This window comes from Natrix helvetica (genome assembly GCF_964273705.1).
Source record: "Natrix helvetica genome assembly, chromosome: 4".
Lineage (NCBI taxonomy): Eukaryota > Metazoa > Chordata > Lepidosauria > Squamata > Natricidae > Natrix > Natrix helvetica.
In genome coordinates, this window is record NC_138550.1 from 116,393,968 (window position 1) to 116,538,146 (window position 144,179).

At 37.8% G+C, this 144,179-nt stretch overlaps 1 protein-coding gene and 1 long non-coding RNA gene across 2 annotated transcripts; both read left to right on the forward strand.

The window, feature by feature from the left end:
- The first annotated feature begins 29,859 nt into the window (after positions 1-29,859).
- LOC309390620 lies at positions 29,860-86,808 on the forward strand. The gene is made up of 3 exons (XR_014175160.1): positions 29,860-30,094; positions 86,058-86,148; positions 86,380-86,808. It is a non-coding gene; the product is annotated as an uncharacterized lncRNA (long non-coding RNA).
- Positions 86,809-109,687: 22,879 nt separating this feature from the next.
- Positions 109,688-138,788, forward strand: APCDD1 (APC down-regulated 1). Its single transcript, XM_081950136.1, has 5 exons — positions 109,688-110,392; positions 118,735-118,912; positions 120,427-120,958; positions 133,902-134,223; positions 137,785-138,788. The coding sequence occupies exons 1-5, from the start codon at positions 110,335-110,337 to the stop codon at positions 138,234-138,236; spliced, it is 1,542 nt and encodes a 513-aa protein (XP_081806262.1). The 5' UTR covers positions 109,688-110,334; the 3' UTR covers positions 138,237-138,788.
- The last annotated feature ends 5,391 nt before the right edge of the window (positions 138,789-144,179 follow it).

A 144,179-nucleotide genomic window follows, 5' to 3' on the forward strand; every position in this document is an offset into this window, starting at 1 on the left:
ATGATGTAACAAAATAGTTTTCATCAGTAGGAGAAAGAGGCTGAACCTTTAAAAGATGGAAACTGTAGAGAAGCTGAGGAAAAGAGGCTGAACGGAGAACAGCAGGCTCCATATCCCCAGCAATCTCTGGAGGAAGCTTAAAACTTCAGAAGTTGGATGCATTCATGAACATTAAAGCAGAGATTTGTTTTGCTTCTTTAACTTTGACTTCTAGAGAAATAAGTACATTGTTTAATCAGGAGTATCGTGCAAAATTTGATTTCTTTTTATGTTGTGCTATATAATCTCCAAGTGATGTAGTGACTCAGTGGCTAAGATGCTGAATTTGTGGATTAGAAGGTTGGTAGTTCAACTATTCGAATCCCTAGCGCCATGTAATAGCGTGAGCTCCCGTTACTTTTCCCAGCTTCTGCCAACCTAGCAGTTTGAAAGCAAGTAAAAAATGCAAGTAGAAAAATAGGAAACATTTTGGTGGGAAGGTAACATCACTCCGTGCGCCTTCAGAGTTTATTCTGTGACCATGGAGACATATTCGGACAGCACTGGCTCTTTGGCTTAGAAACAGAGATGAACGCTGCCCCTAGAGTCGGAAACAACTAGCACACATGTGCGGGGGAATTTTTACCTTTATTTAATCTCTGCTACACCTTGCACAAACTCAAAATAAGAGTAACATTTCTGCTTAAATACCTTATGGAATTTCCAATAGTAATTTGGAACCATTAATTGCTGGTATATTTCTAGTGATTTCTAGTGATTTCTAGTGACTTGTAGCAGACTATCACCATAGTGTGGTTTGCCTGGGGCATTACATTTTCTTTTGAAATTTTCTTTTTAAAGTTGCTTGCAACATCATTTGATATAAATAGTGCAGAAAAGCAGCACAAGTTGTAAAATTGACTATCATTCTCACACACTAGTATTAGAGGAAGATACCAGATATGGTGCCTCCAGAACACAAATAGTGGCTGCAGAAATTACTAAGCTATAACCTTAAAGTAAGAGATGGGGTCCAATAGAAGATAATATTTGTACCTCAGGTTTGAATCGTGGCATCCGGTGCTCTCTGAGCCTGGTGTTTTTCTTGCAGACATTTCATTACCAAACTAGGTAACATCAGTGCTTGAAGGGAGTAGGATTTGTTCATATTTTTATATACTTGTGACTTGCCCTCTCAGTGTTGGTGGAAGTGTTCTTGGTGGTATCTTGAGTAGGCTATTGTTTACTATTAGCTTGTTTGTTTGCATTGGTAATTCCTCAATTGGGATATTGTTTAGATTGTTGGTCTAGTGTTAATCTCGGGGCTTTTCTATGTTCACATGGGTGTTGATTGCTGGTAAGGTTTGTTGTTTCCTTTTGGACTTTTCAGTTGTCCGTAGATGGTATTTATGTCTACGTAACTATTGATGGCCAATTTGTCCAAGTTTCAAACCTCCAGGATTTCTCTAATGTTTTTGGACTTGGCTTGACCAAGGATGCTCAGAGTCACCTAGTTGGTTGGTTGACTCTGTCCATGCTATGTAAAATTAAGACTTTTCATCATGTCTTCTGACTGCTAGCTGGGTATTCATGGAAGCAATCTGTTAGTATTTTATCTGTTTGTCCTATACAGTGGCTGTTACAGTCCTTGCACTGTACTATATATTGGAGATGGCATTTTTTTTTTCTTTTGGGGCTGCTGGTTCTTTTGCTTTACTTAGGCTGTTTTAGAGGGTTTTAGTTGATTTGCATGCTATAATAATGCCATGTGGTTGTAACTGAATTTTGGTGGTTTCTGAGATGGTTTTGATGTATGGAAGTGCTATCCTTTTCACAGCTTGTGTTGGTTGTGCTAAGGTAGCTTGAATGGTTCAGACACTTTTGATGAAGTTGTGTGGGTATTCATTTTGTTGGAGGACATTGTATAGATGTTCCCTTTTCCTTTTGCTATGTTCAGAGTGTTGTGCTCATCTAAATAGTGTTCTTACACAGCTTCTCTTGTGGGAGGTTAGATTGTTAATTTTGATAGTTATTTTGATATTTCTTCAGTGTAGAAACTAATAAGCAGGATAGTATTTACCAGTGCTGGGTTTCAAAAAATTTTGCAACCTCTTCTGCAGGCGTGGCCTGCTTTGTGGGAGTGGCTTGCTAGCCATGTGACTGAGAGGGAATGGCTTGCCAGCCATGTGACTGGGTGGGCGTGGCCAACTTGTAAAATCTGGTGAAACTCACTTAACAACACTCTTGCTTAGCAACCAAAATGTTGGCTCAGAAACTCTGGCATTTGAAGCACGCAAATCTTAAAGCTGTCAAATTACAAGACCCTTGCACCCCTAACCCTTTAGAAAAAAAACCCCAGGGGTGTTCAAACTTGACAGCTTTAAGACTTGTGGACTTCAACTCCCAGAATTCCTCTTCTCGCTCTTCATCTTGATGATGTGCGGACGGGCGGGGGGAGGGAGCTGGAACTGGTTCTAAATGGAACTGTAGATTTGTGGAACCTCTTCTATAAAAGAGGTTAGAACTGCAGGAACCCACCCCTGGTATTTACCCACTTCTTATCCTTAATCTCAAAAGACTTGTTTGCATGTTAATTAGCTAATTTATTTCAATTATTAAAGACAAACCTTGTACATTACTTAATGTCAACTTTAATAAGACCAGTGAACTCTACTGATAAGAGTGTTGCAAATATAGCAAGAATTGAGATTCTATTCAGGTCTAAACTATATACAAGTAGTCCTTGTTCTATAACCACTGTGAAGCTCAACATTTCCACTTCCAAACAAAGCAGTTTGATTCCCCCCCCTTTTTATGACCTTTTTTGCTATCGTTCTTAAGCACATCTGTGCAGTTGTTAAACTGGCTTCTCACATTGACTTTGCTTGTTGGAAGTAAACCGGGAAGATTACAGTGGTGATCCCATGATCACAGGAGACTGCAATTGTCACCAATACACGCCAGTTGCCAAGCACCCCAAATGTTGGTCATGTGACTATGGGATTTCTGCAACAGTTGTGTGAACAAACACTTTTTTTCATACTATTATAACTTTGAATGGTCGCTAAAAATGGTTGTAAGTCAAGGATTACCTATATTAGGTTTTTCAGTCTTTTGCCTTCAAGTGCAGATATGTGAAAGTTTACTTGTAACCAAACAAACAAATCTGTGGTCAGGACTAGAAATATGCAGCAAAAGTCATGGTAATTTATCTCCGACAATAGATGACCTTGCATAAATCATAACAAGAACACTGCAAAATCAAATTAACTCCACTCCTGCATCTTGTTTTCCACAGCAGTCAGCTAGATACTACCGGGAAATTCCACCTCTAGGGCAGGAGGATATTCTTTCTCTCTGCAACTATTAGGTGGAGGCTTTCTAACTAGTAACCATTATCCATTGACATGTCTGGTCTTCAAAAAAAATGGATCTTTTATTCACAGGTTTGTTGTAGCAATGAGAGGAAGGGGTATTTTAGAAAGTCTGTGCTACTTGGAGGAAAGAGGATATATTTATAAACTACTAAAACTCTCACATTTGTAACCATGCAAAGCAGTGCAACATAGGACAACATTTTTTGAACTTTTAAACAAAAGTTTATCTGAAATGGACTAACTCATAAAATCCAGAACTCAGGACTCATGGGGATTTGAAATTTGGCAAATTTGTAGTCACTGCAATGTTGCCATACTGTTGTGCCATCACACCACTGCCCAGAATTTCAGTAGACCAGTTCCCACTAGGCCTCTGAAGGCTACCTAGACCAATCCCACCCTCAGGTGATGGAGGGCAGTCAGCCACAATCAAGTCAGCAAGAAATTGGAAATTGTTACAACTCCTATTGCGTTTTTGCTCTTTGTCATTCTATTTTGCTGTTTAGGTAAAGAAATGTCTCTGAAACAATGACATATTAAGTCAGGAGGTTTTTTTAGTAATTACTATTTTTTTTAAAAAAAGAAAATATTTCCATATTCAGCTAAAATCTATCAAGGTTCAAGTATTAAAAATGCAACTAAGTGTGAACTAGAATACTATATTTAATCCCACATCTTCTACCCATACTGTTTCCAAGAGTAAAGAACAGTTTCTGAGTAGCTAATCCAAGGACACTCATCATTGAATTGTCCCTTTCCCCCCCCCCCCTTGGCCAAGATGCCACTCCTTTAACAATTCCTTTAAGAGCTGGTAGAAGTAGGAATGTTTTGTTCTTCTATAGTCTTTCAACTTAGTTCAAAAAGGCACTGAACTTTCCAGAAAATGGATTTTTGTGTTCTTCCATACTATTCCTTTCTCTGTGGAATTCTACAAGATCCGTGGCTTCCTTATACATCGTGAGCAACAGATATGAGAGAACACATGATCCTCAAAATATTGTTTAACTAGAACTCCCATCAGCCATATGAGGGTCATATGTTACCCACTTCTGCAATGAAAATATGTCCTGTACAACCTAATTGTATGTAGTTTTGATGGGACTAGAATCATTTTATTTTTAACCAGTTAACCAAAGAGAAAGTAAGACCCCATAATTTATATATGAAACTGTTGGGAGAGTTATTAACATACCATTCTATCTATAAGGTGGATACCTGTAGACCAGAGGTGGTATTCAGCAGGTTCTGACCAGTTCTAGAAGAACCTGTAGTGGAAATCTTCAGAGAACCGGTAAATACCAACTTTAACTGGCCCTGCCACCATCTATTCTCTGCCTCCTGAGTCCCAGCTGATCTGGAGGAAATGGTGATTTTGCAGTAACCTTCCCGTGGGGTGGGAATAGAGATTTTACAGTATCCTTCTCCTGCCATACCCACCAAGCCCTGCCCACCAAGCCACGTGACACCCACCAAGCCACACCCACAGAACCGGTAGTAAAAAAAATTGAATCCCACTACTGCTGTAGACCTATTTGTTCAAAAAATTCTGTTTCAGAATAACCAAGCTGTTAGATACTAGAAACATTGGTAATGGTTTACACCAAGGTTCCCTGTTCTGACGGGAACAGAGATTCAATCTGATTGGTCGAAGGGTCTGACAGCTCCCTATAAAAGGGCTGCTGTCAGACTGAACCTTCGCTGGATTGTACATAGTTGACTTGTGCTACTAAAGAGCTGTTTGTTACTCTGAAGCCTGAGTGTGCCTTCATTCACCCGATCTAACACTGGCGACAAAGGTGGGATCGGAAGGCAACTAGGCAGACAAAAAGAGCTCAACAATCCAGCAAGTCAATCCAGCCTGGAGCACGGCGCAGCATCAAGCAGCCATCTTTGAGCGGCAAATTCAAATGTGCTCAGGAACACAAGATGACAATGCATGTCCCATCGACTCCATACAACCCAGCCACCGAACATTGGTAATCCTACATGATGATCTTCGATTGCTTCCTCCAAGCCAACGACCTCATGGGCCTTTCTGAAAGCCAGAAAAAGAATATGTTCCTGAGCTAGTGCAGACCAGAGATGTTCGAGACGGCAAAGGATTTGTCCAAGCCAACCCAACTCCAATCGGTCACTTGGTCAGTTCTACAACAGACACTGAGGGCACACTACGCTCCCAGACCATCTAAATACACCCGGAGGCACGAATTCAATATCCGTAACCAAAAAGAAGGGGAATCCATCAACGAATACTTTGCGGTGCTCAGAAAGGCCGCAGCGTACTGCGAGTTTAGAGATCTTGATGAACTACTACTTGACCGCATCATGTGTTAGGGACATTGGCCTGCAGAGGACTTGTGCTAATAAAGAGCTGTTTGTTACTCTGAAGTCTGAGTGTGCCTTCATTCACCCAATCTAACACAAGCCCTACATGCATACCTTGAAATGTTAATAATGTCACTGTCAAAATTTCATAAAGGAAATGTTGGGACATCAACGTCTTTAATTGCATCAGTATCTGCTGTATCAATTGTACAAGTTCTTCCTTGATGTGAGAATATTGGTGTAGTGTCTCAATATGTATCCCTGTGACTCCTCCAAAGTGGAGATACTTTCTGGGCATGTCTCTGTTGTGCTAAAGAAGTGGGGGGAAAGGCATTCTAAACACAACAGATATGCTTGGAAGATTTTGTTTTCTATTATATTACCATACTTATACATTTGTTCCAAAAAGTCAAGAACAAACAAACTGTCTTAATCCCATAGTATAAAAATAGATTATTATGATTTAGTAATTTTTGCTACCTTTGCCAGAATTTTTTTTTATTTATAGCATTTTTTATTGGATTAGGACATTACATTCAGATGTGTCCACAAGTTGTGTTCCAAAATGTTAAGATCGCAGCCCTGATGGCAAAGCTGAACTCTTCTTTAAAAAATAACAACACCAGGTGGAGCTTCTATCACATGTCACAGCTGCCTTTTTAGGAAAAACCCTGCAGACAAATCCTGGGTGCAGCTTTAAAGAGCAGAACAATTGGGATAAATATAAATTCAATGGGATTAAATTCTTGTTACCCAGATGAAGAATGTGGTGAGATTGTACCCCAATCTCACTTCTGCTCTTTAAAGCTACATCCACCCAAAGCTACCATTGAAAATACAGTAGTCAACAGTCATCACTTAAAACATACAGTATCTTTCATCAACAAAGCAGATTGCTTAATTTTTTTAAAAAAAAAACTCATTTTAATTAGAAAAAGAAAAAGTGCAGGGAGGGCCACGCAGGACAGAAGACAATAATAATACTGAAATGTCTTCATTTGAAAGATCTATGCATTTTTTTTGGAAATGAAAAGCAGTTCACTAGCATTCTTACCTTTGCAAGCAATTATTTTTAGAAATGTCAGGCTTCATATACTACAAAGGCTCAGCCTTTCCATACTACATCTTCTGCAGGTTCTATAGATCGAAGCAACCTGTTGGCTCAAGTTCTAAAATCCCCAGATAAATGCTTGGCTTTTTAAATTAAATTTGTACTCCTATCTTTATTTGATATCTCAGCCAAATTGTATCCACTGCAACAGCAACAATAACCAGCTTCAAAGGAGAGCTGTACGTCATGACCTATAATTACAGAATTTATTGCTCAATGACACAATATGAGATGCACCTGTTTTCTTAGTCTCCACTGTATTACCTAAGGCTAAAACAAGGTACTCTTCCAAAGTGGGATGAACCAGCCCTTTTAAAGCAGACTTTTCTAAAGAATCACTTTAAGGAAGGGGGCTATTTGCTTATCTGCCATAAAGCACTGCTGGAAATCACAGTCTAGTGACATGAATGCAGACTGAGCAATTCTCAAGGTTCACACCCTACTTACATTGTAAAGCTCTTACAAATTTGCAGCAAAAATCCATCTTCAATAGATCGTAGGGCTGCAGACTATGATGACACCACTGGGCTGCCTACCCACCCTCAGAAAGCCTTGTCTGTGATTAGAAAACCCCATAGCAGTTCTAAATATGGGTTAAATAAAACAGCTTCATAGATTCTAAGAAACAAACAATATTAAAACATTTTTAAAAACCAGTCTGTTTAACTAGTATCAGTAGAAGCTGGTCTGAAAGAGCATTTATTTTAAAACCTGATCAGAAACTTATAATCTGGAATGTGGCATCTCAATAAAGATTTCCAGAGCCCAGGAAACTATCACAAAGAAGACTCCTGTCTGTTGTCCCTCTATGATAGAGCACTTGTGATGGATATGCTACTCCTGCGTTCAGTCCTTAACATCTACTGGTTTGTCTGAAATAATACTAGCCAGAAGGATACTTTGATATTAAATGAATCTACAAGCAGGATATCAAAAACCTACCTAGCCAGACATGCCCCTGTTGTGGTGTATGTGCTGTTTTTGTTAATTTGCAAAGATGGGCCAGCACAACATACAGTAGTAGCACTCACCAAACCTTGGAGTTCACTGCTGCAGGATATGCTGTTCAGCTTTATCTATCAGTACTTTCATTCAACTAAAAAGAAAGTTGAGGGTGCTGCTGTGCAGTTTATCTCAGGTTACTCCAGCAGCATTCACTAAAACTGTAGGAGGCTTTTGTGTAAATGCACAAGCGCAGGGGTAAGCTGCTGGGGGTTTGGGAGAACCTCTAGCTAAGATTCTGTGCAGTTCAGAGAACCCCCAAATCCCACTCCTGGCTGGCCTCACCCATTCCTCCCAGGAGTCCCCACGCAGCCCATTTTGGATGCAGGTAAGTGCAGGGCGTGTGCGGGGACTTGGGGAGGGCAAAAAACAGGCCTACCATAAATTTGGGAAGGCTGGAAACAGGCCCATTTCTGGCCTCCCGAGCCTGGGGAGGCTATTTTCGCCCTCTCGGAGGCTCAAGGAAAGCCTCTGAAGGAAGGCACAAAAATGCCCCCCCCCCCTGCTGTGGTGCAGGAAGCTGACTAGGCCACCCACACCATGGTCACGCACACCCAGCAACCAGACAGAGAACCCCTTACTAACAAATTTGAAGCCCACCCCTGTGCACAACCCTATGTTTATATCATTCACAGAAGCAAAAGGGCCATGTTGCATTGTGAACCAGCTTTAAGGAACCTTTATCAAAGCAAAGCATTCCTTTGAAGAATGGCTCAGAGATGTATATGCACACATGGGTCTACGAGCAGTCTAATCTAATCATCTACACATTGTGGCAAAAGGTTGCATCATGCTAGGAATATTCTATTGAACCATAAGTAGAGGTAGTCCTTGAGTTACACTCATTTGTTTACTGACTTTTCAAACTTACAATGATGCTGTAAAAAGGAACTTACAAGTGGTCCTCACCCTAAATCTTTGGCAGCATTCCCATGGCCATCTGATCCAAATACAAGCATGTATTTATGATGGTTACAGCATCCCAAGATCATGGGATCATCATTTGTGACCTTCACAGGTGGCTTTGAAAAAGGAAAAATCAATGCAGGAAGCCTGATTTGTTTAATGAGTTTGTTTCATTTAATAACTGCAGTAATTTGCTTAACCATGGCAATGTAGTTTATAATAAGGTGTGACTCACTTAACAATGGCCTTGCTTAGCAGTGGAAATCCTGGTCCCAACTGTAGTGATAAGTCGAGGACTACCTGTATATCTTAGACAAAGCTAAGAGTTTGGGTAAGTTTTACCTTAGTATAAAATGCATTTAATATCAGTTTATTCTCTCAACAAAACTCACCCTATTCTTGGAAGATGATAGGCAAAACTTTTAAGCAGAATCATCAATTGCCTTACTAATGTAGCTCCGCCTCTTTCCTCCCTGTTATTTGATGGACAAATTTAATTTTTTTTAATTAAATATAGCAGTGGGATGTTTCTAGATGCCCACAACACTAGCAGGATTTTAAATTTAAATGAAAGGGAGAAATGACAATGAAAACCTTTCAACCCACAACAGCTTTTGTTTCTTCTTAATTTGGTGATTAATTTAACAACTGCATGCACTTATTGCACTGAATTCTGTGGTGCTGTAGTATTATCTGTGGATAATAACTGTCCCCCTGGTGCAGATCATCCTATTTGCATCAACACAGGAGCACTAGATACACAAAGAGTGAGTTTACCTGTACAGTTGATGAACAGCATTTGTGTGTAGGTGTACTGTATGCAATAAACATTGCAGAACTCCCACACCAACAGGACATGGATGGATGAAGGCAATCCTTTTAATGTAAAGTGACTGATGAACATTTAGAATCATAAAATGAAATACGCAGTCCAGTTCTGTACACAAGATGATAAATCTGACAAATGATTTAAGACAGAGAGAGAGAGAGAGAGATTGGACAGATGCTACAGCTATGTAATAGTTTAGATTCAAAAGCAAAAATATACTTTAGAGTCCCAAGGGTGCTTTTCAAAAGGCAACTGGCCTTTGTTTTTGTTTCTCCTTGAAGACATTTTGTTTCTCATCCAAGAAGCTTCTTCAGTTCTGAAAATGCTTTTTGGATGAGAAGCAAAATGTCTTCAAGGGAAAAAATGAAAAAAGGCCAGTTGCCTTTTGAAAAAGCATCTTTGGAAGAACCATGACCTGGATGACTGAGAAACTCCATAGGTACTTGAGAGTGCACAGAGATACTCACAAAACATCTTTCTTATATTCAGGAGAATAGCTCTCTTTTCCTAAGATTTCATAGCTCCCTGAAGGTCATCCTGGAGAAAGCTGCATTTGATGTAAAGAGTTACATACAGATGTTATATTGTACCCTCCTATTCTCTAACCATAATAACCCAATTCTGGATAAGAAGATTTGCAGGACCTTGGACAGATCACAGATAAGTTATAAGATTCAATGTAAAAGCATAAGTTGTAATCATAAACTTTTCATCATTTTTCTACCAGTTAGCTTTGGCTGATGTGCCACTTGCAGCTTTCCTGGTTTATGGGTGGAATTCAAAATTGTAGTTTTGACCTATATGGCTGAGCACTAGCGTAGCCTCAAAACCACCTATCCCTATCTAAGGTTAGCCTCTCAGAAGCTGCTGCTAGTGGTGCTATAATTCCTGAGATGAGGAAGCTGAGGCCAGAAAATACTGGGGAACAGCTACTTCTCAAAGTTAGACTAGGCCTTCAGTAATGCTTTTCTGGCAGTTGGTGAAAATCAAAGTTTTCCAGATGACTTTTTGGGATTGATTATTAGCAAGTGGCTGATTGTTAATTTAGCTTTTATATTGCTATTGTTATTTTTATATTGTCATTAATATTTTGTTTAATTTTGCATATTCTGGGATTGTTGTACTGAAAATCTTTGATTGTGTTGCATAAAATGTTGGTGGTAACATGAGTCCAGTAAGAATTAACAACATATAGAGAAGGAGGAAGAGCAGGAGGAGGACAGGGAGGGGAGAAAAAGGGGGCAGAGGAGGAAGCGGAGGAGGAGGAGGCCACTAGCTCCAAATATGGTTAAATCAAGAACCTGCTTGGTACAGATGTACAACACTATGTACTTTCCTCTTCTCTGCTGGACTTTCTCTGCAGATTACCTGTAATTAGAATTTCATTCAACTAAATCAAGAATCACTAGTTGTCCATCTAAGAAAGAGCACATCATAAAATTGTAATTTTTTTCATGTTTATTAAATCACACAACATAAATAGAATATGTAGGGAGAACTACAAATAAAACATAACATTGAGTATACAAACAAATATTACAGGAAAAACACCTACAAGAAAAACCTGGAGTAGCAAAATAAGAAAATGCAAATAAATACTAAATATAAATATAATGTAATAGAATAAATGCAAACAGTTTATAATTATTCCCATCCTTGCATCTCACCAGCTGGCAAAAAAGCTGATACGTTAAAGGGCATATTTAGCTTCCTATTGTCCTATTTCAAACGATTAAGCCTGTGTTCTATCTCATTAGTCAGTGAGAATATTAGAATCTTGACATTTATGGAAACAGCTTTTCAAAGTTGCCAGGGAAGAGGAAAGGTCAAACTGATATCAACAGTTTATTTTTTTAAAATGAAGTGGGCTTTTCTTTTGGGTAGCTGGAGTTCTGGACATCAATACATCATAAGTCGTTGTTTCAATGGCTTTCTTAAGAACCTCTCAAATTGGAATGGATACATACATCCTTTATCATTGCTTTATTCTCTGGAGGAGAGGTTCAAATAAATACTAGACAGGTAAAGTCATCAAGAGGCTGTGTAAATAGCCTTTGGGATCTTTTAAGAACAAATGAGGCCAATGAGGCTCATTTTACCTTCTCAATTGTGTCAACACTTTGCCGGCATTTGCCTTTTCACATAGATGGAAGACCAGGTTACACGGGATAAAGATTAACTAGTTATTAAGCAAGGCTTCTCTGAGTAAACTCTCTTCATCCAAGATTAGGCATATATTTGAAAATGAATGGCCATATTGACTTTTGATTTGTTTTTTCTTCCCAGATCAGAATGGAATATTTTCTCAAATGAAACCATGCTGTATTAGTGTTTCAGTATTTTTGCTTTGTGCTTATATGTGAGTGAATTATAAGATCTATTTTAGTGTATTTATTAAAAAATAAAATTTCCAATTTAGTATATCCACTGCAGTTATTTTCCTTTTTTCTACTAGTACTTTCTTTCTTTTTATTAATTTGTATATCTTTATTCAGATTCAGAAATATTAGGTCTATAATATTCTTAGTCTTGGGGATTTACAAGTCAGCTATTTCTATGTTAGCATTTTCCAGATCATTATTCTCAACATTCCCAAAAAGAGTACCCTTTTGAGGATGGCTACTCTAAGATATATAAAAAGATTTTTTCAAAGGTGACCTTTGAAGTGAAATTCATATCTGTTGTTGAGATATAACTGCCAAAGTTTAATACAATGATAAAAGAATTATATGATTCCAAAAGACAGTTCCATACAGAGATAGCTAATCAACAGCGAAATATTCCAATTAGAAAATTACCTTTAGAAGCAATATATTGGGTGGTACAGTACTAAAACAGGGAGACCTCACCTGAGACACCTAAGAAGTCCCATTGCAATCTTTCAAACGTCAAGGCTTCTAAAGTTTGCTTTCAACCTTTTTCGTGGCCTCCAGGATGAATTGCTAATTGCAAATACATCAGATCTGTCATGCTTTATGGATAGGATGCTATTCTGTTTACTGAGGATTCTTTCTCATTGAATCATAGGAAAGAGCTACTCATGAAAGCCAAGAGCTGCATCGAACAAAATCTTGAGCTTTTGATTTTGCTTTCTGACACTAGTTTTTCACTTCTGACTCTTGCATTCCTTGACTACTTTTGTTTTCAAAAGTTTATTTCTTTTATTACGCAGTTACGTTGGATTTTACTGACTCCAGTTTTTCTTCTTCTTATTGGAATTATTTGCAATTATGCTTTTCATCTCTCAGTTTTCACAAAATCCTTTCTACCCTCCAGTGCTTTAGATATTAGATGCTCTGGTGAAGAATCCTACTTATCATCAATATTAAAATCTATCTTGTTGTGTCCACAATGCACATTTAAATATACTAGTTTTAATTTTCTTTAAAACCAGTCAGCCCAATACTACATCATCACTTTCCCCAATCTTCTCACTACTAAGTCTTCCTTATGATTTAGTATTAACTCAAGGATAAGTGACTTCTTGTGCTTTCCTCTAATTTTTTGAAAATAAATTTACTCACAAGTTCAAAATTGGCTTTGACTTTTTGAATTATGTTGGCTCACTTCAAGAACTGAGTCAGCTTTTTCCCTGGTTCTGTGATTCAGAAACTTGAAATTGAACCAGCTTGCTCTCTGTTAGTCCTCTTCCTGCCTCCCAGATCTTAGGTTCAGGTGAATTATTCCATTTTAAAGCAATCATCCAGACTCCCTCAACAGCCTGGGGTTTTCATGCTAGAAGGGAAACAGGCACAACTTTTGCCAATTTTATTCTGTTTCATTTGTTTGGGGGACTACTGTTGGTGCAGGCAGGATTTTAAGGATTAGCAAATAGTCAAAATACCATGCTGCCTGCATTTGAAGCTAGATTTCCTGGAACCTGTCTAGATTGTTGAGGATTTATCTTCTTTATCCGATTACTATAGCTGCATGCAGTCATGCTTAGACATTCTGGGGAAAGCATCTGGTTGCAAAACTGTTGATACGGTATCATTACATTATTACAATGTAATTAATTAACTAAACAAAATTTATTGGTGTCCAACTCTAGTGTATTTCAATATACAATATAGTGAGAAACTCGAAATATCTCAAAAATTATAAAGGCAGCTCATTTTACTCTGAACATCTGTTTTGTACAGCTCAAGGTATTTGGAATTTGAAGCTGACATTTATCCTTAATGGAATAATCTTTTCACAACTTCTTGTTGGTCACTGATCTAAAAAAACAATCAATAGAATGGAAGAGATGTCCAGACCCATTTCAGACTGATTTCAGATCAGTTTCAGACTGCTTTGATGAGATTGGAACAATAAAGACAGTGATGTTGTAGAAGGCCCCAAGTAAAGATAAATCAAAATAGTTAAAGGAAATGGTAAACTGCTAGTTTTATCTCTAACCAAAATTAAGGTAGAAATAATTCTTTGTAAACCTGGAGGATGGGGATGGAAATGGGAATGAAAAAGATAAAGTCAACAAAACAAAGAAAAATATATTATAGAACATAGTAGATGCCATAGCCTCCAAGATTTCTAGTCTGCTGGTCCACTGCCAGTAAGGTAGAACTGAGAGCATGTGCTTATATTTCCCTTCCTCTCTTAGTGTATACCTTTATGCATACACGTTTCGAGAAATTCAGTTCCAGTGAAATAATAAATCTATTCTAATTCTAAGGATAGTGTATACATACTGGTTTGGGAACATGTCAGAAGAACAGGAGGACCATGTATCTAGCAAATCCCGCAGCTTTAAATTTTCAGAATCTGGCAAGGGTGAATTGAAGGTCAGTTCCCTCTGCAACACTGGATGTTCTCTGACTGCTGAGAAGAAAATCAGGAGAATGCTTCAGGGAATACAGAGATACTACCTGTTATATAAAGAGTATGTTTTAATGGAATTAAAAGAAATGAAAGATGAAAATCAAAGATGTGAATTAGAAGCAACTGTTAGGCATAATGTGGCTGTCATCCAGTTGGGTTCAGGGGAGAAGTTACAGACTTTTCCACTGAAGTGTAGCCATCAATAATAAATAAATAGTTAATACAAAATAAAGAAATTTACTAAATTCTAAGTTAATAAATCTATTCATGCTAAATAAATTAAAACTAGTGGGATTACCACATCTAGCTCAGGATATAGAATAGGAATTCCATTTTTGACCAGACAATTTACAAACTTTTTCCCTTCCCCGTATGAGAAGAAGACAGTAACGATGAAGCAAATCACTAACAATCTGTGTGGGTCTTTCATCATTTCTCAATAAGCTGCTTCAGATAGATGCCTAATCTAATCATATGACTTGCTTTGTCAATTAGTCTTAGTAGCTGCCTAAGTCAAACAGCAAATAGCCCCTGTTCTGGACAAGATTCAAAAATACACATAATCAGGGTTCATTGGCTCCTGCAAGCTGCCGAACCCTCTTGGCAATAAAAAAAGAGAATTAGAATAAATCACAAGGGTCAGTAACTTGGCACCTACTGCTGCCAGAGCATTTGCTACACTCTTAAATGGTCTGCATGGCTCTCTTTAAATGAGTTTAAATTATTGTTAGTTAATTATTTTTTAAAACTAACTGACACCTTGCTAAGCATTTTAGTAATTTCATTCCACTATCTCAGAATTTCACCGGAACCTGGAAATTAGGGGTGTCCATCAGTGGTGGGATTCAATTTTTTTTACTACCGGTTCTGCGGGTGTGGCTTGGTGGGCGTGGCAGGGGAAGGATATTGTAAAATCTCCATTCCCTCCCCACTCCAGGGGAAGGTTACTGCAAAATCTCCATTTCCTCCTGATCAGCTAGGTCCCAGGAGGCAGAGAATAGATGGGGGGGGGACCAGTCAGAAGTGGTATTTACCAGTTCTCCGACCTACTCAAAAGTTCTGCTACCGGTTCTCCAGAACTGGTCAGAACCTCTGGTGTCCATGGAGGTGGATCAAAAAAGGCAAGATGGTGAGCACAACCAGAAAAAATTGTGTCCCCTCCTTCATTCATGTGCATCATCTGATACATTAGTCACAGTTTTCTTGTTTGCAGCATTAAAAAAATGCAAGTGTACAGATAATCATGTGCTGCAGTGTTAATGTGATAATTTAAAAAAATTAAGCAGAAAGTATTATGTAAAGAAATTAATTAGCCTTGCACAGAGCAGTTTAGAAACACAGTTTAATGGCTAATGGACAATGTCCAATAATGTCCTGAGCAGAAGCATCCTATGTCATAAAAAGGATAATAATTCAAAATGTATGAAGAATATTCAGGATGTGCTGGGATTATGACTTTCAAGAGTCAAAGAATGAGTTGAAATAACTGAGTATGTTTCAACAGGACAAAAAAGGAAGAGAAAAAAAGATGGCATATCAAGTGAATGTAGGAAAAGAACCAACTGCTTTAGGTTACAAACTGTTAAACATTATGTAAAACCAAATTGTTGAATAATGGGACAAGCTGCCCAGGGATTCAGGTTTTGTTGAAAGAATTTGTAATTCATTTTCTCTTGGAAATTTTCCAGGAGAGACTGGTTAGACATATTTTTATGTCTGGTGTACTTTCACACATGACACTAAAAGCATCCATGCTCCTCCCTTGCATTATTACCGCACACATAAATGTTGTCAATGAAGAAATGAAAACAGTAAGAGTCTTGAAATCAGATTTTCAGTCTAGACAGTATACATTTTAAATTCAAATTACTAATGCGGAGTGTTGCTATAGGTCACCAGTGAAATTGTCTAGAATGTATAAAGACACTCCAAAATTTATGGCTAGATTGACTTCTTTGATCAGGAAAAAGACAGTGTCTACATTTATTCCTGAATGGGAACCCTCTTAAAAACTTTTTGCATGAAACAAAAAAAGAAAAAAAAGAACTTACGATTTATGATTCTGATTATTAGAAAGACTAGATTATAGAAAGGAGAGAGTTACACTGTAATCATAGGGTCTAACTGTACTTATAACTGCTGTAAAGAAGATTGGAAGCTACTTTTTGTGTCTTTTTTATTTCTTTTCTAATTTTTTTCATTTTCTTGAACTTTTAACTTTTTTTTTTCTCTTCCTTCTTCTTTTCCTTTCCTCACTTTATATTAGTTTGTATTAGTTTTGAATCTTCCTTTTAAAAATCGTTAATACAATTATATACTGCAAAAAATTAGGTGGATAAATACAAAAAACGCTATTAGTACCCTAAACAAAAACAACAATGCATCCTGGATTAAGGCACTTGTCAGACAAGATGACCCATGGGAATTCAGTTCCTTGTAAATCTTTGCATCAAAGCTATCTCTGTTACACAGAATGGAACGAAGTTAAAATGTATTGCCAACTTACTATTTGCTGACTTCTTTTAATCTCCCTGTGTGTTGACTGCACTCCGTGTGCAGCCATTTGTGCATAGCCACTCACCACATGAAGCCTCTGGCTTGTGTTTTGCAGGTTTCATGTGGCAAAATGCAACCTCCAAATGACTTGCTATGTGAAGGACTTAAATTGACTAAAATGCAACTAACTGGTCGCATGAATTAGCTACGATGACAACTACAGAGAGTCCTCGACTTACAACAGTTTATTTAGTGAACGTTCAAGCTTACAATGGCACTGAAAAATGTAACTTATGACCGTTTTTCATAGTTATGATCTTTGCAGGATCTCCATGATCCCGTGATCAAAATTCAGGTGCTTGGCAACTGGTTCGTATTTATGACCTTTGCTGCGGCCCAGGGTCATGTGATCACCTTTTGCGACCGTTTGACAAGCAAAGTCTATGGGGAAGCCACATTCAGTTAACCGTGTTGCTAACTTAACAATTGCAGTGGTTCACTTAACAACTGTAGAAAGAGAAGTTATCAAATGGAGCAAAACTCACTTAACAAATGTCTCACTTAACAACATAAATTTAGGGTTCAATTGTGGTTCTAAGTCCAGGACTACCTGTACTAGAAATGCAGGGGGGGGGGAAACGGGACACAATAGAAGCAGGCTAAAGAAGTGCCAGTACGTATCAATCTTTTGAGGAAAGCCAAGTCTAGAAATAGACACAGCAGGAATTCCACTACTTTATTGTTGTTGGGTAAATTAACAGAATCTTGAAAGTGTCCCAAACCTTCACTGCCTCTTTTAAGGACAAGAAGGGGCTGTCCTGTGTCTCTTTCTCAGGCTTTTTATTTTCCTAGGGCCAAGCAACCTTTTCATTTCTCCTAACATCTTTTCAAGATCAAGGCTGCTTGCTCTTAACAATAGGCCAGCGGTAGGTAATGATTTGGGTCAAAATAGGCACAGGGGATCCAGTGTGGTGTATTGGTGAAGGTTAACGGAGATTTGATTTCAAGTTCACAGTCTGTCATAGAAACTGAATGATTTTTTCAATCCACCTTCCTCCAGGGCTGTTGTTTCAGGGTGTAATGGGACAGGAGCGCATTATGTACTCCACTTTGCGCGCCAGAGCAAAAAGTGGAATATAAATATGCACATTTGGAATTTAAAAATATAAGCGTACTTACAAAAGAGTTTTCCTTTTTCCCAAATAGTCATGGTCATGCACAAAATTCCTATTTACTCAAAAGCAAAATTCCTATTTACTTGAGAGAGCTGACTTCTAGACATGTTGTCAAAATTTGTGTAATGTTTTCTCCCACCCCAGCTGACTTTTCACTTGCTTCTAGGCAGGTGGCATCCAGTAAGATCCTGGGCTGCCATCATCCACCACTTTTACTGTCTCCAAAGGCTTATGGGGCCAAAAGACCTTGTTTGGAATAAAGCTAAGGATAGTAAAGCCTCGTGCTTTTTTTTTTTAACATGCCAATTTCCCAGTTATGTATTTATTTTTAATTAAAGCAATATAAAACAAAAACATAAGTGTGACAGATAGTTTGGCAGGCTTAAAGGGAAACATTTGCAGGAGTCATATTCCCTACCCTCCCATAGGTTACTACCCCGCTGCTTCAGAAATGTCAAAGGTAGGAAGGATCTGTTTATCTAAAAATATCCCCTGATACAGTTTAAGTTGTTAGTTGTTAGCAGATCAGGTTGGCTTTGTGCAAAAAAAATATCAGACAACAACACCCGGAAACTGCAAAGAATGAGACAATAACATTCCCTTTGATCTCATGCTATTTTATGCTGAAGTTTTGCTTTGTACTCTAAGAAAACAAACGATTGAAGCATAAACTAAGCCTATCTGAAGCGCTTGACAGGAAATCTTTAAGACAAGGACCTTCACTAGTCTCCCCATAAGGAAATGTGTAAACTTCACTGAACGATGAATCTATAATTTTTCCCAAAGGAGGATATACAAGATTTCCATTTGCTCGTTAGCCTGGTGAGTTGAAATTACATTTGTAGCTTTTTTTTTGCCTCATAGTTGCTGCTTTTTGTAATTTGTAAATACATATGGAGTCCATTCAGAATCACTCAGAGTCTGTATCAGCCAGCTTTTCTCCTTTCCCCAGCGACAATCCTGTCAGTATGTCATGGAAGTACAGTATAAAACTAACTCCAGATTTAAGCCCTCAAGTTCAGAAATCAAAACTCATTACTTTTTTTTTTTGAACCCATCATTATCTTTCATCTTTCTTCATCCTTGCAGGGATAATAAGAAGCAATAGAAATTTTGGAACATAGATCGTAGAAGAATGGGATTGGAAGGGACCTAGGGGGTTTTCTAGTCTAACCCTCTACTCACCTGCATTTTAAGAGAGAAAACCTAAATAAATACAGGTACACCTTGATTTACAATACTTCATTTCGTGACCATTGGAAATTACAATGACTGAAAAAAGTGACTAATGACAGTTTTTCACATATATACAATAATAATACAATAATACAATAATACAGTAGTAGAGTTGGAAGGGACCTTGGAGGTCTTCTAGTCTAACCCCCTGCCTAGGCAGGAAACCCTACACTGTTTCAGACAAATGGCTATCCAACATCTTCTTAAAGACGTCCAGTGTTGGGGCATTCACAACTTCTGGAGGCAAGCTGTTCCACTGATTAATTGTTCTAACTGTCAGGAAATGTCTCCTCAGTTCTAAGTTGCTTCTCTCCTTGATTAATTTCCACCCATTGCTTCTTGTTCTACCCTCAGGTGCCTTGGAGAATAGTTTGACTCCCTCTTCTTTGTGACAACCCCTGAGATATTGGAACACTGCTATCATGTCTCCCCTAGTCCTTCTTTCTATTAAACTAGACATACCCAGTTCCTGCAACGGTTCTTCATATGTTTTAGTCTCCAGTCCCCTAATCATCTTTGTTGCTCTTCTCTGCACTCTTTCTAGAGTCTCCACATCTTTTTTACATCGTGGCGATATAACCATTGCAGCATCCCCCTGGTCACGTGATCAAAATTTAGACACATATTTATGACATTTCCAATGTCCTGGGGTCACATGATTACCTTTTGTGACCTTCTGACAAGCAAGATTCACTTAACAACAGTGCATTACTAATTTAACAACTGCAGGGATTCACTGAACATCTGTGGCAAGAAAGTTCCTAAAATGGGTCAAAATTCCCATATCAGCTGTTTTGTTTAGCAACAGAAATTTTGGGCTCAATAGCAGTCACTTGTCAAGGACTACCTCTATGTGAACCAAATTTTTTCAGACTTCCATTCTTCACCAACCGTATTTTTCTTCCTGCAGTTATAACATTTCCAGTCTGAGGTGGGCAATAACTGCTGATGCTGTCGTTTTCATTCCCTAAAAAGCATAATCAGGCAAATAAAAATGTGCTATTTTATAATATTCTGGGCAGGACTCCCCACCTCCCCCCACACATACACACCAGTCTTCCAGAAGGCATTGGGTTGAAAAAAGATTAAGGAAGCGAACTAGACAACCAAGTATAATAAAAATAAACATTTTATATTTCAATCAAGGAATTTCATTTTTTTTAAAGGTTACATTGTAAAACGAGAGGGAGATAAGAGTGCAGGTCCAAAGTCTGATCAGTGTCATGGCACCTAAAAAGGGTGAGCCAGCTGTCCGGCTCTACTCTGCCAGAATGGAATGACCGTCTGCCTTTTAAATGGAAGAAAAACAATCTATGGAGACAATTTAAAAAAGAAGAAGGTGTTCTGAGTGCTCCTCTCAAGCCTGTTGAAATTAAGAGTGAAATATGAGCTCTTTGAAATAGCCAGACGGAGAATGAAATACATTGAAAGGAAATGCCTTCAAAACATTTTCCCCCCCTCGGTTGAACCCGGGGCTTGCTTGAAAATGTGAACCTTTCTTGATGTCAAACTGACATTGGCTCCTCATGACCTCAGCGCACAGTAGGTGCTAAGGAGCAGGGGTTTGTTCAGGAAGTTCAGGGGTGGTAAAAATGTTTTGATTCTGCAGCTGAAGAAAGGCAGCCAGGACCTTGCAAGCAAGCCTTGGAATATTGTATTTGTTTTTACAGTGTGGTCATTATTTTCCTCCCAATGTGGTTCCTGCAATCTTTCAAGTCTTTTGACTCCTTTCGTCTGCAGATAATGGCTTCCATGGACTGTTTGCTTATTTGTGATGCTGCCTCTCTATTGCAGGAGAGATTTTTGCCTGGCTGTATCCTGCTCAGTACAATCCTAGGCCACAACCAGAAAATTACAGCCAGGAAGCCATAAAACACCACCAAAGATCTTCCTTTTTATAACTTACTGATGGAAACCATCTGTGATAATTAATAGAGGTGGACGCATTTGAGAGCTGGGTTTTGATTAATTTCGAAGGGTCATTCTATGCATAATATTTTGTCCTACACTGATAGACACCATGAAAAGAAAACGTATGTGGAGTGCTTTTTGAATATATTAGAAGTCTGTTTTATTGTAACTAAAAAGCTTGGATATTGCTGTGAGCATCTGCAAGACAATATGGCCATCTGTGTAGTCAAAGAAAATAAACACTCAGACAAACATGGCACTATTTCTATTTTCTAATTGTTCCAAAGCACTAGGTAGGCAACTGATCACATTTATTTTTGCCAACTTCAAAATACTAAGAGCAAGCAGGGAACACCATGAAACAATCAGGACTGCTGTTCACCAATAGGAAAGTGGAAAACAATGAATAAATGGTGACACAAGCATACCCTATCACCTTTTTTTCTGCTATGTTTCTGTGACAATGGTTTTATCTTGTCTCATCCATATCTGAGAAGCTTAGTCATCCACAGCTATTCGCATTTTTCCTCTTTAAACAGCCCACAATCTCCCATAGTTTTAGAACATTTATAATTGACACAGTTCACTTACCATTTTTTTTCTGCTCTGAGATCAGTCCAATATCCATTGACCACTTTAAGCTGAGCCTGCCCACTACATTCTCTAGACCAGTGATGACCTTTTAGACACCGAGTGCCCAAACTGCATTTGCGCATGCCTAAAATGAAAAGTGTACATGTGCATGAATGTGTGAATGCAGGAACGTGCGCACAAACATGAGCATTTATTTTTATTTATTTTTATTATTCGTATTTATAGACCGCCCCTTCTCCCAAAAGGGACTCGGGGCGGTGTACAGTCACTAAAATGCGTTATAAAATACATACATAAAACAGTTAAATAATTAAATACGTAGGTGGAGGAGGTTGCAAGACTGTATATAGAATAATAAATATAGTACATTAAAAGCTTATTAAAACCCCAAACCCAATTAAAATGAATAAATCCCCGGGAGGTAAAACTAAGAAAGTGCCAGGCCAGCTGATTGAAATAGGTGAGTCTTTAACTTTTGCCGGAAGGAACGGAGGTCGGTGGTAGTTCGAATGTCTGGGGGGAGGTCATTCCAGAGGGTTGGGCCCATCACAGAGAAGGATCTACTCCTAGGTGTCGCCCGCTGGCATTGCCTAGCAGACGGCACCAGGAGGAGCCCCTCTCTGTGTGAGCGGATAGGTCGCAGGGACGTGTGTGGTAGGATGCGATCCTGCAGATACCTAGGTCCTATGCCATGGAGCGCTTTAAAGATGGTAATCAGTACCTTGAAACGCACCCGAAAGGCCACAGGTAGCCAGTGCAGCTCGCGCAGGAGAGGTGTTACGTGGGAGTAACGAGTACTTCCCATAATAACCCGCGCGGCTGCGTTCTGAACTAGCTGCAGTCTCCGGATGCGTCCCAAGGGAAGCCCCATGTAGAGAGCATTGCAGTAGTCCAGGCGAGACGTCACCAGCGCATGAGTGACCGTGCGCAGGGCACTCCGGTCCAGTAGGGGGCGCAATTGGCGCACCAGGCAAACCTGGTGGAACGCCCCCCTTGCCACGGCTGCCACATGGTCCTCCATTGACAGCCGGGCATCGAGGAGGACGCCCAAATTGCGCGCCCACTCCACAGGGGACAGCTGTTCGCCCCCTATGGCCAGCGATGGGGTCAGCTGGCTGAACCGAGGCGCCGGTACCCACAGCCACTCAGTCTTGGAGGGGTTGAGTTTGAGTCTGTTGTCCCCCATCCAGACCCCGACGGCTTCCAAACACCGGGACATCACTTCGACAGCCTCGTTGGGGTGGTTTGGGGTTGAAATATACAGCTGAGTATCATCAGCGTAAAGATGGTACTCAACCCCAAAACCACGGATGATCTCGCCCAGCGGCTTCACATATGCGTTGAACAGGAGAGGCGAGAGGACCGACCCCTGTGGCACCCCACAAGTGAGTGGCCTCAGGGACGACCTCTGCCCCCCTGTCAACACACATTGCTTCCAGTCGGAGAGGTAGGAGCCGAACCACCGCAAAACGGTGCCTCCGACTCCCATCCCCTCCAACCGGCGCAATAGGATACCATGGTCGATGGTATCAAAAGCCGCCGAGAGGTCTAATAGGACCAGGATAGAGGAACAACCCCTATCTCTGGCCCTCCAGAGATCATCAACCAACGCGACCAAGGCTGTCTCAGTGCTGTGCCCGGGTCGGAAGTCGGACTGGCGTGGGTCTAGATAGTCGGATTCGTCTAGGTGTCGTGGAAATTGCTGCGCCACCACATTCTCAACAACCTTCGCCAAGAAGGGGAGGTTGGAGACTGGACGATAATTAGCTAGCTCCATTGGGTCGAGCGAAGGTCTCTTGAGCAAGGGTCTCACCACCGCCTCTTTCAAGGCGGTAGGTAAGTATCCCTCACCCAATGAGGCGTTCACCAGGCCCAGGAGCCAGCCTCGTGTCACCTCCCAGGCTGCCAGTACCAGCCAGGAGGGGCACGGGTCCGTTAAACATGTGGTAGGTCGCAGCCGTCCACGCAACCTGTCCAAATCCTCGGGGGCAACAGAGTCAAACTCCTCCCAGAATGGTCTCTCAAGACTCGCTGTTGGCAGCTCATCTGGTCCACTGACGGAGGCCCACCCGCTCCGGATCTGATCGATTTTGTCCTGAAGATATTCTCCAAACTCCTCTGCTCTACCCTGTAAGGGTGTCTCCCGCGCCCCCTGCGATAAAAGGGAGCGGGTCACCCTAAACAGGGCGGCAGGGCGGTTATCCGCGGACGCAATAAGAGCAGCACAATGTCTATGTTTGGCCGCTCTTATTGCCACAAGGTAAGTCCGCAAATAGGCTCTTACCTGTGTTCGGTCAGATTCGGAGCGTGAGGACCTCCACCTGCTCTCTAGACGTCTCCTGTGGCGCTTCATCACCCTAAGCTCCTCAGTAAACCAAGGAGCCCGGGTGGGTCGATGTCGCAGGAGAGGTCGCAAAGGCGCAACCCGGTCCAAGGCCCCAGTCGTCGCCCTATTCCAGGCAGTCACTAGGTCCTCGGAGCATATGCACGGACATGCATGCATGCGCAGCAGAGACACGAAGACCATCTGACCAGTGGGAGGCAAGGCACCCGAACACTGACAGCACCGCGAGGGGTAAGATCTTTTTCTTTCGTGAGCTTCTGTTTCATTGTTTGTAGGGAAAAAGAAGCTCAAGAACGAACCACCACGGAGATCTGACCTGAGGTGATGGTGCGCATGCCAGCAGAGAGGGCTCTGCATGCCGCCTCTGGCACGCATGTCATAGTTTTCCCATCATGGCTCTACACTCTCTCCTTAGGAATCATTTTAGCTTAAACCAAAGTATCACTCAGTACCTGCCAAGTATCAAAGCTGATATGCCTTTTTGGAGACCTAAATCAAGTTGGAGAACTTAAAATCATTTTTCCTGTCACCCAGCCCTATTGTGGTCTTCAATACATTAATTTTCTGACCCTTGCTCCTTGTTGCATTATGTTCGTTATGTTCTCAGCCAAAACCAAGCATAATCTGCATGCAAAATATACGTAGTCCTCGTGTCTATGAAGATGCTCAGTCATCCAGGTCAAGGTTGTTCCAAGGATGCTTTTTCAAAAGGCAACTGAACTTTTTTGGTTTGGCTTGAAGACGTTTCACTTCCCATCCAAGTAGCTTCTTCAGTTCTGCATGAATGGTGGAGAATGGAAGGATTTATATTCCTTGCAGTCATCTGATCATTAACACTGTTTCTGAGAATTGTAGAGGCCACTTGGATGAGCAGCCTTTTCTCAATAGAGGGGGTGGGGGAATGTGACACCACCTATCTCCTGTTTACAACACAGTCTTTTCAGATGTTCCAAGATAGCTCCACACCCATTTGCCCAATTCAGGTGACCCTGAGGGCACAGATAAACCCATGGTGCAGCTGAGTTTTTGTCTGTATTTTCATTGTATTTGAAATAGGTAGTGCCAGGCAGAGGTCCAGCAAGGCACATATGTCCTCTGGACTGAGGTTGGTTCTGTCGCTTAATGTGCTGTCTTGTAGCAGTTGTTTCTTCACTATTGTGATAGCTTCAGTTGTTCGAATGCAAATGAAGAATGGAATCATATCATAAGAAACCATAGTCTCATCTGTATCCACAATACTCTTGCAGCTGCCCCAAGGCTATACTGATTCTATCATGCTACAAAGACAACCGCTGTATATACTCTGTGTGTGTGTGTGTGTGTGTGTGTTTATCCTATTCCAAATTGTGCTGGTCTTTGCTACAACATGCTTCAAGGCCTTTCCATCTGCAATCAGATTCTAACTGTAATCAGATATCTTTTTGAATACAAAATGCCCCGGTGCATCAGGTGCAGGCGTAATCTTAGAACATGTCTTCCTGAAGTGTATATTTTACAAGGAATTGTGCTTCCAATTCATACAATCCTTAATAGACAAACTGCCCAACTGTTCAGATCAGTGGCATTTGAATTTTCCCCCCTAAGAAATGAATATCCTGAAATCATAGCTATTTTCTATAGCCAACTGATAAGACTTCACTAAGTTCAGAACCAACAATAGAAATAAATGATTTGCTTAATTAATGAAATTTTCTTCTATTCTCAAATTATATTTTCTTGTTTTAATGTTTATGATCTGGTCTTGGATTGTAATAAAACATTTGTTTGAACCAACAGATATAAGAGAATCCCCTAGGGTTACAGCGTATATGCACACTCCATTTGAATTTATGTTATATTTAATCTCAGCGTGCCTAGACCACACAGTGAACAAATGTTATTTTCTCTGCATAGAATAAAGAGCATTGGGGAATTCTAAATCTTTTAGTAAATCAGTATATATTTCTGCTGTGATAAATAGGAAGGAAAGACAGGCAGAGTTTTTAGGCTGATCCAGAAATCTATAGGCACAAAAATAATTTAGGTTGTCAGAAAATGATCCATTTCCTTTCCATTTTTTAAAAATCTAAGTACAATACATTATTCCCTGCTGTGCTGTCTTTCCTATTCATTTTCCTCCACTATGGACTGCTGGTAGTTGATCATTATATTTATCCAGGTCCCAGTGGATAATAAAATGTTACAGAGCTCAAGGAATAAACCATTTTCTAATGTTCAAGAAAGACACTTGAGAATTGGTATTTATTTCAATGGTAGAAAATGCATATTATGACTTTGAATAATAGGCAATAGGTCAAATTTAAACATATTCCTTGCATCCATCATCTCTATTAATATGCCACCAAAGAAACACTGCTAAATGACATTTACTCAGGTTAACTTCTCATGCAATGTCACATTTAAAAGTTTTATTTTCGGGTCCTTTTCCGTTGTCGTCATGGCACTTTACAGTATTTATTAGTTTGGAAGGGATACCCATTTACAGACGCATCATGGGTGAGGTCATCTGAGGTGCGCGCACCACACCTGATCGCCCGGTTCCACCGTCAATACCCTGATAAACCTATAGAGGATACCGTTAATAGCGCTTTTTGTCTTCCAGAGTCCTGTCCAGTGGTAGGGGAGCGGCATGTCAGCCCTCGGGCTGCCATTCAGGGGGGAGCCTGTCCATTGCCACACTTGCTCGGCCATGCTTACATGCCACCAATGCTGCAATGTTGATGTTGACTCTCTGATATTGGCGGAGCCTGTAGCTGCATGTGGCTCTGTAAGGCTTCCTTCACCGCTCTGCAGAGTAACTCTTCTACTTGGGTGCAACTGCCTCCGCAGAAGTAACTCTTCTACCGGTGCAACTGCCTACTCTGATGTAACTCTTCTTCTTGGATGCGGCTAACCAGGAAGGAGGCTATGATGACACTGAGTGGGGGTGTGGCTGAGGGTGTGGGTCATGGTGATTGGTGATAGTGGTTGGGTATTATATGGGTGGAGTTGTGGGTGGAGATGGGTGGCGTAATAGTATATATATGAGTGATGGTATTAACTTGGTTAGAACTGACTTGGATTTGCTTACCTTTGTATCATTGTCATTTAGTGCTGGTTATCATGTAATATTAGATAGAGATAAAAATTTTCACCAAACAAACTGACTCTGTTTGCATTCAACGTGAACGCCGGAACGTGACAGAGAGATTGTCTTGGCAACGTTTGCCAAGATACAACAAGACGAACATTATATGTACATATACATATACATACATACATACATACATACATACATACATACATATCAGAAAGAGGTGAAAAGATTCAACACTACTATAGTTGGTGAAATTGACAAATTTTGCTGTAATTGATGAATTGACTGATTAGATAAAAGACCTCTACATTTATTGGTGATTGGAAGCCTCTTACAGATTTTGTCAGTAAAAATAAAGCTAAAATGAACTTGTGATTTATGGTTTTGATGATTAGACAGGATAAATTATAAAAAGAAGAGTAATGTGATATAACTAGAAAGAAAGCTTAAAACATATTTGTACTTGTAACTGCTGTGAAGATCTTCAGAACCCATTTATTTGCTTTTTTCTATTTTTTCAACTTTTTTCCCCCTTTCGCTTTTTTTCTTTCTTTTTTCTTCCTTATATTAGTTTGGATTAGTTTTGTATCTTCTTATGTGAAGGTTTTAATGAAGATTATTAAAGCCCATTCTTAGATGTAAGAAAGAAGTGCCCCACTTTCGGATTCTTGACCTTCTGATTGTGATCACATTTCCTAAACCCAGTCTTGGTGTTATTTAATGTTAAGTTAATGATGCTTTGGCCTGTTTCTCTTCCATTTGAACGAATTATATCCTTCGACTGTTGTATTCCAGTCATTGTAGTCAATCCACAAGAATTCTATTTTACTTATTTAATCATAGCTATCTTTTTCTGCTAAAAGCACCAGTATATAAATAATGAAAGCAATTACTTTTATTAACCAATGGTATTTATAATTTTTAACTGTGACTTCAGAGTTCAAGAAAACTACCACTTTCTACAGCATATATGTCTTTCTGTTTGACTTCCATCCCCCAAGGATTCAGTTTAGTGTTCACTACGTTTGGCCCAACATATGTTTTACCAGTCTTGCGCTAGCAGACCATATATATTAATCAACTCATGATAAAAAACCAACAACCAGTTTTTGGCTTCCAGTAGTTTTCCCCCTTTTGAATCTTCTCCCATACTGTGAAAGATTGGATGAGAATGTCGTCAAAACTGTAGGATCTTGAGCTAGTTCCTTGATTTTCGGTCCTAGTATAACATGTTTGTAGCAGTTCTTTTTGTTATTATTTGCCTCATTAGAAGAGAGAGGTTGTCATCAGAGGACTTGACAAATCTTGAAAGTTGTTCTGTCATGCCTCTGATCTTTCTTTCTAGAAAACAAAACACTTCCTGAGCTAATGGATCCAGTGACCTTACATTGTTTCAATAAATTTAATACATTGTTATTTTGGTTCGTCACACAGTTAACCCGTTGTTTAGACTGAATTTGGCATTTTTATCAACCAACTGACTGGCAGATGTTTTGTGATGTTAAAGGTATTATCACAGGATGTAAATTGTTCCAAGTAAAGCTGCCTTCTGCAACTAACAGATGGTGATTTTGTCAATGCCAGTGATGTTCAAGTGGTCCTCCAGACATTTTAGGATAGCACTTAAGGCATCTATTTCTTTTGGTACTATTTGCTTCCTTTTTATTAGTATATTTATATTTGATACAGCTGCATCCTCTATACCTTCTTGGATCTGCCTTCTTGCTTCCCATATTTCTGTATATTTTTCTGTGCCTGAAAGCTCAAGCTAATTTCCTATGTATGCTTGTGGGGAGGCTGGAAAAGAAATGGAAGAGAAAACAGACATAAAAAACCAAGAGATGGTGGGTCAGTCATTGACTGCTTATATCATACATAACAAATTAGTCCAGGTGGAAAGAAACCTGAGGAAAAATATTTCAAATCATTCAAAGAGAATCTACCTTAATTAACTCACTATAAATGAGAGTGGGACATCCCCTTACAGTTTCCGGTCTAGCATAAAAAATGCCTTCCTAGTTTTTGCTTCCTTCATCTTACACAGCTGCCCATAGTTTGCTCACTTGCAAGGACTGGAAAACTATTTCTGAGTTCCAGAGGTTCCTACTTTCTGTGCTTGCTAATTGCTATTGATAGCCACTGGCTTGTTCCAAATGTTACTTTCACTGTCATCTACTGTCATAGAACCTCCCTTCTAGAGGAGAAAACCTTGCACTTTTTTCATTGGTTAATCATTAGCTTTTCCAATACTTCATTTTTTTTCTTTAACAACTCTTATGAGGTCTCATTCCTTCAGATACATACCAGATAATATTTTGGAAAGAAGACAAAAGTACCATAAACATTGCACAACATAATTGCATTCCTATTCATTCTTTTTCTCTTTTTTAGGGCACCAACAGTAGGAAAGGTGTTTTTCTGTGTGTGCCCTTTGAGGCAAATATTATTATAGGGTCCTATTAGCTCTCTTTTTAAAAATTTTGTTACTCAGTGAGCTTGTTCCCTGGAATCTAGTTACCTATAATATGTTCAGAGTCTTTGCTTATCAAACAGGAAGCAATAATTTAGTCACTCATGCTGAGCAATCAGCAGCTACTTAAGAAAAGACATTTCGTGTGCTCTCCTCAAAGCTAAGAGCACATTTCTTCAGAACACCCTATTTCCCTGATCACTTGTCTCCCTTAATCCTGTTGAATGCCCCTGTTCATTTGTTCAATAAACTGTATGTATTTTATAATTGCTTTCTGTTCTTCATTGGGACTAATTGGGTAAAGGATAACCAAATTTTGAGGCAATAATATCTTCCAGAGAAGAAATTTTCTACGGAAGTTCACTGATAATTCCATTTTATGATTGATGTACCACATATGGTCTCTGTGGAACCAAAGTTACTACTTTGTCAGGACTGTCAGGTGGTTCCATTATTGCTAACTTCAACAGAAATGCAAACTTTCTTTTCCTAGGACTTTTTTTCACATGTGGAAAGTCCCAACTCATGAATTATTGTTCCTTACCCAAGTAATTCAGTTCCTAAAATATTCAGTTGTCACAGGCTGTGTGCATATTTTCCAAATATTAGCGTATGGAGAACGACTTTATTGTTGATGGGATATGATTGAATTATGGTCTTGACAATAACATTGTGCTAAACGTACCATGGATATGAGAGGGAGCTCCAAAACAATATGTAGGCAAACAGAGTAAAGGGCTTTCACATGGCTTTTCAGGTTTATTAGATTTGTCCAAAACAAAATGTGGAAGAATGGAAAAAAATAGCCAAAATTATACTAATCATGTTCCAATATTCCTCTACTTAATTTTTAAATTTGAAAATGAATTTATACGTGACTATATCTTAGTGGGGTTATGAAGAAATAGCAAAATATAAATCTAATAAATACATATTGTCTAGGTTCATACTTCATGCTAAGTCTTAAGGTAGTTTGTTTGGATAAGACTCATTGTAGTCTAGGAAGCATGGTTTGTTATGCGTCAATCAGGCAACTATGTTCCACAAACCATAGTAAAAACAAGCCAGGAATAGATGTAATATGTGTTCTCAATCACATGGACATATTAATGACCATAGAACCTAGATCTAACCATATAACTAGGCATATAAAATGTGAGCTTGTTAACAGCCAAATAACATTTCAGAAAGGTGAAAGACTGCTGAAATCAGAATAACAACAATGACACACGAAGTGGTTTCATGATGTTCATTAATCCAGAATTAAATCTACCTTCTATAGACAATTATGACAAAGATCTTAGGCAAAAGTTAATAAAGAAATAATATATAAACATAAATTTCCTTATAAACACATAAAGAATAATGCATTGAATAATCTTTGTAGAGTATAGCAACAGTATAATTTCACATGCTGAAGAGAGAATCAAAATAACAACAACATTCACAAAAGCAGTTAATGAAAATTACTAAATATGAAACTTTAGCTTGCATCTTTCTATTGAAACACCTTTTGCCTCATCTTGTTTTAAAATATGACATTTCTTAGTAATTTTGGATTACCCTGCATTGAAGATTACACTGCATAGTTTTTTCCTTAGTGATATAGTGTTTCAGATACTTATCTTTAATGATTTCTGGTTGCTTTTCATTTAACCTTTGATAAAAATCTTTGACAAATCCTGCGTTTGGTCTTGTAATTAATCTTTCTACAAGCTCTTAGGTTAGGATAAACCTGCAGACTTTCCTCTGTTGTTGATGTTATTTTAAAGGACTTTGGGTCATTTTGGTTTCTTTAGCTTATTCTATTTACAAACAGAGGAATCTAATTTAGTCTTTTGCATGCTCAGTGGAGATGTGCTTTAAGGGTATTGAAAACAATCTGTCTCAATGAGGCATTTGCTTTGTAAAGTTATGTTGCATCACTTTAAGGCCGTGGCTCCACTTCATCTAAGAATCTAATTGGAACCATTTGTCATCAATTGCCTGATAGGATAATAACTTTTGAAATTATATTTTAAACCTAGATTTAAATAATATTGAGGAACAAGAACCATTGCATAAAAAACATCTACATTTTATTTCATTTAAAGAATTATCATAAACGTTATATATAATTAAACCAAACTTGAGAATTGCAGCTTCTTCATCTTAAGGGCCATTCCATTCCACTGACTAAAAAAGCATTTTGCTGGGGCATTTCAAAGGGATACCAATCAACCAGTGTTGATTTCAAAGAATCAGCACTGCTTCTATTTAGTTTAGTGCTCCATCACTGGATGTTTTTAAGAAGATATTGAATAGCCATTTGTCTGAAATGGTATAGGGCAGGGGTCCCCAAACCCCAGGCCATGGACCAGTACTAGTCCATGGCCTGTTAGGAACTAGGCCATGCAAACGATGGGCAAGTGAACAAAGTTTCATCTGCACTTGCGTGGGATCTAGGTTGTGTGCAAAACCATATGGTCCATGGAAGATACTTTTTCTTGTGAAACCAGAAAGGTTGGGGACTGATGGCATAGGGTATCCTGCTTGAGCAGGGCGTTGGACTAGAAGACCTCCTCTTCAACTCTGTTATTTTGTATTCTGTTATATATAGAAACTTTGGTGAGTATGAGTGTCTATGACAGATAAGGTAAGGCAAATGACAGGAACATGATGGTGTTATCACACAAATGCTGCAAACTGTATATTTGTATTACATGTTGGGACACAAAGCCATCATTGTGCACATTATTTTAGCATCACTGCAATTTTGCCCTTGTTGATGAGGCAATGCTATACAGTAATAGTCTACAATATCCTTTACATGACCCACAAGACTCATTAATACTTATGAATGCAGAAGGGTTTGTCCTGTATTTGTCACTATTGTAGAATTCTCAATATTTCAGCCTTTCTATATTATACCTTTAAAATATCTTGAAAAATCTAGAACAATTATAGTCAAATGAAGGTTGAGGTATGATGATAGTAATATATATATATATATATATATATATATATATATATATATATATATATATATATATATATATATATATATATATATATATATATATATATATATATATATTTGATTTAAAATATATAACTTGATATGAATGATAGGTGATGACTGTGGAAGGGATGCACGGAAGTTTTTTGTAACCAATTGACACACTTTCTGCAATTTGTAATGGAAGATGGTTTTGTGGTGTTTTTTGTGTTTTGTTTGTCTGTGTTTATTCAAAAATAAAAAAAATCTTTAAAAAAATCTAGAACAATAAAACATTAGTATAAAACATATACACTAATATAGTTGGAAGAGGAAAAAATAGAAGACATGCCGTACCTTAATTGCATTATCTAGTTAGTATATTGTTCTTAGTGTTTGTCCCTCATAGTTGCAGACCTGCTTGTTTTTCCCCTGTGCTTGTGCAGTTCTTGCCTAGTTCTTACTGATAGTTTCACTATCAGTGTACAAGACAATGAGAGTTTATGGTTTTTCCGCTGGTGTGTTGCAGAGCCTGATGAAGATTTGTGTTAACAGGAGGTGATTGACCAAAATGGTGGCCTTATCTAAAGGAGGATTGGAACCTGACCTTCTCTGCTTATAGTCCAGCATCTACACAATTCCACCATATTCTCTCTCAACTAATATATTTATTTGTTTTGTAATTTCCCCAAATGTCACATGTAAACTTGTAAACTTATTAGTTAAGAATAATCCATTTTACGCAACAGCTTTTAGAAAGGTAACTGTTACTAATTTGTTACTACATTTATTGTTCAAATATTGCATAACGGTGCTTGCCTGAATCAGATATTGTTGCTTATCTACCATTAAATCACTTGTCCAAACACTAAGGATTGCCCACCAACTGACAAAATATCAAACACTATTCAATGTCAAATTCTGGCAATGAATGCTAACTATTCCCTGGATGTTTTAGATCAAAATTTGGAGAGAATAGCACATGAGTTCTTGCGGATGGCTAGGAACAAGCTGGTCTGAGGCAAAGTTTGGCTTTGACTTTCTACTTTGCTTACACATATGCATGTTTAAGCAAAAGGAGCCAGGATGGAACTAATATGTTCCTGGATATGTCTTCATGTTGTTCATTATGCTTCTTTGCTCTTTTAAAAGAAAACCCAGCAAGCTGCTTCTAACATTTTAAAATCAGAAATCCATATACAACTGGGGCTTCTATAGTTTTTCTAGACTTCTTTAGTCTCCTTTGAGAATCAAAAAGGTTTTCAAGGTGGGATATGATAACGGTCAATTGCAAAAAGCAGCATACATCCTGTGACAATTCCTCTAACTGAACAATACCTGCCTTTTCCACATCCTTGAGAAGAACTTGAGAGAGAGATAAAATGTCAAATCTGGCTGTCACTGTGACCAACCATAATACAATATATTTAAAATAAGAAATAAAAAGCTAGGAGAAACTGTGGTTGCCCAATGAATTTAAAATTTGGCTTTACCAATTACAGACACACACACATGATATAGGACCTGTGACGTGCGGTCAGTGGAGGCAGGGGAGGCAGAGCCTCACTGCTCTCATCATAAAAAGAAAAAAATGGGGAAAAAAGGTCTTCTTCATGTTGACTTGGGCTCTGGTCCAGCTACCACCAACCAATGCCTGGGAAACACAGCTCCTCGGAGCTCCTCTATGCAGCCACTGCCCACCCTCGCTGCCCCTTTCATTGCTTTCCCATTCAGGCGGCTGCACTTTCACCTCGCTCAAGCCTTGCCACCTGGGAGACCTTGAAGGAGTGGGGGGGAAAGGGACTGGCGCCGGTGGAGGAAGCAACGCTACGCGGATCAGTGCACTCCGCGATCTCCTTAATGTTCACTCAGGAAGGTGGGTGCTCTGCCTCAGCCTCCTGCACACGTGGTCCCATTCCCCGCCTTCCTGATGACGTCACCAGCCTCACCAGCCATAACCCTCACCGCACGTCACTGTATAGGACTATAGGGTCTTTCAGTAAACAATGCATCCTGTCTTGTATTCTGGAAGCAAGACACTGCCAGAAATTAATATGAATTATCAACTTTATTTCAAAAACATCCTTATGAAATGCGCTTCTGCTCAAACTCATAGATAACATTACACAAATAATTGTTATACCAAATCATAACAAAATTAAATCACAATTCCAAAATAATATAAAATCCATCAGAGACCAAATGCCGGTGAAACAATAAAGTATTTACTAAATCTAAAATTCAGCGGAATACAACATAGATGCAAGCAGTAGGTACAAGGTAACTTCAATTGACATGTGCATGACAGGAAATGCAAATGACCCAGGAGTAACAAACAAATGAGTATCATAAACAAAAAGACATATGTATAACTGTAGCAGCTGTTATGAGAAACAGGAATTATGTTTCAGTTGGATATTGACAAGGTGGAAAACGCACCATTTTCCATTAGCTTTATTTCAGGACAAAATATAGCTGTATAAAAATGGTTCTGGCTATTCCTGGTTAAGTAATCGATACCATAACTGAAAATCCACAACATGGGGAGGAGGAAAGACACTGATTGAGCTGAGAGGCTAGAATAAGAAAAAATGTTATTGCCAAGCTATTTAAAATAAAACTTCTAAAGCCTTTTTAAATTGCAACATCTTGAATAAAGGAAAGTGCTGAATTATGTAAAAGCAGGCTAAGAGCCAACATCTGGCAACAGTAAAATTATTTTGTAGGCAGGCAGTTTCCATGCAGCAAAGAGACCTAGCCCTGCCTGCACCAAATAACGGATCTGTGAAGATGTACGAGAGTTGTGTTTGCCAGAAGGATACCCTGGGCTTTGAGGGAAATTTTTTCCGTCATTTGATCTTCTAGTACAGCCAGCTGAGATGAGTTATACTTCTCCCCACCAGGAACCTCGAAAAAATTGCTCAAACCATACGCTCATTCCTGCTGAATTGGAAACAAATGCCCCAGCCACGCAGTTAGGCTTTGAAATCAAATTCACCCCAGCTCTTCCTAAATTTCTATGAAGGGAAACAAAGCTTTTTCCTGTGTCTGTCACTTTAGTCTCTTCGGACAGGCTTTTTTCTTTCTTTCTTTTTTTTTTAACTATGTCCCTCTTCTCCCCTACTGCCACAAATAGATTGCAATCTTTCATTCCAGAAGGCCACATCACAAGTCTTTCCCATCTGTTAACTATATGTTGTTTGCCACCATTAGGTCACGCCACTGAGAATGGAATCTCTTAATTAAGCCCAGAATATAAGAGAACAACTCTTCTTCCATAGATTTTCCCTTCTGCTCCTCTTCTAGAATTTTGTTTTAAATAGCCATGGTGGAGATGGTCTGTCCCTTGTGCAGAAGATTTACAAGAAGTGGTACCTATGCCTTTCTATTTGCATAATCAGGGGCTCTGGTCCTGGGTACCTGTATTAGCTGTATCATTTCCAAACACTCTTAAGAGAACCATTAATCTTATGTTTTTGTCTCGAAAGGACCACCCAACCTAATGATTTTTATGCTCAGACATATTCCGTGTTGTAAATATCAGCCGTCTATTTTTTTTTCCATGTGAACCACTTAAGTGATCCATAGGTGATAAGAACTTGCCAAACATGAAGCAAAAGGGAATTATCACTTCTAAAATTCTATTTCATTACAATCTTAGAAGGACAGGATCATATGCAGACACATACTAACAAGAGCCAAAAATGCTGTTACAGTACGAAGGAAGAACTATCCCAAACTGCCTAAAATGAATAAAGACAATTAATTGCCGGTTTGGCATTTATGGAAATATAAAATCCATCTGTGATCATCAAATCTGTTTTCATCCGTTGGGAGAGAAGCACAGATCGCTTGTGGGTGGAAGAGAAATCAACTGGGCCGTGTTTTTATTAACACATCTTAAATTATCTCCAGAATGGTTGATTTCTCCTCCATCTGTCACCCCCATTTCCTTCTTTCTTTCTCTTAAACCTCCCCTCCCCTCTTTCATTTTGTTCTATTGCTCATTCAGCATTTTCCTCCTCCACCTCTGTTTTTGACTCCTCCAAATTTTCCCCCCTGACCCATCTCTCTCCTCCCTTTCTGGTTCAGCTTTCCTCTCTCTCTCTCTACTCCTCTCTGCAACATATCTAAGAATCAGCAATTTTTCACATTCTGGAAATACGTCTGGATGTAGGATATCGTGCTTATGTAATGCCTCCCCCATTCATCTCTTCATTTACTTCTTGTTTCTTTCCTTTTTTCCCCTTCATATAAGCATGTGCATGCAAATTTTCCATTTTCTTGGGTCAATAATTTAAACTTTCAATGGCTCAAATGTCATCTAATTGTGGCATCCTCTCCACATTCCATCCCACTAAATAAAATAGATTTACTTATGGTTCTGGTGCTTTAGATATCATGGATGTCAAAATAGGGATTGCTTATGCTACCAGAACTGTCTTTATTTTTTAAGCAGATCCTTTTTTGCACAAAAATCTTCCCAAGCAGCATGCAAAAAAACCGCATCAACATAGAGTATATAAAGTAATACAATTACCATATCTGTCCACCTCTTATTTTGCTCTTAACTTCTACTAAAAAATATTTCCTGTTCTGAGACTCCTCTGCACTTCATTTCTGCTTCCAATCTCACCTTGATAATACTGGATTCGCAAAAGGTTTTGTTGTTGTTGTTGTTGTTGTTTTGTAAATAGGGCTGCTACAAGCCAGGCTGATGCACCCACATTTCCTCCTAAAATACAAACTTTTTCTGAAACCCAATGCTCTGGAGCTCCACTCCATTTCCTCCCTCAAAGGTTTTGCTCAATATTTGAGGTGAGCAAAACTATTCGCAATGATTTTGCCCTTTCGGGGCCAAGCCAAATCAGATGTAGAATATGGACCCTATTATTCACCTCTATATGCCTATCTCCATCCATCCATCTATCCATCCATCCATCCATCCTCTTATCAAACTGGCCAAGAAGGTGGCAGGGAATACCAACCAGTCTCTGCTTACTTCCTTCAAAATGATCATTTCTTCCAAGATGATTGTTACTCCAAAATGACCAACCTGTTAGGCAGGTTTTAGGAAGAAAAGATATGTGCCGATCAGCTGTTTTCTATGAACTGTTAACCAACAAGCATTGAAATATGACCATTTTTATCCAATTTTAACATCAGAGAAAATCTGCAAACAATTAAAGATATCTGGAAACATTCCAGTTTGGTTTTTAAGGTGCAGGGCAGGATTAGTAATCCTTTTATAGGATGATATAGTTCTGTTCTTTTATGATAAACTGACTGGAAGACTGCTAAAATAGTTACTAAACTGCAAACAATTGATTATGTACACAGATAATAATTAATTAATGGTCCCCCAAAATGGTTAATATCAAGCACCAAGGGTTGATAGAACTATCCAAGGGGTTATTGTTATTATTTGTACTACTGTTAGTTAAATTTGGAGGTCAATGACCAATCTGAAACTTCATAAAGGAGTTGATGAGCTGAAAAGTTTGCAATTAAACATCATTTTGCAATTAAGACCATTAATAGAGAAGCACAATATATGGCAGCAGTATTCTATTAAATATCCAATGACTTTTTCTAGCCAGATGTGCAAAACTACTTGGCTTCTAGTGCTCAACAATTGTAACAGAGTCCTTAGCTCCATGGCAGGAACAGACTACAGCTCTATTGTTCCTCCATCAAGTATTTGTGTTACTGTTAAAAATGGGCAAATGGATCCACGGATCATCCTTATTATCCTCATCTCCAAGTACTTTTGAGTTACAACAGCATCATCTAAAATAACTGGTGGGGAGATTTTAGTATATAAATTGCCAACAGAGTTTTCCACTCTAAGCATTTAACCAAACTCCAGCATGAATAAGCTTGATAGGCAAAGCACACTCTGTGTAACCAATATAAAACTGTAGGTTTCTTCAGAATGAATAAGAGCAAATTCCTGATGTTTATCTGAACTGTAACCAAACATTCCAAGGCTCTTAAATATGGGAATTTGGAACAAAAGCTCTTGAGGGTTTATAGCAAAATTTTATTAACTTTTGCTTACAATACAATAAGAGTGAACATGGGCTATATTGGCAATTTGCTTTTAAGGATCATAATTAAAAGGCAACAGGTGAGATTTGTTCTTGTATCCATATCCATGCATAAATTGCATGTGGTATATAACCATTCTTTCCACATTGAGAGATTGGAAAGATTTTTTTTTTAATCTGTAGTTGCGTTAATAAAGTGTTCAGTATCTTAGAGGAGCACCAGCATATCTGTACCCTTCCACTAAAATAATGTCATAATTATCATAGCTAAGTAACTCAATCCTATCAAGCACTAACATGGATCTAAAGGGAAATCCATGCCATCCCAATTCATCCTACTGCTTGAGACAAAGGTCAAGATAGCATTGCATATCCATTCCATATACAGAAGGTGACAATAAAGTATTCAAATTGACAGGATAATATTCTTCCAACTCCATCTAAAAAGTTGGCTAGTTTAGAGGGCACAGGACACAATGTGTATCATGCATTGTCTGCCTTCAAAACAAATGTAGCACATTGGTCCCATAACATCTGTTGCCTAAGGCACTTGCCTCTCTCTGCCTAATTATAAAGCTTTTGAATTTATCTATTATTTGAAGTATATCTATTTATAAGAACTTTGGTTCTATTGCACTGGGAATTATGTAAAAAAAGATTGTCATGTACTCCTGTGTACCAAATGCCAAAGGTTGTCTTGAAGAAATGTATGTGTTCTCAGGATTTGAACTTCAGCTCCTATAATCCCCAACCATGAAAGCCAACTGCAATACTCAATAAGATTTATGAGAGCTGAATACCAACATATTAAGGATGCCAGATTGAAGAAGAATGTTCTAGTTTACAGAATAGCAGATATTATTTCCAGTAAAGTTTTTTCAGAAGTGAAAAGGCTCAAACATTGTCACTTTTAAAGTAGATAATTAGTGGTTAAACTACTTAATCTGGCAATTAAACTAGTAGACAACTAATAGCTAAAAGAGATAATTAGTAGTGTAAAGAGTTTATTTCATTTAAAATAAAGATAGGTTTTTAAAGAATATTCCAGTAGAAAAGAATATTCATGAATATAGCTGTTACATATGTACAGATATAGATATGTAGAGGTACCAAAAAGAATGTTTTTTAAAAATCAGACTTTTCGGACTGAAATTTTTAGAAGTAAACAAAAATAAAAGCATCAAAAATTTAACTAATTATTAACTCCATGTTGAAGTTGAATACAGGAAAAATAAATCTACTCAAATAGTTACTATAAAGTGGCTAAAATAAATTCCATATAAATAAGCACCACACTAGGCCACTGTATTAATAAAGTATAAACTAGTTTTAAAAAAGTAAACTCCCACTATAGATACCTACATCTGTTGCATAACCATCTGATTCTGGGATAGTCAAAAGAAAAAATATGGAGCGTAGCCCTCACACTTCTGCCAACACATGTAGGAGTTTTCTGAAGGAAAACAACAAAGAAAATTGCTCACAGAGGAAACTTATCTTCTCTTTCCTGCTTTCCAGATGGAAGTCAGCCTCCTATTTCTATTGTATTTCAAACTGGGGTAAAACTATCCAACTATAAAATTATAATATCTCAGTTTAACATCAATAACAACAACAGCATCCAAGGGCAAAGTAGCAGAAATTTGATTAAAAGCCATGTGGAGAACAATAAATAGTCAGTTAGAAGGCTGAGTATCAAAATTCCTTCTCAGCTCCCTGCATATGTGCAGGTTGTAATACTAACATTGCTTAGCAATATTTTGTGTGCCTGTTAGTATGTTGTGTTGCCTCTGCACTGGGTTTTTTTTTTTTCTTAGATTTTTAGACCGCCCCTCTCCCAAAAAGGGACTCGGGGCGGTGTACAGTCAATACAAATAAAACCAGTCATAATTATAAAATACATTTAAGATACATTAGGAGGGGGAGATAGGCTGTACTAAGAAATAAATATATTCTAATCCTAAAAACATCCCTATTAAAACCCCAAACCCAATTAAAATGAATAAATCCCCGGGAGGTAAAACTAAGGAAGTGCCAGGCCAGCTGATTGAAATAGGTGAGTCTTTAACTTTTGCCGGAAGGAATGGAGGTCGGTGGTAGTTCGAATGTCCGGGGGGAGGTCATTCCAGAGGGTTGGGCCCATCACAGAGAAGGATCTACTCCTAGGTGTCGCCCACTGGCATTGCCTAGCAGATGGCACCAGGAGGAGCCCCTCCCTGTGTGAGCGGATAGGTCGCAGGGACGTGTGTGGTAGGATGCGATCCTGCAGATAAGTAGGTCCTATGCCATGGAGCGCTTTAAAGATGGTAATCAATACCTTGAAACGCACCCGAAAGGCCACAGGTAGCCAGTGCAGCTCGCGCAGGAGAGGTGTTACGTGGGAGTAACGAGTACTTCCCATAATAACCCGCGCTGCTGCATTCTGAACTAGCTGCAGTCTCCGGATGCGTCCCAAGGGAAGCCCCATGTAGAGGGCATTGCAGTAGTCCAGGCGAGACGTCACCAGCGCATGAGTGACCGTGCGCAGGGCACTCCGGTCCAGTAGGGGGCGCAATTGGCGCACCAGGCGAACCTGGTGGAACGCCCCCCTTGCCATGGCTGCCACATGGTCCTCCATTGACAGCCGGGCATCGAGGAGGACGCCCAAATTGCGCGCCCGCTCCACGGGGGACAGCTGTTCGCCCCCTATGGCCAGCGATGGAGTCAGCTGGCTGAACCGAGGTGCCGATACCCACAGCCACTCGGTCTTGGAGGGGTTGAGTTTGAGTCTGTTGTCCCCCATCCAGACCCCAACGGCTTCCAAACACCGGGACATCACTTCGACAGCCTCGTTGGGGTGGTTTGGGGTTGAAATATACAGCTGAGTATCATCAGCGTAAAGATGGTACTCAACCCCAAAACCACGGATGATCTCACCCAGCAGCTTCACATATGCGTTGAACAGGAGAGGCGAGAGGACCGACCCCTGTGGCACCCCACAAGTGAGTGGCCTCAGGGACGACCTCTGCCCCCCTGTCAACACACATTGCTTCCGATCGGAGAGGTAGGAGCCGAACCACCGCAAAACGGTGCCTCCGACTCCCATCCCCTCCAACCGGCGCAATAGGATACCATGGTCGATGGTATCAAAAGCCGCCGAGAGGTCTAATAGGACCAGGATAGAGGAACAACCCCTATCTCTGGCCCTCCAGAGATCATCAACCAACACGACCAAGGCTGTCTCAGTGCTGTGCCCGGGTCGGAAGCCGGACTGGCGTGGGTCTAGATAGTCGGATTCGTCTAGGTGTCGTGGAAATTGCTGCGTCACCACATTCTCAACAACCTTCGCCAAGAAGGGGAGGTTGGAGACTGGACGATAATTAGCTAGCTCCATTGGGTCGAGCGAAGGTCTCTTGAGCAAGGGTCTCACCACCGCCTCTTTCAAGGCGGTTGGTAAGTATCCCTCACCCAATGAGGCGTTCACCAGGCCCAGGAGCCAGCCTCGTGTCACCTCCCAGGCTGCCAGTACCAGCCAGGAGGGGCACGGGTCCGTTAAACATGTGGTAGGTCGCAGCCGTCCACGCAACCTGTCCAAATCCTCGGGGGCAACAGAGTCAAACTCCTCCCAGAATGGTCTCTCAAGACTCGCTGTTGGCAGCTCGTCTGGTCCACTGACGGAGGCCCACCCGCTCCGGATCTGATCGATTTTGTCCTGCAGATATTCCCCAAACTCCTCTGCTCTACCCTGTAAGGGTGTCTCCCGCGCCCCCTGCGATAAAAGGGAGCGGGTCACCCTAAACAGGGCGGCAGGGCGGTTATCCGCGGATGCAATAAGAGCAGCACAATGTCTACGTTTGGCCGCTCTTATTGCCACAAGGTAAGTCCGCAAATAGGCTCTTACCTGTGTTCGGTCAGATTCGGAGCGTGAGGACCTCCACCTGCTCTCTAGACCTCTCCTGTGGCGCTTCATCACCCTAAGCTCCTCAGTAAACCAAGGAGCCCGGGTGGGTCGATGCCGCAGGAGAGGTCGCAAAGGCGCAACCCGGTCCAAGGCCCCAGTCGTCGCCCTATTCCAGGCAGTCACTAGGTCCTCGGAGCGGGAGCGGGACAAGGCTACAGGTATTGGCCCAAGCTCCGTCTGGAATCTATCAGATTCCATCAGGTGCCTGGGGCGGTACCAGTTTATAGAGTCTGGTTCCGCCTCCTCGCAGTGGGGGATAGCGCCAGGGAAGTCCAGCCGGAGGGATGAGTGGTCTGACCATGACAGGGGCGTGATGACTAAATCCCCTATTCCCAGATCACTCGTCCACTGTTCAGATACAAAAATGAGGTCCAGTGTGTGGCCCCCTTCGTGAGTGGGGCCCTGCACTAATTGGGTCAGGTCCATGGCCGTCATGGAAGCCATGAACTCCCGAGCCACCTCGGAAGCCGCTCCCGTTGACGGCAAGTTGAAGTCCCCCATGACCAAAAGTCTGGGAGTCTCAACTGCCGTCGCTGAGATTAGCTCGAGGAGCTCGGGCAGGGCTGCTGATGCATAGCGAGGAGCCAAGTATACAATCAGCAAGCCCCACTGCCTCCCTGGGCCCCAGTTCACACCAAGGGACTCACACCCGGGTATCTGAGGGACAGTGAACTCCCTCGGCTCTAGACATTCCCGCATAACCACCGCCACCCCACCACCCTTACCCAGGGCCCGAGGCTGATGGAATGCACGGAAACCCGGTGGGCACATTTCCACGAGGGGTAAACCACCCTCGTGGCCCAACCAGGTCTCCGTTATCCCTGCAAGGTCTAGCTCCCCCTCTGAGATCAACTCATTAATGAGGGGGGCCTTGTTGGTGACAGACCTTGCGTTGCAAAGCATCAGCCGCAGGCCCTGGCTCTGTAGGACCTGTCCACCTAGACTGCAGGGGTTGGTACAAGCGACCGGGCGTAACCAACAGCCGCGGTCTCCCAACCGACCTTGGGATCTTATCCTGTCCTCGCATCCCCTCCTCCCCGCGACCGTTGTAATAGGACAACCCTCTGCTTTAGTGACCTTTATATTCCCCCCCTCCACCGCATCCCCGTCCTTCCTGGACTCACCTGTCTGTCCGGCTCTGGCTCTCCTCCCGGTCTGATTAACCCTCCCCCCCACCCTGGGACCCCCTAAAAAAGATAAAAAACATTTTACTAAAAATCCCCTTAGCTTCCGGTTCCTGCACCTCTCGGGGTCCACGAACCCGTCCTCGAGGCGGGCCCTTGAAAGAGCCAAGGGCCAAGCCTGCGAGAGAGGGGCCTCCCGCAGGCGGAGCAAGTCTAACCTCGAATACGTTATTATCGACAAAATTCCAATAGAGGCTAAGGTGCTGTAGTTGGTAAAAAAGTCAGTATGGGGGGGAGGTAAAAGGCATTAGTCCCATAAGTCAATGTCAATGTGGGGGGTAAGAGGCATTGTCCTGGATGATTCTTCAGTAATGAGTGGGGGGGGAGTAGATGTCTAGATGATAAAATTAGACGGATGTGGCGATGCTGATAGAATGGTGGAAAAGATGGTAGAAAAAGTGGGTGATACCCCCTGCAATAAAGTTGGCAATAACCCTCCATGGTCTTAAATGGTCCTAGGTGGGGATAAGCTCAGGAACAGAGATTCAGGGTCCTTGGTGGGTGGGGGGGGCAGTCTTGGCTCCAGATAACCGTACTCCTAGGCAGCCTTCCAGCCTCTCCATGGTCATAGGCCCGGTCCATGGCCCTAGGCCAGATCTACACACAATAGTGCTCATTAAAAATATAACTGAGAAATATTAATAATATCTTAGATTAAAAATCACTCAAATAAATATGAACTCAATACCCGGAAACCAAACAATCTATATCTACCAAGTTTTAACTTACAAACGCCTGATTTGGACACCACTTACCCCTTATTTCAATAGGCCCTGCCTCTTTTTCTGTGATAAAATTTCATATTCTTGTGGTTGGAATCTTACTACTGTACCAGCATTATCTGTAGTTTTTGGCCTCCCTCTTCATGTGACTGGTTGATGGAACCAACATCATCCAAACGTGTATAAGCTTGCATGGCATCTAGGAAGTCAAAAGGACAGGGAAGTGGCAAGACTGTCTTTTTTTTTCTTTTTAGAACAACCCACATATTAAGATGACCTTAATACAGTAAAAGTAATTTTTAAAAGTAATTTTAAAGGAGAACAGTAAAGAAAAACACCTCCCAACAATTACTGTCTAGAACTCTAAAGCAAAAGAAAATAGCAATCTCATTTAGATCTAAGTGGCTGCAAGAATCCACAGCACCTTTTTGTCTTCGCGTGCGGATACCCATAGTACAATAAATGTGTGACCCACCCTCCTTCACACGCAACCTCCTGTGCATTCCCCCACGCATGCATGCATGACCCCCCCACCCCATTTTGGGCCTAGCAGCCCTCTCTGAAGTCTCCTGGGACCAAAAACAGGGCATGAGGAGGAGCAGGGGGCAGTGCCCCCCGTGCTCTCCCCGTGCATGTGTTATAGGTGTTATGCAGTGGTGGGTTTCAAAAAATTTTTGGAACCTACTCTGTGAGTGTGGCCTGCTTCGTGGGAGTGGCTTGCTGGCCATGTGACTGGGTGGGAGTGGCTTGGCAGACATGTGACTGGGTGGGAGTGGCCAAGACAATGTCACGGAATTCTTTGCCCCAATGGATGAAATCCAAAAGTATGAAAGAAAACACCAATTATGTAAGGAAAGGTCACTAAAATGTATAAGGAAATATTATTAGTTTTTGATCATTATTAATGTGTAGATAACTGTGGGACATTACACACCCACACCCACACAAACTATGAGAGTGCCAGGAAAACACTAAAAAATAAGAATTCCACCCCCCAAAAGACTGTAAATGAAACCAGTTTTTTCCCCTAACCCTTAGGACAGGAAAGACAAAGCCACTAGAATAAAAACCATCAAGGCATTGTGGGAAATTATAAAGGACAGTGCCAGGAAGCTCACAGAACCAGCAACCACTTCAGAATTACCTAAACAACCAACACTAAATCTGTCAAAGCTGCCTTGCACCAACCTGGCCTGCCCATAGAAAAGCAGCCACTTTGAGACACATAAACCTGGTAGCTGAACACTTAAAAGCAACATATTTAAAAAACATTAAAAGAATAAAAGAAAAAAACGGGTCACTTACTAGCAGGTAGAATCAGCAGCTCTCCAATGCGATGGATGCAGCAGGGAGCAGGCAGGCAACGCGGCAGCAGGACAGATAAACTTACCGGACTGGAGGACCAACAACTAAGCTAGGCATGCTGGCTGGCAGGCTTAGGCAGCCAGGCGAGGCTGGAGAGGGGGGAGAGGGGCTTCCGGCTGCATGGCATACGCCAGCTCACGGCTTTTGCAAGGGATGGCCTGAAGGCCTTCCCTCGCGAAAGCTAGCCTGCCGCCGCTGCCCACCCGCTTTCAACCACGTGATGGATGCCAGCTCATGGCTTTCGCGAGGCAAGGCCTGAAGGCCTTCCCTCGCGAAAGCTACCCCGCCACTGTTGCCACCACCCACCCGCTTTCAGCCGCATGCGAAAGCTGCCACCGGAGCCAGCGCCGACCAGCGCCTTTCAGCCACACGGCATACGCCAGCTTGTGTGAGGAAAGCAGCAATCTCCTGGAAGGCGAAGCGAAGCAAAGGGAGGATCAATCAGCAAGCACAATGTGACAGCTGCTCGGGAACGAGAAAGACTCTTTTCAAAAGAGGAATGTTGGCCATTGGTGCCACGCTTTTAAACAGGTTGCCTCCAGCCCGCTCACTGATTGGCTGGACTCCAGCTAATCAGTGAGCAGCAGGCCGGGCTAGTTTAGTGCGGATGGGTGGGGGAGCGAGCGAGCTGTGAAGGGACGGCCAGGGCGAGTGAGCGACAGGGCCAGGGCAGGCGTTCCGGAAGGGTCCACCGGTCGAACCTCCTCTCACCGGATCGGTAAATTTCACCAACCAGTTCTCCCAAGCCGGTGCAAACTGGCAGAAACCCACCACTGGCTGTTATGTCTGCCTTGTATGCAGCTTTACTCCTCTGTAGCATTCATCTCCATTGTTCAGTGATGTATTTTCTACCTCTCTAGGATTTGCCTCTATCTGCTCCTGTGACGCACTTCCTGTTCCTGTTGGATGTATATAGTTATATTCTGGATGGCTTGCATAGTGTTTTAACTGCATTTTGATTAAACAGCACCCGCTGGAGAGACCCAAAAATCAGCTGGCCAGCGGGAGGCGCACACAGATGCACAGTGGAGGTCAGCTGCGGTGACAGCTTGCATGCCAGCAGTGTAGGGGTGGGTTCCGGCAGAGATTACTGCTGGTTTGCTCAAGGATGCGCCATGCATGCTCGCGCACTTGATACATGCTGTGCACGCATCTGCAGTACAAGTAAAATTGCTCTATGCATGTGCAGAAGCAAAAACAAGATGGCACCACCTATGGCACCGTCAAGAGAACCAGTTCGGGGATGTGGCAGACCTGGGTCGTTGCCGGTTCCAGCGACCCAGGCCGCCAAGCTACTACCGGTTCAGCCGAACTGGTCCTAACCAGTAGGAACACACCCACTGCAACAGAGAGGCCTCCGTGTGCAACCACACTACACCAAAATCCTACAAAGTTTTCGGGGTCTGGCAAAGCTGATGAATATGGCAGGAATACTCTTAGCATCCCGTACAGACTGTAAGGAGGGCTGCAGCTTAGGTTTGGGGAACATTTATATCATGTATACTTGCTTATACTCTTGTTATGGATGATCAATATATTAAGGATTAAATTATCTGGGCAAAAATTATACTGCATGGGCAAATGTCAGAAGTATGATATTTTTTCTCTACAATCTTTGATTCACTAGGCCCACTACAACAGATTAGCAAACTAGAATATATTTAGTGTACCTTACTGTAATTTCATCTACATAAATTATATTGTAAAAATAATTTTCATCACAAATTAAGGAAACTCTTTAAAAAACAAACGTACTATTTGCATTGCCCTAAAGAAATAAAAACTCTATCTTACCTTTTGAATAATACACCACTGATAAAAGCTTTGAAGGATCAGTCCTATGCCTTCATATTGATCTCCTCTTGTTTTTCCATGTTTTCTTTTCAATTCAATGTACAGGGGAAAGTATTCAGTTTTACCCTTCAAAATATGATTTACAATCCACATAATTTTGTAAGAAGTGAATTTACTATTTTCCTTTTCAATAAATGATATTCACAATATTGGAAGACATGCTGGTTTCTTCCTTGACTAAATTGAGCAAAATCATTAGAAGCAGATGACTTCATTTCAGGTCTGGGCCACAATTCTATCAGAGAATGCCAGAGGTCTTGACCTTGCGATCTTGAATGCAGGATTGCACAGCTAACTCAGCTCAACATCTGTTGTACATTTCCAAAATCATTCAGTAGTCTTTAAAATTATAACCTTTGATTAAACAAGTGTCCCTACTGATATAGTGAATTAGAAAATAACCCTTAAAAGCTGATATATACTTTTGTGACTTTGGGGTTGGTCCCCAAAAATATATTTCCCAATTATAGATTTGGGATATTTTAATACACAGCACATCTACAGCTACTTTTAACGTTACTAAGAAGTAGTAACAAAATACATTTGATATATTAAAATGACATAGGAAAAACAAAATGATTTAGGATTTTATTCTCATTAAATCACAGTAAGTAGGTAAACATTGCTGACTGGTGACTTTTTTGATGACTTTTTTTTGTACTTTCCAAATTGATAGGGTTGAGGAATAGTCGATGCATATTCAACCACATATACTTATAATAATGTAATTATCTGTTTATTTTCCAAAATAAAATGAGTCTATATTTCATGCATTATAAATCCTCTACAAGCAAGCAAAATAGATGAACTGCACTCACATAGATGAGTACACTTTGCACTCAAATGAACGATAACTACAGCTTTGCTTAACTTAATGTAAATAGCCTATATACAAACAAATTATTCTGCATGAACATATGTAATATAAACTCAGGTGTAGTTCTGCACACTTAACTTTCTTCTCTCCAATTTTATGCAGCCTACACCTTTGGGTGCATGAAACGTATGTAAAACTCTATTAGTAAAAATGCATATTTAGGTAATTAGTACACTCAGTATTCATAACTTGCCAATGAAATGTTGTGTACAAAACTAGCTTAATTGCCTATTTCAAATGAGTGTATAAGACAAGACAACCTTAAAAACAGAAATGAAATTTTCTGGGCTAATCCTAGGGTACGTTATTTTGAAGAGCAGAGATTTGTATAATTCTAAAGAGTTAAAAGTTGATTGAGCAATCCGCCAACCAGATCAGAAGACAAATGATTTCTGTTTGCATTTCTGCAATTCCAAGTCACTCATGGGTTGCCAACTATGTAAAAGAGGATGTTGGACTGAATTGACTTTTGATCTGATTCAGCAGAGCTCGTATTTATTTTTCTTGAAAAGGAGCCTAAAAAGTAAGCTTAAATGTAATTGGAGAATCCAATTCTCTAATAAAACACTATAACTGGAGAATCCAGTTCTCCAATTAAAATATTATAAAAGAAAACATAAAGAATCGCCTTTGTTTATAGCAGTGGTTCTCAACCTGTGGGTTGGGACCCCTTTGGGGGTCGAACGACCCTTTCACAGGGGTCGCCTAAGACCATCGGAAAAAACATATTTTCGATGGTCTTAGGAACAGAGACACCAATTTTATGGTTGGGGATCACCACAACATGAGGAACTGTATTAAAGGGTCGCGGCATTGGGAAGGTTGAGAACCACTGGTTTATAGCTAGTATTGTGAACTGCTAGAATAAGCCACCCGGACAACTTCACTATAGAACCGTAACTTTGTGCAAACATAACATTATCATTGGGCCATCCTAAAAGATTCTTGAAAATCAGCACAGTTTTCTTCTTTTAATCTTTATAAAATGTCTATTGTTTCCTTTTTTTGTCTATGATTATGTAAGAAGAAGAATATTAGATTAAAAAGAGAGAAAGATAGATCTGAAATTGTAGTGGGATAATCCAGTTCCTCTACTCATTATATTTTCTTTCTTTTTTCACTTTACTATTTTTCCATAAAACTGTTTCCAAAGAAATATTGAGGGAAGAAGTTATACAAAATAGCAATGTAGCAGAACTAGCAATCAAGGGTGGGAAAGAAGTGGTTTTTTTTAAAGGAACAAATACATGGCATCCAGTCACAGATCCACTGTAGAGAAAGTCCTGCTTAGTACTGTAGGACAGAAATACTGATCATTGTCACTTTGGCAAAAGAATTTGAAATTTTCTATTTTGCAGATACATAAACACAATTCCCTCTGGAACAATTCCCTCTGTTTTGCTGTGTTAACCAGTAAGCTTCAGCAGGGTTTGCATTTCAGCACACAAGGGTACAAAATCCCTGCTGAGTCTGAGAAAGTGGTGTATACCACACAGCACTGGCTTAAGGGCAAATCATCATGTTTTGAGGCATTTATAAAAGAGGCAAATTATTTCCCTCCATTCTGCTTATAATGAAGAGACCCTTGTGCTGTGGAGAACATTCCTATCCTGCTTTATGAATTTGAAATAGGCAGCCACATAAATCAACACAATAAATAAGTCAGCCTTAAACAGAAACAATATGTAAGCCATATTGTTATTATGGTATGTGGGAATGAAATTGGGGGATAGGGGCATAGATGCTGCCTAGGGAACAATCAGATAAGAAAGGGCATAACAATAATAGACAAATAAAGAAATTCAGAAAGAATCTTCCCTAACTTCTCAGGCTGCAAAGGAAATGGTGAACGTTTGTGAGATTCTGTTGATTCTACTTTATGGGAGTAGAATTAAAGTAGAATTAGCTCATCTGCTTGTATTTTCTGCCTGGTCTACCTAGGAAAGCTGACATGTTGTTTATATTTGTTTGCATAAGCCATTAGTCTACATGACCAAGAGGGATTTTTTGATTCTGCAGATGTTATTCAGTTGCAACCCACAACATTGACATTATCTAGTCTTGCTGGCTAGAGCAGCTAATATAATTCAAACCTACCCTGGTTTGTATGGTAAATGTTGGCAATGTTATATAATCTGCGTCAGTAAAGGAACAAAAGAAGAGCAATAGTAGGAAGAAGGAAAGTTTACAAATAAAGTTTGATTTATATTGGTTACATCTAGGAAGGGAGGAATCAGAAGATAAGCTAAATAGCACATATAAAAGTAAGGTTTAAAGAGAAATCTTGGATGGGAAATAGCTTGCTATATTCCTTATACTGTATTCATTATTAAATAGTACCAGAATGCTATGATGGGCTGTAAGAGTAACCTTGAGAGACCGGAAGAAGAGCTGCAACCGAGACAACAGTCTGATAAAAAAAATCTAAAGCAGGAATTGGAGTGGAGAAAACATCTCAGAAGTGACCCTTTATATTCTGGAACATAAAGGCAGGGGAAGGAGTTTCAGACTTGCACGATTCTGTTATAACCTTACAATAAATATATTATTAGTTTTCTTAGTTTTAGTTTCCTGATCTGGATTATTTTGAAGAGTTGGCACCTACCCAGAAAAGACATTAAGTAGACTTCCCAAAGGGATAATGAAAATGTCATAAAATTCCATCAAAGCCTATGATTTAAGCAGTGTTAACATCTGATACTTGGAGCGTGTGTTTACAACATGAAATTAGATAAATACCAAGGCCACTGTATTTGCTTTGATATTCTGATATAGAGCCGGAGTAGCCTTAAGAAGTTCTGAATACCATAGAGTTTGTCATTGTCCTATATTGCCAATGCTGATTTAACATGATGGGTCTTAATTCAAGGCCCAAAGCAACAGGAAAATCGACCCCTTTGTAGGACCTACAAAGACCATTTTGTTTTGGGCACTCCAGGGGTGCACAAGAACTGTTTAGTTTTGATCACTGCACTCTTTTCCATATTTTGTTTAAAGTGTAGGGGCAGACAGCTTGTGAGGATGGTTTGGCAGTCTCAGAGAAAAAGCAGGGCATAATAAACTGGGTCTCAGGAAAAAAATACTTTGTTGAGAATGTCTTAAGAAACAGGTTCTGTCTTTCCTTCCTTAGCGAATTTTCTCTAGTGAAGAAAAAAAAAAGGCAGACAAATTTGTGCAAAACAGAGGAGGTTTTCCAATGGGGGGGAAAAGAAGCTTCAGTTAGAGCTCTATAAAAATTACATGAATGAGATACTGTTATTGCAGAATGAAAGTCTCCTTTGGAAGCATCCTTACGGGGGCATATTCTGAGAAAAGCTAGATATAATTTGGAATGGTATTTCACATTAGTGATTTAATCCTGATACCTTTGCCTCTCCATCCCACTCTCCTCTCTCATAGAATGTTTAATTTTAATTTATATTAAACTCCAAACATTGTCAGCATCTTGACAACTCTCATCAGCTTATGAATAAAAAATAAATAATACAAAAGAAAACTAACAAAAGAAACAAAAGAAGACCACCAGAAGAGCAAACAAAATGCCCATCTTGAGTTAAACAAAAATTTAAAAACTAACAAAAAGCAACTCCACAGACACTTTATTTCAAGGCTTGGGGAAACAACCAAGTTTTTAATAATTTTTGGGATGTCCTAAAGCTAGCAGCTACCTTTATGATATTATGTGTAAACTAACAGCAGTACAGAAATATATTTTTCCTATTATATATCAATACCACATACTTTTTAAAAGAAATCTAAACTGTTACATTAAAAAAGTCATCTGGTGAAAAGAAAAGAAAAACAAAACTCATGGGGGAACAAAAAATAAAACCACCAGAAAGAAAGAAAAGACTCAAGGAAATAGAACGGAAAAATGGAAAACCATTATAAGCAAGTAAACAAAATTAATTTAATTTAGACCATATGGATTGTACTATATTGTCTGTCTTGCTTCTCCCTCAGTACAAAACTGACTCAAAGGCTGAGAGTTGACAAATTGCATTAGGCTAACATTTAGAATATGGGATATAAGCATTCTTTTATGAGCACAATTTTTTTTTGCCTTAGTTCAAGTACAATATATGCAAAGTTTGCTGTTGGGGATATAATTTAATAAAATATTGACATCTTTAATCCTCAAATGCCTTTGAGGATTCTGTTTCACCATGGCAACAATGTGTGACCTATAAAAAAATAACAAGCAGACATATATATTATAAGCTTTTTCAAATTTATTACATATCTAACATAGATCAATAAACTATGTCATCCATTTATGAGCATATTATTTTTTATACAATCTGAATATCAGAGTATCACAGTAAAATAGTCTGGTTTGTTTAAACACAACTCAGTCTTAATATACTAAACCTTTGTATGGTTGCTCAGAATTATTTCATTTTTAAGCTGAGACCCTTCCATCTACTTGCTCATATAATTCTATGATAATAAAAACATTCTTATTATCACACCAAGTCTGTTTGCATTTATTTTCTAGAACAAAGAAGGGAAATATAAGAAATAGCTTCCTTATAATATTAACAAAAGTAGGAGAGAAGGAAGACTCTATTTTGAGGGTGTGTTGTAGTTCCAGATTTGAACATTATAATTTGTTTATTTTTATTCAGTTTGTAAAATCATATACTGTACATGTTTGGTAGATCAGAACAAGAAACTGACTCCACAGAAAATCTACAATTATAATTTATTGAGATAGATCAGTGTGGTCCTGAAAGCCCTTGGATATCCAAGGCCATCTCTGGGAGCCAGAAAGCCAGCCTACATTGAAAAATAATATATATTAAAATATCTTCAAACAAGTTGAGAAGCAGGGACAGCAAAGGAAAAACAAAGGTAAATTAGTGAACTAGCTATAGATGGCATATTTCAACATCAGGAGTATGGAAGGATAGCTGATAGTCAATCCTAAATGATAGTTGATGATCCTAAAATGCAGAAGCTATTCATATCAATATCTTCACCATCGGTTCTAATTTCTGAAATAGGATGTACCTATTGTCATTAACTAGGTCTACTTGATATTTAATCATAATCCTATTTTTAACTCTGCTCCTTGAGTTTCATTACCAGAGCTTGCCAACTAGAGTAGTAGACTAGTGGCTATTAGAGTAGTGTTATCAGCATTGCATGTTATACCCTCCATTCTTTAAAACCATGGTATCTTCTTCTAATGTGATTTCTGTCAATATATATTCAGCACCTATATGCTGAATATTTAATTATTTATACATTAATTGATATTGCTAGATTTATATCTCAACTTCTTCATTTAGGAACTTGGGATATCATATATAATTCTCTTCTCTTCATTTTCTTCCTATAACTCAGTTAGGTAGTTTGAGCTGAGAGAGTCTAGCCTAAAATCACACAGTGAGAATTCATGGCTGGGGGTAGATTTGAATCTGATTCTCCCCAGTGTCCAATTTCACCACAAATATCAATGGAATATGAGCATTGGATGTTTACAACTACTTTTTACAAGAACAGTTTGCTCACTCTATTTGTCATTCTATCCTGACCATTCATATGTATGGTTTGCCTAGGCTTTAAAATATATCACTAGAATATTTTAGAGTCAAGCTTTCTCAGGTCAGGCCCAATGCCTATGCCTATGTCTATAAGATAGCCTATTATTTATTTCAGCTTCCCCCAGGCAACTTTTTGTGGGTCTAAGGTTGGAGAAATGACCTACTCAAACATAACAATTGATTTGACTCAAAAATTTAGTTAGTAAAGCTGAGATAGTAAAATCAGTGATTGAGATCAGATAATTGCCCACCAAAGATCAAACAGTCCTTGCTGGTGTTGCCATAATCCTTACTCTGTCATCTAATTCTCTGTGAAGACAATGGCAAACTTCTCTTTTGCTGCCTATAGCAGAAACATACATTTGTATCTTCTATTTTGAAAGCTAATACTCTCCAAAACATCTAGGAATGGAGCACCAATTTTAATATTATTTACAGACTATGAAAAAAATGGTAGAACAGTGTTTTGAATCAAATGAAAGTTAGAAACTATCTTTAGAAGAGAGTAAACATCTGGAAACATAATAAAATTCTAATGTAAAAAACATAGATGGGTGGATCCACTCAAACAATTATTATGTTCTTGGTTTATAACATTCTCATGAAATGGCAACAAGAAAAATATTTGCAAGGCCACAGTCTGTAGACCTGACATAGCCAGTGCTTCAAAGGATCCAGCACAGTAACATAATATAATATCATTGTAATTTGTGTTTATAGCACACACACAGCTTTTTGTTATTCGCTTTTCTTCTGCATGTGCTGTTGGATTTTTATTTGCTTTTTTCATATATATGTTTTACAGTTTCATATGATTAGCCAAGAAATGGATTCTACAGTACGTTTTCAAACAGATTCCATAGTGTCTACCTGGACTGGTTACAGAACTCTTAAGACTGGGATTTTTCTAAATTCTTCCTGTAGACCTAAAGATTAAATCAGGGGTGGAGGTGGGGTTGTAGCAGAGCAAGGGCTCTGTTCCTAAAATGTAGCTTCTCCCTTAATCTTAGCAATAGAATCTATATGAATGTTTTTTGCAATGAAGATCGGGATAAATGTATGTGTTTGGTCAAAGGCGTCAGATTGCTTTACTTTCACAATATTCACAATATTGTTAATCAACCACTTCCCTATCTAATATAACATACAGTGGGACCTCGGGTACCGACCGTAATCCATACCAGGAGTTCGGTCAGCACCTGATTTGGTCGTGACCAAAAGCAAGACAAATTGCGCATGCACGCACACACAAAAAGTGGTGCAGAATGGGAAATCGCCATGGCAAGGAAAATCACTGGGGTTGTGTTTATTTGGCACCCGAGGATGTGTTCGTGACATAAAACATTTAGTGAATTTTTCAGTCGGCACCCAAATTGTTCTTGGTCTGAGCCGTTTGGGACCCGAAGACCCACTGTACAGGATTTGGATTTATTTATTATTATTTTACTCTTTTGAACATTGTACTTCTGGAATTGTATGACTTATATCCTGTCTAATTACGAATTTTAATTTTAAAGGTTCTGATATAGAACAGGTCTATCTTTTTCATATTTATGAAACCCTAACAATCCAGGGACTACATATACCAAGAGAGAAGCAGCCAACTTTTATGGAGAATGATATAGCGTATTTTTTGGAGTATAAGCTGCACCTTTTTCCCTCAAAAAAGAGGCTGAAAATCTGGGTGCATCTTATACATTGAATACAGCATTTTTTGCCTCTCGAAACCACGCCCCTTTCACCAAAATGGCCATGCATATCCTTTTGGAGGCTTATTGAGTGCTCCTGGGGGCTGGGGGAGCAAAATGGGGCAAAAAAAACAACCCGTATTTTGCTCATTTCTGCCCTTCCCAGCCCCCAGGAGCACTCTACAAGCCTCCTAAAGGCTATTCATGCCCTCTTTTTTGAAAGAAAATGGGCCCATTTTTGCAAAAAAACGGGCTGTTTTTGGGAGGTCTGCAGAGTGCAAAAACTTTAAAAAAAGATTTGCCTCTTCAAAATCTTGGTGTGTCTTATACTCCGAAAAATGGTGCATCTTATACTCTGAAAAATGCGGTACTAGAACTATTTCTTTTTTCCATCAGTAAATCTGACATCTAGAAGTATCCTTCTATCTGTAAATAAAATGTTTGGTTATTTTTATATTTAATTATGTGACATTAAGTAGTTTTTGATTCTTAGCAACCACATATATTTCTCCATACAATCTGCAACCTTTCAGTTTATAGAAGAGATTTCCAAGGACCAAGTTTATAATATTTGAGAACTATCCAAAACATACTTTCCTCTTTCTTATAAGTGATTCTAAATGTCTTTACTGAAAATGACTTATATTGACACAGTCTTTGCTAAGGTCAGAATTGCCAATAAAATGTTTTATTTTATTCAGTTGTCCTTTTTTCAATTATAAGAAGATTTGTGAGGTGGTTCCGGACTCTTAATGATTCTTTACCACATTACTGCCTCTTTCCCTCATCTTTTTATTTTCTCCTTTTATCTCTTTTCTCAAAGTCTCATACCCCATCATGCCACACTGCTAGTTAAATAAATCCCCAATTCTGCTTTTGTAGAGTTCTAATCCTTTTATTTTCTAAATCTTGTTAATCCAAAGGTTTTTCTTTCATCTTAACTATCAACTGTGGCACTAGTGTTTCTTATCAACAGCCACTGCAAGTCCTATATGCTGGTTCTTTTAAAAAAATATTTTAAGGGTATTTTTATATTGTCACAAGATTGTGATGTTTTAAAACTCTTCTATTCCTATTAGATGGCATTTTCCTACTCTCTCTTTACTCTCTAGCATTCATACACATTTTATTTGTAAGAATTATATCCCGCCTTTCCTCCAGAGCCTCATGGCAGAAAAGCATACAAACCATCCCCTTATTTCCCCCCTCCCACGACAACTACTCTGCGAAGTAAATTGGGCTGAGAGAAAATGACCCAAAATCATCCAATGATTTTGCATAGCTAAGGTTAGCCTAGAACAGTGATAAACCTTTTCAGCACTGAGTGCCGAAACTGGAACGTGCATGCGCCAGAACCCGGAAGAGAGCAAATGGCTGGGGCGCAAGCATGCCGGACCACCTGTTCAGCACGCTTGTGCACAATGGAACCGGGAAGAGTAGCTGGCGATGGTACACGAGCCCACAGTGAAGGCTCTGCATGCCACCTCTGGAACACATGCCACAGGTTCACCATCACAGGCTTAGAACCACTTCTAGGCCACAACTCAAACCCCTTCATCAAACTGGTTGCCTGTGATGTATATTTTAATCTAGTGTTCATCAAGGTTAAGGTTAAAAAACCTTGTCCATATTTTTGTAGAAGCCACTTGACCTTCTGGCATGTGGAAGCAAAACATTTTGTATAATTTTAACTAATTGGAAACATACCAAATACTGACCCAAATGTTAGCAATTTTTAATTACACTGCCAAAGGAGCTCTGTGGGGATCTCAAACAATATAATGATTTCCAGTTTACTTCCTTTCACTAACTTATTGATGTATACAGTAAACAGAACCTAGAGGGCATAACAGTTGGGGGGGATTGAGCAACAGCAGGATATGGTAGCCTGATTTTTGGACTGAAAGCTGTTGCCAAAGGGTCTCAGTCTGGACAAGATTTTCTTACACTGGCGTAGAATCAAGCCAGCAGGAGCCCAGCGCCTGGCCAATTTAGGGATGCAGCACAGATGTATCCTAAGTGTAGTTAATTCAGCATCAAGCCTCTGCATTTTTCACCATTCTCAGATGCAGAACCTATATCACTTTAAAAGCTGTTTTAAAAACAGTTATTTTCAGCTGTTATCACATAGCTGTTTCCTGGATTTCACCCAATAGCATAATATGAAATATTTAACAAGATTCTCTGAAAACTCTCCCCCCCCCCCCCCATCCTACTTCCAATAAAAGCAGACCATCCCAAACATTCTTATTTGGGGTAGATTTTCCCCATATAATGCCCATGACTACAATTACATTACTTATAGACCCTTGGTATTCTTAGAATCTGCCAAAAAATCATTTAATGTTTTTATAAAGTTGTCATCATATTTAGTAATACCTTTCTCAAGGCATAGTAGACAGATTGTCCATGTGCACAGCACAGTATCTCTCCTGTTAGTGTTATCATTATCTCCTAGCCTCCCATTGTGTCAATCAACCAGTTTGCCCCGAAGTCATTGCATTTTCAGAGTTCCACTTATGAAACGTAGTTCTATAATGAATTCAAAATTTCAAAAGTAATGGCATGATTCACTGAACAAGGGGACGAAGTCCTTTAACATAGTATTGTGTAATCTTGTGAATGATTTATCAGATGCTCTGCCAGGCGTTAGGATGTCCCTGCAGACATTAGGCAAAATTAAACAACTGTCTCAGGCTGCAGAGTGGTTATGGCTTTGGTAGGAATAGAATTTGCTGCTCTACTTTCCCAACAATGTCTCATGGTCCAGACTGGGATTTCTAAACAAAAGAACATGGTAAAACCCCATCTTCAAAAATCTAACATCATAGCAATTTCAAGATTCGGCATTATGTAAGATATCTGAAAACAGACCAAGTTCTGTTTCACATTCTGAGATCACTGAGTGCAAAATTCAGTGGCATGTTTTACTCAGCTTGTATTTTCTTGGATTGCATTGTCACTGGTTACATTTGGACAGCATGATTAGTCAAGATTTATTACGCTGAAGTCAGGCCACAAAAAAAAATCTCAGGATTACATATGGTCCCTGATACAAAGTGTTTGTTTGCATTATTTATTTTTAATCGGCCAGAATTTAATGCTACGTCCAAACCTAACTTGTGATGATAAATAAGGTAAGTAAAAACATGCCAGCTTCACGGGTAATGGTCTGAAGTTGGGCTTCTTTTGCAAGAATTCTCTGCCCCACTCAGCAGCCTCCATAACAAGCCAGTCATCTTAAAAAGAAAGCTTGTATCTTTGTACAAATGATGTCATTTAATACTTGGGTCACAACTGTGATACAAGTACATAAATTGCATCATTTGTATTATGATCTCATGATGTACTTTTGCTTATCAGTCCTTCTTCCCCCCCCCCACACCCCCAAGATGCCCGTATCGCTACATGCCCCCTTCATTTAGTGGAGCAAATGCTTGGGATGCAAAAAATCCAGGTCCTCCTTGGCATCTCCAAATACTGCTGGGAGCCCCCCCCCTTTTTAAAAAAAAAAAAAACAACAACAACAACAACAACAACATCATCATCAACATTCATTAAACTTGCACTTCTGATAACCTTGTTCCTTGAAAAATTAAGGTATAATTCAATCTAATATGATGGGTCCTTTTCACTATTAGGTTGCATGAAATCCATTTAAATGGAGCATGTTTCTTAGGCCAAAAAGGACCAATTACAAAAATAATAACTCCTATGCACATTGTTTTCCAATATTTGCAAATGTTCTCTACTGACATTTATTTAAAGGAAAACAGCTTCAAGAAGAAGAAAATTCAGAGTAGAATAAAAACAAAACACAGCATGGATGGATTTACTGAATTTTAATGTATTATTGTTGTCAACACTAGACATTACCCCTTTGGTACTTCTTCCTCTGCAAGTTTCCAAAGCTATGCTACTAAGTCTTCTGTGACTGTCCAAAGAGAAGGCCTTATTATACTATATTTCAGCTTCCAAGTTTGGAAAACCATTCCTGTAGATAGCAGCAAAAAGTTAAGAGTTTTCTGCATTTTTTCGCTGCCTTCTAATGATAGTCAAGATCTTCGCAATTACAGATATAGTGGCCCAAATCCATGTGCAAATGTTGCAAATCAGACTTGCTCAAGTACTTCTGGACAGAAGAAATACTCAGTTCTTCTGCACAAGCACCAAAGTTATGGTATATGCATCCGAATGGGTTAAACATAAAGGCTTTAATAAAATTGGGGATTTGTTTCCTAGAGACAGAGAAAGAAAAACTATAATTATTAAATTACTTCACTGTGGATTCCTTCATACTTTTTGACTGCCACAATCACTTACCACTGACATTTTAATACAACTGAAACAATCAAACATGTAATGATCTTTTGGATGTTGCTCAGTTTGGATGATCTCAGATCTAGAAATTGTGTACTACATAATTCTGTAAAAATGGAATGCAATTTCATTTAGTTATTTTTAAAGAATTTATTTTATCTGCCCTTTAAACCTGCTTCATTGTATTTCAAACTATTCACTATTCTCATCTATTGTAATCTTTTGATATCATTTTAACTTCAATATTTGTTGGTTTTTATAATGGTTTTCTAAATTGCTTATTAACTTAGTGTTCAATGTACTACATAATCTAAAATCTTAAATGTTTTCATAAAGTGTTGAACATTACTAATTTCTAGTAATCGCATAGAACTAATCCTTGACTTACAACTGGTTGTTTTTAATGGCCATTCGCAGTTATGGTGGAACCCCCACCCAAAAGCAATTAACGATCCAATCCCAAAGCTACAGTGGCTGAAGCATCCCCGCATTCATTTATCATTACGGCTAACTGTAGGGATGCTGCAGTGTCCCACCCTCACTTATCTTCCTCCTACTCCCTACACTGCATCTCTGCAAGCATTTCCCTCCCCCAATGACTCTCCGCTGGCCTTAGGCCTAATTCTCACCCCACCAGGCTCCACATACTCCTCCTCACTTCCTTTTCAAAGAATTTTAAGCATTCCATAACACTGGAATGGGTTGCTTTGTCACTGAGCCACATGTTGTAATTCCAGGATCATGCCACACCCCATTTTGGTAGTTTAACATGGTTTGCACAGTGCTGCAGTTTTCTGCAGCTTTTGGAAGTGCTGCAAAATATCATTAAGGCAGCAAAATGAAGTGGTTTGTCCGAGGGACACATGGTGATGACCTGGAAATAACTGCCATTTTGCCCCCACCCACTTGCTCTGTTTTGCTACCCTAACGAAGTTGCCCAAATGCACACCATGTCAAAAAGCTGGAGAAAGCTGCAGAGTTTCTGCAGCACTATGCAAACTGCATTAAGGCAGCACTATGCAGAGAGCTTTGTCCCACGACCACATGGCACAATTCCAGAAGCAGTCATATTTCAAGGATAACCTGTACTGTAGCTGTAATCATCTCTTTGTGTTTAAAACTGAATGCATGATATTCCGTCTAAGGAAATTAATTTGTTCGTATCTGGACTGCAGATACCCAGAAGCCCATTAGATGGAAGCAAAGACATAAAGCGCACACTATGTCTTTATTCCCTCTAGTGCTCATTTAGGTTCAGCTTTTTCAAAATAATTTCAGTAAGTGCTATATCAAATGTGAGTGCTATTCATGGAGTGATCCAGGTTTTGTTTCAAATGGAGCCTGCCATTCTTGTACAGGAGGGGTCCTCAACCAACGGTCCACGGGCCACATTCCGACTGCCGAAGCCATTAATCCAGCCAGCACAGGACCATGAGGCTGCCCCTACCCACATCGCCCCACCCACCCTTCAGCCAAGCGCAGGAGTTACCTTCGCGAGCCCCATGTGCTGGAACTGGAAGGTAAGGCCAACATTTTTGGCCTGCTGAGTGCTTCTGAAGGAGGAGGAGGTGAAAATGGGGCACGCAAACACCCCAGGAGGCCAAAAATGGGCCCGTTTTAGGCCTGCCGAATGCTTCTGGAGTTGGGGGAGATGAAACATAAGGGCGCACTGACACCCCTCCCCCACCTCCAGAAGCACTCTGCGGGCCAAAAATGGAGCATGTGCCCCATTTTTGACCTCTCCTGCCTCCAGAAGAGAAGGGGGGGAGATGTTGATTGTAAGCTCCTTGGGTCTGAAAAGAATTGCTGCAAAACTGAGTTTCCTGAAGTGGACCACTAGACTCCTAAATAATTGAAAAAATGATCTAGTAAAAAGAAAAGTCAATCAAAAGAGCAACATGCAAAGAAAAGCAAATAAAACACCCCCAGGTGCAAAACAAATTAAATTTTAATTTGTGTGCATTGTTTAATGGACTGCTAAATTGGCCACACCCACCCTGTCACATGACCTCCTAGCCATGCCTACCTAGTCACATGCCCACTAGCCATGCCCACCTAGCCAGTTCGGACCCCCAACAGTCTGAGGAACCATGAATTGGCCCGTTTAAAAAATGTGAGAACTCCTGTTGTTGTACAGGTTCAGCATGTCCCAAAATATCCCCACATGTCTAACAAACCTAAACTCCTCTGCCTGATATCACCATCTCATTCATTGTCTGGGAACAGGTACAGTATAGGTGGTACCTTGCTCAACAGTAGTAACTGTGAAAGGGATCTTGGAGTCCTAGTGGACAACCATTTAAATATGAGCCAGCAGTGTGCAGCAGCTGCCAAAAAAGCCAACACAGTTCTAGGCTGCATAAACAGAGGGATAGAATCAAGATCACGTGAAGTGCTAATACAACTTTATAATACCTTGGTAAGGCCATACTTGAAGTACTGCATTCAGTTTTGGTCACCACGATGTAGAAAAGATGTGGAGACTCTAGAAAGAATGCAGAGAAGAGCAACAAAGATGATTAGGGGATTTTAGACTAAAACATATGAAGAACGACATGATAGCAGTGTTCCAATATCTCAAGAGGTTGCCACAAAGAAGAGGGAGTCAAACTATTTTCCAAGGCACCTGAGTGTAGAACAAGAAGCAATGGGTGGAAACTAATCAAGGAGAGAAGCAATTTAGAACTGAGGAGAAATTTCCTGACAGTTAGAACAATTAATCAGTGGAACAACTTGCCTCCAGAAGTTGTGAATGCCCCAACACTGGAGGTCTTTAAGAAGATGTTGGATAGCCATTTGTCTGAAACAGTATAGGGTTTCCTGCTTAGGCAGGGGGTTGGACTAGAAGACCTCCAAGGTCCCTTCCAACTCTGCTATTGTATTGTATTGTATTGTAACTTCAGTTCTCCCAGTCCAACTGGCTCTGCATGTAGAAAAGTCGTTGACTTCTGATGACTACATGGAAACATCCAACCAGTTTCATCACAGCAATACCCAAGTGATTTGCAGTCCTTACTTCTGAGCTTTTTCTTCATGTCAGTTCAGCCAAACCTAGAATTTCCTGCTGGCCTCCATCCAAGTACTAAATAGATTTGCCTTGATTTGCTTTCTAAGAGCAAAAATGTTCAACTAGATGCTTCCCCTTCCAAAGATGGCAGAGTAAAAATTCTCAGAAGTGTTTATGGGGTTTAGAAAAAGACAGATGAACAGACTGTATTCTTCAGCTGGGTCTTGTGAGCTGTTAATGTGATGCAAACAATAGATTTGCCAGATAGTACAGTACTTTAGCTATTCGTTCAGGCTTTTGGGGGGGGCAGTATTATAAAGATAACTTATAAATATCTTCTTTCTCATGAAGAAACATGAACTTCTTCTTTTTATGGTCCTGATTTGTCTGTTTATTTCCAATGTCCTCTTTAGTAAACAAATTGGCTCTCACGCTATCTGAAGGATGTTAGCTTCCCACAATGACTGACACAAATTTTCACTCATCTCTTCCTGTGTGGTACAACAATTACTGTCACCCATTTGTAATTGTTTGTGGGGGTGGGAGAGTCCAACACACAAATGACCATTTTTTGAAGATGAATGTGTTAAAATAGTTGTTTGGTAAACTCTATTTTAACAGCATATTGGTCTTTGATAGCTGCTATGGGATGGAGTCTCAGAAAAGGACAAAAGATCTAAGAATGCCTTTTTCATTCTTCTCATCCTGAAACAATGCAGCATGTCATCTGCTTTAAGTAGATACATATGTCCTAAAATCGAGAGATTTAGACTGAGTGTGTTCCTATTTCTTCAAACATGTGCATTTTTTAAATTCAACAAAACTGATGTATTTGCATCCCCCCCACTGATTTTTTTTAAAAAAATCTTATTTCTTTAAACTTTCTTCAAAAGGATTTAACTTCCTTTATCTTACATACTATTTTCCCATAGAAAGAAATTTCCCATTATAAAACATCATTAGTAATAGGTTAATGCAATAACCTACAAAGCATGCAGGCTATGTGCATAGCCATTTGTATAGGCACATTTGCTTTGTGGATTTGTCCAGTAGTAGAGATACATAGGGAGACAGGAAAATTTTCATACTTCTTCTAAATTAAATGGAACCAAAAGATTATTAGGCTGTATAAATTTTCCACAGGCAGCTTTTCAAGAAACAAAGAGGCATAGCTCAGTAAATAGGATAAAAATGGCTTAAGGGTAGATGACATGCTTTTGTAGGAAGATCATTTCATATTCAAATCCTGGCTTCTCCAGACAGGATCAGTAAATCTCATACTTGAAATGCTGGATTTCTACTGCCTGCTAGTCAGTTTCACCATGTAAGGTTAGCTAGGCAAGCCATGCCTTATGTATATGGTAAATTCTGATGTTTATGGTACTATAGCAAAACCACAGTATGCCCCCAATATTTTCACTTTTCATCCAATGCATCAGGTTAAAATCTTCAAATATTTCATGTATGAAATCAACCCCAATTTAATTTCAACTCTTCCCTTCTTTTTAAGTTCACAGAACTTGCCAAATATGTTGAAGGATGTACAAACCTATATTTGAAGGCCCTTAAATAGACTTCAACCAGGTTTAAAAAAGATCAAGAACTCCCACCCACCCACTCATACACTAAATGACAGCAGGAAAGAGGCAGCAAAAGAAAAAAGGGTGAAAAAGAAAATGTACAGCTTATAGTTTTATACCTGATTTTGCATAGTAGGAAAGCACACATGGTGGTGGGGTGAGGGGACAGGGAATCTCATGAATGTCCAAGACACTTAGGTAATAATCTCTTGCTGGTCAGAAGCTTATGATTAGTTGCCATGGTGAAGGCCACTCACAACAGCTGTGGAGAAGAAATTTCCCATTATAAAACATCATTAGTAATAGGTTAATGCAATAACCTACAAAGCATGCAGGCTATGTGCATAGCCATTTGTATAGGCACATTTGCTTTGTGGATTTGTCCAGTAGTAGAGATACATAGGGAGACAGGAAAATTTTCATACTTCTTCTAAAATAAAATAAGTCAAGCCATCCTCTGCAACACTGTTATTGTACTTCCAAGCAGTCTTCAATCTTCTTTGACCACAACTCAATTTCTCAGTCTTTTTTGAATCTCAAATTCAGGATTTTACATATCTAAAATTGTTAAAGGGTTTGAAAAATTAATCATGAGTCTTAAAGATCAGTACTACTTAGTACTGTATGTATATTTGCCCATTAAATCTCAATACCACTTCTAGGCCTAATTAGGCTTTGGCCTTTTTTGCTTCTGAACTTAGATTTCTAATTATTTCCATATCCTCAAGTATTTCTGTGCTGAAGATACCCAGATCCTAATCATTGTACTCAACCCTAATTTAGGTTAATATTAAGGTCCATTTACCTGTCTATTTTGAATGAAAATGGAAGCAAAACTGCAGTATCCTCATTGTTTCATTGAGAAGACTAACTATTTCATATTACTAACTTAAACCAATACAGATTGCCAAATGTTGTGTTGCAAGAGGCTACATGTGTTGCAACCATTGACATCTGCAACCTATTTTAACTTTTTTTTTAGTCCAGACCTTTGTTGGATAACAGTAGAATCTATAATGCAATTGTCTTGCCATAAAACCCTCAAGAGGAAGAAGAAGGGAAGAGAAAGCCACATGTGTAAGAGGAGGATGAGGCCACTATTGTAGGATCAATGACAATCAGAGTTTACTTGTACCTAGTCCTTACTTAATCTGTCACCCTGACTCTCCACTTTGAATGGAATAGAATGGTCCAAGGAGTAAAACAAGAACACATTGTTTAGCATCTTCTTGGAAAAGTTCTTACATAGAATATTGCTGTTCTTGGCTCCCCAAACACATGTATCTGCAGATTACTGGATTAGACACCTCCTAGCTGTGTTTTCTCTTCTCATAAGAAGGTGTAATACAAGCCACCTAGAATCTTTAATCCTATCAGCATCCTGGCGTTGCAAGAATAAGAGTGAGTCAACTGGACATGACTTCCAAATCTCGTAACAGCAGCAAGGAACTCCCTTTTGCAGCATCTGCAAAAGAAAAAGTATATGAAATATGCTGAATGTTCACGAATGACGTGTCTACACAAATATCTCTGGAGTAATTCCTCAGACAGATTGGCCTTAATCTTGTGATTTTTTTTATCCAACCACTGTAAAATATTTAGCATTTGTAATTTGTACAAATTTGTAAGAGTAGTTATAGCAATAGAAGTGTTTTTCTTTCAAACTGCTCAAAAAGAGCCATGCATTTGATTTTGTGAAAAATAAATTGGAAAGCCGATTGTGTGGTAGTGTTGAATATACTATTGCTAAGGTTTATAAATTGTTATTGAAATTTAATTTGAAGAATAAGTATGTAAAGAATGTATGATTTAGAGGGCAAAGAACTTTGGATATAATATAATGTTTGAATAATGTGAGAATATGTGGACGAAAGGTCTAAAATTCACATTAAATTATAATTTAAAGGAAAACTTTTATAAGACGATGTACCATTGGTATCTAACACCAGACAAATTGTCAAGAATTCATAAAGGCACCTCAAATGAATGTTGGAAATGTAAATGTAAAGAAGGAACTTTTTATCATTTATGTTGGACATGTGACAAAGCAAATAAATATTAGAGCAGGATTCTATAGAGATTCTCCGTCATCCAGGTCATAGTTGTCCCAAAGGTGCTTTTTCAGGAAGCAACTGGACTTTCTTGTTTTTTTCTTTGAAGATGTTTAGCTTCTCATCCAAGAAGCTTCTTCAGCTCTGAGAGGATAGTGGGTAATGGAAGGATTTATACTCCTTGCAGACAGCTGGTTATTTGCATCCTTTTAGAGGGCCGTTGAAGCACTTGGAGGTTTATCTGTAAATGTAAATCCTTCCATTCTTCACTATCCTGTCAGATCTGAAGAAGCTTCTTGGATGAGAAGTGGAAAGTCTTCAAAGAAAAAAAGAGAAAGTCTGGTTACCTCCGGAAAAAGCACCTTTGGGACAACCATGGCCTGAATGACTGAGAATCTCTATAGACTTCTAGCTATATAATTTGGGATGAACACTCTTTGAATGGTGGGGAGTAGGAATGAATTTCCAGGGTGGGGGGAATGCAGACTACAAGAACCAGGAGCAACTCTCAGGTGACCCTGAGGACACAGATAAACCTCCAAGTACTTTAACCCTATAAAAGCATGCAAATGTCCAGCTCATTGTAAGGAATATAAATCCTTCCATTCCCCACTATCCTCTCAGAGCTGAAGAAGCTTCTTGGATGAGAAGCAAAATAGCTTCAAAAGAAAAACAAGGAAGTCCAGTTGCTTCCTGAAAAAGCACCTTTGGGACATTAGAGCAGGATTCACACCTTAATGCAGAAGTAAATGTGAAGATAAAACCAAAGACTTTTCTTTTAGGCTTAATGGATAAAGAACTTGGGGGAAAAAAGGAACTTTGATGTTATATACTGTATGTTGACGCAGCAAGAATACTTTATGCACAAAAATGGAAGGATACTCTGATCCCCACAATGGATGAATGAGTGAAAAGTTGATGGAATTAGCAGAGATGGCTAAATTGACTACTTTGATTAAAGAATAGAACACAATTAATTTTGTTTCTACTTGGAAACTGTTGTTGGACATTGTGTTTGAGGTGGAAAAAAATGAAACTTTGCTTTTGGGTTTTGTTGAGTGGATAGGTTTGTTGTTATAGAAACGGCTAGTATATATTATCATATAAAAGTAAAAAGTTGAGGTTTTATGTTATTACCTTATTTGACTGCAGCAAAAGGAGTTGGAAGTCAATGCTTTTCTTTTTCTTTTCTCCTTAACCCTACACTTTTCTCTCTTCCCCTTTTCCTCCCTAATTTCCCCCTGATTTTCATTTTTGTTGGTACTTCAGTATTTTATACTTCGATAAATATTAAGAGCAAAGAAGTTTGTTTCCTCTAGAGTCAGATATCAGCAAATGAAAGCCACTCTATATAGTGACCAGGTGCATATTAACCAGTGGATACAACTTATTTTCAAGAACCCCTTACATGGCAAGAACTTACATGGCACCTTTTCATGATAAGTGGGCCTGAATGTACTTAGCATGCCAGAGAGAAAGTCTACAACCAATTTACACCAACACCAAAGGAATGTTTTTCTAGTGGACTCTTTTAGGAGCTGACTTTTTGAAGGAGGGTTTAAATGCTGCTCCTTCTACTTGATCTGTACTGAATTTCCAGCTACATTATAATTCAATTTATTACTTCTAATTATTGTTACTCGAAAATACATCAATTGAGGTTTGGATACATTTTTGGATACATTCCCCCCCCAGACAATATAATAACCATGCCATCCCAAACCCTAAAACAGGTATCACTGGGTGATACCACCATAAACATATCTGGTTATTTGGCAGCATAAGGTTGGAACAGTGGAATGATGAGTTAGCTCTTCTAAAACTAACCTAATATATAGATTAATTACCATGAGAAACCTGTTTGTCAGCAGCTTCCCATTAGGATATTAATCATATGAATGCTGACACTTCAAGAAAATCCATATGTGAATGCTCATCACTCAATGACTTAGAACTGTTGGCACATTTAATCCTCACACGTTTTGCTGCAGCAAAACAAGTTTTAGGATAGGACTAAAGTTGTTTCAATTATTCACAATCCTGCTGCTGAGCAGTTTCCCTTTCCTCTCAGTTCTCAGACCTCCTGTGTCCTCAGTAAAGTTTTAAAGCAAGTGATTACAGAAAATAAAACAAAATCATTGTGGAGAATCTCACAAACTCATTATGTTCATGGAAAACTATGAGATTTTGAAGTAGAATATAACTCCCAATGAAGCCTAAAACATAAGAAAGCAGTCAACTTAGAATATTCATCAGCTATAATCATTATGCAAATAAAACATAAACCTATAATTCCAAATAGAATTCATATATTCTAGTTTAAGCTAACACAAACTAATCAGAGCCAAGAGGGCAGGATTTTAATCCCAAACTAAAATCTGCATATGCTGTATGGCTTCAGACCATTTAGCTAATGTTTTGGGGCCTCAGTCAACATTGCTGGAAAATGGAGCATGAAGCAGAGTTCCATAAAAAGCCAAATGCTCCATCCAAGCTGATACATAACTGAAAAACAAAACAGAAGTAGCACATGTCTAAGGCTATAGACATAGTCATTAAAATATGCTGTGCTGGGAATGTAGGGTTAATCTTTCAAAGAGCATAAATCATAAAGCATTATTATAAAAAATGTAAATAAAACAAATGAGTTAGGGAATTGTTAATAACAAAGTGGATTTGTTCAGTGCTCACACTTAGAACCTGCAGGTGTTTTTGCATACAAGTGAAACCTCCCTACATCCTTGATATGTCCCTTTATTGTATATTTTAGTCATCAGATGGGTGTACTTATTTAGAATCATGACTGAGAGAACTACTGAGTAAAAAGAAGGAAGCGTTTTCATCCATACGTGGCAACTGATCTGGCATAAGGATTGCATCACTGTTTTCCCACAGTGTCATCTCCCTTGGACATCAATCTTATGATTTATGATGCTCAAGCTTCATGTTGTTGGAAACAGGGGCTACTAATTTTTCCATTCTTGGGAACTCTTGCATCATGTTAATATCCCAAAATTGAGCTTGGAACTCTCTGGTAGCGTTAATAGGCAACTGTAGAACTGAACCTGGTCTTAATTTTTCAAGACAGTTTCCCAATTCCCAAGCTTGTTATTTCTGGCTTATATAAACAGCTTGCACAAAACTCTTGCCTCATCCTGTTTCTTAACATTTAGGGAAACACAGAGAGGGGGGGGTAGAGAGGGAGGAGACAGAGAGGGGAATCGATGGAGAGGTTCTACATTACAACCATGTAATAATTGCAGTTGTTGAAGAAAGTGTCTGGCTGAAAAACTGCAGTTTTATGTCATGATCACAGCTTGCAAATGGTATTTCTTTTTGCATGGAGAATAACTTCTTTACAGCTGGAAACCTTTCCCTATTACCAAGAATTTTGGGGAGGGGGTGTTGCAAAATATATATAGCATGCACTTAAAATACAAGGGAGGGACTAGAAATTTATGCCTTCCTTTTTCTCTGTGGAGCAATGTGGAGACAGAACACTACAGAAAGTCCTTGATTAACAACTACTCATTCAGCAACTGTTCAGACAGTTAACAGTGCTGAACAAGTGATATTTATGACTGGTCCTCAAAGTTCCAGCCATCAAAATGCCCCCGCAGTCACAAGACCACAACCCCGGCACTCATAAACAAGCCCAGATTTCTGATCACCACAGCATCCCTCGGCCACATGATCATAATTTGCAACCTTCCCTGCGAGCTTCCCACAAGCAAATTTGATGGGGTAACTGACAGGTAGTCAGAAGTTGCAATCACAAGAGATCCTCGCTTCATGATCCAGAGTGATTTGCTTAACAATGGTAACAGGGGACTGCCTAACTGTCATCACCAAGCAGCATCACTTAAGGATTGAAATTCCAGTCCCAGTTACTGTGGTTAAGCAAGGACTACCTGTATTACCATTGTTCATATACTGTATGTTGCAGAATCTACCTGCTTTTTCACTGTACTTGTCTAGTTCTTATAGCAAAGCTATAAGGGGGTGGGGGGGTGTTAGTTGACAAATTTAAATATTGAGAATTAAAGTACACTTCTCTCTAGATCATGTATTAACAGTATAGGAAATTACATTGACTGGGAACGATGTTTCAGATAAGTATTTTTAATTCAAATTTGACCTCAATTTTAGCTTTTTTTAGCTAATACAAAGTATTTCTTAATTTAATACCTATTTATACTTTATTTGTCATTGGACAGAACTATAAAATATGAACATTTAAATTCTTTGTATTTAACATTTATGCTCCATGTGCATCTATGAATCAATGCTCCCAAGTTTTTTAAGGTTCTTTTTTGTCTCCTATTATTATCATTTTTCTCATGATCAAGGTACCTTTGTTTTCTTTAAAAATTATTTATTTATTTAAAGGATTACTTGCTGTTTAACCCCAAAAGCTTAAATATTTTTAGTACAGCTTATTCTCACCCAACAGCAGTAAACATGGGTTCAAATAGACATATATATATTTATCAGTCTAAATTTAGATGAGAAAATAACATGGACTGATTAATACAAGCATGGGAAAATCTAGTAGTTTGTACTCAAAGCTTTTGAAAATAAAAACTTTCAAAATGTATAAGAAGACAAATATACATGTGAGAAGTTGCTTGGATGCATTTTGGAATGAGACAAAGTGTCACTACTTCACAATATTAAAATTTGAAATAGCTTTGCCGAAAATAGTGGAAAGAGGAACATGTAAGCTGAAATGATTAGGGGACTGGAGACTAAAACATATGAGGAACGGTTGCAGGAACTGGGTATGTTTAGCTTAAGAGAAAGAAGGACTAGGGGAGACATGATAGCAGTGTTCCAATATCTCAGGGGTTGCCACAAAGAAGAGGGAGTCAAACTATTTTCCAAGGCATCTGAGGGTAGAACAAGAAGCAATGGGTGGAAACTAATCAAGGAAAGAAGCAACTTAGAACTGAGGAGAAATTTCCTGACAGTTAGAACAATTAATCAGTGGAACAGCTTGCCTCCAGAAGTTGTGAATGCCCCAACACTGGAAGTTTTTAAGAAGATGTTGGATAGCCATTTGCCTGAAACGGTATAGGGATTCCTGCCTAGGCAGGGGGGTGGACTAGAAGGCCTCCAAGGTCCCTTTCAACTCTACTATTGTATTGTATTGAAATCTGCAGGAAAATTCAATTGTAATTCTGTTAACCCAATGTTTCTAGGCTTAAAGTAAATAGGGCTGTTATTGATAACCTACACTGTTCAGATCTTGTCTGGATTTTCCCCCACAACCCCCACTCCAGATTACATTGATAGGGAATTCTGGGAGCTGAAGTCCACACATCGTAAAGTTACCAAGTTTGAAAAACACTGATGTATATCATATAGAATTAAATGCACCAATGAAACTCCCAAAATGATTTGTTGCACACACAGAATCTTTATGCAATATTACTTATTACTTTTAAATTCTGTGACTTGCTCTTGGACAATAAATAAATAAATAAATAACTGTTATTTATTTAAAAGTTTAAACTTTTGATCCTGAGTTTCTTTTAGAAAATAATAAGTGGAGGGCTTTCCAAGCAGAACTGTTAACTGCCACAAAGTTATTAATGCCTACCTGGAACATCCCTCATGGAAAAAAAGAAACTCATTAGTTCATAAAATGAAAAATTAAACCAAAAAGAGGAAAATATGTAAAACCAATAACCAGTAATTTTATTAGAACATAATATGAATCTGTAAAAATATACCCCAAATAGTAGACACATATGAAAACAGTCATATATAATTGAGTAAATATCATTAGTTTTTCAGAATTCACATACCTGAATATAATACAGACCAAAATATTATTGAATACATATTTCAATTCTAGCATTCATATTTCCTCCTCTCTAAACAACAGGTTTGGATCTGGCAGCTGTTTTGAAACTGTTTTTTAATCATAAATAAAAAGTCTGTACACAAACATTTAGACTATTTATTGACACAACATGTCCTTTCTCATAATCATATGCAATAATGTTCATAATCGGCATCTAGTCATTTCAAATATATTATCTAAATATTTGTTATGTTTACTCAGCATTTCCTCTTTAAAGATACCCAAACTTAGTAAGCAGTTATTGCAATCAATGGGATGTAAGTTAATCAGAACCAGCTAGATCTATTGACTCCAAGAATAAAGACAAATGGATCCAACACCTTTTTTTTATATTCTTACTAGTATGATGGGTAAATAATCTGGTGCCCTCTATACTATTTCAGAATCTCTTATCATGCTTTCTAAGGTTTGTGAATCATAATGTGTGGAGGATGCTAAGTTCCTATAGCTGCATTTCATACATTCAACCAAACACACATGAAGATGAGAATGACACCACATCTATATGTGACCATTGACCTTATTCCATTTCTGGATGAAAAAACCTGGATATGCATCCTACTTTATAATAAATTCATCTCTGATTAGAATAGATATGTCAAATGTGCATTACAATATTTTGCTGGTATTTATCTTTGGTAAAAGATTATAAGATTCAAAATTTGTCATATTTGGCCACTTTGAAAGTGAGTAAAGTAATATTGCTATATTGCCCAGAAGGAAATCAGAAGCTAATACCTATGGCCAAGTAATTATTTGTTTCATGGCTGGTTTTCAGCTCTTTCTCACTGGTTCCCTGTATATTACTTTATGCCATGCGGTCACTATTATGCTGTCATATCTATGGAAGCTCACAATGAGCAAAAAGAAAGAGAGAGAGAGAGAGAGAGAGTGCTACCATTTAATATTTCCTTGATTTTGTTTTCTTTAACATAAATGCTTTATGAATCACATAGTAAGTTGAATAATTAGAGGAGGAAGTTGTAAGAATTAAGTAAATTATGTATTTGGTGAATTATCTCATTATGGTATACATCAGCTTTGTTTCTAGATCAACTGAGAAACACCATTAATAGTCATCAAGCAGTATATACACTGACTTGTAGAATCATAGGATAAGTATGAAGTTCATAAATTAATTATTTAAATGAATTAATTTCTAGAAAATAATTCAGCTGCTCTTTTTCATATCCATTGAAGCCTTTGAAGTATATGGACCTTCATCAATACTATAAATCCTGGTTAAGTAAAAAAAGCATTGTAAGGTTGCTATGGTTTCCCATCCCACCCCATCTCAGCCTGTTTAAATTAAGTAGCTGAAGAGGAGAGAAAAAGCCTTATTCTTTATTTGTAGTGAGTTCAAGTAGGACAATGGATCTGTGTGGCAACGGATTAAGAAAAACAGGGTGGGCCTGTTGCGCTAGCATTGTATCCTTTTAATCTGAAAATTAAAACTATACCTCTGCTGATTCCATTATATACCACTGGTGCAAGACACTAAGAATGAGTTTTCCTTTTCAGGAAAAAAAAGGAAATAAAAAGATCACATTCAGGCTGAACTTCTTGTTTTCATTTTAAGCTTCTTCCAGTATCCTTTTGAGCTTCATTTTCTCCAAAGTTAGATACAATCCTATTAGTGAAATTTTAGAAGAGCTTTCAACAAAATGCATTAACTACCACACTGTGTGTAACAGTGCAATAATAATATGCAAACTACAACTTGGAGCCTGGAAATCACTGTCCTCAACCACTTTCTCTGGAATACCCTCATTCAAAGCAAGATCTGGGCACTGTTATCACAAATCAGGAGCACAAAATTAAAATGTGACATATGATCATCATGTCTCCATCATGCTTCCTATGTGTTTCTAATTTCCACCGAGAAAACAGTTTGGAGTGTAATGATTTCATATTTTTCAGTTTTATAACAATCAAAAATATTTAATGTTGCTGTTCTTAGAGGAAAAAACGGATTTTATGAAGATACTGGAGGTTTAAGAAAGAACCGATCTAAATTTAGGAGGCAAACTATTTTACCTTTTCCCCAGATGATCCCATCTAGGTTTGCAAGTTCATGAGCAAAATAGAAATATATTTTTTTAAAAAGTTGGAAAAAAATAAAAATGGGAGGCTATAAACTGCAAATGTATTTCCTTTTCACATTTTTATGAAGAATTCCTGTTATGTTTTTTCTCATTTATAATTTAAGAAGATTTCTTCCAAATGTGTTCTTATTTTCCATACTGGTCAGTGGTGTGTTTCTAATTTTTTTACTACTGGTTTGCTCATACTCATGTGTGCGTGTGATGCTTCTGTGCATGCGCAGAAGCATTCAGGCAGGTGGGTCGAGCCTCCCGCTGGTGCTACTGATCTGGGCCGAACTGGGAGCAACACACCTCTGTTACCACTGTGCTTTTACCTGCCTGCTCAAATTTTGCCTGCTGGAAAAGAAAATGGTACAGTCTAGTCTCAGAGACTTGCCATTACAATCTTTACAGATTTGTTGATTTTTGAAAACCAAAAATTATCTTTCTGAAATAGACGATTATTTTACAACTGCTACTTTTCTTTATTTCTGATTTCTGTTTAAAACAGCCTACTGAGACTTTTCATAATCTCCAAAAATGTATACGCACTTTTATTCATTTATTCCTATATTCTAAAATCACAATCAGTTGTAGTTTTCTTTTCCCTTCTCTGTCTTTCAAAAAATGTATCCAGGGTTTCATTAACAATATGATTAAATATAGTTAAATAACTATTGAATGAAGGTGAGTTTGGTATGGAGATTAAGGCATTAGGCTAGAAACCGTGAAAACGTGAGTTCTAATCCTACCATGGGCATGAACCCACCTGAGTGATTTTGAGCTAGTCACTTTCTTTCAAACCTAGGAAAGAGGCAATGAGAAATCACTACTGAGCAACCTTTCAAACATGAAATTTCTAGGGACTTGTTCAGGCAGTCTCCAAAAATCAGACATAACTGAACAGAAGAAAAATAATAATGAATAGTGTTCAATTTAATCAAGAAATGTAATTATAAATAGTTCTCCAGATAAATCAGAAATTTCTCTAAAATTACTGTAATGTGTTCTGCATATATTATCCATATCTTCCAGTAATCTAATAGTTGGATAACATTAAAAAAAACACACATTAGCTTAGTACAATCTTATGATTATAAACTGTACAACATTATAGTACAACTCAGAAGTAAATTTCTATGAAGATTCTCAGTCATCCAGGTCACGGTTGTCCCAAAGGTGCTTTTTTCAAGAGTTAACTAGACTTATTGGTGAAGACAGTCCAGTTGCCTCTTGAAAAAAGCACCTTTGGGACAACTCAGAAGTAAATATTGCTCTGTCCAGTGATAGTGGATTTCGTTCTTAATTAATTCCATGTTTGAGATAACCATCTTTTATAACTATAATGGAGGGCTTTTGTTTGGGCCATAATAATTCAAGATAAGCAACTATCTTCCTGCATTTCTTCAGATGAAACATGCCACCATATATCAGTGGTAAGCCAGACTTATTCAAGTAGTAGGTAGAACCAGAAAATTGCTCCCTACAATACTTCTTTTTAAAAACACATTGCTCCCTACAATACTTCTTTTTAAAAACACAATCCTACAATTCTTGTAGTAAGACCACACATGTACATGCCATGAACATATATTTAAAAAAGCAAGAATTTCAATATTGAAAATAAAAACAGATAATGCAATCAATCAGTATTGCCTGTGTACTGAACCCACTTTTATTTCTTTCTTGTATTAAGAATAAACCCTCTGAGGTCCGTGAGAGGAAGCTTTTATTTTTAACACAAAGGGTTTTATTTGTACTTTCTATTTCAAGCACAAAAATGTCGTGGACTCTCTGTAGTGTTTCCATACATTTGTTTCTTCATCTGGCTGTTCCAGAACTCTTGTTTTGTTAGAAGAAACAACTATGCCGAAAAGAGATGGGTATCTATCTGTGGCATCTTGATGCTAGAGATAAAGCACAAGTTGTGCTTTGATGTGATATTAGAAAGTACATTTAGGTTGTGGTGCTTTTCTCAGCTATAAGGCAAGCTGCACCTGCCAAAAATCCTGCTTCATCTTGAATAAATAAATATGCTGGCTTCCTTCTTTCACAGTTAATTAGATATGTGTTATGCCACCTTGTTCTCTTGAAAAAAGATCAATCTATGTTGCTAAGTCCATTACTGAAAGGCAGAATTTCACAAAGATGCAGAATTTCACAAAAAAGAAGGGTTAGTTTACAGAAATAATATGTTTTTTTTCACTTTGGCATTAAAGCACACAATTTGTCTACTTTCATGATTTATGCACTCCTAATCCAAGAAATCTCAATGAGTTAAGCATATGAATATATTTCAAATTTGCTCTTGCAAAGTGTATTGCACTAAAAGATCATTCTATGAAAGAATATTAATCTTTATATTTTATTGTTCATTTTAAAGGGTGCATATAGAAGAATGATGAATATGATCCTACATTAAAAGAAAGATACTTTTATGTGTCATTGACCTTTGGAGGTCACAGGGATTATAGAATTGTTTGAAGTCAGGGAAGAATGGAGTGAAGGAACAAGGGGGCTTTCATGCCATCATAAGATGTTGTTGTAGATATTTCAAGAGCCGATTGCATATTTTTCTTAATCTCTTTCTTTAGCGAAAAGTGTCTTTTAAACAATCTTTTAAAAAAATCAGTCTGTCCAGCTAACAGAATATAGTTATTGAATTTTATTCTGTTTCTAAAGTAACATAAAAGAAGCTGTCACAGTATGGTTATTTTTCTCCAAGTGTAATCCTATTTGAATAGTTGGAGGTAAGGAACTGAATAGTTGAAAACCAACATAGAAAGTTTGTTACTTTCTGTTTCCTTTAAAGAAAACACAGTTATTTCCTACCTCTCCGTTGCCCCAACTGGCACAAACTTCATGCTTGCAAATTGCTCAGATATCCTCTTTATATACAAGAAGGAAAATGCATGGAGAAGGGGACAATGAGACTACACTGATAATCCAGCCTCAACATGACAATACAGCATTCGTCCCATCCCTGGATGTTTTTACCAACAAACAAATGTTAAGAGGATAGTGTTCATCTTAAGCATGGATGTATAGGCACATGAGCTGTATTCATGGGGTGCTCTTCTCAGTTTATACCCACATACAGGTGGGATTAGTCATACAAGTCTTTTTCACCCAAATATTTTCCAACTGGAAATTTTGTAACATATAAGGGATGAAATAGCATTTTTAGAATTCCCACCATTCTGCCTTTGGCAAAGTTAGGAAAGATTCCAGAGTATTATCTTGTCAATTCAGTCCAATTCACACAAGCTGCAAGTTCATTCTTCACTTTGTCTTAATTTTTGCTCAGATCCTTTTTTGCCTAATTCCTAATTCCAAGTTACAATGTACAAACCTGTTAACTATGCAACAGAAAGATGGCTGGGTAGTACTTACCTGGATTTGCACATGCAAGGAAGAGGTCATAGAGTGGTCTACTTGGGCTGAGGAAAGGCAGTGTCTAGTAAGGATAGTATGAGAAGAACAACCAGGCTATTCATCCTGCTCCTGTCTGTTCCGCAGTACCTCTATCAAGTGTTTGCACAGCCCTAATATAAAAAAAGCATAGCTCTTGTTCAGTTCTTCCAATGTTTACTTGATTATATTTATACTTGTCAAGATATTTGAGTTATTTTACTCTGTTCCTTGGTGCTATGAGGAAAGCTCTTTTTTGTGTGTTGTTGTTTCTCCTCCCATTTTTCCCATAACAACAACTCTGCAAAGTGAGTTGGGCTGAGAGTGCAACTGGCCCAAAGTCACACAGATGTTTTATCATGCCTAAGGCAGGATTTCTCTTATTACACATTTGCTCTTTTATTCAGAAGGTAGAATTCTTTTTCTTTTAGCATATTGTATTAAGTCGACTATTAATGCTCACACACCATGACTGATTGCAAAGAAAATCTTGTGATCTCAGTCAATTGTGGTTTGTAAGGCAAATTATGGGTTAGTATAACATTTGGGGGTAGTGAAGGGAAATTGAGGAACAAATGATCATCTGAGGCCGAAGCACATCCAGTGCTGTACTGGTTATGATTGCCCTGATACTAGCAGATTCCCCAGATATACTAGACAATTTTTATACATTGTTGTTGGCAGACTTAAATTCAACATACATATTTTTAACAACTGCCAAATATTGTTTCAGTATGTGCTATTATATCAGATGGTAATCTTAGAAGAAGATCTTAAGCTTTAGGTTTTTATTACTAATTATTTGGATAATTGTTCTTGGGGTAACTATATTGTCTGTTTGTATATATATGTACAAATGTAGTACTGAAGTAAAGCAATATATACGGGTATTAGTCCATCATTGTGTGTAAAACAAAGGCCATGTTCACAAACTCCTTTCTGAAGTGGTGCTCCCAAAAGGGCTTCTTACAAAAGGCAACTGGACTTTCTCGGTTTGGTTCGGTTTCTCTTTTGAAAATATTTTGCTTCTCATCCAAGAAACTTCTTCAGTTCCAACTCTTCAGTTAGAACGGAAGAAGCATCTTGGATGAAAAGAAAAATATTTCCAAAGGGGGGGAAAAAAACCAAGAAAATCATTTGGAACAACCATGACATAGAGGACTGAGAATCTCCATACACAATTATGAATGGTTGCTGTTGCCTAATTTAGAGAACGCCTCAGAAAAGAGAGAAATACATTTGATCCCATCTTGCAAGTCAGCAGGTCTTAATATGGTGCTGGAATAAGTATAATGATAACTGAAATGCCTATGACAAAGAGAAAAGTTTAAAAAAAAACATTACTGAAGTATATCTTCAGTCCACGTCTATTTACAAACAGACGTTGCATTGTTTAAATTCATTTCATGGCATCCAGTAAAGAAATGCGAATATCAAAACAAAGCAGAGTCTCTGAGAGGAAGAACCATATGCATTTACTAATGTGTACATTTATTTATTGGATTTGTATGCTGCCAGCCAGACATATAATGGCTTACCATCGTTTCCAGTTATGTTCTCTACCAAAAGAACACAGTGTTAAGTCAAATTCTTTCATAGCTCCTAAGAGACTCAGTTTGGCACCAGGCTAGAAACCAGGGGACTGTGAGTTCTAGTCCTGCATTAAGAACATAAAAACTAGCTAGGTGACTTTGAGCCAGTCACTCTCTCTCAGCCCAGGCCAGGGTAATTGTTGAGGGGAAAACAGGAGGAGGATGGAGTATTACGGTAGATGTGTTCATAAAAAATAATGTGGAATAAAAATAAACAACACCAATCGCAACAACTGAAAAGCAAAACTCCCATGGTGAAGGATTTGCAATGTAAACAGACTTTTATTCACATAACATTGGATTTCACTTAGTTACAGTGGCATTCAACCCAGTTTGTACAGGTTTCCTGCATATTGACTGATTGAAGATTAACTCCTGCTTTTCAAGCACTACTGGATCAAAGAGTCTGAAAAAGAGACAAAGTTAAGATGGCATGAACAACTGCAAAACTAAAACCTCCAGATTTGGAAACAATGTGTACTTTATCAAGGAGCCGCTGTGCAATGTAAAAAGGGGGTTCTGAAATCCCCTCTTCTCAAATGGGTTTAAAGTAGTTCAAAATAATATTCACTGATTCTCCCTGTCATTGCACAGCCAAGTAAAATACAACTACAAGTAAATGCAGTCTCTCCAACAACAATTCTCCTTTCCTAAAGATTGTTTTTTTATCTGCCTCCAAAAATTCAAATGAGGAAGTAAATAAATCCATATTATATTTCTATAACATGGAAGCAATTGAAATTCAAAATTGAAAATCTATAGCAGTCATTTTTTTAAAAAAAATCACTAGCAGATTACTTTACAAGTGTTCCAAACTGAAAAAATAACGAGATTTTGGAAAACGGGGTCCCCTTTTCAAACCTGTATATGTCTTGTTAAAACCAATTATCTTTGTTTTTATGTGTTAAACAAGCATGTAAATCATCTCTTATGATTTACAAATGAATTATTTAGAATTCTTTGACACATAAGCTTTGCTTGTATTACCTCTTTGATCTTATCACAACCTTGTTGTTAAAGATGCAAATATGATGCTGAACTACTGTATATGCTAAAACTTTGGATTTTGACATCTTTCTGGGACTATGGATATACTGAGACTGGAGATTAATTAGGGAAACTTTTCTGTGTTGTCCATTTCAAAAAATGGCAAAACTGAAAACTGCAAAACTATTATATTACAACGTGAAAGTGCAGTTTCCCTACTTCCCTACTGAGATATCCAATATCTCAGGGGTTGCCACAAAGAAGAGGGAGTCAAACTATTCTCCAAGGCACCTGAGGGTAGAACAAGAAGCAATGAGTGGAAACTAATCAAGGAGAGAAGCAACTTAGAACTGAGGAGAAATTTCCTAACAGTTAGAACAATTTTATCAGTGGAAGAGCTTGCCTCCAGAAGTTGTGAATGCCCCAACACTGGAAGTCTTTAAGAAGATGTTGGATAGCCATCTGTCTGAAACGGTATAGAGTTTCCTGCCTAGGCAGGGGGTTGGACTAGAAGGCCTCCAAGGTCCCTTCCAACTCTACTATTGTATTGTATTGTATTGTATTGTATTGTATTGTATTGTATTGTATTGTATTGTATTGTATTGTATTGTACTTCTGAGACAACTGAAAGTATTTCTGCTGTCTTACAACCTCCAGTATACAGTATTGTAATGTCCACTTCTGAGATCAATATGGAAAACTATGATTAGTTTATAATTAGAAGCACAACTTCCTGGTCTAATTCTAGTTGAGAAAGAGGAGGAGAGAAGAATATACACAGCCCAGTGTTTCTTCCACGTATCAAGAAACTCCAGTTTCCTCAAACACCTGAACCGAGGCAATATCATGGATAAAACAACATCCGTAAAATCATTTGGTTTCCTTGTCAAGAAGGCTACAATGAAGAGTCCAGAACTTACTAAACAGTAACTTTCTGTGATGACTTTTGCTTCTCCAGCTAAAATAAAAACAATGTATTAGGCCATCATAAACAAAGACTCTTTCCATATCCGTTAGAACAAGTGTTGTGCTAAGGATATCCTGCTTTGCACTTGCCTTTCCTCAAGTTCTGGAAAGAATTTTAAAAGGATTTTTATCTAGAGTGGCAGACATATATTTACCGATTAAATACTGCATACCCCTCCAAAGGTTTATCATTAAATCTATTTTAAAGGCATGCTGAAATAAATTAATGAAAATTTCACAGAAAGTGGCTGATAACTCTTGCTCTGGAGGGCACCAATGTAACAGTGGGAGGAATTTGTCCCATAAAGTGAATCCCTGCAGGTTATTGCTGTGCATGTCTGCAGTATATGTCAGGCAATTATCTCTGGCATCATGGAGAAAAGATATTTTATGTCGCTGAATGGATCTTGCTCCCAAAAAGTTTTATGAATTCTTGCAGACCTTCTCTTTCGGGAAGGTATATTTTGAAGGCAAAATAATGTGCCATAATAGATGCTGTGGGAAAGCAGCAACCAAGACAGAACTGAGTATGTCATTTAATGTGCTTTCAAGCCTCTAAGATAGCCTGCTACTCTGAATATGCTTAAAAAAATAGAAAACATTGGCTCAATAGCTGCATTAAATAGAGTCCAGCTTTCGTACACAACACTGGAAAGATTATTCTTTGTACCTTTGCCCTGGACTGCAAACTGTCTTGGATAGACCCTGGTTCTTCTTAGTATTTTATCCAAACCAATGATTTTCAAAGGCCTAAAGTGATTGGCTTTGCTAGAATAATTCATTGCTATGCCCTGGCCCTGGGGCTGATGGAAGGTGTAATGTCGCATGTGGTATCGCTGGTCATATTCAAAGTAAAAGAGCCTTTGTGCCGTAGCAAAGGGCTTGTTTGTTTTTCCTCTGATGCTTTTTCCCCAAACAAATTTGTCAATAGCCTTTCCTGAGGTCCAAACTCAAAAGTAACCAGGTGAATCCTAGTAATTCAGAAGATTACCACTTCTGGCTTCGGGAGGGCCTCGGGGGGGGGGGGCGGAGGAGGCCGTTTTCACCATCCCCCTTCAGGAAAGTCTCCAGAGCCTGGAGAGGGATTGTGTGCGCATGTGCGTGGGGGGGGGGGGTCGCACCTGCATGTGTAGGTGGGAGAGGATTGAATTGGTGTGGGCATACGCATGCGCAAACACAAATTTGACACGCCATAAGAAAAAGGTTTGCCATCACAGGTTTAGTAGATTGACATGGAATATTTTTACTTCCTGAGGCCAGAAGGGTTATCTCAAAGCACTGGAGAATTGCCTCTTTCACTGCATTGCAATCCTCAGGAATTCCCAATGCTGAAATAAACATAGGCCAAAGAAAAGACAAGACATTCAGATCTGTAAGTCTCGCCAAATTACAATCCATTTATTTTTTCACTCTAAGTGATGGTAGTATGTGAAGGACTGTTATTGTTAGCACAGAGCATGCATTTGGGGAGGGGGGAGGTTTAGTACTGTTTTCCCTTGGCATTGATCACATATAAAATAGCACAGACTCAGTCTATTTCTCCTCAATATGGCAGAATCCTCCATCCGCTGCCCTTTTTCTAACACATTGCTTTGGTTTAATCCATAGGCACAATTAAGAGTAGCATTTCCAAATTCTTGACATATATTAATCTTTAGGATTTGGGAACAAGAAATCAGAAATCTCAGGAATTCCTGAACTCATGTTACAGAATCCTTTGTTTTTCATAACATTTTGTGTACTTTTAAATAATAGTATCAATAATAATAAATGCAGAAACAATTTTCTGACATAAGAATTATATTAAGGTTTACTCTAACTCCCAGTATTTATTTATTAATTTGATATATCCTGCTTTTATTTATTTTTAACTCAAGGCAACATACATATGTAATGGTCCCATATCCTATTTTCCATGCAGAAACAACATTGTGAAGAGGCTTGGGCCTCTTGAGAAATGTCTGGCTTTTGATTATTATGAAACTAATGTATTGTGGTGTGACAAGATATTGATTTCAGTAACATGTCATATGGTCTCTACTTGATATAGATATTTGATAATAGAAACATTAGGAACATTAACACAAAATAAATACCCAATAAAATCATTTTAAAAATTCAAAAAGAATAATACAAATATTTAGAACTGAAAAGTTATCATTCTTAAAATGAAATTTTAAAACACATAAAACATTAATTGCTGAGTCTTGATTTTTGTTTTGTGACATACATTCCAGATGCAGAAATCCTTCTTTCACTTTCTGTTCTAACATTTATTTGTTAGAACATTTGTATGATACTTACCTAATGCTTCACTGTTAATTTAACAGTTTTTCAGAAATTTAATGTATCTCTCACAATTTTATAATGTTCCTCTTTCCATAAGTGACTAAGCTTCAGTGTCATAAAATATTTATTATCAGATTTAAGATCTTTTAAAATCTTCTAATCGTTCCTTCTAATTTGTTCCAGTATATTTCACAGTGAGACATGACTTGTAATTCATTTTTTACTCTTGCAAAAGAGGACATATAATTTTATTAAGGATTTTTACAAAGAAAGCAAACTAATACAAAGTAAGAAAAAAAAATAAAAAGAAAAGAAAAAGAAAGAGATCAAAGAAAAAGCTAAAAGTGCAAGAAAGAGCAAAAAAGTAGAAAGATAAAAAAGTAAGATACAAAGAATTTGCTTCTAATCTTTCTTAAAGTAGGTTAGAAGTACAATTATAAGTTTATTTCTTGCTCTGTGGTTACAATATAACTCCTTTCTTTCTATTATCTATCTTGTCTAATCATTAAAACCATAAACCATAAGTTCATTTTTTCTACTTTATGCAAAAAGTTGATAAGGGGTCTCCAGTCAGCAAAAAACATAGATATTGTCTTTTTTTCCCTGATCAAAGATGTCAATTTAGTCATCTCAATGTGTTCCATCATCTTTACCAATCCATTGTGGATGGTGCCAGAACTTTCCATCTTTGTGTATACAATAATCTTGCTGCACTTATCATGTACAAAACCAAAGTTCCATGACCTTTTTCCAACTGTTTGTCGAAAGAAAAACCTCTGGTGTCAGTTGTATATTAATCTTTAAAATCTTCTGAATCAATGTATGTATTAAAATCCCAAGTTTTCTAGCTTTTTTACATGTTTATCAAACTTGATAAAATGTCCCTTCCTGTTGTTCACACTTCTAACATAAATTATATATTCTATAAAATTTCTCAGGTGACATATACCAACAGTATATCATTTTATTCACTTTACAATAATAACATAGTGTAAATTTTAATCCTTTCTATCAGAAATTCAACCTATTATTCTATATGCATATTGTAACCAAAATGAGAATATTTAAGCAGTTTTACAATTTTTCTTACATTAAAAATTGCTGAAGAGACATCATCTTTGTTTAGATATTTGTTCTAACTACAGTGGTTTCCACCAAGGTCCTCTGTTCTGGCGGGAACAGAGGTTTAATCCTATTGGTCGAAGGGTCTGACAGCTCCCTATAAAAGGGCTGCTGTCAGACTCAACCTTGATTGTTCTCACTTGTTGTACTTAATAAAGAGCTGTTGTTACTGTTAAGCCTGTGTGTGCCTATCCATTACCCAATCTAACAATCTTGCATATCAAACTGACCAGCTCCAATTACATTAGTTGAATCAGACTTGTTACTTTAAATCTTTACTTATTCAGAATCTGCATTGTATTCTCTTCTGTGGTTGTTTGTTTTTTTACTTTTCATCTTTCTACTTTTTGATGTAAGCAAGCTGAAGTTCACTATTTTATCTAACTGCTGGATCGGGGTGATAACTTTCTGAATTTTTCCATAATTCTACACTGCCACTTATTTTTGCAATCAAATATGTTTCACGTTTTAATTCAAAGATGTACAGTATAATCTTTCCTGAAGTAAAGATAATAGTTTATTACAATGTAATAAATCTCCAAAGTACTTGGGAAAAAATCTTGACAGATCTTCCAGCAACACCTGGAAAAAACAGCTGCAAAATTGAAGCATCACAACAATTTACTGAACAGACTGGCTAGAATATCCTGGGGTGTTGATGCTAACATCCTATGAACAACAGTCTTGGCTTAGGTTTATTTGACAGCTGAATATTGTGCCAGTGCGTGGCTTAACAACGCCATACCTAAATGATCAATACCCAACTCTGCCAGACAATGCATATCATCTCTGGCACACTGTTCCCACTCCTGTGCAGGGTTACCAGTAGTGAGCAATATCATACCGCCTCACATTAGAAGACAACAAGCTCTCATTCAGCTATGGTCAAGGAAGATTAACAATGCCCTCCCTATTTACCAGGACAATGGACAGCCCATCCTGTAGGCTGGCTTGGAAAACAGCTATTCACTTAACATCTACCCAGTTTATTCCTGAGAACACCTGGAGAAAGGTATGGTCCAAGGTACCTTATTGTAGCTTAGCCATTAGTGATCCCTCTACCAAACTACCTGGTTTTGATCTGCTTTGCTTTGTCTGGTCAAAATTGAACAGAATTAGGTACCTCTGCCCTGCATCAGTGGGAATGTGAAAATCTCCCTTGTTGCGATTGTAGTGCTGATGTACAAACTATTAAGCATATTGTGTAAAAGTGCCCACAATGTATATTTCTGTGATTCCCTAGAAGATCTGCATGAAGCAACACCAAAAGCAATCGCCTGGATAGCTGAATTGGACAGCCAGTTATGAGGCCACTGCCATACCCTATAGAAGTTTTACCTATAAGTATGGTGCCTGTGTGTATGTTTGCTTCTCTTCTGTCATGTTCTCATCATCCACTAAACTTATAGAAATAATCTCTAAATGCCTTCTCAATTACCATTTTATCAATGAATCTTTGATTTTTGTTGAAAGAAATCTGCATTTCAATCTTTAACCAACAGTGGTAAACTACTCTTTGTACATCTATAAGATGAATACACTGTGGATGCTGAGCCATTCAACAATTATCATTAACATAGTAAGTTGTCTCTACTTATTAGGATGATGGTTTTCCATAAGCAAAATCAAACCAACCACTCCTTCTCTTCCTCTGTCAAAAACCACTGGGACCTCGATGTTTTAATGTTTCACACAAACACACCAACATCATGATAAAACTACATTTAAGAATAAAGTTTGTTTGAAAGATGTCTAGTATTCTTTAATTAATTCTTTGAGAACAAAACATTATTCTGAAAGTCAGCAACTTTTTGTCCTCACCTCTTAATGAACATGCACTGATCAGGAAATGCCAATGCTCATAGGTAGGAAAAACTATGTGGGTGGCGTAAAAACGATGCACCCATGCCTCTGGGGAAACAAATGTTGCCACTGATTCACTTTGCAAGCATGCCGGCTAGAATCTACATCTGCCACAAGTTACATTGACCCAATAAGAAACTGAGCAGTTGCAAATGAAAGACACACAAACGCACTCACACACCCACATAGCCTTCCAAAATACAAAGGCAAGATGCAGTTCAAAGTGAGAGCTAAAAGCTTTTGATGTTGGTTTTTTTAAAATCTGTGATCTGCAATAAAGTATAAAATGGTTTCTAATGAAGTCTGTAAATAAGAATCTGCTTCATTAACAGCGTGGCAACGTGCCTATACAAGTATTAACTAAAACGTACATATCCATAGGCAGGCCTTCCCTGATTGTAGGTCAATTACTGAAAAAGTGGTGGGTGGAATCCTAACAATGCTTGGTTGCCTTCCTAATTTATAATGAAAAGAAAATTGCAAGTACAGAGAAAATAGAGAGAGAGGGCGGGAGTGGGAAAGGAATTATTTAAGCAAACTAAATAAAACCCATATAAAAGTATTGTATCCAACATGAAATCACCCACTCAAAATATGGGAATTATCAGAATAATTCTACAACTAACTAAAGTAAACACTAAGCAAAATTCAGCTATGAGGTTGTTCACAATTCGCCCTTTAAACAATTGTGTAATATGTATCACAGAGCCAGGAACAATTTGGTACAGCTCTAGAAAAAAATGTGCCAGTCCGATTCAATATCTAATAAAGGAGGTAATTACACTATGGGGAGGGGGGCAGGAACTCTTTTCTTGAATCACTGAAATGAGTTTTCTATCCACTGAATTATAATCACATTAGAAATTTGTTTTTAAAACTGAGAGAAACACAAATTCCTGAGTTAGCTAGATGGGTAGGTGAAGAGTCAGACCTTGGATTATATTCTGCTCCTGAATCATATGTCAAAAACTGTCAGCTGAACAATAACCTGAAAACAAAAAATTCTATACCACCATGGCAACACCTGAACATTATTTGCATTATTGGCATTTGCCTGCCTCTACGTTAATGAGATACATATCTATGTACAACTGGAAATGGCATCTCATACAATTTTATAAGGTTTAGCTGATTTAGGAGCAGCAATAAATTATGATTCTTTTATTTAAACATCACCAGCTACATGTAAAGTAACTATTAAATGTTCTCTTCAACAATAATGAACCTCTGGATCACTTCCGGTTTCCGAAGGCGACGGACGTTGGTCCGCTGTTCGCTTCTCCGGTGGGCTCCTTTTAGGAGCACAGGGGGTCTCGGAGGGACCACCTGCCGTAGGGCGGCTTGCTGGAGCCCCCCGGATAGGCGGCAGCCATGGGTGGGTTTCCAGTTTCCCCTTAGGAGCCGGGGAGCGTAGGGGATGCATAACAGCACCTTCGCTGAATGGATTCCGGAAGGAAACAGTTAACTACATGCAGCGGCTGAAGTGCTGGAGGTGAGAAATTCGTTCCAATCTCCTTAATTGCTTTTAACTGACAAGTAGCGGCTTTTTTACAAGTTGTGGATTCAATCTGTTTGAAGTAGGAAGATTGGAGGGGGGTGTTTTTTTCTTCTACTCCTCTCAGGCAAAGCGGCATTTGGACTGTCTCTCAATCTTGGAATGGAGATAGAGAACAAAAAATTGAATTAGCCACTTGAACTAACTATGTGAAAAGATTTATATCATAACTGCAAGAGCTGATTGCTGAGTTATTTTGAAAGTTTTATGGAAGTTTTTAATGTTCTGCTCCTGATCCCGAGCAGGAGCCAAGATGGCCTTCTTCCTTCTTCTTCTTCGCACTTATAAATGAAGTCTGCCTTTTGAAACTACCTTTGAAGAAAGTCTGGCTTTATATTATCCCCCCTGAAGGACTCTTGGAGCCTCTCCTATTACGTGGTCTTTCTGGATTTGGACTATTTGATTTCCTTTTTTTTCTGAGTGACTTCTTGGCTTGGAACTGTGACAGAGGGTTAATTTTCACTTTTGGATTTGCCTGTCTTCTCGGACTCGCTCGGCTGCGCGCTTCACAGATGCCATTTCTTTTGCAAAAGATCTTTACTCTTTCTGAACTTAGACAATGGGGCCCAGAAAACCACCTACAGGCAAAGCAGCCTCAGCACCAACTTCTATTGTATCCAGTCCAACGATTCAACAGACAAAAATTTCATCATTTTTACAAGAAAAGACTGGAGAAAGTTCAAATGATTTAGCTATTACTCAAATGTTTCAAGCTATTATACAGGGACAAAATGAGTTGAAAAAGGAGGTAGCAGATTTTAGAGATGATCTTAAAAGTGTGCAGCAACAAATAACAGAAAATAAACAGAGAATTGGTGTGCTAGAGGAGGGTGCGGCTGGGCTGGGGGAGGAGATTAAGGCAGTGCAGAAGGGGAATATAGAATTGGAAAATTTTATGGCAAAGATAGAACTTGAAAGAATGTCCTTCTTTCTCAGATTCCAGAACCTACCGGAGACAGAAGATGAAGATCTTAAGGATATTATGAGTACAATTTTAGCAGAATATATTAAAAGAGATAAAGAACAGTTGTGGTGGGATATGGATCTGGTTTATAGGATTAATTTAGCATATGCCAGAATACATAATGTTCCAAGGGAAGTACATGTTAAATTTCTTAGGAAGACCACGAGGGATGAGATTCTAGGGGCTTAAGCAAATTCCGAAAAAAATAAGAGATAAAAGGAGGAAGTATTCCTCCTTATCAAAGAAATTATATAATAAGGGAATTTGGTTTAGATGGTTATTGCCAGAAGTAATGCTGATCTTCTGGGAGGGAAACAGAATTAGAATTAACACAGTCGTGGAGGCAGAGGCCTTCATTAAAAAACATAGTGCCCTCCTAGAGGACGGAAATATAAGAAGTAGTGAAAAAGGCGACAAAACACAAGACATGAAGGAGGGAGGGGCTGCGGCTCCACCTGGGGACAGGGGGGAGGGAACAATAACGGAAAGACTCAGGTCACAAAAATAAATATATCTGGAATATCATTTTAATTGTTGATATATTAGAAAGTGGCAAAAGAGATGATTGAACACATGGTTGATACAATGTATAATAAGATGCTGTTTCTGCTTATCTTTTATCTTTTGGTTTTTTTTTCTGTAAAAAGTTGTGAGAATTGGAGAGATTCCTACCTCTAGCACGATGGAGCTGCCAAAAAAATTTTTTTGTATATCCACCTACCCTTTTCCCCCAAAATTTTTAAAACCAATACAATTCTTTCAGAAAAAAAAACAATAATGAACCTCTGAGAAATAGCACAGTAGAGTTAGCTAACAAACTACATGGGCATGGTTAAGAGATGATGCTAAAGAGGACTTTACATAGGACCAGGTAAACCCCCCCCCCACATAATTTCATTCTCATTCATAGACATCAATGCAACAGAATACATGGTGTCCCTTTTAGGTTATTTTAAATTATATTTTGAATGACACTGTCACGTCATCTATTTCCAACGTCCTATTATAGCACCTATCACTTCTCTTATACCAGTTCAATAAAATAAATAACAATTTAAAAACATTCCCTGCGGGGGAGGGAAATGCAACACGAGCAAATGCTATCATTGTTACTTTTGTTGTCAATTCTTTGCATCTCAATGTATTAAGTTTTACTCAGAACTTGCAGAGAGTTATAGTACTTACCTGTTTCTTGTTACAATTCCTGGCTCTTAATAATAAAATAATTAACAGAGGTATATATTTGTTATTTTTTCTTCATAGTGTTTTTATAGCAAGTGCAGAGTTGGCTTTTTGTCAGATCAACCAAATGTTGATCCATTGGTTGCGACAAAAATCGACAGACTATCTTGTTGCACAAGCCTGACAGAGTGACTGGCACAAAGTCACCCAGGCAATTTTCATGCCTGAAGTAAGATTAGAACTCACAGTCTCCTGGTTTCTAGCCTGGTGCCTTAACCACTAGACTGGCTTTCCTAAATATTTTATAATAATAAATTTACTATAAGCTGATTTTAGCCACAAACAAAGCTTAAAAGCAAAAATAATTGAAAAATGTTATTTATTTATTATTCCAGTTATTCCTATGATTTTTAATTAAGAACACAATAAAGAACCTCATGATGGCTATTTAGACATTTTCTGTTGATATACAGTATGTGCTAAGTGGTAGGATTTTAATGCTTTCAATTTACAGATATTAACTGCTTTTAATAATCATCCAAATTCAATCCTTGTTCCAGTCTATGCTTAAAAAGTCTAATAATACTCTGCAGTCTGTAAAATAACATCTGGCTTTTCTAAAAACAATTTTGTTTTGTTCTATAGCCTCATTCTTCTCTTTTGTTTATTTTCATACTTTACCACTGTCTTTTAAAATGTCAAAATGCAAATATGAATGAGAAAAAAGGCAGTTAAATTATATCCATATGGACTGTAACTAGCTGTTTCTAAAGACTTAAGTAGTAGTTTGACCACAATAAAAAACATATGAAAATAGGATAGTATTCATTCACTTTGATGCTGCCTTTAGTCCTTAACAACCTCTGCCTGAACAAGACTAACGCATTTAAGTGGGAATGATCCTGGCAAGAATTGTTAGCAACTAAGATTTTAATTTTCAAAGAAGGGTTTCTACAGTAGAAAGTTTCATATATATTCGTATTTGCATTTCATTCCAAATTTTTGCCATGTAAATGATTTAGGACTTGTAACAAACAAAACTATAAATAAGATGTCAAACAAAGCATAGTATGTATAGCTTTGTATTATTACGCCTTGCTCAAAATAACTTGAGTAAGTTACATTGTCATGTTGCCTCAAAACCATAGGACTAACTTTTGAAAAAATAAAACTGCCTGAGCTGCAGTGACAACTCAAAGGGCCTTACAATAATTCAACACTTAAATGAAATAGTATATAGAAATCTAAAGCCATTATTTAAATAGGCATTAATGCAACTCAGTTATGTGCATATTTTGAGTATATATGCATAACTCTTTGTTAATACTAACTTGAAGAATCCCATTCAACAATTTCAAATTCATATAAAGCTCCATGGAATTTTATGAATTTTTTTAATGAAAAAAACCATGCTCATGACTGCTTCCCAATATTTCACCAAATCTTTTTAAACTGTGGGTGAACTGGCTCAATAGCAAAGAGGATAGCCTAAAGAAATATAAGAAGTGCTTTGGAGATACATTGTACAGCAAAGCACCTCTATCATGGAACCTGTTCATCCTGGCTATTAATAATTAGACAAAGGGAAACGAGATTGACTAACTAGATCTAAGATAGTACAGTGCTTCTTTATGAGGCAGAAACAGTTTACTGGTTACTTCTATTAAAAGACTATTTCATCCAGGTGATATTATTAATTAACATTCAGTTGTTAATATTCCATTTTGAGGAAAAGTCTTAGATGAAAAATGGCAAATCAGCTCCTGGTACTTTTGCCTGAAGCGGATTGCCTAGATTTAATTTAATTCAAGCTTCAGGATTGGGTTAGGCACTGAAGCATCCTCCATCCTCAATCTTATTGGTGACTTCTTACACTGAGAAATGCAAAATGGACTTATTTTGACCTCCTAACAGTTTTTGACAGAATATATTATGATATATTGCTAGACTGGCTATGTAGATTGGGTGTAAGAGACATAATAAATATTTGTAGATTTCAGAAAGTGACACTGGGGAATTTCTGTTTAATACCATGACAATTGTTCTATGGGATCAAAAATGTTCCATGGGATTTCCCATGCTTTTCAATAATTATATGACTTCAATGGATAAGATCATCAGAATTTAGAATTAGGTCCCTGACAATTAGACCCATAACACTACTTCTGTGAGAGTATCACCAGATGCTAGTTGGCTTCTGAGTGCAATTCAAGGTGCAGGTTTTCATCTTTAGAACCCCGACTAAGGACCTAAATACACCTTTGCCAAGGAGTTTCTATCATTCAGTATGAACTAATTGGGAAGACACTTTCAAGTCCAATATATAAGGGATTATCATTATAAGGGACCACCAGAGCATGCCTCTTCATTTTCTGCCCCTTTCCATTTGAACATAGCTCAAGAAACATGAATATTATTAAGTTGACTGGTGTGAGTAGAATCTTTTATATACTCCCTGCCATTTATTGTAGTATTTGGTATATTAATATAAATAACATTAAGATTTTTAAAAGTACATTTTGATAAAAACAGCTGTGCTACAAATATATTTTATCAAACAGAGAAATAAAATCTTATTTTGATAAACAGTTCTTCTTCTGGAATATCCATGACAGCCTACATGATTCAAAGAGGGATTTCCCCTTATTCTAGCTCAGGTTGCTACGTGTTGCAGGTCCAAAGTAGCCCAAAGAATTATATATTTAGGAGAGAATTGGACCGCTCAGGATCCCATCCTACACATTAACTGCTATAGTGTACTGACTCTCCTTGATCAAGAATATATATTGGATAGAATATAGATTCTTTGAACACACAATAAACCTTCAGCTTCTAAAGATAACATTAATGTGTTTCTTTAACAGGCTTGCCTTGAAGTCTTTTTCCCCCCTTATCAATAACTTGAAAACTAGGACTCAGGATATCACATCTTTCTAAAATCTATATTTTAAAAAATAATATATATATCTATTATCAGTCCACCAAAAAGCTTTCTTAAACCAGCTTTTCGTTTCATATGTGACACCAATCACTTTATTAACAAAGTGGTTTCTAAAAAATAGAAACAACTCCCCCATTTCTTTCAAAAAGATGTATATTCTTCTATGTCTCCCTGTGTGCATATATGCATGTAAGTGTGTGTGTGCCTACACATAACATTAAGAAATTATTTCATCACCAGAAAAAGTAAAATTAATTCAGAGTTATTACTGAGAATATTTTATCTGTAATTTAGCAGGGCTACCAAACATGAATATTAGAAATCCAGACAATCCACAGATGGCAAGAGAGTTAGTTTCCTGTATCTCTTTACTGTGGTCTAGTTGTCAACTGGAGTCTTGTAGCCAACATATAGAAGCCATAATTAAAGATTATATTCTGATGTCAAAAGAAAATTATTTCAGTGAAGTGAGTGAGTGTCTCGGTTGGATAAAGAAATAACTATTTCCCTGTACTGGTATAAAATACAATGAAGTGAATGTGTGTCTCAGTCATAAAAAAGTATATAACTCTAACAAGTGCTCATTTCCTCAACTACACTTGAAGGTTAATGGTACTTTTCTATATATTACACAATGCATTTTCAAGCCCAACCCTCTTTCTCTAATATAGTAGTTGCCCCTCTCCTTTCATGTTATACTAAGAGCAAGCAGCAAAAGCCAGATGTTTCAGCAATAATAGCATCATCTTCGTATCTCCTTTCTTCTGCAGTGCCTCCATAGTAATCTACCTCAGCATGCTCAACATACCTCTGTTGGACATTGTTCTACCCTTTTCGGCTCTCCTCTCTCTTTCTTGTGCACCAATTTAAGGAGCTGATTGTCCATCTGCATGCCACCAGTGGCACACAAACTGAAAAATATTGTCCAAATAGTCTCTTCTGGTATATTCAATCTTTCACAGCTTTTGCCTTCATTTACAGTACTTGTCTCAGTTCATATTCTGCTCCTTACTAAGTTTTCTCTTCCGTTTTTTAAAACTGACCACCAGACCACATTCTTTCCTATGGAAAATACTGTGGTTGCTCTTTTATATAATTTTGGTTAGAATCCTTTGACACATGACTTTCAATTATATCAATATCTGCCAGCTCATTGGTTTATAAGTATAAGCCAATGAATGGCATAAATCAAATTTCTCAATTTCATCATATATGAACTAGTATTTAAACCTACTATAGGCTGTCAATTGTAAAGTTGATATACAACAGCCATTTGAGTTGAGCTGGAACATGCTTTTTCATCTCTCATTGTTCTTACTATTTAGAAGTGTATTCTTTCAAAATATATCATTATTTTTATATTTAAAATTTTTGTAATATTTAGCCTATTCTTGTTTTCTCCAGTTACGTTGAAATCAATTGCACATATTTTTAAGTAAGAATGCAAAAGATTGCAACCTTAATATTTCATGTGAAATAACGAACTTTTTAAAACAAACTTTCCCCAAAATTCGTATGGAAAGTAGAAGCTAAGAAAGGTTAGGAATGTTTTGTGTGAATCAAATATGTAATTTTTGTTCTCTTTGGCAACATACAATCATATAAAATAGTATAGTCTCAACATTAAAACTACATATTTCTTCTGAATGTTGAGATTAACTTTATAAGGAAGTACGCAAAATTATTACAGCTTATCTATCTAAAAATAATGTCCAATGTACATATGCCTGAACAATACTTTTGGGTGGAAGTAAAAACCTGTTATCTCTAATAGCCAGATAACGCCTCAAGCCCTAGGTTAAGTGTAACATCTGGAAAGATCTATGGACATTGTCTTCACTCTTTTCTTTCAAAGAATTATAGGTGGTGACAGGCTTTATGAAGAGATATTTGAGGATTAAAAGCAGAGGCTGTTATAAGTGAAGGAGCCAAACATGTCTGGATACAATCTAAGTCAATCATGCATTTTGCTTATTGAAATAAATGGAAATTGATTTCAATGGAATTAAAGCTTGACCCACTTTATCTAGATCTAATTGAATAAGATGTTAAAACTAAATTATCTTTGGACATAGAAAGATCCATGCATTTGCTTGTTTGTGAGCACATATTCTATGCAGTCAGGGGCAGCCTCTGAATCTCTAAAATATGTGTAAAGGCCCACTGGTTTCAGAAAGCAGTCCTATGTGTGATATAGACAAAATTCATATGTATTAATTTGCTCATCACTGAAGGATGCTTCTCATATACAAAAATGTTTTGCATATAGCTGCTGTCAAGAAAGTAATGGACATTGTCTAAATTATTCAGTCTAATGCTACTATTGTTGCACAGCTATCAGAATCACTTTCCTAGTAAGGGCCCTCTGACCCATCAAATCCAAATCCTTATTGCAGAAATCTTGTAGGAATCCAGATCACTGTTGTAAACATTGCTTCCTTTATTATCTTTTTGTTCTGCTGCAGTATTAAATCCCTTTTGGTTTAGAAATTTTTAGATTTATGAGATAATGTAAGTTGGGGAACATGGGGAAGATATAAGCTACATCAGAATCTGACTTCCTTAACCTTATGCGTGACATTCTTTTACATATTTGAAAAATGTTTCCATATTTCACCTTGGTTGTCTTTTCTCAAGGTTGAACATACCTGGTTCCTTCAATCTTTTAAAAAATAACTTCTTGTCTCCTAAACATCTTCATTGCTTTCTTTGAATTTTTTCTTCCAATTTTTCTGCTTCATTAGTTTATATAAACCTTTTCTCAAAATGTTGCTACATGCAACTGTGGAAGTGAACTGATGTCCATAAAAGATAATAATTATATGCCATTAAGTTAATGTCGACTCTTGGCAACCACACAAGTAGATTTTCCCTAAGATGACTATCTCCAACCTGATTCTTCTCCTATTCCAACAGTACACCCATTGCCAGTAAAATTGAAACTATACACCTTGTACTGTACTTATGTCCTCTTTTTCTCCTTTCTTCTACGTTGCCCAGCATTATAGACTCTGTAAGAGAGCTAGGCCTTTGCATAATATGTCCAAAACGTGAAAATTTGAGTCTGGTCATTTATGCCTGAAATGAAAATTTTAGCTTGATTTGTCATATGATTCATTTTGTTATTTTTTTGCTTTCCAATATTTTCAAGGGACTTCTCCAATATAAAGTTCAAAAGTGTTAATACTTTTACTACCCTGCTTGTTCAGAGTTCAACATTTTCTTCTTCCATGTGTCATAATAAATTGCTAACATTTTAAATTAATAGTGAGTGAATTTCTGAGTGAAAGAGACCATAGATTGTCATAGATGCAAAACATCTAACTTTTTTTAGGTGTATAAAAGTCCTGCTGTTTAATCTTGTGAAACTACTTATAGTTTATGCATGAAAAGCTTCAGCTGTTAGATATATGGATCAAACTAGAGAATGGAACAGAAAAATAGAATTTATTTGTTTCTTATCATTATTACTGGATAGGTTTTTTTTGCAGCTAAAACAATTTAACATATGTCATACACCCCCAACAATTAGCCTATACCAATCATATGGCAGCCTTATCGACCAGTAATTCCCTATGTTCCTTTGAGGATTTAAGGAATATTCACTAATCAATTTTGGGTGTGTTTCCCCCAGCCACTTTGGATTTTATGAATACTGAACATTTGTACCTTTTTTGAAAATTGATAGCTCAGTAAATATAGTTTGGGAACTTTTGTTGTCATGATTAATCCACTTTCTCTGGTTTTTTGCATAACCAGAAAATCTAATTTAATCAATAATGAAAAAATTATACAAGGTGAAAGATATGGATATCCTTTCGGATGAGATTATCTGCCCTTTTAACTGCCAGGAAATGTTATGTTACCTGGTTTGGCTTTTATTAATTCATAGCTTTCACTAATAAATCTCCGTGGCCTACAACCACAGAGATTTTCATTAGAGATTAAAATCCAGAAAAAGCTTCCTTAGGTGATGGAAGACTTCGAAGAATTTGAAAGCAGAATGGACCTATGGAAACCTACAAAGAATCAACACTGGATGGAGTCAACAGAGGAGCTGGCTCCTGAGTCTGGTGAAAGCTTGGAAATATGAAAATCACTGAATAGACTGCATATGGGTACAAGAAGATCCAAAGACACTCTGAACAAATGGGGCTACCTGGTGGCTTTGTCCTTTGCGATTGTAATGACTTACAGACAACAACACATATGTATACCTGCCCTTTGTGTCCTGATTATTATACACTTAGAGGACCTCATGACAGTGTGACAGAATGCAATTTAAATTGCTAGTTTCTGGCCAAGATCTGTTAAACTTGTATGTATTTTAATCTTACATATTATATTTTACATTTTATGTCATATAACATGCCTTATTTTAATTGTGATGTTTCTGACATGATATGTGTCCTGCTTTGTTAACATAATAACGAACTTGTTATTCATTTGTTTTCCTGAGGGATATGAATGTCTAACTCAGATAGAAACAGATGTGGCTTAACAATGATAATTTGTTTTCCAAATATGAGGAACATATTTCTATGTTCACAAAGCTATGTCCCAAAGATATGGTTTGTTTCTTTATTCCTCAAGTTCTAGGAGTACTTAATTCAGCTAATGCCTCCTTGCACATGACTGGAGGTAATCTGTATCTTTGCAGATTACTCCTTCGTTTTATTTAACACTGTAATCATGTCTTTCAAGTTACATCAAGTTAGAAAATAAACACCAGAAAAATTACTGGATCTCTATGCCACTGTTGAAGAGGATAATAACAGAACCTGGAAAACTTGACAGAGTTTCCCTTCGCCCTTCTTATAATGTATAGAATCAGATGTGGTTATTTTATGTTCTTTCCCATGCTCCCTTCTTTCCAAGGATTGAGTTGTCTTTTACTTGTTTATTATTCCTTAATGGTTCTAATAACTATCAATATTATCTCTCCATTCCTCTCCATATAGTGATATCCCTTTAACATTGCCTATATTTATGCCTTCCATTCTTTTGCTTTTGATGACAACTACAATGTCATTAAAGGGCTTGTGAAAGTAGTAGTCTTTATTATGGATTTTTGAGAAATTAAAAATGCCTTGATTTTTGACAATCTAAATCTATCGTAGATCAAGTTTACTATCTAGCTCAGGAATCTGTTCCTTTTATTCATATTTGTATGGAGGGCAAAATATAAAAAAACAATTGACAGCTTGAAAAATGTATTTTTAAAATGATCACATCTAGCAATAATTAATATATAAGCTCAAAGTACTGAAATACAGCCAAGGATGAATTGGGCACTATGCCTTCAGAGAAATAAATGTTAATGCACTATTACCTTTCATCTTCAGGAAGATGAAGTATATATTCATGTTTTAAAAAACAACTGGAGGCAAGCATGTTAAGCAAGCTTCAGCCTGCAAATCTACCTAATTTTTATTTTCAGCTATTCATTTTGGTTTTTAATTATTTTCATGCAGAAAGGATGCAACTTTATGATAAAGGAATCATTATTTCAATTTCTATCCTAAAATCTATGAATAGCTATAATGCTGTGGTTTTTACCCAGAGGTGGTGATATTCAGCAGGCTCTGACCAGTTCTGGAGAACTGGTAGCGGAAATTTTGAGTAGTTTGGAGAACCAGTAAATACCACCTCTGACTGGCCCCGCCCCCATCTACTCTCTGCCTCCCAAGTCCCAGATAATGGGGATTATGCAGTAACCTTCTCCTGCCCTGCCCACCAAGCCACGCCCACAGAACCGGTAGTAAAAAAAATTGAATCCCACCACTGGCCTTACTTTATTTAAAACTCTCATAGGATCTCCCGTCATTAGAAAACTGAAAGCCACATTACAGCAAATTGCTGGCTTTTTGCAAAATCGAGCATTGTTGAGTGCAATGGAACTGTATGATTTGTATTTGAATGGTCAAAATATTTGCAATAGCTCCCCGTCAGATGTTCTAGCTCTAGCACATCATTTTTCCTGCAAATAAGCCTGATCAGGTACTACTTCAACTGGTCTGATAATTTGTAATAGCACTGATGTCCCACAGGTGCTTTTTCAGGAGGCAACTGGACTTTCTTGTTTTTTCTTTGAAGATGTTTCATTTCTCTTCCAAGAGAATGAGAAACATTTTTCATCCAAGACATTTCACGTCTTGGATGAGAAGTGAAACATCTTCAAAGAAAAGATCTTTTTTGCTTCAAAGAAAAAACAAGAAGGTCCAGTTGCCTCCTGAGAAAGCACCTTTGGGACAACCATGACCTGGATGACTGAGAATCTCTACAGACTTTTAGTAGCACTGATGATACTTATGGCAGATGGCTTGCCAATACAATAAGTTATCTGGCTATGGTTGAGGCTAAGGCTGGGTAGAGGTTTGACATCCTCAATTAGAAGAGAGAAATAATGTATCAATGAAATCAATTTTAACCACAACTTCTTTATTCAAAGGGGAATAAAAATGCAAACATTAAAATATTTAAAATGTAGAATTTATTCTCAGCAGATGCTTTTGTGTTTAGCTGGGCTGAATTTGAAGTCATTTATTTAAAATGAAGCACCGTCTGGTAAATAATATTTGGTAGAGGTCTGCATATCCAGTATGTGAACATTTCAGATCCACGGAATATCTGCACGTTTGAATACCCTAAAATAAGTAACAAAAAATGGAAGATTTTAAAAGGAAAGGCAAGTTTATATTTTAATGCTCTTGTTTTAAATGAGACAACCCATGGCCTCTTGAGTCATCATTTAAGAAATATTTCCTCTACCTAAAGAAAGAAACAGAATGACTACTGGTGAGCAAAAAAGCAATGGGAGCAGGAGCAACTTTTAATATCCTACTGGCTTCTCCATTAAATAAATCTTCCTTCAGTCCTTCCCTTTACAACAGGCAAATAAATGGCTGCTGATGGGTGTGGAAGGAAGCAAGGGATTGCAAGCATGGCTGGCCATAAAGTCACTTTTTCAGTGCCATTGTAACTCCAAATAGTAGTTAAACCTGGTAGTCATTAAGCAAGGACTGTTTATGACAATTCAACAAGCTTATGTTTTCCAATTTTCTTTCACATTATTCTAAAAGAAAGTGACCCATGAAACAGTTCATATGAAGTAGTCAGGTATAATCAAAAATAATTCCTACCAATAAAACCCAATATTTGAACTTTAATTAAACTCAATTAATGCTCAATCTCAATCCTACTAAATCAGCTTAAATATTTAACTTATTTATGGGCCAAGCTACTAATATATTTGTGAAATAAAATAGGCTTAAACTATGGGTTTATCTGCTTAGCTTGTTCTACAAAACTATGTGTCATCTAATTTGATTTAGAAATTTCTCGGTGAGACTTTCGTTAAATGGGTTGACTGTTCCCAGGTCTATCCTTCATTAAATTCCCAGACCAAAAGTGCTCTTCAATCGCTTTAATCCAATTATATTTTAAGTGAGTCAAAGAACATGGTTTAGAAGTTCAAAGTCATGATGAATAGGTTGCCCCAGCATCAGTCAGTATGGGCCATTAACAATTATTGAAGGTAAGAAAGCACCGGATCATCTCTATTTGGGACCAGCTTACCGAGAAGACAACCTCCACTCAGAATTTCCTATTATACATCAGAAGTTGTATTTTTCAATTTATAACAAGAAAGGTGAGGTTGTCTGGTTCACCTTTTGCATTTCATTTTATTATAGGCAACACCTCTACTCTACCTGGGCATTGTGGCAGGTGCATTTTCTCCCCCAATCCTTGCTGCTCTCCATTTTGTTCTCAACTTGTAGGCTGTCTAAGCTTTTTTAATTTGTTTTAGCCATGGAGCATCTTTAATGTGTAAAAAGACTTTCCATACCCTGTTTTTTAACCAGATGAAATTGGCAAGATTTCTGCCAGTTTTCCCTTCTTTCTATTCCATGTAATAGAAAGAGCCTTAAAACTCTTTTTAAAAAAAAAACACCAGTCTACGTGTCAATTACAAGGGGAAACTGTGACAGGGCCAGGTCTCATACAAAACGTTTATCAATGTAAACTACGTGTCTTAAAAGATCCATTTTGAAAAAAGCAATTGATACTTGCTTTCATGGCACAGGTGGAATCCACCAAACAAATGTGATAATTGGTATGCCCATTCAGAGTCCAATGTCACCATTTTGGCCAAAGCCAAGAAAGGGTTGAGAAGTGGAGATTTCACAAGCTGAGTCCATTTCCACCTGGTTTGTATACATGTATACAAGTATCTTAAAGTTGCAGGCAGGACAGAAAAGACCTTGCATAGGTAATTTACTGTATAGTCTCAATGCCTCTAGCATATAGATAATAATGCTGCTACCCAAAAAAAAAATCCCACTTATGTCCCATTAGCTAAGGAATTTAACACTTTTTGAGTATATTGTGTTCCAACCACACAATGTGTGCAACATATGCAAGCAGACAGTGTTGGTTTTATGATACCTCAGGGTGATCATATTTTCCCATTACTGCCCACATTCTCTCAACATGTTGATGCAAGTGCTTCTCAACAATTTTAGTTCTTTTCTGTAAGTTTTGGATGCAATATTATCATATAATAACTGTGGTCTTAGTGTAAATCCTCAGTTTTTTTAGTTTCTTAATGCAACTACACAGTTGCAAACTCATTGTCTCAGTTGGGAATGGGTCAACTTGCCACAACTTGCCAGAGCCAATTTGTCATAGCCAACTCACCACAGCCAACTTGCAGCGGGCAAACTCACCACAGCCAACTCTCTGCAAGACAACCCATTACGGGACAATTTAACAAGTCTATTTAATTATTTAACATAAATAAAAATTATTTTAATATTTGCCATTCACATTTCATTCTTCTTTTGCATCTTTTCTTTAATGATTCTATTCCACCATATCTTTGATATTAGTATAACTGTTACCCTGCAGTGAGTTGTCCTGTGGCGAGATGGCCGTGGCGAATTGTCCTACAGCCCTGGCAAGTTGGCTGTGGTGAATTGGCCGTGGTGAGTTGGTTGTGGCAGATTGGTCATGGCGAGCTGGTTGCAACGAATTGTCATAGACCTATCTCAGGCCACTTCAGAAATCTACCCAGTACTTTTTACAACCTAATTACAAAAGTTCTCCCCCCCCCCCGCCCTTTAGGTAGGCTTCCCAAGCAGACTTGAAACCTCAGTTTACTTGATAAGAAGAGAAGATTCCTTCCCACAAAATATTTTTTTCTTTGAATCTGGGAAAGATGTCATCTTACATTTGCTGAAAAAAATAGAAGGCACTGTTGAAAATAAGGGAATAAAGTGACAATTTAAATGGCTACAGACATCATTGCTGAAAAGTGTGACTGCAGCTTTTCAAGATTAATCATTGTTTGGCATGGGATATTTGCAGTTATTTTAAAAAAATTCTGTATGTAATGTACAAGCTTTTATTACTGTTGAGTTTTTTCTTCCTAATCTTTGTTGTTTTGTTCCCTGTTTTCCATTTTTCTTTATTCCTACTACAGTTTTGTCACCACTTTATCCTGAAAGGCAAATACAACTGGAATTGTCAATCCTAAATTAACAAATGGTAAGGTTGGACATTGAACAAGATTTTTGTGTGTTTGCATATTGTTAGATAGGGCAATGAGAAGGCAGACTCAGGTTTAACGCAACAACAGCTCTTTATTACAACAGTCAAGTCTGTACAATCCAGAAGCAGTTAGGTCTGACAGCTCTCCTTTTATAGGGAGCTGTCAGACCTCTTAACCAACCAGATTGAACCTCTGTTCCTGCCTAAACAGAGGACTGGAGTGGAAACCACAGTAGCCTGTGTTAATATCTAACACATATATTCTCATATCTACCTTTTTGATGGGAACCATCCAATTGTCCCTTCGGATAAAATAGTATTGCAGATACTCCTTTTGGATAAATATAGTATATTAAATCTTATTTTGTCCCTTCTTTAGATACTTTGAAAAAGCTTATTTTGTTTATTGTTTTAAATATTCCAAAGAAATAAGAGAAAAGTTGTTCATTTTTTCAATGATAATTGCCTCAAGGGGAATATGGATTTAAATTTAGAACTGTCAATCTGGAAGCTAAATTTTAACCCTGATTATATCTTGCTATGTATTTTGACAATTATTTAATGTGCTTTATCTTCTTGCTGCTTTTCGTTTAAGCTGTACTTTATGTATGGGTTTTTGTAAATAGATATTAAATACTATTTCTTCAAATGAAATATGAAGGCAGCAATTGCCATAAGGCAAGCTGTGTTCTCAATATCACTTTCTTATAACCTTTAAAAGTTATAAAATTGTAAAAGTGGTAGCATTTAATACAATTCAGGATGTTCTCTATTCTTGCACAATGAAACTGTAAGTTTGTTTTAAATTGGCCATAGGCCAATAAGAGACTTGCAGCATTAGAACTAGATCATCTATATGTTAACTCAGATGTGAGCACTACTGAAATCACATTCTGTTTTAAAGCTAAGAATAATATTTTTTTAATTTATCCCAGCAGCACAGTTAGTAGAAAATAACTGTGGGAGCTATGTCTAAATCACCTTGGGGAACCATATTGCCCATTTGTGTTTTAAAACTTTACATTTATGGTAGAGAAATCGAGGATATCACATTAGCATGCAAGGGAAGATGAGTATTTCCATTTCTATTAACAGACTTAACACCCTGACATTTTCCAAACGTAGAAAAATAGGTAACTCATTTATTACATTATTATATATTACAAATTATTACAATTTATTAGTAGGCATACCATCTGAAGCTAAAAGTAGAAATCAGTTTACCTAGAATGCATTACATTGCCATCACCAGAGAATCCACTTATGACAAACTGCACAAAAGACAATATAGTGGAAAATTGATATAGAGCTTATATCCAACTAAAATAGGGCAGTTAAAAAGTTATCAGGCATCCAAGCCCGCCCTGCTAGGATGAAAGGCAGACTTTTCTCCTGTTTCTGAAAATAAAGCACAATAATAGTGAATATTGGAAATATTTTTAAAGGACAGTTCTAATTTGCTGTGGCATAGTCTTGTCTTTTATGCACCAGTCCACGAGAGTGTACAGATGCTTCCTGTTTTCCTTCTCATCATCTGCCCTCTAAACCATAGATTTCTAAGTCTTTGTATAAAAGACAGAGAAATATGAATCAGAAACATTTTGCATCTTTGAATATATTAATGGCAAGTTAAAATTGCCCTGATTGCCTTGTAGTAAATATTATTGTGATATGAAAGATAGAAAAACCAATAGTAATAAAATTTTAAATTTTATATATGTTTTTAATGTTTTTAATAGTTTTGTATATTGCCCAGAATCCCTCTGTGAAAATGATATACAATTTAAAACAATTTGATAAATAAATTTGATAAACAAATAAAATGTGTGCCATCATATTTTTGTACATTTGTGTTGATAAAGAGGTATACAAAAATTGAATTCAAATTTCTTTGAATTTATATAAACACTGAAACAAGAGCTTGTACCATGCCTCTACCGTACATATTTCTGATATATTACTCAACGAATTTCATTTTCTGAATAATAGTAATATATCTCAAATTAATATGATAAATGTACTGTACATGAAGTTGGAACACTAGGATAGAATCATGACAGCCATCTGCTTTGGGTCAAGATATATTGGGTGAGAATATAAAATGGACTACTATTATATATAATACAGTGGTATCTGGGCACTTGTCCTTGGTTCCATGAGGCGTGACAAGTACTAAAAAGAATGAGTATCCAACAAACCATGTGACTTACCACGTGACCTTCTGTTTCAGGTGGAAGGTCTTCTTCTCTGTCTCTTTTTGTATGTCAGCAACTCTCCCAGCATGGCTGATTTCTTGTCCTCCCTCTGTGATTGCTCCCTACTTCATTTTGCAGCAATCTTCTCAGCATGGCTGACTTCTTATCCGCTCTCTGCCCCTGTCCCCCACTTCCTTTTGCAGCATATCAAATACCAAACAAACCACGAATATTGGGACAATATTTCCACATCAAAATGCATTGAGTACCAAATTCAATGAGAAACTAGAAATTGGCTTTCCCTCCTCCTAATCCAACACTTATATGGGGTAGGATACCAGACCACATATTTCATGAAATTATTTTAATGGAATTCCATAGATTACAACGTTCTAATACTTTTTAAATGTTTAAGCCTTAAGGTTTGTTTCTGTAAAGTGTTGCTTGTCTATGTGTTTGTGTCCTTAATAATAAGTGATAAAATTGGGAAGATTCTTCCAAAGTCTCTGTGTTATAGCTTTTTTGTATTAGCTTTATGGCATAACATGGAATATTTTCTTTAAAACCCATCTGGAAGTCCATAATGCAAAAAGGTTTCAATAACATTGAAATATTATATTTTGGATTAACCTAACTATTATACTAAAATAATGTTGTGTGCTGCCTAGAATTGTCTCTTGTGACATGGCAACTCTATAAATTTGATGAATGAATAAATGAATGAATGAATAATATACAGTTACAAAATACAGGGCATCCAATTAATGTGACCTATCTATAGATAAACATAACGGGAATATATTTTTCTTTAATTATCTGCAATGTTGCATTGTACTACTAGAATCCATTATCTGGATGACAGCATTTAGGGGAGCTTGGTTTGTTTTGAACTGCTAAGGAACTGGTTAATATCTGATGGATTGGGAAGTTGAAACAACAGTTCAGAAGAATTGTTCAGTAGCAAATCATTTCTGTATTTTTGCCCAGAAACCATATGGAGAGGGGTGTGAATCAGTGGTGGATTCATATTTTTTTTACTATAGGTTCTGTGGCTTTGTGGGCATGGCAGAGGAAGGATACTGCAAAATCCCCATTTCCTCCCCACTCTCAAAATTTCCAATACCAGTTCTCCAGAACTTGTCAGAACTGGCTGAATACCACCTCTGGTATGAATTCACCAAGAGTAAAGCTCAACTCCAAATAGCGTTCATCTATAATCTTGGGATAAAATCTGGATTTCCCCACTATAATAGACAGAGGAACTTATGGAATCTCTTTAAAAATTATGTATTTATTACATTACTACCCAACACAACCAATTCTCAGTGTGGTGCAAATAAGTGTTTATTCAACAATGAACAACTGGCACTTCCAACCTATGTTCCCTCTAAGGTGCGCGGCTGCGCGGCCGCGCACATGGCTAGTAAATACCGCGCAGCAGTTTCTCACTGCCGCGCAGTGTCATTTGCCGGACACGGACTGCAGTCTCTGCACTCTGCAGAACAGCCGCGGAATCGCGAACGAAACCCCCTCTAGCTAAACAGGAGTCTTAACATTTTTTTAAAAGTTTGGGTGGAATTGGTGCGGTTTATTTTGCGGTTGCATGTGGGTAGCACCTCCTGATTCTCCGCGCTTTGGACCTGTCATTCAACAAAGCTTTTCGCTTGCGTGCAAGCCGGCGCCCTAAACGGGGCTGGCTCCGGTCGTCTCTTCCCTGCCTTTCCTTCCCTTTTTATGTCCTGTCTCAGACGTGCGGGTGGGCATGCGCATGCTGTGGACACGCCCGCTTAGACGCCGAGGTTGCTGCGTGCTTAGCTGCGTGCGTATCTCCCAATGTTAAAGGACGTCCCGGCTCCCCTCCCGCCCCCGCCACCTTAGTCGCTTTCCCGGCCTTTGTCCCACCCAGCAGCCCTATGGAGGTCGTGCTTCTGCCTGGCAGCTGCTTGCTGAGAAGCCCGTGGAGGAGCAGGCGAGGGGCACTGTGTCTCCCCCAGGACCGAAAAGCCCCCTTTCTGCCTCTGCCTTTGTCGACGGCTGCGCTGAAGCCCCTTAACTCCCGGGCCCCCCTCCCCAATATCTGGACCTTCTGTGTGCTGGGAAGTTGCAGGGGGAGGATAGAGAAAGCTCAGCCCGTCTTCGCTCCCCAAACTACAGAGAGCAACTCTCAGAGGAGGCCAAGTTTCCTCTGCCTTGGGGGAGATTTAAAAGAGGGCAGCAGTCCAGGTGCGGGGGGGGGGGAAACTTCCGTTTTGTTTGGGATGAGGTGGAGCCGGTTCTCCCCGTCCAGATGTCCTGCGTGCGTATCTCCTCCTGTTTTTTTTTCCTCTTACGTGCCTCCTTGGTGCAGCAGGCTAACGCCGGCCAAAGGAGTGGGGCGGACAGCATGGCACAACTGGGTAAATTATAAACCACAGATTTTAATCCTATTTAATTTTTAATGGTATCAAATTTAGCTATAAAGTGGCCTTACCTACTTTTTTTCCCCTGGGCCTGCTAAATTCTGGCCTGGATTTCCTATTGTGCAATTTGTGTCATGGACTTAATCATTTTAAATTCCATTAAATGCCAGTACACATCCTTTCTGCCAAGAGATCAGAAAAAACAATGCTCTAATCTTCTGATATTTAAATGATTTATAATGTTGTTTAGATATATAATTTGGATTACATTTGAAAGCTCTGCATTGATTAAATACTATGGAATACAATCCTACAGCAGTTCTTCTTTCTTTTTTGGTTTTAGAAAAGGATAATTCCCTTTTTAGCCAGGCTTTTTGAACTGGTTTATTGTGATGTTAACACTAGTTTTTAAGTAGATTTCAATTTAAAAAAAAATATGTTAGCTGCTTTGAATGCCTTGGAGATGAAAAGATGGAGTACAAAACTGAAATAATAAAAAATTAGTACATTCATTTTGAAAAATAAATGCAATACTTGATTAATTTTATATCATTATTCAAAATAGTTTTGGCAAGGGGGAGAGTTTCATGATAAATCATTTTATTACATTTATATTGCATTTATATATTATATTTATTACATTTATACTCCACATTATATATTTGTATTGTTATTTTAGTGTTTATTGTCAATTTTGATTGATATTATATTGATATATCAATACTGATTTTAGTCATACTAAATAACAATTACTGCTATTATTCATCAGCATTAAATATTTACAGTTTTTAATATTGACAGTCATATTTTAGAATAATAGGATTATCTTTTGATGGGATAATTGGCAAAATCTAATTCAGATGTGATGGATTGCATTCCAAAGGAATGTGAGAGGACAGGTTGCCTGCAAAATGCCAGGGCCCAGGCTGTTGGTGCCATGTCTCTCTCTAGCCAGTCTAACAATGTAAAAGTTTAGCAGAGAGGCTTTTTTTTTTCAGTGTGACCAGAAAAGTATAGTGTTTGAGCGGCACATTTTCATGCCTGGCATTCATCTGGCTGAAACCTCACTCGCAATTGGCAGTTGACACTTGGAATGTTGCGCAAATATCCAGCAGACGTGACAACAGTTCAAACTGTTGCTCTCTTAGGTGCTCAGGCATGAAAATGTTCCGCTCAAACACTATACTTTTCCGCTCACACTGAAAAAAAATTAGAGGGAACATTGCTCCCAACCATCTAAGACTGCTCATTCCCCTCTGCACCAACAAGAAAACAAATTGCTTTCATTCCTTCTCAATCAGAGGCTGAGTTGATGGAAGATGGCTTTGCTGTCCAGAAACTCCGTAAGTCCATGCCCGCTGCAGACATAGTGCCCAAATTAGGGAACAATGGAGCCCACCGCTGCTTGCACACTTTTCTATCTTCTCTACACGTGACACAACTCCCAGGGCAGCGAGGACTAGAGAAGAGCTGGAGTTTCCCGGAACAGAGAGAGTTTTATTCTCAGTAGGTGTGCATGAAACAAGACAGGGGGCGTCTTTTTCTCAAGAGTATTATATAGTAAAAGCTATTAGCTTAAAGATACTACATCTGGCCGCTGTTGTTCTTTTGCAGCCAAAGGGCCAACAAGGGGGCGCGGGGGGGGACCCCTCCTTTTCAAAATCTAGCTCTAACGTCATCCGCTGTTAGGCCCCGACTTGTTTGGTACCCAACGATCAAAGGAGGACTGAAGCGGGAACGCAGCCTGGGCAGGAACTGCCGGATCCTCCCTTCGAAGCCTCTCCGCTCTTTGTAGTCTCCTTTCAAGTCAAGGGTGTCCGGTTTCAGGAGGCAAGCAGTTCGCCCCGCCCGGCCCCGCCCTGGGCCACCTCAGACCCCTCCCTTCTTGGGTTGCGGCTGGGAAGGGAAATATGAAGGGGAGTAGTTGTTGGTGCCGCCGCCGCCGCGCTTCAGAAAAAAGCCGCAGGAGGAGACGCGGAGGGGGGAAAAACACGGCGGTCGGCACCCGAGGCTTGTTCTGAGCAGGCAGCGGCTTCGGAAGGCCGAGGACCGGGAAAGCCTTGGGAGCTGGGCGCGCGCCCGAAGCCCCTCGCCTCGGCCGGCACGAGGCGGGCCGCCTTCCCTTGAAAAGTTTTGGCCGACTGTGGGCGGGATAGCTGGAGGACTGAAGCCCAAGGCGGCAGCTGCCCGAAGACGCTGGAGCCTCGCGCTGCTTTCTGCAATTGGGGTTCGCCCCGAGTTGGGAGGGGAAGGTGCGAGGGTTTGGGGGAGGTTGGATCCCGCCAGGTACCTTGCGCGGATCTGGACTTCATCCTTTGCGCAGAACGTTCGCTCGCTCGCTCTTGCGCTGGGTTTTGTCTTTTTTTTGAATGATTATTATTACTAGCGCGTGTTTCGAGCTTCGTGTGCGTGAGAAGACTTGCGGGATTTGGGAGAACTTCAGCGGTGCGGAAGAAAGGGATTATTAAAGCAAAACAAAAAAGAATATTTTTTAAGGGCACACACAAAAAAGAAGTTCGGAATAGAGAAGCTATTGAAAAGCTGGAAATGTCCTATCCCTGCTGCATCTTCGTTGAGTACCTGTTCCTAGTCCTGCTCTTGCATGGTGAGTACTCCAGAAAGAAACAGTAATGCATCTGTAATAATCTTTATATTATTCTTGTAACAAGAGTAATTCTTGCATTTTTTAGCCAGACTTAGGGTAAATCCAGAAAGGCTACTTCTTGCCTTAACTTCAAGCTCCTATTTATTTGCGAACGCTGTTCTTATGGATAACAATATTTTTTTTCCCTTTAACTATGAGTTGTCTTCTGTCATTTCAAGACTTTTGTGTTGTGGTGAGAAATGATATTTTAAATGCTTTCATTTTGCTGTACAAATGGTTAGAGACATTAGTCTAGTATTTATTGGAAGTATTATCATGACAGCCAGATTTCAGGAATCTCTTATATTCCTGAAAAAAATTGAAAGAGGCACATTGGTGAACAATTTAAATATGCAACATTTGTGAGGCTGGGTTTTTTTATTAAAAAAAAAAGTCAGCTCCAAAAGCAGGAATTGTTGTATAGATGCATTCCTTATAAAGTCTGTTTTTAACAGTTGCATATTTGATATATAAGATCCTGAAAGATCTAACACAGTATTTAGGTAGAGAGAAATGTGAGATTTTGCTTTGTTATCCATATTAATCTAGTCCCATTTTTGCCTGTTAGAAGTTTCATAAAAGAGCTTCCCACTTTTATTTTCTTAAATGCCTACCTTAATATCACCATGGGCTTAACAGAGAGGCCAAGAAGATGTCTACATCCAAGAAGACCTAGAAAAAAGTGTCTTAGGCCATTGACCCAAGCCAGGGTCTGCTTCAGATGCATTGTTCACTAATAAAATGATTGTACATTGCAGTCACAGTTCTTTTTCATTTAATGATGAAATGGCAAGGTGTGTTCTAATTGGGGGGGGGGTGTTTACCTAAAAGTTATGTACATAAATGTAATAACAGGATCACCCCAAGCTTTTGTAGAATTTACATTCTGTTCCCAGCAATGCCTAGCTCAGCACTCCACAAATGAGTAATGAGACCCATAGTGGTCTTTTGGTGGTGTCCAAGAGTACTGAACACTGTTTTTAAACATATGGTTTTTAGTCATTGCCAAATCTTTTAAATTCATCTTAAAACAGGGGTATAGCCTCATACTTTAGTAATGGATTTTAGAAGCTACCATACATGCTATGTAAGAAAATACATTTCTTGGCCTGCCTTGACTTTAATGTTCATTAATGTTTATTGCAGTGTTATTTCACACTATTAGTGGTGTAATGTACCTCTGTCATGATCCTCTCATTTTCTTATTTTCTAGACTGTAAAGTCCATTATTTTAGTCTTTACACAAATGGAAGATAATAACTGCATCATTTTTGCGCTTTTTCCATTGCTCTAATGTTGTTTTTGAGATGGGATATCTAGAACTGTAACTAAAATTGCAGAGGATGTAATACCGTACATGTCTGTAATAGTGTTATGATATACCTACCTTATTTTCAGTCTTTTTAAAAGTATTTTTTACTGTTGCTGCAAAATCTGGTATTCGTATTCCCTGATACAACTCCAGTGTCTTCTAATAATCATAGTTGCTTCATATGTCACCATAGTCTACATGTAATTGGGATTTTCTGTCTTCATTATGCATTATATTATTGTATTATTATTTGACATATGATTTTCACGTTTAATATTCTGTTTGTGATTTTATTATTTATGTTTTCAATATGAGGAGGGTTCCTTCAATATTCAGGAGCCCTTTGTTGTATTTTTTGTATTGCATTGTATTTTAATTGTATTTCTCCATTCTGAATCATTTGATTACATCTGCAGCCTGATTGTATCTTGTTTTCTTCATCTATTACCAGACCAATATCTGCCCACAGAAAAAAAATATTTTTTCCTGTTGCTTCCCTTTTACATTAAAACAAATTTCAGGGAGTTTGAATCAGTGAGAGGAATGTAAGGGAAAATTCAACTGTGCAAAAAGCCCATTTACTTGCTGCATCCAATTCCAGATCACAATACATCCATAGGGGATTTACTCTTTACTCCCCCTTTAGTTATTAATCAACAAGATGACTTTTAAGTTTGTATAGGAGCTTATGTTTATATAGAAGTTTATTTAAAAAAATGTTAAGAACAATGCTAGTATTCTGCAGCAAGAGCTTGTTCTTTCTTAAAATTCTAGCTTTGGTGATCTCCAATTTAGAATGCCCATAAAAGTTTGTAATATTTTATTTTAAGTTATAGCTGAGGAAACTTTGGGTTCTCCACTTATGAGGTCTGGTTGCCAGCTAGGATAAATGAATGATTGGAATTCTAATCCAGTAACATTATGTTTCCCACCTTACCCTAAATGTTATTTGAAAGAAGTGTTTATTCATTGGATGAATGAGTATCTGAATAGCTGTCCAGTATCTGTTAAATTAATAGAAATTAGTTTAATATCAGCATTTGAACATAGATGTGGATTTTATACAGGTGTTTTAAACACATAGATGTTACCATTCCAACTGTTTGGGCACTCTCAAATGCAGAAATCCCACTCCCTCATGATTAAAAATCTGTACCTTCCAGGTAACTTGTCATTTTATAGATAAAAGGACTGCTTTTAAAAATACTTATTCTCCTCCAATAACTTAGCACAAGATATACAGACTATATAAATATAGCTGGTTGAAACAGACATGCATGGACGCCAAGGTGTACTTTAAAATTCTTTGGTCTGGGAGTCTAGAAGATAGAACGGAAGGTTTGAAGTTAGAGGCTAAGTAAGGAGAGAAGGTATAATTATAGGGTTAGACTCATAGGTTCATCTGTTTAGGATTACCAAACTGTTTTAAACTTTGGCTGAAATGTGAAAGAAATCAAGGCCAGTAGTCAGATCAAAACAGCCCCTGCCAAGAGAATTTGAAATGGGGAGTTTTGCTTGTCCCCTCCCTTAGAGTACTATCAAATTGGGAGCATGAGAAAAGAAAAAAGAGGGAGGAGAAAGAATCAGTTGTTGAGGCTACAGTAAGCATAGAGGTGAAGAACATAATAGAAAATCATAACCCTTTTGCATTGAAGTAAGGACAGACAATTGGATGGGCAGTGCTGGCCTCGTGAGTGTGAATGGTTTTTTTTTTTTTGTTGCTAAATTTATGTAACATTTATAATGGTGACATTTGTCACCATTATAAAGGAATCAATAGAGTAAGGCAACTGCCACCTTTATTTTTTATATAATGCAGCTAACTGAAGAATATCAGTTTCTGGTAAGTATTTACTGTCTCACCAACTTTAGTCCTCGACAGAGGTTGTTTCCTACCGTTTTGGACTGGTTTTGCAGTAACTTGGCCTGCCACTCCCCCGAACCAGTTCTATTGGCAGCGGCGGCAGCGGCATCTTGATTTTTGGTTCTGCGTATGCGCAGAACAATCTTCTTTTCAAAACCTTTTGTGCGCCAAACCGGCAGTAATGCCAGCAGCAACCCACCCCTGGTCCTTGATTTGCAACCAGAATTAGGACCAGAATTTCCATTGCTAACCAAGGCGGTTGTTAAGTGAGTCACACCTGATTTTATGACTTTTTTTGCCATCATAATAAATAAACCACTGCAGTTCTTAAGTGAATCATGTCACATGGTTGTTAAGCAAATCCAGCCTTCCCCATTGACTTTGCTTGTCAAAAATTGGTTAGGAAGTTTACAAATGGTGATTACAAGACTCTGGGACTGTCATAAAAAACATGCTGGTTGACAAGTACCAGGATTTTGAACATGTGATCATTGTGTGAGTACCAGTTGTAAATCACTTTTTTCAGTCCACTGTAACTTCAAGCAGTTGCTAAATGAATTATTGTAAGCTCTGTGTGTGTGTATATGTATGTATGTATATATGTATGTATATGTATTAGATAGATAGATAGATAGATAGATAGATAGATAGATAGATAGATAGATAGATAGATGATAGATGATAGATACATAGATACATAGATAGATACATAGATTGATTTTTCAAACACTGCTAGTTAGGTGGGATATAAATTTAGGATTACCCAATTAATTAATTTAGGACAGGACAGAAATATTACATATAATTAATTTAACATTTTTTGTTGCCTTAAGATGTGATGGATTTGTTGAATTAATTGGAGAAGAGATTTGTCAGACTATTAACCCTGATAATCATGCAGGAGTTGCATATTCAGAAACAGTACATTTCTGAACTTCAGTTTCTTGCATGCAAACACACATTGCCTCCCGTGTCTTGTTTGTGGGTTTCCTATAAGCATCTGGCAGGCCATTGTTGGAAGCAGATGGCAGAGATAATCTAAATGGGCTTCTGATGTCTTTGATTTTTGTTCTAAACATGGAGAGTCTTTGTCTATTATTTCTATGACTCATACTCTCTGAATCTTTTCCAATTCCACCACTGGTCAAAACTTGAAAATCTTGTCTGGAAGATTATATCTGTCAGAGCTGCATAATAGTAATATTACATCCCAATCTCTGGATTTTGCTTTTTCTATGGTAGATTCAAGCAAATATTCCTTCAAGTCAACTATTGAAATTGACATTTATCATTAATGACTAATTCAAGATAAAACTGAAAAAATATCTGTCAAGATACTAGATTAGATAATCCTATATTTATTACTTGTTGAATAGTAAAGAAGGTTTGAATCATGTTATAAAATTTTTCTGTTACCGAAATTCTGATTAAAATGAGCATTAAAATGATTTCAGAACAATGGGATTAATTTATTTTACAATAAAATAGGATAGCTTTCCAAAATAATTAACATTTATATTGTACATTAAAGTAATTTTGCTCAAAATAACTATCACTGTTCTGTTGAATTTTTAGCTAGTTTACATGAAATACCAGAATGTATGGCAAATACATACAGTATATAATACCTATTGTACCTGACTCTTTTAACTACACGGGCATCATATCGCTCCTGACGGGTTTTTAATTGGGTATTTTAATTATATTTAATTATTTAGGGTTTTTTTAATCACTGTATCCTAATTGTTTTTTATTCATCAGCCGACCTCCTCCTTGTGTATGTCTCGGTATATGTCTCTGTTATGTTTGTTTTGTCCACATATTTATTTCATATGTTTCATTGTACGCCGCCCCGAGTCCTTCGGGAGAGGGTGCGGCTAAGAAATAAATATTTATTTATTTATTTATTTATGCAGTTTTCTTGCCAAGGTTTTTCAGAAGTGATTTGTCATTGCCTTGTTTCTAGGGCTGAGAGAGATGACTGGCCCAAAGTTACTCACCTGGATTTATGCCTGAAGCAGCACTAGAACGCAAAGTTCTCCTAGTTTCTAGGTCACTACTTTAATCATTTCATCAAGCAGGGTCTAACCCCCTTCTTTTTTTCTAAATAAAACATTAAAATGTAACCAATGTTAAGAATTAGAATTTGGTCTGTGGGGGCATCAAAATAAGGACTACTCTTGAATTTTCAATAAAATTATCATTTCAGACATCCATTCATCCGAGAAAGTAACTTCTGTTAAACTATATTAAAAGTCATAATTCTAATTCTAATACATTATTTTATCAAATTTGTTTTTTGTGTTAATTATTTATGTGATCTTGTAAGTATGTAAATATCTTTATTGGTCATGAACAGGGCTTCCCAATCCAGGAGTTGGTGCAATTAGTGCATAACATAGATTTGTTGAAAAACTTTCATAGCAACCACTATGGGATAGGAGCTATGAGTCCAAGAAGATCCCAAATGTGTACCAGTTCTGTTTAGGGAAGCACTACCCAATCCAGAACTAATGATGGAAAGTTCTCAGCTCTGGAGAGCCCTAAAACCCACAGCCATTTGGTTTTGAAGCCTATTCTTCCTCGAGACCCTCATAGTCTTCAACACTGGCAAAGAATCTAGGTGGACTCACTAGATTCTAGTGGATAAAGATGTGCAACTGAGCATCGTCAGCATATTGATGTTGCTTAATCCCTTACCAAAGAACCATCTCCTCTAGATGCTTCCTGTAAATGTGACATAAAAGTGGGGAGATGAGCTTTAAGGAACCTCACAAAGCAAAGGCATAAAACTAGACCTATCTCTCTAGCTATATGATTGGAATTAGCCCAGAGGAGGAAAAGTACTGCAACACCCTTCCGCCCCCCTCCCCCCAATTCTAATATGCTATGCTGATCCAGAAGGATACCATGATTAATGACACTTATTTTATTTACTTACTTATTTTATTGAAGGTCTTTGACGGATGAGAGAGGGCAGTGATAGATGTTCTACCTCTATTTTGGCTGACCAAAAATTATGAACAAATAAAATATAGCACAGGTGTCAAACTCGCCATGTTACATTGCTGTCACATGACATATCATGGAGTTTTTCCCTTCGCGGAGCTTGCGGTGTGTGGCCTCTGCAAGATGCATCTGGCCCACGGACCGCCAGTTTGATACCCCTGCAAGTATATCTTAAAGCATGACAAGTCCTTTAAGCAATGATTTGGGATGTAGGGAAAAGAAAAGCTCCGTTGCATGGTAACTCAGAATTTTATAAAATTTCTGACAAGTTTCTGCTCCAAAAAACATGTTGCAGAATGTAAATCTTTATATCAGTACTGTCATAACAGAGTGAATATTCACAGGTTACATGTTTTCCTTATTTATATGCTATCTTTATTAATTTTATAAATATCTCAAGGTGGTGAACATATATAATACTACTTCCTCCTCCTGTTTTTCTGACAACAATCCTGCTCAGATGGGGCTGAGAGAAAATGACTGGTCCAATGTCATCCAACTGGCTCTCAGGCCTAAGATAGACTAGAACTCACAGCCTCCTGTTTTTTGGCCTGGTGCCTTGAATATTAGACCAAACTGGCTTTCAGTGATCTTGATATGTGCTAAACCTATTGAACCATGGAATCAAATAGGCCAAGTCTTAATTTCTCTACGTGGAAATATTTGCTAATGATTGCACAGTGCCTTCTTATACACAGTTATTCAGATGTTCCTTGCATAAAATTAGTAACCACAGTGAGTATAATCTTTGCATATATTGGGTATTAATATATATTTTTGTATAATTGTATCAATTCAGATTTCCCTCAGTTTTAGAATTTTAGAAATGAAGTAGAAGAAAAATTAAATGGCAGTTCTATATCTCAACTTTGAAAGGCATTTATATTTTTAAAGTGTATTTACAGGATGAAGTGTTTTCATGGGATATTGTATACTGTATACAAAGTATATAATAGAGATATCTTAAGTATATAATAGTACATAATAAAGACTTGGGTTTCCCTTTACAGTGATTAACGGATCAGTGCTACCTAGAAAGTAAACTAATCCTGCTATAACTTGTCCAAATATAAATAAAAACTATTTTCTAAATACATTCTAGCAAGAAATTTAAACATATACAAAGAAATTGGGATCTGCAATTAAAAGCAACTTGATTGTTTAAAAGAACAATCCTGTAGAATGAGAATAGAGGAGGGTGTTGAAAATAAAGGAATTACTATGAAGTGCAAAAGTCTCAGCATATGCTCCTGATGCCTTTGAAGATTAGTTATAGCTTGGAAGGGCTGTTTGACTATGAAATTTAACCCTTTTTAAAATGGGCAAACAGGTGTCTCTTTTCTTTCCTCCCCGGTTTCTCTTCCTTCTTTTTCCTATCCCCCATTTTTTTCTTTTTCTTTTTGCTGTTTCTTTCAAGGAGAACAAAGTGTGAGTGTGTACGTGCATGTGTGCGCATGCGCACACACAAAAGTGTGAGTAATATGTGTAATATCGATTTGTGCATGAGAAAGAATAGTTGGAATACACTGGTAAGGTATTGGTTACTTTTGTAAAAAATAATTTATTTTACTGGCAATTAATTTGATTTAGTAACCATTAATTTAGTCAATATTAACTTCTTTCATCCCAGCCCTGATTTTTGCAGGGGAAGGGGGAATGATAGCTGCTGGCAGGTATCCATATTGGCACACATAAAATAAAATATGTCACTTGCACTCATTTATTGATAAAAGGGGATTTTTAAAATAGGCTTCAGCTGATTTTGGCAACCCCAAATTGATAAATTTGGAAGCTGGGCATTGAATAAAGTAAAGCTTCCCCCCCCCCCCCCCCAATGTAGTGGGATAGCATGCATGTAATTTCCGCTATATGTTGGATCCAAGTATTAGAATCCGTCAGTCAGAAACTTCATAATATCTCTAGTGTCTTTCAAAATTTGCATTCATCATAATCTCTATTTCAAGCAGATCGTTTCTAAGGGTCTGCATTCATATGACAAACTATCTCTCATTGCCAAAAACGGGGATGGACACAAACACTGACATATATGTGTGTATGTGTGTGTGTATATATATATTTTCTTACCAGAATGTTTATGTTTCATCTTTGATTATCCAGGGCTGGGAGAAGGTTCTAAACTTCACGACAGCCGGACTCATCCTCAAACATTCGAAAAGAACGCATGGCGAACTTTCAAGGAATCACAGTGTCACCACATGCTGAAACATCTTCACAATGGAGCTCGGATTACTGTACAGATGCCTCCCATGATTGAGGGACATTGGGTCTCAACTGGGTAAGTTTATAGGCAAACAAAATGATCACATTGGAAAACACTACAGGCTAAAATACTTTTCACTCGCAATCAGTTAAAGGATTTGGGTGTATTCATTTTTTTCTTCCCCTTAATGATAATAGCTCTCTGTCTGTCTCTCTCTCTCTCCCCCCCCCCCTCTCTCTCCCAAACCTTTCCTGCCTCTCCCTCTCTCCTTCCTCCTCCCCTCTCCCTTCATAAATATCAAAGTCAGTTATTGTAACATGTGGCTGTTGTGATTGGCTGCAGAATTTTGTGACCACAATCTGTGTTTAAGCCATTTCAAATATTTTCTATCTTTCTTACTTGGAAACTGCAGCATAGCAGAAAATTGTTCATATGCTGTTCTTGTGTTGGGACTTAAATATTATAAGATCTTGTGAATACATTCATCACTTCATGTTCTATCTTCTGACATTTGTACAAATTCATTTATAAATTGAAATTGCAGAATTATAATTGACAACCCAAATATGTGTAAATGTTTAATCGGCATTATAGATATTCTAGTAGAGTAAGATTTATTTTATAATCTTCTTTTACAGTATACTCTAAATTATGTTCTTAGTATTCTCCAGGTGATCAGTTCCTTCAAGTCTAATCCAGCAGTGCTTATTCAGGCAAAAGCCACAGTTAAAGTTAACTGGCCTCAATTACTTTGATAAATACCAGTCTTCATTCAAGTTACTAAAAAGTCCTGTTAGAAGCTATAGAAGCTCGTTTCTTAGGCAAATTCCTTCTTGTTTATAATTGGCAAATAGACAACTAGGTTCATTTCATACATCATTTTTTGCATTTATAATCTGTATACAACCATTTGATACAAGTATTTCTTTAGTATATTACAGGGGAGGGTTCCAACTTCTGCTACTGCCAGTTCGCTCAGGGATGCGCTTTACGTGCACTTGCACAGTAGTAAAAAAAAATGCTTCTGGGCAGAAGCAAAAAAGAAGATGGCACCTATGGCACCGCCAATAGAACTGGTTCGGGGCATGGCAGGCCAAGTTACTACCTACTTGGCCGAACCGTTCCGAACTGGTAGGAACTCACCTCTGGTATATTAGTTAGCATATGTTACATGATTAATCTAGAATACATTTATGCTACCAATCTAAAATTTGGTGGATGGGTACAGTCTTTTTATAGGAATGTGTATGAAGCATCTTTACAGAAATTCCATTAAACTATCTCCATACAGCACACCATGAATTCTTAATATATAATAAAGAGAAAAAACAATAAGTAAAATAGGAAAACGAAGTGTAGTGCAACAAGTAGGAAGAGAAATAAAAGGCTCTTATTTGAAGTGTTCTGTTAAGAAATCAAAGCAAATAGTTACATATAGAAACATTGAAGCTCAGGTATTCCAATTATCATTATTACAAATATTGTGAATAGGTTGTTACTTAGAGATGTATTAACTCCAGAACCTGTTTTGACAATAAGTTTTATAATTTCATACTTTAACAAAGGTTTTTTTTCCTGTTTGACTATAGTTGTGAAGTTAGAGCAGGTCCAGAATTCATCACAAGATCCTACAGATTCTACCATAACAATACATTTAAAGCTTATCAGTTTTACTATGGAAGCAATCGGTGTACAACCCCAATCTATACCTTGGTTATCCGTGGTAAAGTCCGCCTTCGTCAAGCATCCTGGATTATCCGAGGAGGGACCGAAGCGGATTATCAATTGCATAACATTCAGATCATCTGCCACAATGAGGCAGTAGCTGATAAACTAAATCAGTTGGTGAACCGCACATGTCCTGGATTTGTAGTAGGAGATAAACCTTGGGAGCAGAATGTGAGCTATGATTTATGGAGAGAAGAGAATGGCCATGAGTGCACAAAGGCACTGAATTTTGCTATGCATGAACTTCAGCTGATTCGAGTAGAGAAACAATACCTTCACCATAATTTAGATCACTTAGTAGAAGAACTGTTTCTTGGAGACATCCACACCGACCCTGCTCAAAGGATGTATTATCGCCCATCCAGTTACCAACCTCCACTCCAAAATGCCAAGGTATGTGAACATTTCACTTGTATTTCCAAGACATGTAAATGACGTGTGTTTTTAAAATTACTTGGCCCAAAGCTTAAGTCCAGATCCCATGCAGGCTTTGTCTGTTTCCACTTGTATTTCTTATCAGGGTTGCTTATCTTGTCTGTCAGGTTCTAGACGTTATTATCCTGTTAAATCTTCCTATTTGACAATCAAGCTGCTATATTCTCTTTGCTGGCTTATCACTCATGTTGCCACTTTTTCATGTCTTTTTAATTTGTACCTTGGATGCAGACTTGTAGGATCAAATCTGTTTCATGTTTTTAATATTTTACTTGGAAAGAATATTGCAATATATCATTTTTTCATTATATTTACAGAGGTGGAATCTGGAGGAGTTAGTGAGGTACAAAATGATAAAAGCAGTATCATGACATAGGCCCTGCATCTAATAAGTACAGCGCAGTGTAACATACATGTACAATAGTGACGGAGCTTGCTGACAGAATGCAACAATATTGCTTTTGTCCTGCAGATCCTGCAGACATTGCTGCTTGGCAGAATATTTTCCTTGGTGGCAAGGAAGCATTGATCCGTACTCTCAAAAGTTTCTGCTCTTTAAAATCTGTCTGCTAGTTGCAAGAGAATACATTGCAAAAATTTCTGAAAACCTGAAAAATATACTGTGTGGCCTGTTACTCAGCCACCCACCTGAAAGGAAATTTCTAATTTTATATTTTATTAAAAGTGAAGTAGTTCATATCTACAGGAAAGAGAAAAGTGGAATAAGATAATGGCAAACTTGTTATCTATAGATTTTCATAACGATTGTGAAAAAGAAACAAATAATTTATAATAGTTCACTGCTTTTCAATATTTGCCGTTTCAAAGTGCATTTCATAAGATTTTTTCAAGGCCTAACTTTTTTCACCTTTTATGTACTTTATGTTTGTTTTATAAAATTTTCCCCTTGCTCTTTTATCCAAAATACATTTAGAATGGCTTATATGCCCACCCCGTCTCTCCCCCGAAAGGAAGAAGCAAAGTGGGGGAAGCAAACTCAGACAAAGTTTGTTAAATTGTATTAAACATTAGTCTGCCATCACAGCTGATAGTATCTCTTCCCTCAAAATTATAAAAAATATGGAAACTCCAATGCCTTCCTTTTTAAAGGAATTAATGTTATAAAACAGCAGAAAATGAGCAATCCCCCTCAATGGGCAGTATTTGTTTATATCAGGAGTGGGGAAGGATGGCCCCTTTATGAATTGTGGATTTCAACTCTGGAAATCTGGGAGTTGAAGTCCACCAGTCACAAAGAGGCCATTGTTCCCACCTCTGCTTTATATAATCTTCAAACATCTTTGGGTCTCGATCATTTCATTGGGGGGAAATGGCATCCATTTAGAATATGGCCCTTTTATGACTTTTATCACCTCTGATTTAGAACATCATAAGTCGCAATGAAAATTAAAGGGGAAACTGTTTGTAACAGAATAGAATAACACAGATTCAGGATAAGCATATCATCATATGAATCAAAGGATAAAATTTTTGCCTTACAAGTTTTGGTTGAAATGTATCATCCAAGACTGAGGAGAATATAAGCATCAATGGAACCAATTGCTGAAAATATTTAATAGCATTTTCTCTCTCCAGCAACCAATTCACATTTGACAAGTTGCTCTTTGCTATCAAGTTTTTCCTTTTTCTCTCATTAACACTGTAATCCAGTGTTGTATAGTGGATTTTAGTAGGCAAGAACCAGATCAGCATTGCTGCAATAGTATTTATTGACTCAAAAATGGAACTGAGGAACTGCAGACAAATGCCTGTGATTTATACTATAGGGTCCACAGGGCCTTAACCAATCATAGAACTAAAAAAAGCCCGCCCTAATATAAACGTTCTAATTTTCCGTCCAAAACAATTGAGGTCATCTAAAGGTTAGTTTCACTTTAGCACAGTTAACAGTTAGGGTCATCTAAAGGTTGGTTTCATTTTAGCACAGTCAACACAACTATACATTCAATACATAACACCCACCACATTATAGTGCAATATCACAATAGATTTTGATATTTGCATGAAGTGTGTTATCATTAAAGCCCCCAAAAGGTTAATGCTAATCAGGAAGACTTACTGAAAGAAAGAAAGAAAGAAAGAAAAAAAAGAAAGAAAGAAAGAAAGAAAGAAAGAAAGAAAGAAAGAAAGAAAGAAAGAAAGAAAGAAAGAAAATGCCTGAGAAAACAGAAGTGGGGGGAGAGAATGATGCAGTCAACAGCAGGGACAAGAGTTTAAAGTAGAGTTCCTCAAGTGGTGATAGATGTGTCCTTCAAAATAACCTGAGGATCATTCCAGCATACTGGCAGTTCGTCTTATTGATCAGGAGGATCAGAAGGACCTTTCATGAGAAATGCCCTTCCACACTACAGCTAGAATAAAGAGATCCACCCAGTTGCCTGTTTTGATACCCATTTGAGTGAGAAGAGAACTTGGGTGGAGCTGACAAGTATAAAGAGAGTGCTACATTGTCATGAGATTAAGATTGTATAGCGTGTTTCTCAACTTTAGAAATGCTAAAATGTCTGGGCTTTCCAGCTGGATGGGGAATTCTGGGAGTTGAAGTCCAGATATATTAAAGTTGCTAATATTGGGAAACACTGGTGTAGAGATTTACTTTTGCATTATGGAATAATTTGGTGATATATCATGTGAGTCCAATGCAGTGGAACACACCAATGTAAGATTAACTTTTCCTTTGAGTAAGCTGTTACCACAAGCTTCTCTAATAATTATAATTATCCTTAATTATTATTATTATGACACCTTTCCTAGTAATATTTTTTCTTATCTTGGAGTTATACAGCAGTAGAAATTAATATATTTACACATTTTAGCTGTAATGAAAACTGAAGATACAGCACCTCAATGAGCTAACTTATTCACAGAAACATACATAGAAATGGGAATATATTGTTAAACTTTCACAATAAGGCTGTACATCTTTTCTGATAACATCTCAAAGGAATGTACATAGCAATTGGAACCACATTTGAGATCACAGTTGTCATCAGTTAATTCCAGCAGAATCTTTCAGAGTTACTTCAAGTTTATTCTTTAAACATTTTCATATCATAAAAATATGATCATGGTTTAGTCATGATCATAACTAGTTTGGCCTACCCTTTAGAATAAAATGCAATTGAATGAACCTATAGAATATTTATAAACAATATTTCTTGGTTGAACTGTATTAATCTTTCTGAATGTTTTGTAGAAATAAAGTTGAACAGTACATATTTAAATGAAGCATATGGCATTATTTTAGACTATATAATTTTATTGCATACAGTGTTACAAATTGTTTTATTTTCATGAATATGCAATAAGAGAACAGAGGAACTGGCTGTCTGGTTCAGATCCAGAACCCTTTGATGTAACGTTCCATTTTAAGCAAAAGTGTAGATATGACTCTAAAGTCTTTGGGTCAGACTGTGCAATTAAGTTAATACGCGTGGTGGGACGGGGGCTTATTGGGCAGCTTTCCCCAACAAAGCATCTTCCAGACATTTAATTACAAGAATGCTCTGCCAGCATAGCTAATGGGAAAATTGGGAATGCTGTGATAAGACTTAAACAAAAGTAGAACATCTATTTGTATAATTGCAGTTTAAAGAAAGAATTCATGTGACTGCAAAGAGCATATGTTACTTTTCCCATGTCCTCCTTTTTAAAATATGAAACTTGCCTTCAGATTGTTTTTTACCCCAACAGTACAGTTATGAATATATTCTTACGAATAATCTTATGAAAAAAATATAAATAATTCTTCCTGGAGGTAATTATTTTGAAAGCAGAGATGACACTTTTTCATAGAAATGTGTCATATTCTACTTTCTCTTACCTCTTTTTGTAAAAAAATAAATAAAATAAAATAACCTTCACAGAAATATTTACCAATTGCACTTTGATTGTTTATGAGGTAAGCATAAAACAAGACTTATAAAACATGCATAATTATTACCCTTCTGTCTTGAATTTCTTTTTCTAATTACCCAGCAACACTGATGAAAATCAGATACTGGACTATATTTAAAATCTCTCATCTTAGTTGCTTCTGGAATTGGAAAAGAGAGACATTAAATCAACTTTTTGCACTAAAGCAAACAAACAACACCTTTCTCTGAAGAGAATCAGTTGTAGAGAATCTGCCTAGCAAACTTTGCTTGATGATCTGTTGTTAAATTGTAAAACATAAATATAATCCTATTTATAACAAAGAAGAGAGTTTAGAAGATTTTAAACTTGAGGGATTCCATAGCCAAATTGCCAAAAAGCAGAACAGTAATCCCTCAGCACATTGTTATGGAAATTGTCATTGAAACAGAACTACCATGGTACAGGGCCTTCACCTCCAATTCAGATGGTCTGGCCAGCAAGAAGCTATGTTCAATATTTTCAGGACATTGAGAGGTTGAGGAGAACCAAGATCATTGCTATTTCTGTCTTTTTCCTGACAACAGATCATTCCACAGGGTGACCAAAGCAATTTCTTTTTGATAACTAATGCTGAAATCAGTTTGAAAGGAATCTAAACATCATTTTCACCAAGAGAATTTGTAACTGATCAGTTACCACCCTCACAAACACCTTGCTAGCAAGGGAGTATTGACCACTAGTATGCAACAGTTTTCATCCACTGGGTCCAGGTTTTATTTCTTCAGGAACAGCTTGATCATTGTCTCTTTAAAAGAGGTGGACACCACACTCTGAACAGGGCATGCTTCCCGCATCTATCAATCAATATTGAGTTACTTTAAATAAACTTTGTGTACTATTCATCTTGTATTATTTTCTATTGGTTAGTAAATGTTAGAGATGCCTTGTCAATAAGGAACGTTTCCCTGTGGGTTTCTGATGTTTCTTTCCAGGATTGGCAAATGGTTCACTGTAGATACTTTAGATGTATTTAATTTGAGTCATTCCTGACCTTTCTGGTTCTGTATCCCATATTGGTGACTCACAACCAGCAGCCCAACGTAAAGGCAAGTCATCTGTTTTACTTTTGAAAATGGAGAGCAAAGTTTGAGGGTCTACACGTATTCCCACTGAAAGGTCAGGGGTAATTTTCAGCAGGTTCTGGAGAACCGGTAAAGGAAATTTTGAGTAGTTCGGAGAACTAGCAAATACCACCTCTGGCTGGCACCCGAGTGGGGAGGGAATGGAGATTTTGCAATTTTTCCGGAGCGCGGGACAGGAGGCTCCAGCAGAGGTATTAACATGCCCAGTTGGCCACAAGACTGGGATGAAGCTGAAGTCATGCCTCTGTGCTCCACCCTTGACATCCAGTTTCATCTCAGTCCAGCCAAAAAACGAGACAAAAATAATTTTTCTCCTGATTAATAACCTCTACTGGTACCTCCTTGTCTCTGCAGCCTCTGGAAAAGAAACTCCCTCCTCTTGCCAGTAAGTATTTCTGCGTGGCTCCTATTACTGGCCACCAGGGAGATTAGTTTAAACTGCTGGGGGCTGGAGAGCTTGGTTGCTGCTGCGGCGGCCATTTTCGGAACAGGGGATAAGGCCCAAAGAGACCCTGACCTATCTGAGTATGAGGAGGATGACACACCGGAACCTCCAGCCTTCACTGGCCTTTTCCCCCTAGATTTATTCCGATCTCTTTTGCGCAAGGAGCGTGCTACTACACAGGTAGAAGACGCAGAGGGGAGTAAGGAAGGAGAGAAGGATGGGGTTAAGGATGGAGCTGTAGAGCGGGCTGCAGCGAAGAAACCTTGGGGCCCGGTCTTTTCTGAACCCGAGGCTGTTAAGGAGGAGATCTCTGCTCCTCAGCTCTTCCTGGAGATGGTGAAGAAACAATGGGAGAAGCTCACTGCTTTCCCAAACCCTGGCAGTAATGATAGATATAATAATATAATATAATATAATATAATATAATAATATAATAAATATAATATAATATAATAATATAATAAATATAATAAATATAATATAATAAATATAATATAATAAATATAATATAATATAATATAATAATATAATATAATATAATATAATATAATATAATATAATATAATATAATATAATATAATATAATATAATATAATATAATATAATATAATTAATATAATATAATATAATAATATAATAAATATAATATAATATAATATAATATAATTAATACAATATAATACAATATTGAGCCAGATTTTTCCCAGGCCTCACAGCTACCCACTGTGGACCCACCGGTGTTTGCTTTGGCATCTCCTGCTTCTCCAGTGGCCAATAATGTGGCTGACAACCTTAAAGTGGATGACAGGAAGGCGGAGATGACGCTGAGGAAGACGTTCCAATCTGCCTCCTGGGCCATCAAGGCAGCAGCATCGGCTTCGTTCTTCAACCGCATGGCTATCTTGTGGATGGAGATGATCCAGGAACGCATCCCCCCTGAAGATGTACGGCTGCACCAGGACCTAAACAAGCTAGTGGCGGTGGCGCAGTTCTCGGCTGATGCCACGTTGAATGCCATGAAGTTTGCTTCCAGGGCTATGGCGTCATCCGTTGCCTCTTGTCATCTTCTTTGGCCCCAGGGGTGGCAGACGGATAACAAGTCAAAGTGACAGCTGGCGTTTGCTGACTACATGGGTGGCTCCCTCTTCAGGGGCACCCTTGACCTGCTCCTCGTGGAGGACAAGAATAAGAAAAAAGTCCTGCCCACCTTGGCGAAGAAGGCAGAGCAAAAGTCTACTCCGTTCTACCACAAGCCCGCATACTGATCCCAGGAACAGGAAGCTCAGCAGAGCGGGTACTCTTTCCCCAGGTCAGAGAGGCAGCCTGAGCGCAGTTACAATAGGGACAGATCTCACTTCCAACATCAGAGTAATTGACCCTTTTGAGGGGGAGGTGGTCGCCCTTACCGCCGGGCAAATAGGTCGGGCCCGACCCCACCCATTGGTGGTCGCCTGGCTCTCTTCTCTGAGGCCTGGCCGGAAATGTTCTCGGATGCCTGGGTGATCAGCACAGTCACTCATGGTCTTCGTTTCCCTTCCCCCAAATTTCTTTTGTTCTTTTCCCCTGGCCTAACGAATAGAGAAACTCAGGTTGATGTGTCAGGCTATTAAGCATCTGTTTGACATCACTGCAGTGGAACCAGTTCCTTGAGGGTTCTATCTGAACCTGTTCCTTGTGCCCAAGTCTTCAGGGGGCTGGAGAGCTATCCTCGACTTGAAGCTGTTGAACCAATATTTGGTCTACCGCAAATTCAAGATGGCCTTCCTTAAGTCCATTTTGGCAGATGTTCGGGAGGGGGATTACATGGCATCTATAGATATTACGGAGGCTTATCTCCATATCCCCGGATCCTAGGCGCTTCCTGCAGTTCTCCTACCTGGAGCGCCATTACCAATAGAGCCCTGCCATTTGGGTTGTCTTCTGCACCGAGGTCCTTCACCAAGGTGCTGGCGGTAGTGGCGGCGTACCTAAGGGCATTTCCCATTAGGCTACATTACTACCTGGATGACATCCCCGAGTCAGACGAGGGCAGACTTTTTGCAGGTTATAGACACTCTACAACGATTAGGTTTTTCTGTTCAAAAACTCTGTTTTTGAAAAGAGTTCTCTCTCCCCATTCACTAGGATATTCCATTATAGATTCCTGTTCAGGAAAGGTTTTCATCTCCCCGGACCACAGGTCCAGTTTGGTTGAAATGATTAAGCAGGTCCGCAGGGACCTTTATGTTGCCATAGCCCTTCTCTCCAGCTTGTTGGGGAAGCTCATATCCTGCATCGAGGTAGTGCCGTGGGTGCGGTTGCACGCCAGGACCTTGCAGTGGCGACTTCTACCGTTCCAGAGAGCCAACTGGCTGGCCAAGGTCGAGGCCACCCCTCAGGTACTGATCTCTCTCAAGCGGTGGCTGTCTCCAGCCTTGTTCCAGGGTTGTGACTTCAGGGTCCCGGAGTGCCTCGTCCTAACCACGGACACCAGTCTGTTCAGCTGGGGAGCGACCCTGGGGTCTCAGTTGGCACAGAGTCGGTGGTCATGGCAGGAGATCTGACACAATATCAACTGGTTGGAGCTCTGGGCAATACATCCAGCGCTGCGACACTTTCGGATCTCCGTTGAAGGCCGTCACATCCTGGTTCTCACTGACAATGTGGCGGCCAAGGCCCACCTCAACCGGCAGGGTGGCACACATTCCAAGGCACTGCACACTGAGGGGATGAGACACCTGCGGTCGATCCGGGCGGAGCACATCACGGGGGTTGACAACCATCAGGCCGACTGGTTAAGTCGAGAGACGGTGGACAACGGAGAGTGGAGCCTCTCCTCAGAGCTGTTTCAGATCATCTGCCAGAGGTTCAGGCGACCGGTAGTGGAGCTCTTCGCCAATCCGGCCAACGCACAGCTTCCCCGGTTCTTTTCTTGGTTCCCGACTCGGGGAATGGAGGGGATCGACGCACTTCGCACAAGGTGGCCAGACAGGCTTCTCCTCCCCTCTCCATCATTCCCAGGGTCGTTCAGAAGCTAGTGAGGGAGCAGGCAGAGCTGTTCCTAGTGGCACCACATTGGCCATGGAGGGCCTGGTTTGCAGATCTCGTGACCCTGTCGGTCCAGCCTCCATGGCAGATTCTGTAAGGGGTGGTAGAGCTGCACCAGGGGAGGCTAGTTCACCCGGAACCACTAGCTGGCTGCAACTAGCTGGCTGCAACTAGCTGTGTGGAGATTGAGCGGGAGCAACTGAGAGAGGCTCACCTGTCATTACCCGTGATTAGGACCATAGAAGCCTCACGCAGACAATCCACCACAAGAATCTATGCACCTGGGCTTCCTTCGTGGCCTGGTGCCAGGCCTCTGTTCCACAGGTCATGGACTGTCCAAGATGGGCTGGATAAGGGGCTTTCCCTGGGCACCGTGCGTAGGCAGCTTGGTGTCCTTGCTACAGTTCTCCAAGGCGAGAACTCCGTTTCCCTCACCCAATTACCCATTGTTAAGAGGTTTCTTTGGGAGATCTCCAAATTGCACCCTCCAGTGGTCCATAGGTTCCCCACATAGATTCTCCCTACTGTGTTGCGGGCTCTCATGGCTGAACCCTTTGAGCTGTTGAGGGCAGTTAGCCTGAAACTCCTAACTCTTAAAGTGGTGTTTTTAGTGGCTATCACTTCGGTTAGAGGAGTGTCAGAGTTGGGGCACTTTCCTCCAGGGAGGATTTGTGCGTGTTCCACAGCAACAGGGTTGTTGAGGTTAGATCCGGGTTTTATGCTGAAAGTAAATTCTATTTTCCATCATTCCCAGGAGGTTGTACTTCTGGATTTTTGTCTGAATCCGGTTAGGGAATGTGAACAACAGTGGCACTGGTTGGATGTCCGATGGGCCTTGCATATATTTTTGAAGTGGACAGCCTCCTTCCAGAGGTCGGAGGCACTATTCTTATCCTTCCAACCTTTTTCGCTGGGTAAGAGAGTTACGTCTTCCATCATTAGTCGGTGGATCCGCTTGGCCATTGCCCTGGCGTACGAGTCCCAGAAGTTGTCTATGCCGGCTGGTATTATGGCACATTCGATGAGGAGCGCTACCACCTCGGCAGCTTGGGCCTCCCAGGCTCCGGTAGACGACATTTGCAGAGTGGCAACGTGGGCTTCACCATCGCCATTTATTCAGCATTACAGGTTAGATGCGTTCGCATCAGCTGATGCGGCGTTGGGGCATAGGGTGCTAGAGCAGTCTTTGCAGATCTGCCCATGGGACTTAGTTTTGGTAGGTCCTCTACTGGAGCCTCCTGTCCCTTGCTCCGGAAAATGGCAGTTGGTCTTACCTGAACTGCTATTTTCGGAGTTGGGACGGGAGGCTCCAGTTCCCACCCTAGGTTAGTTAGTCTAGCTGCTGTGGAGGGAGTTCTCCTTCGTGCCTTGTTTTCAAGTCTTGGGGGAGTCGATGAAACTGGAAGTCAAGGGTGGAGCACAGAGGCGTGGCTTCAACTTCATCCCAGTCTCATGGCCAATTGGGCGTGTTAATACCTCTACTGGAGCCTCCTGTCCCAACTCTGAAAATAGCAGTTCAGATAAGATCAACTGCCAATCCTTCCCCTGCCAGGCCCACCAAACCATGCCCACAGAACCGGTAGTAAAAAAATGTGCATTTCACCACTGTGAAAGGTATACTTATCTCTTGATCTCCCATATCTTCCAGGATATTGATATCTCAAGATATTCATAAATAAATAAATATTAAATCTAGATTAATAAAACTGGCGGCCTGAACATCTTCCTTTCTGCCATTTAATTAGGATTGAGCCATTAGTTTTCTTCACTGGTAGGTGAAACAGAATGGAAGAGAAAGAATTTCAGGGAATTCAGTTACTATTCTAAACCTGTCCTAATTTACACTTTATGAAGTCAGCAACCCTCAGTGGCTGTGCTTGTGAGACATGATAAAAATAGGCTGTGGGAGCAGCACTTATATCAACATTCAGTCTGAAGCATGGTAGGGAAGCACATTAATGTGTTGTAAAGAAGAACCCTAAAGTGTAGAGTTGACTCTATGAAAGTAATAAGTCTTTCTCATGTTTGTCTTTGCACAGTTTGCTCAGCAATTTGAAATGGACAAGGGATTAGTAACCAGTTCAGCTACTTCAGTAAAGGACTAATATAGCACTTATAGCATTGTTACTTTCTGGACCAATTTCAGTTTCTGGACACTCAAATGAGTAAACTGCAGTAATCCAATATTAAAGTTACTGTCTATGGTTTATCAGCTCAAGTTAACCAAAAAAATGCTATTTAGGTAAGTGTCAGTGTCAAATTTAGGTGGAACACCAGTCAAAGAACTTGATTCTTAGCGTAAAGAGTCAAGGTCATCTTCAAAATTTCAAACTTCAGCTTATAGAATCAGTAATAGTAGATTTTGCCTCATTTGAATTCAGTTTCAGTTTTTTCTTCGACATCCAGGTCCCCTGCAGCCTAAAGATATAGGGAGCGCACAAATTGAGTCCCAAAGCAAGAATATTGCAACAACATATTTTGTTACTTCTCAGAAATAATGTTTTAGAGACGAAAAATAAACTGTTCAGGACAAAGCAGCTGAAGTAAGTCAAATGTTGCCTTTCAATTGTTTTCTCATTTGAAACATTTATTAGGTATGGAGATTTGTATTAACAAACATACCTGGCATTATGTTTACTATTAAATAATCAAGTGGGTAAGATAGATATTTATATTGATACAATATAAAATACAGAATAATTCTGACTTGGCATGTCTTTTTCCTTCAATATTTGTAACTCAACATTTTATGAGCTTCAAGATTCACAACTAAGTACTTATTTTAAAGCAAATAAACCATTCTCTTAGTTCTATTATCTATTCATAACTCTTTTAACTTTTTAATCAAATTAGTTCCTAATCAACAAACTAGAACTGGAATAGCTTGACACAGGTTATTGGATAAAATCTGATACGCATCAGATCATCTGGACATTTTTATTGAAGCATGCTGGGATGTAGATAAAAGGACAGGAAAAATAATTCCTGAAACACTTTATTTTAGTGTCACTAAATCTGAGCAAGGAATTTATTATTATTAATCAGTATAATATCATCTAGAATTAAAAAGCTACCTAAGCACATTCAGAAAGTTATGAAAAAAGCAAATTGCATGTGTATTTTTTATTTAAAGTGCTGGTCTCAACAGATACTTCAAAAAAAATCGATTAAACTACAGTTCTTGAACTGTATTTTAATTTCTCATCATTGAAAGGAGACAGAATAAGCAAGGAGCGAAAGGAGACAGGAATAAAAAAGAATTTACTTTTCTTCCAACTACTTAAAGCTAAATTGCATTTTTTAAGCCTTTGTCTTTATGAAAAGGATTCACATACTGTATTATAATTTCAGATTGTATGCTTCAGTTACAAAATACAGTAATTCTCCCTTTTTTCTTCTCATCAAAATATTAATTCCTTATTTTGTTTCTGATACTACTTTCATTTAGTAGTTTATTTATCATTTTCAAGTTAGTAGTCTGGTAAGAATGTATGTTATGGAGAAGTGGCTTTGAGTAAGATTTGGGATTTAACATAGTATTTCATTTTATAATCCATATTAAATAGAGGAAACTAATACTTTGCATTTGGAGATGATTAAGTATAGAAAAAGGAAGATCATTCTCCTGAAATGGTTCCACGTGTAAAACACAATATTTTGCATCTGTGAAATGGGAAAATGCAGATGCATAAAACAGGATTAATGACTTGTAATTAAGAATTATATAAATCAAGTGAAACGTTTTGATTTTTGTTGTAGAATATCAATTTTGCTTAATAAATTTGCTTATAGATTTCAGTTTGTCTCATGCATTTCCAGATTCCACATCCTTAACATAGCACAGTACAGTTTCAAATGCAGAAATTCAGCGGTTTCACATAAATCAATTTTATTACCTAATATATGCTTTGTTTTTCTTTTTTGAAAATTTAGTGGTTCTTTAAACAAAGTTTTCTTGAATTGAGATACAGTATTTTGGCAAGCAAAAAAACCTGTTTTTTGTAAGGGTCATTTTCCTAACCTGTCCTATGCTAAAATACATTTATCAAGGAATTAGATGACTTAACTTTGTTCCTTATAGACCACCATAAGGAAAAAAATACATCTCTTGCATAAGTTGTAAGAAAGATCAAAATGTTTACTTTTACCATTATTAACGTAAAATACTAAGGCTTGTGAAGGCTCAACATTTTTTTAAAAAAAAAACAAAACATTTGAAGATTTATTTCTTAGCATGAAAGTTTTCAAGCACCATGATCTCTTAAGCAGGGAACTCTAGTTTTGTCACATTTTAGATTCTAGCCACATTTAAGCACATGACCCATATGATATGTAAAGTTTATGAGCATTATGAAATGAATTGTATTTCATACATTTTTTTAAGTGGCCATTTTTTTTAAACTTTCAGAACCACGACCATTCATGTATAGCGTGTAGGATCATCTATCGATCAGATGAACATCATCCTCCAATTTTGCCTCCAAAGGCGGATTTGACTATTGGATTACATGGGGAATGGGTGAGCCAGCGCTGTGAAGTACGTCCTGAAGTGCTCTTTCTTACTAGACATTTCGTTTTCCATGACAACAATAATACCTGGGAAGGTCACTACTATCATTACTCTGATCCAATATGCAAGCATCCCACCTTCACTATTTATGCAAAAGGCCGTTACAGCAGGGGAGTACATTCAACCAAAGTGATGGGAGGAACAGAATTTGTCTTTAAAGGTAAGATTCTATTCTCTTCAGGTTTAGATTCTTTCATTCTGGGTGAGATAGTGATGTAATAAAGTTACTGAAAGAGATGGAATTTGAGGCATGTGTTTCTTCCGCTTGGTTGTGGGTAATAATTTTAAACCTGATAAGGGGCTTAGTACAACCAATTTTGTTGTATTTAAGTACAATGACAATAAAATTATACTTACACCAGTGGTTTTTGTTTTTCTCTTGTTTTAGGTCAAAAAATATCAGGTTACACTGCTTCTGTTTGCCCATTTGTATTATTGTAATTTAGTTAACAGTCTTGGAGGGTGGGCAAGTAAAGGCAGTTAATCAAGGAAAATTAAAATATGCACATTATTAAAGAGAACAGATAGCAAGAGCATGCATCTTCTAGGTAAGGAGGAGATAAGTAGGAAGGAAATACTGGTTTAAGGCTGTTTTCCCAATCTCCTGCCTTCAGCTTTATTGTGTTTATACCTGCTAAAACTGTGTTTTTCTGTTGGTTGGGGAATTCTGGAATATATCCTAAAGTGGCTGAGGCTGAGAAACATTGTGTTAAGAGTTTTCAGGCAGAACTGTAAGCCCAATATATTTGAAGGGCACTGAATTAGAGAAGGCTGGCATAATAGATATTTGGAAGTAACTTTCATGCGTCTGCGTAAGAGTTTAATACAGCTCTTAGTTTGGTTGAGCAAAGTTTAGCTCCTTGATTTCAGACTGTGTACAGGTAAAATATCCTTTTCCAGGGCAGCCATACAATTCTGAGAAAGGCAAAATTGACTTCAGGCATTTCCAGCAGGTGCTGTCTAAAGCTTAAGCATGCACTTGAAAGTCCTCTTCCCTTTGTTCCCCCACCATATTGGTTGATATGTTGGCTTTGGGCCAGGCAAACACATTATAACACTCACTCTACAGAGCCGATTAACAGCCTTTACTTTGTCTTTTTTTAAAATCAAGTGACATGACAAAATTTAAAATGTACCTTTTGCAAGTTAATTATAGAATAGCCTCCCTTGCTAAATGGTCAGTTAACTGGTCACAAGGGCTGACTGAGATTATTGCCATAAAACTAAACTTTAAAAATGAAATTACATCTGTATTGGTAATGGCAAAGAATGTTTTGTTGGCATTTTAGTTTTATATATGATGCTGACATCAGAATTGAAATGGAAGCAATGTCTGTCTGCTTGAGAATTCTTTTGAGGGAGACTATTCAGTTCAGTTCTAAGACAAAACTAAAATAATTTAAATTACATTTAGTCATTCTTCTCAGAATCAAAATAACTTGGCTCATATAAATTAAGTTTATTTTTCCACAACAGTGGTATTATACATTATCTTTACTCGGGAAACTATGCTAGATGAATGCTCAAAAGAGGATAATGGCTGCCATTCTATCTGATGCTTACTTCCCATTTGGTTACAATTTTTAAAAGAAATTTAGTTGAAGTTTTCCATTATTCGCTCTCCACAATATTTCCCTAGATACCAGTTTATACGTTTGACTGGCCAAGAACATTAAGAAACAAAAAAAGTTATCTTCAATTATCGTACCAAGAAATCAATTGTTCAAATGGAGCATTTTCTTTTTTTAAATGGCATAGTTATGTGCAAACCCTGAGTTATGGTAGTTTGTTGAATACATTTAGAAACATTTGTGTTGTTTTACAAATGAGTAAATCACTTGATCTTAACTGATCCAAAAATAAGTCAAAAATTGTAAATATATTGACTAATGAGTAGATATATTCTACAGGGTACATGCATTTTATGGTTAATTCTAAAATTGTGAAAGGTAATGAATTTGTTGAATTACATTTCTGTTTTTAAAAAAAGTAGAATTACACCATATGAATACATTAATGTCTACATACTGATTATTTGTAAGTAATGGCAGAAGGAAAATAAATTTATTTCACCTTGCTCTTCTTGCCAGCAAGTGAGATGAAATTATAGGATTTCTGCATTTCATATGCACAATTGTTACAAATCAAACTGCAAATTACATTTATCTCATTTTTGAAATAATCTTTTTTCCTGGTGCTATTTTGTCCTAATAAAAGAAGCCATAAGGCTTTGTTCTTGATCTAATTTTGCAAGAAATAACCTGCATTTCCCCCATAAAATATTCTTGTAACAATTTCTCCTAAAAGCTTATCTATTTATATATTTCAATCAGCTCCCTCCATTTAAATCAAATGTAACCCCCATAAGAAAGTTTCAGGTGTGCAATCTACTTAGAGAGGACATTCACAAAACCTTGGCGGTATTAAGCAACGCAATTATGTATTTGTAAACTGTGCATGCTACAATCCTAAAAAGTGCATTGTTGAAATACTTGTTCATGAATAAAACCCATTCAAAACTGCCAGCTCATTGCTTTTCTGGCTTCACAATATCCACACATATCGGATGTAAGATAATGACCTCTGGGAACATCTGGATTCAGCAGAGCACAGCTACAACAAAATTACTAGAGTGTTTCAGGGACATCATTTAATATTCACAGATCAGTAGGCAACTGTGATTTTCATGATTAATAATGCAAACACAGTTATGCCATTTGTTTGCATCTTAGAAACTAGAGTACTAATCCAGTACTGTCACAAACAGAAACTAATTCTTTGGAGCATTTTTTGATTTTTCTCCACAGCATATTTTTCACGCATACACTCAGTAGCTACAATGTGAAAATACTTTGAGGGACATAATGAAGATGGAGCTAAAAGGAATGCTATCTTTACCTGCATGAAATGCATTCTGTCCCCACTGCATCAGTTTTTCAGCAGTTATTCAGGAAGGGCAATAATACACTTTTCTACATGGTTGGAATTGTCCTGTTGTGGAAGCACTGCCATCAATCAGATCAACTGTTTGTTCTTAGTCAAGCTTCTGCATTCATTACCCTGACTAGAATAATGAAAGAAATACAGAGGAGAAACAAACAATAATGTCCAGACATAAAGATGGAGAGATGACATTTTAGTTCCCTTCAAAGCATCATTTTAAGGCTATTTCTAAAGACTGAGCATATATTGTGAATATCGTTATATTATTCAATACTCTGCTTAATACCTAAAAATTACAAGTAACGTATTTGCAATAGTGGTGAATATCTGTGTACTTTGCTTTTATCATTTTAACTTGGTACATACGAATGCTTATGCAAGATGTAATGGACAGCAATTTAGGCACCTTTAAATATTAGCCATATTGATAAAGGGTACAACTGTTAATCATGAATTCTAATGTAATCTCCTAGTTTAAAAAGTGGTATCTAAAAACCAATTGCTTAAAAGGAAATAAAATGTGGAATAGTTGTTGACTTTTTGAAAGGATCTTGGAAATAGAATGCCGGAGGTGAGCAAGAGTTGGAATACCTTTGAAGCAAATTAACTTTAGGCCTATTACAGTTACATTGATTTTAATGTATAAAAGCACAATTTAAAGGGAAACTATAATTTAAATGTAAGGATTTTGATGATGTTCACAAAATAGCATCAATTCAGGACTGGACTATTAATTGCTATACTTCAAAATATAATGAGCAATTTCTTCTCTTTTCAGTAAATCATATGAAAGTTACTCCCATGGATATAGCTACAGCCTCTCTCCTGAATGTTTTCAATGGAAATGAATGTGGCGCAGAAGGATCCTGGCAAGTTGGGGTGCAGCAAGATGTGACTCATACAAATGGATGTATTGCTTTGGGAATCCGTCTGCCTCACACAGAATACGAAATCTTCAAAATGGAGCAGGATGCCAGGGGGAGATACTTGCTATATAATGGCCAGAGGCCTAGTGATGGATCCAGCCCAGACAGACCAGAAAAAAGAGCAACCTCCTACCAAATGCCCTTAATCCAGTGTACATCAGCAGCCCCAAGAATAGAAGGAACATTAGAAGAAAACATTCTAGGGTGGTATAATAATGGAGCATCAGCAAGTAATTCCTGTGTATTTATGCTAGCCACAATAGTGGCTATTTATATTGTGCCTCACTTGGACCTTCTCAGCTAGAACATTTTGAAATTTCTCAGATCAGGGCAATATAGGAATTGGGATCCATGAGAATGGCAAAGGGCATTTTTAAGACAAGAATAATAATTTTCTTGATGCACTTGAATGCCTAAGAACTTTCATTATTTTCTCATGCTTTCCTGTATTTGAATCATGAACAGCACTCATTTCTTTGAGCTTCATCCAGTCTGATCTACGGTTTGACATGACTGCACAATAGTAATTGCACTTTAAGACTGCAGTTTCTTTATTTCATGCTAAAAGCTGTTACAACTAACCCGAACGTATTCTGCAAACTTTCATCCATCAGCTTTGCTGTTGCAGTCCATTGAATTAAAGAATATTTTTTTTCACTGAATTTAATTATCAGATATTATACTTTTATAGTGCCAATACTAGAAAACTGCATCTTTCTTAAGCTACAATGTACATATGTATATACAAAAAATTCAAACCATGGATGTATCTAAATATACTTTTATAGATTTTACATATGAAATGCTTAGAATAAAATAACTGAATGAGAAATATAAAATCTTCAAAAATTGAAAATGTAGATTTTGTGAAATTAAATTCAATGATGCAGAATAACACATGACACGTTTTATATTGTTGCTCAATATATGATAATTTAATGATTTTCTGATTTCCAATAACTTGTAATTAAAATTATAATGTAAAATGGGGGAGCAAAGGTTACAAGACTTCTCGGTTAACAGCCAAAATATTTTTAAAATATATTTCCATGAAAGAAATGTCATATTCATTGCACGTACCTTGAATCTCATTTTATTAAAGTGGGAAATTAATTAAAACAGGGCTAATTCTAATAAATGTCATTCTTTACAAGGAAACTTTTAAAACTAAGAATACTAAAATAGTAATGAAACAGAGCATATGGATAAACTAAACACCATTATATCATAAAATATAACAGATAACTCTCTTATATCTTATAAAAAAGAGTGCAGTATATAGATTATGATTTAGCCATTTTGTAACTTCCTTAATTTTAGAAGTCTAATTGGAAATAAACATGCAAGAAAAAGTTAAGGTAAAGCTTTTCCTTTGAAATTAAAAACTTTTTAATATGTCATGTTTAACATAGTAGCTTATAATTTATTCCCTTTTTAATAAAATGCATTATTGAAAGAATTGCAAAGATTTGAATATGAAATTAAGAAAATTCTTACCTATTTTTTTCCTGGTATTACGTCAAAGCTCAATAGCAATTCTATTAAGATTGCTTTTTGTTAATATTATTTTTGAATCTTTACAGCTAGCAATATATGTAGAAAATCAAAAGTACATAGTACATCATGATCTTTATTGTTTCTCAAACATTTCTAAAGATGATTTTAAAATTATATCACCTACCTACTTCACTTTGGAAAACATGTATAATTCTGCAGTAATGACAGTTGCATTTAACCCCATTATTTTTGAGTTTTTAAACTGATAAGATAGTAATTTAGTTTTTAATTTAACAGAAACAGAAAACTTAAATGTGCTAGAACTTCCAGTCAGTACTATGGTATATACTTTATTCACTTCCATGTACTTCCCACATACTATTTGAGGATTTATGTGCATGTTTATTGACACAATTTCCTCTCCAAAATTTCAATTTACATAGTGAGCTGATTGACAAATTTCCACTTTTATATTTAATAGGGAAGATCATGACGATATCATGGCTTTCAACTGAATCTTGCATTAAAATAATGTAGTATATAATGCATTCTATTGTTTAATGCTAATAAAGGGACTGAGCTCTGAAATTTTCATCTCCTCCTGGTATCTGGGTATGCTACTGAAATTTACATTAATGCTGGTTTAAATAATTTCCTTCCAATTGTATGGAAAAGAAACAAAATATACTAAAACCAAAGGGAATGGGCAGATCATGAAACTATAAGCTTCCATTAAAATGAAACAAAAAACAAAAACAGCCCATAAATGAGCATTCACAAGATGTATGAAAACCAGAAAGACATTCTTAAAAGTAAATTAGTATTTGAAATATTCCATTGATACACTGGCCACATATTAATTTCCAGAAAGAAAAGATAATTCATTTATATTAAAGGCATTCATTTAAATAATGAACACTGCATGCAATTAGCTGTTTTCTGATGTTGACAGGCAAATGGGCTTACATGTGTGCAAAACCACACCTGTATTAAAACCAATACAGCAATCCTCTGCACTTAAAGAGTGTTGGACTATGGGATTAGCAGGCTGCAATTGCATGGATTCAAGCATGGTTCCACTTTTTGGGATTAGATTGTAAACTGGCTTTTTATTTACATACGTGCCCAGGAATTGTAAGATACACTTTTTCCTAATATTTTATCCCTGTTCATTTTTTAATTTAAAGTGCTTGGGAAACTTGAGCACGTTAATACCCTAAATACATGAAACTAATTACTAGAAGAATAACATTCCTCTACACAGAAAATGTTTTTGTGAACTATAGCTGTCTCTTATTTGCTATCCAGATGTGTTGAGATTGAAACTCCCAACATTCCTTAGGAGCCATGGTTACAAAACCTCTTAAAGGGTGCAAGTCTATGAAAAAAGTTCTGTTAGATTGCAAGATGAAACATTTTGCTGTTTTACAAAAAAATGACATGCTATAGTGAACATTAAATACATTCTAGTACGAATTAGCAAATTCACATAGATAAAATGGTGCACATAAAGCAGGGCTGTCAAATTCCTGGCTCGCGAATCAGATGCGTCACATACTGGCCATGCCCACAACCGGTTTAGTGAAGAGGGGGAACTCCCAATACATCACGTGACGCTGCCGTGACGCTGGGAGTTTGACACACTGACAAAATAATTCTGGTAGAAATTAGTTTTATCTTATTCACAGCTGAAATTATTTCTATCCAATTATCTTAACTTTTAAAATAGCAGAGAATGCGCACAAATAACTTGGCATGATATTGCAGCTAACATTCAAAATTTTTGTTTTGTTCTTATACTCTGAGAGGATATATAAAATCTTCATCTACCATTTAATATTTCCAGCTTAGAATTTTTTTATGTTTTGCAAAAGTTGCAAATCCAAATTTTATATTCATTAATCTACTGTTGTGCATACTGGCTATTCTGTAATGGATTTAAAAAAGAATATGGTGTAAGATTGTTTTTTAATGAACACAGATGATTTATGTAAAACAACTATTAGCACAAGCCTGTGCTAGAAACCAAAGCTACACAAACATGTTACAGTGCTTCCAACAAGAACTAAAATATTGCCATCTAGTGGTATCATCTTGCCTCCAAAAGATGGATAGATTTCATAGTTATTATATTTATCTAGCAATATTAGTCATTTGTTAAGAAGACTCTGCAGTCTTAGTGCTGGAGAAGACTCCTGTGAATCCCTTGGACTGCAAGATGATCAAACGTCAGTCCTAGAGACCAACCCTGACTGCTCTTTAGAAGGCCAGATCCTGAATACTTTGGCCACCTAATGAGAAGGGACTCACTGGAGAAGAGCCCAATAGTGGGAAAGACTGAGGGCAAAAGAAGGGGACGACAGAGAATGAGGTGGCGGGATGGAGTTGCCGCAACAGTAAGTGTGAGCTTAAATGGACTCTAGATGGAGAGGACAGGAAGGCCTGGAGGAATGCTGTCCATGGGGTCACGATGGGTTAGACACGACTTCGCAACTGACAACATTAGTCCTTTATTTACCAGTCGGGAAGACAGCCAAACACCGTGATAAAATTGTGGAATAAGAAAATGTGGAATAAAATGATGTAAACAAGTCTAGTCATATACTAAATAAAACTATCACTAACATCTAGATTGCCAAGAGAAAGCCATCACAACTGTTTTTTTTTAATGTGGTACACATAAAAAAGCAGAACTTTGATTGCATTCCTGCAGACAAATCTGTAGTGATTTTAAAAACAGTTAAAATGAAAATGGCAACAGGCAAACTAGAGTATTTTTCTGTATTTAGAGAAATGCAATGTAAGATTTGGAAAGATTTACGAACATTGAAATTGTTGAACATATAATGTACAATTCTGTACATTATAATAAAGTAAACAATTTCTGTTTTGTTTCTTTCCCCAATAATGTATAGGTCCCATTAGCATTAAGAACACAAAGATGAGAAGAATGGCACTAAAAGCTCAAACCACATGCCTCAATCCATTTGTCACTCATCATCCTGTAATCCTCATTTGATCTATTTCTACTTTTGAGTTGAAGAATGTTTAATCTTGAAGTTTTTCTGAATAAAGGCAAGCTCAAGACAGGTGTCTTCTTATTCAAGAAGCCCAGACCCAAGCTAACAGAATAAATCTAATCCTGCAAACTAAGTTTTTATCAACTCAAGTAGTTTAATTATGTTTAACAAAGTCACAATAATAGAGAAACAAGCAAAACAGAAATCTTCACAAGGAGATAACTTTAGATAATCTCATATATTACCTCTATAATTTTTATTTTGGTAGCTTCCATGTAAACCACTTTCAGAATGACTGATAAATGGTGGTGCCCACAAGAACATATCTCCCCAGGGATCCTTTCTAGTTTAGGGAAACAGATGTCATAAAAAGAGCACTCAAATACTCAAGATCATCAAGGCAGCAGCTCAATCTCAGAACATTCTCACTGAATACCAAGGTTTATATGCTGATATTTGGGAAATGGCACAATATTACATACAACTGAAAAAGTGCAGAGTAAGACAAATGACAAAATATATTCAACTTTTCAGAGAAACTTTATATTTAAGCAGCTAGATTAATCAAATCCAGGATGACTTGTTTTTTGTATTACATTGAATGCTTATTTGAATGAGTATGTATGAAATGTGATACCTCAAAATTATAACAAACAAATTATTAACACAGCAAACAACATGTTCAATCTGATCTGATCTTAAATTTAAGTACTATAGTGAAAATATAGTTGTCTAGCTTCTTCAGGTTTCTGGAATCAGACTGTATGCCAAAATAAAAGTTCTCTAATACAAAATATATCTATGAGATACGGTGAGTTGAATCATTAATCCTAGAAAGAAATGAGTTTGCTTTTGATATATATGTAGGCTGTCTGAAATTATTCTATGATCACCACATAATTAGCGCTGGCATAGGAGAAAGATGCAAATGGAGGCAAGTGAAAAGGATTACAATTCCAATAATTTCTTGCCTGAAAACTAATCATGCTACTAGAAAATAATCTGTTAGTAACAACTTTGGGTCTTACAGATGTTGTTACTTTATTACAAGAGCAATAGATTGCCACCTAGTGTATTAGGCAGAACAATACAGGAAAAGTACATGTAATAAGATAGCATTAGATAATCATCAGGGAAAAGGTTTCCTTTAATTCATAAATTCACAAATTAGATAAAAGAATACAGTTGCTGAGAGTCAAGAACAAAATCAAACAGCCTCTCAAATTATCGCTGTGTCTTTTCTGTTAGATAAGAATATGCCTATTCTTATGCAATTGCACTGATTCACAAAATATAATTACTTATCTGAGCACAAATTTCAACATATCCCAATAAGCCAGTATTTACTGAACAATATAATATTCAAATCCAATGGCCTATTTTATACACTTGATTGCATAACAGGCTGTGGTAAAGTTTTATGATCGTTACCAAGAACTAATGGGGCACTCTCCATATATTCTGCATTCTGCATTATGTTTCTCCTTTAATCCCAAATCTTAATACAGGTCTTTTAGATGTTCAAGAATTATAATCCAAAAACATTTGTGTGCATGTAGTTGCCAGTTTCCCATCTTATGAATACCAAGTTTTAATTTATTTTATAAACTTTGCATTCAACACAACAAAAATATCTTGTATTAAAAAAACCAATGACTATCATAAATCCTTTACAATTTTATTGAATGTTCACTCAGTTCATAACTTGTAGTGTTATTTTCCCAATATCT

Excerpts from the sequence above, each read along its gene's own strand:
- APCDD1 (XM_081950136.1), top strand. The coding sequence starts at position 110,335 with ATGTCCTATCCCTGCTGCATCTTCGTTGAGTACCTGTTCCTAGTCCTG. Across the intron at positions 110,393-118,734 it reads CCTAGTCCTGCTCTTGCATG|GGCTGGGAGAAGGTTCTAAA; the intron begins GTGAGTACTCCA and ends TTGATTATCCAG. Across the intron at positions 120,959-133,901 it reads CTCCACTCCAAAATGCCAAG|AACCACGACCATTCATGTAT; the intron begins GTATGTGAACAT and ends TTAAACTTTCAG.